Consider the following 143,541-nt stretch of genomic DNA (forward strand, 5'->3'; position numbering starts at 1 on the left):
ATATCTGTATATAGGCTATATCAGGGGTCGGAAACCTTTTTGACATGAAGTGACAGTTTCAAATGGTCTTGTTAGTTAGTGCGCCATATCAACATTAAGTTTAACATCAGGCCTGCACGATATGAGGAAAATCTGCGATGTGCGATAACATTGTTCAGTATTGCAATGACGATTTGACTTGCGATAAACAAATATTGAAGTGTGCATATTAACTATACAGTTCCTTTGTCTTTCTGCTTTAATAGATACACTGCTAGCATAGACCCCAAACATTGAAAAGCCTATGCCCACTGAATAAAGAAATGAAATAAATTATTTCGAACATTCTTTTATTGAACAAATTGCACATGAATGCCCAACCAGTTAAACAGAACATTAATTTAAATAAGACATTATAACTAGAAGAAATTAATCCCTTTAAAATATTTTCTTCTAAACCAGAGGTGCCCAAATTCTTTCCTTTGAAGGGCCAAAAATTAATCTGGATGGAGGGTTGCAGGCCAAAAATAAATATTGATGTTATGTGAAATTACATTAAAATGTGATATATTTTATAGAAAATTAACATTCTAAATCTAAAATAAAATTTCAAAATAATGAAAACACTAATCTGCTTAACAGTAATTTTATTAATTTGCAGGGATGACTGTCAAAAAACATAAAACATCCATATGCTTCTTTTTGGGAGCATGAACATATTTAAAAGAAAAGACACCGTTCTGACAGAAAGTGCATACAACTCAAGGCGCTTTAGAAAATTAAGCTGGAAACAGCCGTATTGTCCACCTTTGTGATCAAGAGTGGAAATTTGACTTCAGCTTGAAAAATTGACAAAAATATAAAGTTAAACATCATAGTGACAGCTGAATGACAAATCAGTGTTGGATATTAAGTTTACATTGAGCAACGTTTAAGTTACGCATCATTACAAAATGTCCACATATGGGACAAAATGTCCACATATGGGAATGTCCACATATATTTTTGCTAATGAGCCACAATATCAAAACGTATTAACGAAAATTAGCTTCTCATTCACAGGGTCACTAGGAACGATTTGGTAATTTCGTTTTATAGTAACGTTGGCTAACAAATAACACCAACAACAGATTATTGGTCGGAAATACAACAGAATCCGCTAACCCGGGCTGCCAGGTTTGGAATAATTATTTTGCCTAATTGGTAGTGATTTTGCACTGACTTGTGTGACTGAAATAGCAATAGTTTGCTTTCCTTACTGAGATCGGGTCAAACTAAACAAAATAAAACATGCATTTTAGCCATCAATTTCAACACTCGTTCCTGCACAGAAATAGCCACAGCTAACATTTCCACAGTTAGCAGTTGTAAGTAAACACTTGGCAGAGTGGTGTTTTAGTGCTTTTTCCAAAGCGAACCTTGTCGGTAATCGGTTTTTATAGCATGTAACACGATTTCAGCTTTTTAATGTGACGTCACATGAAATCAGACTGGCAACCCTGTCGAAAAGGCCGACTGTAGTTTATCACAAAGACACGCTTCTGTAGTGCATTTTATTTCCTATTCAACCAGGGCTCGCTACACCCCTGCCCCTTTCCGCTCACAATGGTGGAATGTCAGTTTTAAGGGGCGCGTCATCTTATCCAGAAGAACATGGCGGCGGGAGCTACCTGAAAACAATGAGAAGCTTAATAATGCTAATGAAAACATAACGAACCATGTAATATAACACGCATGCTACATAGCATAAAAATAAGTTATGTGGGAAAGGGTTAAAAAAATTAATTAATTAAAAATCTTCTCTTGTGCGCTTATCGCCAGCGTGCCTAAGGTTGGCGACCCTTGAGCTATATAATACCACAAGACCGGCCCACTGGGAAAATTCTCGAACTTCCCAATAACCAATCCGCGCCTGCCCACCCCTTACAGAAGACGCACTTCACCCATTGCTCCCCAGGGACAGAGGAGGCAAAATCTTCACCACACACAAGGCAATGGCAATTCTCAGAAGACTTCTTAGCTCCATTTTTCTTTTCCTTTGCACTCAAGATCTTTCTTTGGCTCTTTTCGTTCTGGCTGTGAACTCCAGTTTCCCTTTTTCTCCTCTTCCTCATTTTCTATCGCCTGTTTTACTGGAGTGTCTGTAAGCATGGCTCTTACCCCCCTCTTCTTTGCCTTTGCAACAAGCTTCCTTGGTCCAGCCTTGGGGAAGGGCCTAACTTGCACAGGGCTGAATACTGAGAGACCAGCAACCGGCGCAGAGGGACCAGCAGTCATGGGCGCAGAGGAGCCAGCAGTCATGGGCAAGAGTCAAGAGTAGGGCTGGGAATCACAGAGTAACTCACGATACGATGCTCACGATAATGATGGTATCACGATACAACGATTCTGCGATACTCAATACATTGCACAACAATCATCTACGATACATCACAATATCTGCGTAACTGAAGAAGAAAAAATACCACTAAAGAGGTAAAAAAGCAGGAATTACGTATTCATTCACTGCATTGTGGTGTCAGTTTCACAGAATTTGACAACTGAGATGAAACAGTACAACAAAGTGCATAGAGTCTTAGCTTCTTGCCTCTTTCCAGTTGTGGTAACATTAGCTGTTTTCTCCACGACGAGATCAGGATGATGACGAACAAGGTGGCTATGCATGTTCATTGTGTTGCCCGTGTACTTTACTTTCACGAGACAGTTCTTGGATGAATCACAGATCCACACAAGGGCTGATATTATCAGCAGGGCTCCAATTAAACCCCAGAGCAATGTTAGCGGTGTCACTGCAGTCTTCTGCACTGTACTACTGCTGTTACTCTCTAGTGTCTCCCTCTGCTGGCTGGAGGACAAATGGCAGCGCCTCATGTTTCCTGCGCCATCCCAGGTGATGAGCTCAGCCAGGGGAGCGCAGCAGCTGGCAGTGTAGCGCACACGCAGGGGCGCGCCTCCCGCCCATGCCGACACGTTAAAGGCAGGCTGGCCCTGCAGGAGGCGGGGCTCCTCCAATGTGCCCTTCCCTTATCTATTCCCTTGCCCTCGCTTTCCCTCCCGTCGCCGTGGTTTCTGCGTTCCTGTGTTCCGACCCTGGAGCAAAGTCAGGATGCCCTGGCCCTGGGAGAGCTGCAGCGCGGCCAGGCCGGAGCGCCCCCTGTCGGCCACCCTGAGAGACACAGTCCAGCTGGCCTGGCTGCATTGGGGAGGGCAGGCAGCTTCCACACGCATTGGGGAGCAGGAAGGGGGGGGTCATATCGGGGGTCTGAGAAGAGGAACAGAGGGGCAGTCCATTCCATTACATTCCATTGAATTCCATTCCATTCCATACAGTCACTGTAGTCACTGTACTTTGTCCTACCTGTGGGGCCCTCTATGCGTGAGGAAGCCATGATCCTCATTGGCAGTCAGTGTGAAGTGGCGGGCGGAGCCATGGTTCCATACGTCGAAACTGACTGTGCTGGTACGCCCCGGAAACAGGTGCAGAGCAGAGAGGACCTGAGGAAGAAGAGGAGACAGAGGAGTCACAAAAAAATACCTGATCTCAATCAGCCACTGTTTAAATTGGTATTGAATAATTATAGTGGTAGGACAGTCAGACTGATTTTTTTCATCACTCATATCATCTTTTCCAATGGTCACCTGTGTTATTTTTGAAAGTTTATACATCTTTGAAGCTACATAACTACTGTCACATACAAAAATGACATTTTTTACAGAACTATGTTGTTAAGCCGATGAATATATTCCAAAACAACAAAATATATTAACGCAAAGCAAAAATATATTGCAAGATACAAAAACAGTAATAAATTACACCTTTTCTAAATATTTTGTGAGCTCAAAAACATGTTTCTAAAATATATCCTGAATATATATTTTCAATTTATTTATTGGGGGGTTTGACTCCATGATTAAGAGTATTGTAGTGGTCTGCTTCCAAGGTATAAATGAACACAAGTAAGGGAAAATGCAAACTGGCAAATGCAAATGAAATACAACTTTCTTTTCTTTCTTTGATATTCTTCTGGGAATGTGTTTCTTTTTCCATTTTCTGACTCAAAAACAAAAAGAAACAGATGCAGCTTACACAGGCCCTCAGATCAAGTCTTTTTTCCTTTATTGCATCAACTCTTTAGTCAATAAATTATTTATGATATTTTACTGATATTTTTTATTCAATGCTACAGCTTATCTCATATATCATGAATTTCCTATTCAGTTTTTTTTTTAAACTGTACATTAAGGTCAAGCCAAAAGAGAATTTGAATTTGACTGAGGAAAGGTAGACGGAGTGAGGAGAAGTGGTGTTACATATATCCTCAACTTTGTTTATAGTTTCTGTGTTCATTTTCTGATTATAATTGCTATTTATTTAATTTGTATTCTATTTTAAAGGAGTGGGAAGGTCCTGAGCAGCACATTCAGCCTCTCATTAATGTGGCTGGACTGGGAGGCGGCACAGTCCCTCAGCCTGTGCTCCATCTGGCTGTACAGAGCCCAGCACAGCCTTTTAGTGGCCTCCTTATGGCTGGCAGAGTCGAAAAGAGACCACAGCAAGGGCAGGATTTTATTCTGCACAATGCGGGGCTTCCTGGGGCACAGCTCCAGCACCAGTGCTGAAAGACAGATCAGACACAGACTTAGCATACGTATATGTATACACACACACACACACACAGATCTGCTCTTGCAATGAGCTGTGAGGGCCATACCTGCTACCCTCCCAATCAGGGCTCCTTTGGCCCTTCCAGTCAGGTGTTGGGCCCTGCTGCAGAACACATCCACAAGCAGGGCACCGTCTGCAACAGAAGAGAAAACAAAAAAAGTTCACATCACACATTGTCATCAGTGTTGAAAGGCTCCCCAGGGCATCAAAGGACACGTGAGGAGACTGTAGGAATGCAATTAACTTCACCTATATTGTCGATGAAAGCATCGACCGCGCTGATGGCAGCGTTATAGATGGCCTCGTCCTTTGACTTGAGGTGGGTGTCCACAATGCTGCTGAGCAGGATGTTCACCACCTCTTCCATGCCGTGCTTCAGCAAGGGAGCCATTTTTCCGATGGCCTCCAGAGCGCGAAGGTTGACTTTCTTGTTCGTCTCAAGAAGTCTTGCTGCCAAAACCTCAAAAACCTTGTCAAAGAGAGGAAGATAAAATGAGAAGAGACTTACTTCTGATAACAACAAATGTTCAGGTTCAACCAGACTCCTGTATCTATTTACTCAAGCTCTTCTTATTATCAAGAAAAATCACAGATTAGCTCCATTTGAACTTGGCCATTGATTAGCATTTCAAACAACAAGATCAGAATGTCAGCCAAACCAAAGCCACTTTGTTGCAGTCACTGAGTCCAGAGCTCCAGTCACTATGCTGCACTACTGAGCTGACTCACCTGGAATTTGCAGGCGAGCACCATGTTTGGTCTCTCATCTGAGTCCACGACCAGCTGGTCGATTCCTTGGAGACGCTTTCGGAAGTCTCCAGACTCCAGGAGGGCCCGCAGCTGCTCCTCATATATGTCTCTGTCGCTGATGCTTGGCCCACGGAGATTGCCCACAACGCACTGCTTGAAGACACAAAACACAATCAATCTGACAATGTAGCTGCTGGTCTTACTGGTTATGGGGAAGGGGGAATATCAGTTGAAAAGACTCCTAACAGATTCCTGATTTCATACTGCTACACTCTCTGAATGTAAACTAATGGAGTTCCAACTCTTCAGTACTCTCCTACTGTAACTTATTCCATGCTGCTCAACTCACCTACTGAACTCTATGGTACCTCAGTTCTGACAAATGGTATAATGAGTACTGTATATGTGGTAGAAGTACTGTTTCCCCTTGTATTCAGCTTTGACGCACCTTCTTTTTGGTCTTGTCTGACAGCTCCAGGTTTTCCTTCTCCTGGAACTTGACAGCAGCCTCCTGCTTCTGCAGCAGTTTCTCTGCCTCCTCATCCTGGGTGTCGAGCTGCATCTGCAGGCTGTTGAGCTGTAGCGACATGGTGCCGTGATGCAAAGGAGAAAGGGGAAATAATGATTCAAATATAAGCACATAAGACCACATTTGGTGCTTTCTTTGCAAACAACCCATGTCGACTTTGAAATATTATAAAAAAGGCTCTGCAAAAAATTATCCTTCTGACAAACTTCTCAATTAACTGCTAATCAGCAGGCCAGCACGGCTGCCCCATGTCCCTCCGTCTCCTGGCATTCCTGTGTCTGCTTTACCACACCCAGCACCCCAATGCCCACCTGTGTCAGCACAGCCAGCTTCTCCTGCAGCTTTGCCTCACAGTGCAGGGTGAGCTGTTCTGCCTGCTCCTGCATCTCCCCTGCAGATTTCAGCTGCTGTTCATACTCCTCCAGCAGGTGTCTGGACTGCAGCTGAACCACCTTGCACTTCTCAAGCTCCAGCACCAGCTTCTGATTACTGGTGATCTCTGAGGGAGGGGGGGGGGGGGGGTGGACAAAAAAAATCAGAGATCTCCATACTTCTTTTTTTCATCTAGCAAGGTTCAGATGCAATACCACAGCAGACGGACTGTGGACCATTCTGAAAATCATGATTGGTGAGTAGAGTATGTACCTAAGTCCTGCAGCTCTTTGGAGTGCTTCTGAATCAGGTTGGCCATGGATTCCTGATGCTCCATCTCCTGCTTCTCGTTCTCAGTTTTAAGAACCTGCGCAGGAAAGGCAATAGCAAGGTTATATGGCCAGCAAGAGATGATTTACATTTTATGCAATAGTCTGAAGCAGGGGGTCTGAAGAGTCTGCTACAGCAGGCCTTCTTGACCTAACATGGCACTTCAGCTCACCTGGTTTTCCATTTGCAGAAGCTCAGTCTGCTGAATCAGCTTCTCTATCAGGTCAAGGAATGTTTCATCACATCTCGGGTCCGTCATGTGAAGCTCTCTCGCCTTCATTTCTTCTATGACTTTGTTCTAAGTTGAAAGTTGGTAATAAGGCAGGGGAAATGGAAACTGTCAACTTGAGGAAATTGAAGTGCACTTGAATCAAGGACATACAAATACAAGATGCCAAAGGCTTCACTTTCACAGAATGTGTAATTCCACAGTTGTTTTACTATGGCAACGTAGCGATATCTTCATTATATGGCCTTTGGAGGTACACTGACTAAGTAAACCACAATATTAACTTATGAGTTAATTTTGATGTTTACTGGATCAGTATTGAAGAAATCTCAGAATGAAACATCCAGTGATTAGTCAGGAATCTAAACTGCAGTGCCTGAATGTGTATTGGAGGCAGTAAACCCCACTATGTTCAGGACTGACATACCTGAGCCTCGATGGTCTCATCCCTTTCTGTGATCTCCTGGTTGAGATCCAGGTTGTTTTTTTCCAGGCAGTTGATGAGAATGGTCTGTTTCTGCAGCTCCTCCTGCAGTTTCTGCAGCTCCTTGTTTTGGGGGTCATTACCCTTTTGCAGGCTGCTGACCTGCAGGGACAAGGCGTCAGAATGAGAAGAATCAATAAGAAACAGTGATTTAAACAGACATACAGGACTAATTTTTTATTTCCTTTATGTTCCTTTAAAGGAACACAAGGTACTAAAATGCCATGTAGCAAAGACAGAACAGTATGAACATGCATACAAATTGTATTCCTTTTGGGAACACAAAAAATTGTTCAATGATCAGCTATTAGCTTGCGTGCAGCCCACTGGACATCCTCAGTCATGTCTATTGTAAATGCTACTGATCTGAAGTCTAGAGAGACTTTCTGAGGAAATGATGTGATACCCTGTCATGTGTGCAGATGAGATATTTACCTCCTTTTTCAAGACGACGGTCTCATTTTGGAACCGCAGTTTTGCACGCCTCTCTTCATCCAGAATCCTCTCATACTGCATGCGGATTCCTTCAGTGTCTTTGTCCAGATCATGAAGGAGGCCTCTCATCCCCTCTAACTCCCACTCCAGATGCTTGGACATGTCTTTACTCTGGCATGGAGGACATCAGATGGGGGGGGGGGGGGGGGGGGCACAGTGAGTGGAAGGTTGTGTCACACTGAATTTGTCAGTACTTTCACCCTTACGAGTGAAAGCTGTGCTTTTTCTAAAGGCTTTTGCAGATAGCAATGTTTTTTTGAATACTTCATGCAAGTAGATGTATTTTAGATTTCACTGACGCTGAAAGAACAGGATTCATTTACCACAGACTAAATCAAATTAATAGAACTTTATGTATCACATTTCCATGTGAAAGTTCCCTCCAGGTTCTTCTGACTAGCTTCTAGGTTCTATTCATTTATAATCAGCAGGCCAGCATGGCTGCCCTATAACCCTCTCATTTCCTGGTGTGCCTGTATCTGCCCTGTGTGTACACCCCCACATGCCTCAGTGCCCACCTCCTTCAGCTCTTTGGTGTGCTTCCATGTCAGATCTGCCACGGTCTGAACATGGTCCATCTGCACCTTCTGCTTTTCAGTTTTCAGAGTCTGCAGAAAACAGGAGAGATTGACAGGGTAAACAGGATGATTTATTTTTTCAGTGGTCTTCAAAAACAGGTTTCATAGAATCTGCTCCATGTGACTTGCTGGACCCAATCAGTGACCAGCTAACCTGGTTCTGCATTTCCAGGCTTTTGTTCTCCTCCTCCAAGGACTGGATGATACCCTTCAACAGTTCCAGCTCTACCTGCAGTTCATCCCTCTGCCTAATGTGGGAAACAACCTCCATCTGCAGACTGCTGATCTGCAGGGACAAAATGCAAGGGAATAATGAAAAGGAATAATTAAAAAAGAAGTATAGAATTAACAATACCACATCACTTTAGATTACACATAAAATTAGTGTAAAATGTACAAAACTTCTGTTTTTTGTTCTAATGTTATCTTAACCTTAGATCTCCTAATCATTACTTTAAATTGCAGGCTTCCATTTTGTGTTCTTTTCTTTTAAAGGTAAGCCCAAACATTTTTAAATACACACAGTGTCATACACACACAGCATGGAAACCCCATTCTAACTGAATATATACAGTAAAGGTGGCATGGTGAAGTGTGGCAGCGGTCCTGTCCACCTGGATGGCAGCATCGCTGGTGGGGACAGGTTTCTCAGTTCGCTTCCTTGCCAAATCCACCTGCTGCTTCTTGTCAGTACAGCCAGCACCAATGCAGGGGTTGAGAGCGCCACCTGTATTGAAAGACAAACCTGCCTTTCTAACCCATACATCTTTACCCCTGGGATGTACAGGGTACTATTTCAAAGTAACTTGGCCTTTGACCTTTTAAACCAGAACAAACCGTATATTTTTATTTCTTTAGCTAGCTACAAGTTCAGATTTCAGCCTCAGATGTTTTATCTAGCCAGTAAGAAAGTTTGTTAGCTAGCGTGCTAGCTAGCTCGTTTAGTTTTAAATGGCTAATCTAGCTCTTATGTTTGTATATAATTAATGTTATAAAAGTTTTGTTTTGAAATAATTTGCTGTACTGTATTTAAATATTTCATTTATTTAACGTCATGTGATCGATTATATTGGTAGCGTCGCGCGAGGTCGTCCTGACAAAATCGAAGTTTGTCATCGAAGTTGGACAGAGGGCAGCCCAACCGCCAGCCAAGCAGCAATTGGTCCGTTAGGTACGTTATGAACGGTAACTTTGACCATAGAAACTTAGAAAATAGAAATGCACTTTCTGGACAAACTATCTTACCAGTTGATGCTGGTGTATCCAGGTGCGTCTGATCGGATGCGTCTTCTTCAGCACCCCTCAGACAGCTCAACCACGAGAAGAGCTTCTTGCCCTTCTTTTTCTTATCCCCCTGTTTGGGATCTTTTCCTCGGGGCAGGTCCGGAGTGACCTCAGAGTCTCCCCCGGTCCGACCCATGGTTGCAGAATGATTTCAAAGATGAAATGAATTCCGTATAGCCAAGATTCAATGTTTTCCAAATCGAAGAACTCAACCGTTCGGCTGACCCACGCTGAGGATTAACTGTTCTTATAGAGAATTCTGACCAATATCACATATGACGTCACAAAGTTACTAAATATAAAAATGGACTTTTAATAAATTGCTTCTATGACGCCACTTGACAAGATCCACAACTTCTTGTTTGTATAGATTTTCAAGCCTGTCTGCACGAATGCTAGGCCTATTGTATGACTGGACATTTTACTTAAAATAGTTCAACGACGATAACTCATGATATACGGGTGAATATATGGCTGTGCAGCCACATGATGGGTAATGTTCTGGATTTCAACACTGGGAGCGAAAAGCTGGGGTCCATACCGACACAATGATCAGCTCAGTGGTGTAGTCTACGTGATACGCAGGTCTATCCCGTATACCCACTTAGAAAGCTCCAGGATTTCCGTATACCCACTTCGCAAACACTGGATTGGGAGACAGTAAACTGTGCAAACGTCGCCGAATATGAAAAAAAAACCTTTAATATCGCCCAATCAGACCAATAACATCTCATACAGATCAACAATAGCTGATTAGCTAGTATATATTACTCCAACCGCAGGGGATGTACGATATGTGTATTGAATTATATTTGCTGCCATGTCTAGTGTGTGCCTGAAGTTAGCTAGTGAGCAATGGTTTTCATAGTTTTAACCACGAAATATAGCTGTCTAGTTAACTAACTTGGCTAGCTAGCCAACAAGTAGCTAAATTAGCACAGTAGCAGTATCTCCCTCCTCTTCCCCCGCGTTCACCCAACCTTACTTTTTCGGGCTACTAAACATCACCGTAAGAAAACGTAGCAAGATTGATAATTAAATGATGGTGCTCAGAGATGAAAAGCTTTGGCATGCGTGGTTAACATCAGTATTGCGCGTGATATTGATACGGGTGGATGAAGTAGGGAACTTTGTTTTAGTGAAAGTATAACTACTCGGATAATACGCTATAGGCTACGATGGTAAATGTAAAAGTATAGGCTAAGGTGTAGTTAAGTTAAAGTAGACACTAAGTATGATTGTTACCCACTGTGTTTGATATAGCTATGATGATTTCATTTTTTTTTTATTACTGTTAGGAGGCATTCAATGCACAAGACTTTGAACTGTGAATGTTAGTGGTCAGGTGGTTAAATGCGGACTTTAAGGGTGCACTCCGCGATTCTAATCCAATACACGTTTTGTGAAATTCAGCGGATTTCTTCTCACGGTCCTCTAGTCCGTTCTGTAGGCTTATGTGCGCTCAAATGTTGCACTCTGATGTTCCTACACAGTTCTGGCTCTGTAAATGGGAAACCAGGTGGCTCGACCGAGCCATACACTGTTCCAGCCAGTCAACATTACTGTTGTCCAATGTTAGCAAATTGGTGATGAACAGCAACAATGGGCCCCCTGTAAGCCTTTTTCAGCCAAGAAAGTACGTTACAACATGGTCGAGAAGCCATCGCTCTGCCATGGTGGCAAGGAGGCAAAGCAAAGTGAAGATGCCAGAGTACAAACACATCTAGAAAGCTTTGTAGTCTGGATACCCCACCCCCACGGACACTATGCTACTTTAAACATGTAATGTTGCTTGAAATAAATAGGTTTCATCCTCTGAAAATACATACCCAGTCCTTTGGCCTCAATAGTGTGTGAATGCATGTGCAGTATGCGTTGGTGATTATGGTGGTGGTTATGGGGCTGTTGGGTGTTGCGCTGGGGTGTGCGTGTGCATGGAGGGAGGGGGTGGGGGGAATCATCACAGTATACCCACTACTGCAAACTAGACTACACCACTGGATAAGCTGCTCTCTTGGCTCTGTGTTTATTCAACAAAATGCACATTAATTAATTGCCATAACCTGAACATATTCTAAGCATAGTTTTATTTTGGTATTTAATAAATCCATCCATTCATTCTTCGAGTGTATGACTCACCATAATTTACATATCGTCTTAGAAGCTGGTTGCTGATACAATGGTTAGGCTTTGTATTTTTTCTCTGATATGAGCTACGTGAGAGGTGTCGTAACAGAGGGGATTTGGGGAAAGATAACGTTTCTTTTCGTTGCATGGCGTATGGAGCTTTAATGTGTGGTTATTTTGAGTGGAAAAAGGGAAGCACACTTGGCAGAAGGAAATAATACAGAAGGGTGCATTTGCAATCCACGTGGGTGCACAAAAAGTCATAAATAGTCATAGGGATATAAGGAGACAATTTGGGGGTGCACTGAGGTCCATCTTGGGGGTGCACTGCACCCCTAAGCACCCTCATAGCGCCGGGCCTGTTAATGGAAGACATTGTCTGCCAGTGAATAATTCAAATAACGTTGAGGAGTGACTAAGTAATTAAAATGGAAAATGATAAAAATAAGATAAACTGCTTAAAAAGAGCACAAGTTTACAAGATTATGAGGTATTTGTCTCCTCATTGTCTTTCTCCTTTTCAGTGTCATCTTCTCTTTTATTTTTTCTTATTCCCTTCTTATTAATCAATCCTCTTTATGGTTAATCTATATAATTACTGTTTTTTTTATCAATAACTTCTGCATTCTGCTGGTGACTGTAATTCAGAGATCAGTGGCTAGATTAACTTCACCAATAGCGTGCCTTGCCTTACTTTGTAAGTACGCTGATACTGACGTGTGTCTCTGACGCAGGAGCTACTCTCTCTGACCTTCAGCCACCCCTGCTGGTATCACACACCCTGTACTGAACACACAGTGGAGCTCCTTGGGAAAGCCTGTGCTGACATTACAACTCTGACAGTGGGCCCTCACTACAGCTCTCTGCAACTACAACTGCACCTCACGCTGCTGCTGCAATGGGCCTATGAAGCAAGTCAGAGACACCATGCAGAAAGTACTCTATTCCATAATGTCCCCCCACTTCCTGCAGGCCTATCATAGAGGTTGGAGGGTATATACAGGGGAAAAACTTAAGTGTTCTGGTCATGCCAACCCTGCCAACCCTTTAGGTCTCCACCAAGTCCCAATGCGTTGATGCTGGCATTGTGTTTCTTGTTCTGAAAACCCATGAGATGATGGGTGGAACACCCATTTAGCTTTGAAAGTGGCTAAATGTTTGAGACACATGGAGAATATGCAAAGCTGATCAGTTTATTCAACCTTTAATCAACCAGGTAAGTTAGCTGAGAACCAGTTCTCGTTTTTCATAAAGAAAAGACATGGTGAAGAGGCTGGAAACAAATGGAGAAGATATCAGATAAGAAGCAGGTACACAGTCCAGATCAACAAGTACAAATGTTGTCATTTGAGTAGCTGTAATATACATTGCAGAGTAAGTGTTCCATACTTTTGTGAAAAAATATAATCGAATTAAATTAATGCATTTCTGGGGGCAGTTGAAACAGTCATTTTAGTGTGCGTTGATGTTCTTCTGAAGGTGAGAAAAGACCATTGCCTTCGGTTAGCATATTGCTCTTGTTTGTACAAATGAGGCAACATGACAGTGAAAAGCTGGAGCCCACTTCTCACCAGCAATGGCTAAAATGTGGAAGTGGAGCTAGGGATATAGAGGTCCTGCTTCTGTGAAAATTTTTTTTCTGACTTTATCCAGAGCCATTTTTTTAAGATTAAATACAGCTTCTGTCAGCTATTTGGTGCAGTTTCGCTATCTTAAATACTGAAAACCAGTCACAGTGTATAAAGATTTGCATAAACAGTTTTGTGATGGTAAAATATACATTTTTAAAAATATTTATTTTTTTACCAGTACCATTTTTACCACACATTTTTTTTTACCAGTATTTTATCTTAAAAGGCTCATTGACCACACCACCTGGCAAAAGAATTGTTTGTGTCAAGCAACACCAATTGCATTAACATCTGATAAACACTAAATTAATTCGTCAAATTTGACATGCTCCAGCTCATGAGTGTGCATCAGTACCCCTTAGTGCCCTTGAGTTGCTGACATGACAACAAGTGGCGTACCTTTCCTCCAAATGTTGTTCACTGCATGTTGCAACATGGGACTTTTAATGTGAAACATAACTGATTTTGCAAACGTATGCAAAAAAGAAGAGGGTAACGTGACAACTGAGCTGACAACTGAGTCACTTAGTCATGAGTGTTACTGTGGAGGCTTTTGTGAAGTGTTTAACAAGCTTAAAAACTTCGGGGCTGGGTTGGCACTGTTTCATCATCCTAAGGAGTTCAAACTGTCGTCATCTGATTAGTATCATCATGCATGTCATATAAAATCATAGTTCTGCTTCAAGAGGGCTTTGACCTCCCTTACATGCTGCAAGGACATTATTTCTGTGACGAGTTGGTCTCCTTACTGGAGGAGCTGACTCATTGCATAGATTTAAGATAAATCACTACCAAACACCAGGACAAATTACCAGCCATTCCATGCTCTGGATGAAGAAATCAGAGCAATCTTTGCAAGAGATAGAGTAAGCAAGGAGGAATGGAAGGCCTGTCAGGTCCTCCTGTGTTTTTGAGGGTTCTGCAATGGAGACTAACACAGGGTAATGGCACACAAACACTCTCAGCCCCAGAACCCAATGTGAGAGGCAGTGTGGTCTTTTTAGGAACACCAGCTGCCCCCCTGTGGGTGGGGATGGGGGTGGAGTGGTGTTGCTGGGTGAGGGTGTGGGGCCCTCACTCAAACTTTCGCAGGTGGTTATAGAGAGCCTGGACGTAGGTGAAGACACACATGGGGTCAGGCCTGCGGCCCATCTGCATCATGTCTTCCACCTCGATGAGCCGGTCACAGCCCGCCTTCGTCCTGAGAAAGACAGTCAGAGACACACATTTCTGTTGATAGGCCTGTCTTCATGAAAGAGAATGGTCTAAAAGATATTGGGGATTTTAATCTTTGGTAGGACATTACTGTACATTTGGGTTTGCTTCTATGCCATCACCCCTGTTAACATAAAATAGAAACAAATATAAATGCCCCCCTCCTTAATGGGTATTCATGTGTGATGCATTCCAAGGTAACAGCAGATTGTGTTTCTGAGGTGTGCTAAGACTCAATTTGATGTCAGATGCAGGGAGAGATAAGGAGGGAGAGCAAGAGATTGAATGTGAGTAGTGGGGACCACAGATGGGTCGGGGGGGGGGGGGGGGTGTTTGGCAGCATGGCTTGTGGGGTGAATTGGATGATGATATCTACAAAAGAGCTTAAACTTAGTACTGCACTGTTACCCAGTATGCTGATGTACTGTATCCTAGACCGCAGGATTAAAGTGAACAGTTGTGTCTCCAAAGCGGATTTTATTAATGAGATTCTGTTTCATCTATCAAAAACCAACCGACAGCAGTATGCAGGAGAGCAATCAATGCACATTCACTATAGTACAAATGGACCAAACTGGAGGTCTGTGATATGTGCAATAATAAAACAAAAGGCAGGACAATAACGAGGAGATCACTGGAGTGCACAGGTCAAGAGTGACGGTGTTGGATACCTTACAAACATGTAATGTAAAATACCCGGAATGTTAAATATATCTGAATAAATATCAAAATATTTTGTACATATTAGTCAATGTATCAGATGTTGCCACTTCCACGAACACATAAGCAACAGCTTTTTAAATGGTGGAACATTTTAGATTCTGCTATGTGTATTTTACCATAACAACAGTGGTAACTGATTTAGGTACATGACATATTTTGAAGGTAAAATGTCTTGTTTTAGATTTTGTAACTTGTTGCACAGTGGCATCTCTCTATTGATAAGGGACACCAGTCAGACGGATTCTGAAGTGCAGTTGGCCACTCACTCTGCAATGCCGAATGCCAGCTCAAAGTTGCGCTTGCGGTTGGCAGGTGTCAGTGTGCTGTAGTCAAACTCAGTGGGGAAGAAGGAATGGACCAGGGCACAGAATGCCAGGCCATTGCTCCAGCTGGATGAGAAGTTCTGGATGTCAATATTCTGGAGCAGAGAAGTTGGGAAAGGGAAGGAGGAGAGAGAAAGAAAGAAGTGCAAATGTCAAAGTGAGATGAGGTCATTTGTAGGACACGTGGGCAGCACTCTTTATCTTTCTGCCTATCCCAGTCCAGATGTGCTTTTGGGAAGGTATCTTACTTTTTTTTTTTACCTCCAACACGTTAAGTCAAACTTCTCATTTCTGCCCTGTGGTTATTCCATACCATACCATTCCATTTGCTCTCGTGGTCACTCATTTGAATTTCAGCAGGGTCACTTGAATGCATTCATACATATGAGCCTTGGAAAACACAAGGCCCTGTTAACCAGAGCCAGCCAAAGTGAGTGACACAGAGCATCTGCTGTGGAGCAGAGTATGACACCATGTCTACACCACACCAGGGCACTGTGTTCCACTTACAGCACAAAATACAGTAACACTAGAGCACTGCATTCCACTTACAGTACAAAACACACTAACACCAGACCACTGCATTCCACTCACGGAACAAAACACACTAACACCAGACCACTGCGTTCCACTCACGGCACAAAACACACTATAACACTAACAGTATCAGGACAACATAGTGAATTAGTGTTTGTTGAACCACATATAATAAACCAAAGCACAAATCAAAAAACATTATCAGTGAGCAGCCACACAGACATCTTTTCTATTGGCCAGTGACTCAGTTCTTATTACCTAATTCATGTTCCTTTTAGATCTTCTCCTGTTGTGTCTGTCTGCTGTAAATGCCTAGAGTGTGTTTTGTGTGCCCTGTACAGTATTGCAGGCCTCACCTCATATCCAATGGTTTTGGAGCGGCACCAGTCCAGAAGGATCTGCTTAATGCTGCTGGCACTGACAACTCCAAAGCTCTGTGAGCGTTTGAGCTTAGGCTTGGAGTCCTGGGGCTTGGATCTGTCAATGAGGGGACAGAGCTTGTCAGACAGGTGCAAAGAGAGGCAAGAAGAGGAAAGGAACAGGGAGCAGGGGAGGCACAGAGAAGTAAAGGAGGAAGGAAAGAAAGGAGGGAGCAGCAAAAAAACTGAGAATGTGTAACAAAAATAAGCGAGACTGAGTAACAGGAACAGTGAGTATGTAAACAGGATCAGGAAAGAAGGGACTTATAGTTTGTATATAGCTTGTATTCCTTTTGTTAGCAGCACTTAATATTCACACTCCCTAACTGAGATAATGTCTGGTCAAGAACTACATGTTCCGTAAAAAGATCAAAGTACCACTTGTCAGCTGTAAGCTCATTATTTTGTATTTGGACAGCACTCAAAGTCAGCAGAGAACATAAGGTGAACATGAGGTGGAAGGCGCAGGGGGCTGAGGACAGAGTATTTGGCGTGAGGATGAAGGTGACAAGGTACCTGCTAATGTCGGAATCCAGTTTCTCGAAGAGGGAGCGCGCAGCTTGGGCGCCTAAATTATGTGGCAGTGTCTGTGACCTCACCAGCTCCCGCCTCCGCTCCACACCCCTGCCAGAGGACGTCTCTCTTCCCATGTCCGTAACTCTTTGGGAAAGAGGGAATAAAACGGTCAGAATGCCTCTGAGATCCTCCATATTTCAAGTCTGCGGGCTGGAGCAATCGGCAGAACACACACAATATGTAGGAAACGTATGGGAGCTACAGCAGATGATTCATGAGAAAATTGTTGGATGAATGAATGAATTTTTGTTGTAAGTGAATTCATGTTGTAAGTGAAAGGGTAACTGAGTCATTGGCAGAATGGGCAATGATGCCAAAATGGGGTCAGCCTTTTAAAAGGAAAACATAGGTTATTGTTCTTGGCTAATCCATCATTACGACAAGCAATTTTATGTGACTAACCTGTCACTGCTGGGTGAAGTCACACTGGAGTACGTCACTGACTTTGAAGGTGCAGAGGCATGCTTATCTGCAAACAAAGCAGAGGTACACGAACACACACACACACACACACACACACACACACACACACAACCACAGTGACAGATAGGTATTAAAGACTGCACTTGAGGGACAAAGACCAGCATCTCCACAATTTGTCGCTGGACGAGGGTGTCTGTCAAACTTAGACTGATTTGTTATGAAACATTAACAGTCAGCTGTGGCTCAAGGCAGGGAATGAAGTAGACAGAGGAGGACAACCAGTGCCAGGAGGCTCTGTCTCGGGTGACACAGTGCTATCCTTACTGATCATAGTCCTCACTGACACACATGCAGTTTTGACAGGAACGTTTTTACAATGTTTCTTCTGACTCCAAGCAGCAAGATTGCTTATTATCAGGGTTCACAGTCCATTTACAAAAAGCCAGCTTCTCATATCAAAGCAAGTCAAGTCAAATATTAATATTCAATATCAAGTCAACAGCCAATATGGGAAAAATTCTTAGCTTTTCTCTTCACAGTCTCCACACATAATGTTTTTCATACCTGGTACCTTGCAGTGAGAAACAGTGACAGAGAGGAGTAAAGTTTCCCAAGGCTCACTGAGGAGAAGATTGATGCCCATTTGCGTCAGCTGGCAGGTCTGAGCTGCCTGCTATTTCCTCTAAATGTCCAGGGGGTGGCGCCTGAATGCAGCACCAGACCTCAGACTTTGCTTATGTTTCTTCTCACACAGTATTATATTTAACCATACACACTAATACCAAAACCATGATATCCACATATGTATTTCCCTGACCTGGTCAGCATGATTACACATCGAATTACATATTCTCTTCATTTCCATCTGCTGTAGAAATTTCTGTTTGTCGAGCATGTTATTCATACAATGAGAGCATAAACATTTGACGCAAGCTGCTCTCTTACGATAATCTAAAAGCCATTTCTTCTGTAACCTGAGACGCTGAGTATCATGGAGAAAATTGAAATGGTGACCTTGCACCTGCAGGGAAAGTCTTCTGGTGAAATTCCCCCAGATTCCCAGACTGAACTGCCCCAGACTGAGCAAAAATAGTTTCGTAATTTTGGTCTTGGATATGTCAAACAAATACTGTACTTGAAACAGAAACAGACTTTATGACGCACTCTGTATTTAAAGACCATGTCAACCGTCTGCCTCATGACTTAATACCATAATGCAGTTAATCTACACTGGTTGCTACAGCACTGCCCTAGTACCACATAGCTGCTTCCTGGTAAACACATTGCAGACATAGCACAAGAAGAGGATCTATGCTCAACACAAAGGCTGTGGAACCTCTAAAGACAAACTGTGGATTTTTGTGTGTGTGTCAGTGTATGTGTGTGTATATATTCAATGTGTACTGTAGGCTTATGCTATTACCTGGTCCAGGTGTGTGACCATTCTCCAACACAGCAGGGCCTAGAGCAGAACTGGTTTCAGTGGGTCCATCTCTCTCAATACTCTGTGAAAAAAAAGAAAGCGCAGATCAAACATTGCTCCAATTAAATCACAGGCACACAAAGATGAAACAGCGATAGCAGTGATTCAAAACAGACCCATTAATCTGATTTCCTGGGCCCTTCATACTGGTGTGTGTGTATCACCATACGTATGGGTTTATTTTTGTGCAGTAAGCAGGTGGGGAAGCACTTCATGTTATGGAACAGTGTTCCTTCTCCTTTCCTCCCCTCTGTACTGATACTCTGACAGGCAAACTGTGGACAGCTGTGCTCACCACATAGCAAAGGGACAGTGACTCTATCACACACGTCAGAGAATAATCTTTCAGGGAGACAAACAGAACATCATGTTTTGGTTTTTTTATTGGAAGGTCTTTTATTTCTGCCCTTTACAGGAGTTACTAAGTTAAGTGACTCGCTTAAGGATATAATCATTATTCCACATGAAACCCCACCTCAACTTACTCATTGCTCATATTTACTACACAAAGACTGAGACCAAAAACTAAAGCATGGACCCACATGGTTCGCCAATGATCCCAGTGTATCTCCATGACAGGCTGGGAGAGCACAACATAAACACTTGCTTTGGGCCCAAGCTGTCCTGTATTCCATTCCTCCAAACCCCCTCCCAGTGTTTTGCAGAAGAGCTCTTTAGCTGTCAGTTATCACGTGACAGGCCCACAATCACTATATATAAACTTTCTCACATGCTTTTTGTCATTTCAATTGGGACAGTGGCAAAACAACTGTCGGTAGGTGGGGTCCTGCTGGTCTATTTTTACCCTGAGATACCTCTGCAATGCCTCTCACTGACATGCCTTCTTTATATAGTTCCTAATAATGAGGCAGAGAATAGCTGAGGCCACACGTTCCAGCACTGGTTCAGTGACCTTGTGATAATGGCTTTGTGTGAAAATCAATGTGTTGAAACCTGGGGTGTGGGATGTTTTCATTAAAGTGGGTGTGTGTAACACAGCAGGTCAAATGGATATGATTAAAAAGTGATCAGCTAATTGCTGTATTCATTTAAGAATGAACAGAAATTGTCAACTTCAAAATCAAACACACACAAGACCCATCCTGGTACATCTAGTTGTATTGAAGAAATGAGAATATCCTTGACTCCTGTAACTATCAGTATCTTATAAGATAGCCATTTCCCAAGAGAGTAGAACTTGACATAATTTACAGATGCCGCGTCACAGATGACCATTTTGCTGTGCCAGACCCATACATAACATCTATCTCCCTCACACAAAGGTTCACATGTGAGAAGATGATGCATTACTAATTGCACAGTGCAGACAGCCATTGGGCTGTAGGTCATTAATGCCCAGGAATGCTGGTTGGGATTTATGTTTGCAGTTAACCCCTGACATATGGAATCAAGTTAATGGGCATCCACACCATCATCCAGACGAGCACTCTGCACTGAGTACAACAGACCCTTGCACTGTCATCCTTGTAAAACGCAAGTCCTGCTGGTATTTATGGATAATAAACGGGAAGGTTGTTGGTATCGCTGGACTTCATGGAGAAGCTGCAGGTGCCCTAACAAACCCTGTGTACCTGCAATGTTCCTTATCTCCAGCTGAAGAAGCTTTCTAGTGCTGTGGGATATGCGCCTCAGAGGCCCTGGTGTGTTGGACACTACAGTCCAGGTGTCCAAGCTAAACTGCAACCCTATCCATAACCCTGCCAATATGTGAAAACTGGTTTTGTGAATTTTGATGAAGCACAGAGGAGTGGTGGAGTGTTCCTGCATGGCATGCAGTGGTACTGACACTTCTCCCCTGGATGACATTCGAGATTCCCAGAGCTTTTGCCGAGGACATGGAGCAGAGCTCAGCAACAGTGGGGACATTGTGTAAGAGGGACTGCTGTAAGAGGGGTAGGCAGGGAATGCAGATATCTGTCACTCAGGTTCTGGCCACAGACACAATGTCAGACTGTGAAGATATGGCCCTTCTGTATAGCACTGAGAAAAAGAGCGATCCCCAAATACATTCCAAACACCACACTTTAACTTCTACTTGTTCTGTGGGCTAAAAACATCCATACAACAACAGCCCTACAAGAGAAGCTCCCCAACTCACAGAAGGAGGAGACAAACACCCATTGCCTCTTTTGCTGCGCACAGTCACACTGTCTGAGCAGGAACATCAGACACAGGATTAGAGGCTATGAAGAATGAAGGGAACTCTGGCACTGCAGACCTGAGACTGGTTGGCTCTCCTGTGTGGAGGAGGTCAGTGCTTTGAGGGGTGCCTGAGTAGATGGCACACTAAGAAAGGCTTGCCTTGGAGTGTGGAAGGAGACCATGGAGAAAGAGGTCAAAGTGGTTATGGAGATTAGCAGGTGTGTACTGCACAGCAGGGTGATGAAGATCTCACTACTAAGACAGGTCCACACATATCTTCCTCTCAAGCTCTATTGTTACTGTTGAATGAAAAGAATCTCTTGGTGTGATAAACCATCAGGGCTGTGTTAAGGGTCATAAAGGTTCCACAGTCCCACTAAAATAGTCACCCAGGGCTCTACAAGGTTAACCTACAATCTTCTTATGAGCTAACTGAAAGCTATGGATGTGTTAAGCAGGGTAAAATGTATAAAAATGGCAGCACTCCAGATGTCTATGATCCTATTGTCAGTAATGAACATGGATTCTCATCAAGTACACTCAATGCACAAATATATCCTCAGCAACCATGATCATTTTGGCCCAGTTCAGCTGTCTATCAGTTCCATCTCATGAGGGAACTGCTGTCTTAGATAAGCTGAAACTTAGCATTCTTTGCCACGAACAGGGAAGCTATTGACTACCCATAAACTAATTTGAAAACCATGCAGTAGGTGGGACAGTCAACACACAGAAGCTCTGTTCATCCCACGGGTTAATGTATTTGCATGTAACGAAGGTATTTTCATATTTAAACCAGGAAATGATAGTGTGTAGCTTACATATCTGGGTATATGCCATCAATGTGCTCATTATCAGACTTAAAAAACTGTGCAAGGATTTCAGATTGGACATGTTGAATAAAGGCTAGATCTATTCCTCTAACTGTACTGCATTTTGTCCTTAATTTCGAATAAGAGGTTTAATCAATAAAATGTCATCAATAAACATTTTATCAGTTGTGTAAGTTATTAAAAATTAACACTACTACTCATTGAATTTTTATTGAATCTATAACTCCAAATCTCAAAACATAAAGGTGCTTATGCAGTTTATGTATAGCTCACCTTTGCACTTTACAGTTTATAAATTGAAAACCCTCCCTTCAATATGGGCTTTGAGCCATGATTTATAAGTGGCTGAGGAGACAGAGTTTATGATTGATCTTGTTACAGAATAAGACATCAGCATGGCATAATCGGAAGTGCTATCATGCACACAAATGCTTCACATTGTAATTAGTTTACTACATTCTCTCAACATTATGGGGACATGTTCCCCCTGTCCCCCCCACTCAACATGTTTCACCCCCCACCCCAGCCTACACCCATGCCTGTCCAAAACCAAAGACCTCAAAACCCAATATTCAATATACTATGCTAACCATCATATAAATGACAATAATGTAATGTAATGTAATGTACTATACTCACACTGGTCTTGCTGGAAGCAGAGATGCTGGCCCTGCTCAAGAATGGAATCGTCTGAGGACTGGGGGTGAACAGATTCTGGGTCCTGCTGGAAAGGGCAGGATGGGTGATAGAAGTGGGCGACCCGGGTGAAGGCCGGCTGCCGGGCACCCAGGAGAGGACCGGGTCAAACGGGGCGATGCCGAGCAGGGCGCTCCTGTCGCATGCCTCGCCCGTCAGCATCTCCACCTGCCGGGTGAGGGTCTCCAGCCGGCTCCGCAGCTGCCGGTTCTCCAGCTGCAGCTCGGCCATGGCCCGGACCAGGGGCTCGGTCAGGCCCGCGGTCTCCTCCAGGCGCCGCTCCAATCCCAGCTTGAAGGCCTCCACGTCCACGTGGATCTCGCGCATGGCGTCCCGCACAGTGGCCTCGTACCGGGACAGAGTGGCGCTCACCGCCTCCTCCTCCTCCTCCAGGGCCCCCGCTCCAAGAGAGGTCCGCCGGCCTCCGTCCATGGCTGCTGCTCTTCTCCTCTGTCACTGCCTGTCACCGTATGTTTGTATAATCTGTCCCTCTGATCCTCTGTCAGCAGGGGCTTTCCCAGCCAATCCCGAGCAATAAAAAAATGTTAAAAGATCCTCATGGAACGTGAGTCTGTGCCAAAAACTAATTCAACAGCCTGTAAAAGGAGTGTGCTAAAATTTTGAATGTTCTCATGTAAAAGAGAATAGTCAGTCAACCAGAATAAAAAATAATGTAGACTTTGATTTTGAGGACAAATACATTCTGAAGTGCTGTTAAATTCTTGCCTCAAGCAGTGTATCTTCTTCAAGTAAAAATTGTTTAAAGAGAGGAAAAAAGCTTTGTGGTCAAGCCTGAGTGCAGTACTGCAGCAGTGTGGATTCTCAAAGCCATTCTGTCCTCAGCCTGTTGTGTGTGTGTGGGTGTGTGTGCGTGTGTGTGCGCGTGTGTGTGTTGCGTGTTTTGACCTCAAGCCTGGTTGCCTGGTTCACCTTCAAAGCTGCCAGTTGCATCTGCCTGCCCTGCAAACTCACTGCCATTTAAAGAGCCAGTCATGGAGGGTGTTTCATTTCCCACTTCTCCAGCAGGTGGCGACAGAGTGGGAGGTGGGAATAAGGAGGGCTGGATTTTCATTACATTACATTGCATTATGTTATTTAGCAGACGCTCTTACTTATTTTCGGCTCATCTTAGCCCACCAAATGTTTAAAGAATGTGAGTACAGCTTAAGAACTGAGAAATAGTTTGCTGTACCACTCACTTGCTCATTTTTAAACAAGTTTTGGTTTACAGTAGTTAGCTAATAAACAGGAGCTAACTCCATAAGCACTCCATTACAGCAATCTGTCCTCTCACCGCGGGGAGAAAATAAACAAACTTCATTACTTGGGACTGCAGTGCCTTGTCCAAGATGCAGAACTTCGCTGTGCATTTTACCTTAGATTGAATTATGGACACATAGGAGTGCTTCATTGTAAAGAGTTAGTTAGATCAGTTTAAAAACATACTGTAAACTGGATCCAGGAGTTGTATAAGAACGCACTCTGTTTGTCTTCCTGCCTGCTCGAGCACAGTAGACCAGGCTGGAACTATCCTGAGGATAAGGTGAAGTGTCTGCTGCTTTTAATGTTCCTGAGTGTCTTGGAGATCATAAAAGGGTTCTACTCCAGACACAACAGAGGATGTGATGGAAATCTATCAGGGAAGGTTCCAGGGATCAGAGCAGGGGACAGAGGATTGTCAGATATCAGTCACTCACAGGTTAAAGAGACAAAGAGAGCGTGGGAGGTGAAGAGGGTGATTAACAGAGAGAAATGAAATGCTGTTTGTGAACAGATGCCATTCCTGAGACATATATGCAACATGCCAAGAAGTGGGTGTGGAGATCCATGCAAAAAACTGTCTGACAGACACGCACACACACGCACGCATACACACACACACACACACACAAACAATCAGCCACACATGCAGCTATAATTTATGAAAATGTATGTAGTCAGTGATGCAGACTTCAGGGAATCTGAACACAGCATATTAATCAGTGAGGTGTGCCTCATGTCAACAGGCTGTTTTATTTAAGAAAACAACACATACAAATTGAGTTGAGCTGCTGATCACAGCAGGACCAAATAACCACTTTATTTCATCATTAGTATTATCGTACCCCACAATTATCATCACCAAACACATCATCAAAAACTAGCATCAAATGTTTCATTCTTGGCTGTGTTACTGTGCTCTGTAATAATATTGAGATCTGTCCTTCAAAATATATTTACTGAATAAAGTACTGATGATGCACAGCAGTTCTCTGAAATAACGTCCCAAATAAAATTGTTTTACACTCCAGAATGTTCTTCCATTTGTTAAGAAAGGTGCATTGTTTTCCTGATTGTTACATCCAGTAATTCACCCCTTGGTGGAAAAACAGCTTTGTCCTCAGGTTCTCAAGTTTACTCCCTCCTCCAAACCACCCACTTGGGCCCCATATTACAGGAATCCAGATGTCAAGAGGGGTCGAAGCAGAAGGGGAGATGGAGGAAGGTTGAAGAGTTTCTGTCCTCTGCCTACTATCTGTCTCCACGTCTTCAGACATGCCCTCTTAGTATGGCTTCCTCTGCGTAAAGGAAACAGTGAACAGATAGTTCAAAGACACAGACACACACACACACACACACACGCACACGCACACACACACGCACCACATGCACACACACACGCACCACATGCACACACACACACATAGTGTATTAACAGGAGACAGAAAGTGATTGACCCCCTACCCTGTACTTCTGAAGAAGTATGAAGTGTCACAAAGGTCTCCTGTGACAAATTTGTATTTGCCAAATCACTCACAATACACAAATATAGTAAGTACATTGCAAACTGGATTTTAAAATAAATGAGTGATAATATCCTCATGGAGGAATAAAACCTTAATATTGCCCTTTATTGACACGATTCGACTCACCTTATTTGCTTCTCTTCTTGCTGTATGGGAAAGAGAGAAGAGGCTCACTGATTAGGGCAAATTATTCAGAGGTAACACAAAGACAAAATGGCAAAATATTTCATATACATAATAGAACAGTCAGTAACAGCAAGGGGGTTAGCACCACACTATTTTAGCACAACTCTAAAGCAAGCAATGTTCATTTTCACATGCATACAGTGCATAATAACTAAGCAACAGAGTACATACACTATACTGATCACTGAACTGAAAAAATGCTCTACAAATACAGTATCATTTATTAAAGGTGCACTGATGTACCAATTAGACTGGTAGTTATTTTTCATTCCAGAAATTATAGACTAATAGATGTTTTGATGTGTAAAGTGCAACTCGGATGTAGCTACTACATAAGTTATGAAACACTGAATGCAGTGAAAGAGCAATGGAAATTTAACTTGCTACGAGGGCCTACTGTCAACTTGTCATGTCAAATGTAAATCAAGAGAAAATCAAGAGGTTGGAATCAGCTTCACACATGTACTTTTTGTTTATTTACTGATCAATGAATTCAAATACTTGAATAGATGGTTATATATATATTGTACCATCTGATCCAAAGTACAGTAATCAACTTGACTATAAAGCAACTGGGGAGCTGAAAGCATATATAACAGAAATGTTTGGATGAGTATTGGCTGCCATTAGTTTCTTGATTTGGTCATTTTTAAAGCCTCAAGCATGGTGATGCTGTAATTCTTGTTTGGATTGGTCAATTGGAATTGAAGCCAAACAAACACAACTGGCAACACAGGTAAACTGGAAGATGCTTCTTTTACTGAAATTTATCTGAAGCTCTAATGAAGACAGGGCTAAGGCTAAAGTAGCTGTTACTGTGTTTTAACAGGTCTGCATATTCTCACTTAGGTTTAATTTAAAACACACCATTTCGAGATGCATTAAATAGAACTCCTCATTCGGAATCCCAAAGCAGGCACTTGCAGATTGCAGCCTTAGCTAAAATTGTTCAGCTGCAGGAAGCAAACTGGTTTTGTCTGTTTCTATAAAAGTGATTTAGGATGAGTGAGTAAAGGGGTTGAACAGATGGGACTCACCTTCATGGAGATAGCGGAGCATCAGGACCAGAACCACGACCATTACCCCTATAAACACCACAGCCATGACTCCCCACAGCACAGAGCCCCAGCTCATAGGCTCTGAAACAACATCGAAACATAATTTAGCACAACAGAGCTCCTTTAAACCAGCTTAATGCAAGCCTCATTCAACACTAACTGTGACTTTCTTACTGGCAGAACACTTCTTTCCACAACACTGCCTCTGTGGGCACAACATGTCATTCTGTAAAACTGGAATCAAAGGAAATTACTTGTCTTTATTTTTGTTTCCAAATTATTTTATTATTTTTTTACATGTCCATGCTTCATGATAAATAACCAGTCTTACGTCTTAGACCCTCCCTACCTCAATCAAAAGCACAAGTGGATGATTTGAACATCCAACATTATTCAATTTTCTTCTCAAATATTTTCTTTAAAAAAAAAAATTTCAATGTGTAATCTGTGATTCAGTCTGATCCCCAACTACGAGGATATCGGTGTGTGTTTGCATCAACTGTATTAAAAAATGCAAACCCTTGGGAGAGCTCTTATTGTGCTGGTAAACGTTTATTTGCATTAGTGCTAAAAATGTACTGATTGTTTTTTCCTTCAATGAAAATCAACCCAGTTTAGCTCAGATTAGCTTGCAATCCCATCTCTACACTCAGACTCACCTGTGACGGTCAGGGTGAAGCTCTTCCGGACAGGGGTGCGTAAGGAGTGGTGGGAGACCCGGCAGGTGTAGGTGTAGCCCGAGTCAGCGAGTGAGGGGCGCAGCAGGAAGAAGGCCGACAGGGAGTAGGTGCCGTCGGGGTGGTGGCGGTGGCTGGAGTACAGCACGTTCTTCAGCACCTCCGGCAGCCGCCCGCCACCCCCCCCTTCCCTCAGCCACTCCAGCTGCACGTCCAGCGGGTAGTACCCCTGCGCATCGCACACCACCTTCAGCTCCTCACCCTGCTGGAGGGACAGCGAGGAGGCCACATTTACGGACGCCCGGGGGCTCTCTGGGAGGAGACAAACAGACATTACCGTGGTTAAAGAGTTGGTTAAACAGATAACCCTATACAGACAATCATAGAAATGACCATACCCATACAAAGACCAGCTCCTCTGCTCATCTCACCCATATGCATGTCTGACTGCATATGACTCTACTCCACTGATTCTGTCCCCATTCAACTGACACACTGCCAAGGGGAGGTGGCTTTTGTGTTTCAATGAACTCAAGTGCTATGCCACGAGGAGACTAGGGTCACCCACGCTGGACTGGTTGAGAGGGAGAGACCTGACAGTTCAGTTCCTGATCCCTCAGGTTAAGAATTAGACATAAGACTAGCAACCAAAGGCTGGGCAGCAATGTGACAAAGGTAAAGAGCACGGCTTGTAACCGCAAGGTTGCTGGTTTGATTCCTCGCTTAAGCACTGTTGTACCCTTGGGCAAGGTACTTCACCCAGAATTGCCTCAGTAAATATCCAACTGTATAAATGGGCAACATGTAAAGTTGTAACCTGTGTATAAGAGCGTCTCCTAAATGACAATAAAGCAATGTAATGTAATGCTACAGATACAGAGACACAACTTCTGCCAGAAGACCGGGCTGTTCAACAGCTGTGAAGCACCCCGCTGCAGAAATGACTGGTGACAGTGAAAGAGAGCAGGAAGCTGCCATTGTGATCCCTCCAGCCACTAGCAAAAAACTAAAATCAAACCTCCATGCGGTTTCCCACCCCACCACACACACCCAGCAGCAGCCTCACCTTGGATGTTCAGGGCAATGTCGTGGCTCCCGTAGAGCGGAGGCACATAGACGGAGCAGATGTACGTCCCCTCGCTGGTCACTTTGGTGAGGGGGATCCGGAGGGAGGCGTCACCCCCGCCAATGGCCCTGGCGGACACGCCGCTGCCCTCGCTCTTCCCTGAGCGGCTGGTGTAGCTGAAGAGCTTGGAGCGCTCACCGCGCCGCTGCAACCGCCACTCCACGGTCAGGTCCGGCCTCTTGTGGTCCACGGCAAACTGGCAGTGCAGCGTCTGCTCCCTCAGCAGGCCCACCGCCACCGAGGGGGAGCGCGTCAGGACCACCATCACCGCTGCAGGCAGGGAGGGGCGAGGGGGGTGAGCAGGGAGGGGGAGGTCTACCTATCTTTGAATATCAACACTGCAGCATAGTGGCAAGGAGCATGGCTCATAAGAACATATGATGACGAGAACAGGTCATTCGCCATTTCTTAATTAAAGAGTATCCAAAACTGCATCAAGTCTAGACTTGAACACAGCAAGGGTCTCTGCCTCAACTACATGACCTGGCAACCTATTCCATGTATTGATAACTCTTTGTGTAAAATAATATTTCCTTATATCAGTGCTGAACTTACTCTTAACTAGTGTCCATTTATGTCCTCTTGTTTTACAGACTGAACTCACCCTAAAGAATCTATTATAGTTAACCTTATTGATTCCTTTTATAAATTTAAATACCTCAATTAAATCACCTCTAAGCCTCCTCTTGCTTAGTCTAAATAGGTTAAGTAACTTGAGTCTTTCCTCCTAGCTTTTATATTTCATGCCAGGAACTAATTTAGTTGCCCTTCTTTGAACCTTTTCTAGAGCTTCGATATCTTTTTTATAGTGCGGTGCCCAGAACTGCACACAGTATTCCAGGTGCAGTCTGACTAAGGCATTGTATAATTTCAATATAACCCCTTTAGATTTATACTCGATACTTTTGGCTATATATACCAGCATCCTGTTGGCCTTTTTTACTGCTACAGCACACTGCCTAGATCCTGCTAAGCTTGGGTCAACCACCACTCCCAAGTCCTTTTCAAATTGAGCACATTCTAGTTTTTTTTCCACCCATTAAGTAGTCTTGTCTAAGGTTCTTATTTCCCACATGCAAGACTTTACATTTATCTAAATTGAATGTCATCTGCCAGGTATCTGCCCACTTTTGGATGCTGGTTAGGTCTTCCTGTATTACCTTAGTTGATTCTACACTATTGGCTAGACCCCCTAGTTTTGTGATATCATAACAGAAAGGTTGCTGGTTCGATTCCCTGCTGGGCCACTGCTGCTGTACCCTTGTGCAAGATACTTAGCTCAGAACTACCCGAGTAAATATCCAGCTGTATAAATGGATAACATGTAAAAACTGTAACCTATGTAAGTCACCCTGGATAACAGCGTCTGCTAAATAACAATAGTGTAATGTAATAAAAATGTACTGATGTAACAACAATAGCATAGCATACTTCCTATACAGCTGCCCCCATCCAGGTGTAAGTACCTGTCGTGACCAGAGTGTCTCTGTCTCTGATGGGGAACATCTTGGTGTAGTCCTCCTGGGGATCAGCGGAGGTGGCTGGGGTGTGTCTGAGGAAGGTGGTGAGGACGAAGAGCCCCTCTCTGTGACTTAGCGTGCAGGTGAACCAGACGTCCCTCTCCTCTGCCCCCGGCCCGGGCCAGCGCATCTGAATGCCCCCCGTGCTGTACCGGCGAATCTCGCACTTCAGCTGGTCCGTTCCCCCTTCCACGTACCTCCGCATGTCCACCTTCGTCCCTGAGAGAGGCACACAGATATGTGCTAAGGACCACTCGTCTCGTAACACAGCACAGGGCACCCTGTGGAGCGCGCGATGTGACCCTCCTCTGATTGACAGCTCAGCCGTCACCCACCTGTGACTAAGAAGGTGATGGTGTCTGGCTCGATGGGACTGTCTCCCGGCTGGCCGAACTGCAGCATTGCGGGTAAATGGTGGTGGCGAGTTTCTGGTTGCCCACTCGCGTCCGTGAGTATCTGGTCCTCTATCAGCTCACAGCCAAGCCATCTCAGATCCTGCAGAGACTGGGATCCCAGTGCACCTGTACAGGACATAACATGGAAATCACACTCACTGATTGATTGGCTGGGTGATTGACTGATACAACAGTAAACAGTAGCAGAACAAGTATGAGGGGTACCCTTGCAAACATGTACTGCATACACTTACAGTGAAGTAGCGTAAGTGAAATGGTCTGGAGTTTTCTCATTAAACAAGCAGCAAACTGATTACATTTGTGGCTAAATGATTTACTGTTGGCTACATCAAAGTTTGATGAATAAATTTCTAGGTTATGATGGTTCAGCAAGTATGATTAGTTCTAGGTGAGATGTGTAGCAACTTTGTAAGTAATCTGCATTAAACAATTAATTCTGCACTCATCAAATGCAATCTTATCATTGTTTATCACTTTAAACTGTTAAATGTTTTCTTTTCTGTAACATACTGATAAAATAATTATGGATGAAATAACTGCGTTAGCAGATATCAGACGTGACGAAAACACATACACACACTGACGTGTCAACAATATTCACATCATGTTATAGATTGCTGAGAATAAGCAAATTTTGTTTTAAAGCAAATTGAAACACTGACCAAAATACCGATCGCTCTCGTGGCGTGCCCTGTAATTCATAATTTCGTGCCGCTCTTCAAGGGGGGATACATCATTATAAGCATGATTCTGCTAACAGAATATTCTGTCGCACACACCTGACTCAACGAAGTAGTACTACGACCTAGGATCACAGATTTCTTTTAAGACTATCCAGATTCAGAAAGTAGATAGGTACTACTAGTTGGCCCACCTAAAGTAAACTGACTAGCTAAGTTTGTATTTCCTGTTTAGCTAGCAAATGTATGGCTCTGCAGAACAACTGTTAACTGACAGAAATCAGTCATTTGGAACAAACGACAGACATTATTTCGTATAATATTGTGGTGTAATTCCCGTTGGTTTTAATGTTGTAAATAATATAACACTGCCTACCGCATAGATACAGAACTTTACTGAGGTTATGTACAGGGGGTCTAGATCAAGAAGCATATCGTTTTCTAGCTATCTGGTGAAGCACAATCCTTGAACAACAAAACAAGTTTGCCACTTACCTGAATAAACAACTGTACTAAGAATAAATAATATCAACTTCATGTTGCTTCAGAACCGTCCTTATAGGAATCACTTTGCAATGCAGCTGCCATCTGAGGCAGTTAAGGCCACTAGCTTTCACTTTCATTTCAGAATCAGGACTAGCTGGCTGGCTCTGCCTCTGAAGCAACGTTAGCCGACTAATCGCTTCGGGGACTTCCAAAGACACTGCCCTCCCCACCCGATGAAGGCAAACTAGACAACTAACCATGTGGAAATAGTGACAGGCACATGCAACTAGCTTGGGGTTTAAACAACAAGAATATGGCATTGCATAATGTAAAGCGTTTAGTTTCAGGTCATAATTTTGAAGCAAAAGCGGGAAAAGCAGTCCTTCGGTCGTTTTTTCTATCTGGGTAATTTGACTGTGCATAGCCATAATTAACCACATCTAGCTTGCCAGATAGCTATTTGGTTACAGGCAGGATGACTTGAAGATGTCTCTCTTGAGGACACAGTGAGCACCGCATTGAGCATGTATGTACTGGCGCAATCCACAAGGGGTGGCGCTGTAGGAAAATTTACAGACTTTATTCGCGATGTGTTGCGCTTTAAGGTTTAGGTTGGATACGTTGTTGGGGAAGCAGTGACGCTGAAGCGCGTGTGAAGTGGTGGGAAGTTGTTAGAAGCTAACTAACCGCGCATACTGTAGTGGGGACACATGGTGGCTGTGTATTGCTTGTCACACATTTCCCAGTCGAATCGCCGAATGTTACAACCGAATGTAAAACCAGCCAGTAGTCAAAGCTGTTGCACGCCAGTTATCGAAAGGTCTGTTTTAGTTTAATTAGGTGACAAACTGAATGGTTCGTTCGTTTCATTTGCTAAGAACTGCTTCCTAATCATTAACTATGGGATCAGGTAAGCTTGAATTTGCATTTGTATGTCGGCTTTCTGCATGTATGAAATTTGCATGCTAACTTGGCTGTCAGATATGGGTACCGGTAGTTACAATGGCATCTATTCAGGTAACACAGCTCCTCTACAATTGCACTGTCTTCACCTGTGTGGCGAAACAATATTCGCAAGCTTGTGTAACTAGCTAGGTAGCTAGTTAGCGGCACAAATGTGCGAATAATACGAGATATATATTAGTATTGATCTAGTTTAGCGGTTGTAGTAATGTTGGCAAGCTTGCTAACATCAAGCTTTGGTATATGTGGTGCTTTGTACCTTCTGTATAAGGTAATTCTCTGTGAAGTCAGTTTATATTTATCTTAAATCGAGGTATGGATTGTTGAAGTGGTCGTTTTTGTACCTGCCACGGCTTTCTTGAATACATTATAGACTGACTTCTACGGACACAAGATACATACTCAGTCTTTGTCATTAAAAGATGTTTGCATGTGCGGATGTATTGCAGCAAGTCCGCTCCGCAAACGTCTAATAATCAATCACGATCCAAAAAACTACTTCCTTTTGGAAAAGAGTAAGAGTATATACCTGACCTGACATTCATTTATTCTGCAGTTAGAAAAAGGGAGGATTAATGTGATAGATTTTGCGAGACTAGCCATCCACTCTTAAAAGATCCACTCTTATTTCCTAGGTGCAAGTGAATGCATATTAAAATAGTTTGGAATACATGTTTGTTAGATAATTCCATTATCTACTTGGCACAGAAAGCTTAACGTAACGGGGTTTTTGTCACGCTTAAGCATTTTGGGGAATGGTGACTTGACTTTTACGACAACACATTGTGCTGAATAATAAGAACATCAAAAATAAAGGTAATATTTGGGAGGTATATTTGAAATATCAAATATTAATATTAATCCATTTCAAACATCAAAGCCAGTAAATCTCTTTGAGGATCCAAAGAGCTTTGAAATGACTCCAGTATTGTCTGTTAATTTCTTTATCTAAATGTTGCAACATCTGCAAGGAAGCCTGGATAAGCACAAAAATGGGCACTTTAAAATAACCATATTTCAAAAACTATTTGAGAATTAATATGAAATTATGTTTGATCCACAAGACAAAGGTATTTGTGAAATCTGGAATGTGTGGTGAGGTAGTTATCAGGTGAGGGAGAATTAGGTTGATAGCACACTGAATATCCCTACATGACCTGTTCATTGTGAATGATTTACTGACACAGTGCTGTGTCTGTTATTGCAGAGTCCTGGCTTTGCTGTGAGAAGACCGCTGTGCTTCAGGGAGGGCTTCTTCTGGCAGAGCAGCTGTGCCATTCAAAGCAGCTGCGCTCCCTGAGGAAGCAGGAGTGGGGCGCGGTGGGTCGCCCTGTGCTTCAGGCTGTCCTTGAGATCTGTGGGGAGGGTCATGGGGGAAACCAGCAGCAGGTCGACTGGAGGAAGAAGGTTATCTGCATCCTGTGGAGCAAGCTGTTGGAAATGGAGAAAGGGAATGACGTTGACGCCGCATGGAGGGAGAATCCTTTTTTCTCAGTGCAGAACAGCCTGCCCAAAATCAACCGTGCGCTGCTGTTCGAGCTGGTCAAGTCGATGGGCTTCTCCAGAATATACGTGGAGTTGCTGCTGTGCTTCCCACCGTCGGCCCTGTGCTTGGAGCTAGCCAAGCTGGTTGAGCACAGCACTACAGACAGCACCAAGGAAGACGCCCAGTTCCTGCTGGAAGTGTGGTGGGAACTGTGGAAGGGGAAGGGCAGACAAGAGCAGGCCCTGGATCAAGCCTTTGCGGCCCAGTGCTTCCGCTACACTAACCCCTCCGCTGAGCTCTCACCCCAGGCCCACAAGAAATTCAAGCCAGACCCTGACAGAGCCCTGGCCCCCACCTGTGTCCCATCCATGCTCCTCCTTGCGTTTAAGGAAATGAAAGACCACATAAGTTCACCTGGCATGTGCTGCTTCGCCCTCTCCAACTGCCTGGATACTTTTTATACCTCATTCTTGCTGGACCATACAGTAGACACCAGTGCAGAGCTTCATCTTCAGAATCTTTCAAAGGCAGTGTGCATTAGAAAGAGGCAGATCAGCGCAGAGGAGTATGAACTAGCTGAAGCCATCCAAGAAGCCCAGAGAGACCTGGCTGCCACATGCAGTCCCTCACGATTCAAGCCACGTGGAATGACGCTGATGCAAGCTGTGCAGACTATGCGGACTCTGACTAAAGCCTGGGGGAAGAGGGAGCTTCTGACTGTCCCAGAAACCGATGTCCCCACTAACGCTTTCCGTCTAAAACAGAGCTTAGGCAGAGTGATCGGGGCCTTGGAGGAACTGCAAGCGTCTGAGATTCTGGTGGAAGGAGAGAGGCAGGATGTGAATGAGCTGAAGCTGGCTTTGAAGAACATGCTGGATGTTCTTTTCCTCCCTGATTTGGAATGCAACTCCACGGAAATGGCTCGTGTCACCATAGCTATAATTGACCGCCGTCTAGAAAAATACCAGGAAATTACTCACTTGTTTGCCTCCGAAATCAACTGGGCTTCACTTGGGAGTGAGTGGATTAGCTGCCTGGAGAGGAACAGGGATGCCTTTCAGCACAAAGAGCTGGTTCTGAAATTAGTATCAGTCCTTGTTGCAAAATGCCAGTCCGACACCAATATTGTGCAGTGTAAAAAGCTAAGGGAGATCATTCTGGACATTTTCACCGGGCTTCCACTGCCTGACAAGAACGACACGCTGGCAGGAATGCTGGCCTCCTGGGGTAAGAGGGGGCTGAACAGCTGCCTGCCCCACGCCGTGTCGGAGGGCTTCAGCGAGGAGCTCAACCTGTCCTTCAACAGCATCATCCAGACCCAGGCGAAGGGCAGCCTCGGTGCCGCCGTGTCCGCGGTGTCCCGCGTCGCCTTCCAGGATCCCGAGGCCACCCTGCGCCGCTGCTGCCACATGGCTGTGGCCAGTCTGGGGGCCCACGCTCTCCTGGCCCGCATCCTCCGGCAGCTTCCGGGGCTGGTGCGTCACCAACCCTGCGGTCCCGAGGGGAGGGGCGCGGCCGGGGGCGGCTTGCTGTGCAGCTGTCTGCAGGAGGCCATCTGGGGTAAGCTGTCCTCGCCTCAGGAGGAGAAGCAGTTCCTGAGTTTTCTCGAGGCTTTGATGTGTTCGAGTACGGTGGCAGGTGAGTCTGCAGAGGGAGGGCTGTGTTTGCTCCCCCCAGAAAAGGTCGTGCAGACCTTTGTCCTGCCTAATCTCTCCCCCTCGCTCCCTCATGGCTGTAGCCTGGAACTGTGTCTGCAGGTGCTTATGGCCACTCTAAAGCAGACCCCTCACACTGACTCTCCGCACTGGGTGATGAGCTGCTCTCCGTTCCCTCTGCTCTTTTCCCTCTGTCAGCTGCTGAGTGACAGCTGCAGGTGCTGGGAGGAGCCTGCAGAGGGCGCCCTCCACGTATCCATGGAGTCGAAGGAGCTTCTGACGTCAGCGCTGACAGTCCTGGGGGAGATAGTAGGCAGAGAAGTGGCCGCAGCCCCCAGTTCCTGGTCTAGGGCCCTCTTTTGGCTCCGAAGTAAGATAGAAGCGCTGGATTGGACTGTGCCCTTTCACCTGAAACCGATCTGGGGAGAACACTTCAAAAACGAGGTGCCGTGCTCCTTGCTGGCTGTGTGCGACCTGCCGGAGGAAGAGTGGTCAGGGCTGAAGCTGCTGCAGTACGGGCAGGGCACGGGGCTGCTGGCCTGGGCCGAGTGCTGCTGCATCTCTGAGGAGGTGCGGGACACCATGCTGAGCCGCCTGGCTCTGGACCAGCGCCGGCCAGAGGACGTCAACATGTTCAGCAAGGGCCTGCTGGTGGCGCTGGTGCAGACGCTGCCGTGGTGCACGGCGGAGGGGTGGAGCAGGCTGCTGGGGGCTCTGCGGGAGCTGCTGGGCTCGGGCCGGCTCCACGTGCCGTACTCGCTGGAGTACGTGGACTTCCTGCCCTTGCTGGACCTGAGGGCCTTCGCCGGCGCCCTGCGGCTGTCCGTGCTGCTGCTGCGCGTCTTTCAGCTGCTGTGCGGCTCCAGCTGCGCAGACTGGCTGCCCGCCGGCGGCTGGGCGCACGCAGCGCGGCTCTACGCCGGCACCGTCAGGGAGACGCTCGCCCTGCTGAAGGCCCAGCTGCCCGCCCCTGCCCCTGCCCCCACGACCTCTCCCAAAAACCCGACGCTCTCGGGCGCCTCGGGTGGCGGGCAGGAGGTGCTGTTCGTTCTGACCCAGCTGTTCTGCCACGTCCTCCACGTGCTGGTGATGCTGCCCGGGCGGGCCGAGCCCCTCTTCCTGTGCGCGCTGGAGATCCTGACGCAGTGCGAGGCGCTGCTGGCGGGACACCCCGGCAGCAGCTCCACCCTGGAGAGGGAGAACACCAAGCACTTCCTCACCTCCATCGCCGACAACCTGGACTGTGCCGAGATGAAGGCCGCGCTGCACCAGAAGATCGCTCAGCTGTGAGCTCACCACGAACCTCCACTTGAACTGTACCATGTGTGCCATGAACTTCCACTTGTGTTTCTCTAAATAAAATATTTTGTATTTATTTGTCAGCTGTTTTGATTTGCTTGGAAAAAGCCAAGTCAAACACATTAAAGTAGGTAGTATGTTTATCTGGAATGGTTACACCTTGTGAGGGTCATTCTCCTTCCATTACAACAAAACAACTACTGACCATCGAAAACACACAGGAGCAACATAACCTATACAGCACGATGCCGACACAAACGAATAGTCAAATTGATTTATTTTAGTTTCGGTGTCTGGACTAACCAAATTGGAACAAGTCATTTCTCTTGGTCATGTCAGTTACATTGTGAGCTTCTGATAATAAATTCTCCAAAGAGCACACACAAAATACCAAATATGCTCATCAAATCAAGTCTAATAAGGTATCAAAAACTGGACAGGCAGTGTAGGTCTGACTACATTCATTACCTTAGGCAACATTTAGTAGCAGCTGAGGTGAAGATTGTCAAGGCACAGAAGGCAGTGAACTTTGAGTGCACCCTCCTCATAATAATCCCATTCATCCGGGATGATTTGCTTGCCTTGTCCAGGCACTCAGCGGCACAAACACTTTTCTCAAAATATTTTACATGCCAGATGCTTCAGTCAATAGTGCGTGATAAAAATTTGAAATATGAATCTCTTCAAATTCTAAACAGCTTTTTTCCCACTCGAGTACCACTGAATTCAGTTCTTACAGTTAAAATTATTCTTAAAGTGGACTCCTTAATTCTTAGAAGTGTAAGTTTTTGTATAGTACAGCATTGGTATAGGAATGACGCAGTGTTTCTGATCACTGCGAGGTTGATATCCGCTTGATGTGTTTATGCCTGCATTTCATATAATTGGAAAAGACAGTTGTTATGAATAGGACATGGCAACAGAAACAAAATCTCAACAGAGAAAATATAATGTAAATGTAAAATGTAAACTAATGTAAATTGATCAAACATCCTGCTTCTACAAGCATGGATTGGATCAAGTGAGATTCTGTCTTCATGAGCACATCCCCAATCCCTTCCTCTCTTCCAGCTACTTTTTCATCCCCCATTGATGCTGATCAGGAAGAAGTCCAGTAAAATCATATAGTCTGCATATTCATGTTTTTCCAAATCCTTCCTCAAAAAACTTTCCTTAGTTACGTTCACAAGGTGATACTATACATGTCCTCACTTGTGTACACCAGATACAATCTGATATTTTCAGTGCAATCCTTTGCAGAAGAAAAATATACTGACCCATTTGTCTACATTCATTGGCTGTTCTTTTGCAACACAAAATCTTTTTACAATAGTTTGTGTACCCGTTTCTAAATATACAAAAGTCTAAAGAATTTCTAGCACTCAGCAGTAATCAAAAAGATATATATTTACACTGAGGATACTGAGGATTACTAGCAGGTGCTGTAGCTTTATGAAGCTGTTGGAGCCCCATGTAAACTGCCTGCATAAACAGTCCATACCACAAAGCTGCAGAGCCAGCTGGGGTGCGGGGGGGTCCTCAATTGACCAGCAGCTAGGAGAAACTACAACCACTTACCGCGCATTACAGCATATCCTAGACTATTCAGATCCAGATGCTACAATACTACCACTGTGCTTTTAGGCCACGCAACCACAGTGACATTTTCTTTGGAGAGATGCTTCACATTGACAATGACACATACAAAATAAATATAAGCTGAGCTCTACTCCACACATTTGTCTGCAGTTGGTAAGTGTAGATGACTGGTTGTTGGAGCCCCTTTTCACTGAGAACCCAGGAGATTCTAAAATTGTTTCTGGGGTATGCTCTGGGTAAATCTGGATGCTGAGCTAGAAGTGAAAATGATGTAAGACGCATGTAATTGCTAACTGATCTGGCTAGCAGCTAGATAGCTAATGATTTCAGAATTAAATCTCAATCAAGGAGTGAAGGTAGTGCATTTGCAGCATCTACAATTACATGGCAAACAACATCTGAATGATAGTTGGAAGGATGTCTTTGGTCAGATGAAATGAGAAGTGAGCGGTTTGGAGAACTGAGCGACAGCCCACACCTGCATAATTTAGGGTTGTTTGCATCTTTGAGTCTTCAAGCCTTTGCTAAGAAAGAGGGAGTCATGAACTCAAACAGAAATCAGGATATTCTGACCAGGAAGGTCAAATTTGGCCTCTGTGCAATGCCATTATATGAATAAAGTATGACGACTTCTTAAAATTTTAACACCAAAAATGGTCATGTATGTACATTTTTATGTTACATCATATTTGTCCCTATTAATCAGGGATGTGAGCTGTGAGCTTTATGTTTGCAACAGTAGTTTCACACTAACACTTCTCCATTGCTAAAATACCACACTAGTGCACACACCGGAGCAGAAAAAAGGTCACAGTCAACACAATGTCACTGAGCATTGCTGACATAGTTACCATGGAGTCCATTGCTCACTTTGCCTTATGGTGAATGAATTATTTCAGCCTACACCATGCATCATCTTAGTCTATGCATAATGCTTCTGCCCACGGGCTAGAGTAACCATTGGATAATTATTGGAGTGGTTGTAGTGGCATATTCTTTTTCCCACCGCCTAATGTATGCCAGCAATTACAGCCTATAGTGGTTTCTGCTTACTACTCCATCGCAAGGGTGAGAAGGTTCTCCCTGGTTTCCAGCAGCCATATGAGCAATCAGTGGTACCAGAGAAGGAGTGGTGGCCCTCCGTTACAGTGAGAGAGCTGGCAGCAGATGGGCCGCAGCGGAACAGGATGAATCCTGAAACATGACGACACTGTGGCAGCAGCCCCAGGGTAAAGTGAAGTGGACAGTAGCAGCAGTTTGGGACATGGTCACAACCGGAGAGGAAGTTCATCTAGTCTCCCTTCGAGCTACCAGTGACGGGGGGCGGGTGCCTGGGCTTGCCCTGCCGCAGGTAGGTGCGGCGCGCCTTGCGGCACAGCAGAGTGAACCAGTAGAGCTGCGGCGCGAGGATGCAGAGGTTTCCCAGGTTGCAGCAGGGCGGCAGGTGGAAGGGCACGCTGTGGAAGGGGAGGCCGGCGTGCCGCCCGTACACCCAGTACATGTAGGGGAAGAGCGCGATGCGGCACGCGAAGAAACTCAGCAGCACCATCAGGCCGTTCGCCTTATACAGCCAAACCTCCTGCAGCCCCAGCTGAGGGGGCAGAACAAGGGGTGGGAAAGAAGGTTCCAGAAAACAAGTCAGGGACAGATTAATGCAACTTTTTTTAACCAAAGTTATATCAAAAGCAAAAGGGAAAACAGCAGACACAGATAAATCTGGCCAATATGGTTTATAGGTGGATCAGAGGGAGAAATGGTGGGTGGAGAAAATTTGGCTCTGCAATGATATCATGACTCTGTGGCAGGAATAGCGCAAGCTTGCCTCTTTTGGACACTGCGTTCTTGTTTTTGATATTAATGCGAAAGACATTTTCCCTATCTACCGCTAGGTGGTGCCCTCAAACTAGGAATGTTCAATGACTGAACGAATGTTCAGTGAGGGTGGAAATTGTATTTCTATTTTTCCCCCTTAAGACTGAAAGAAGAGTGAAATGAACAAAAATGGAACCCTGATAACACAGAGCTACAGAGGAGAGTTAAGGTCAATCCCATTTAAATTCAGACAACAGAGAGAATGAACCGCAATTCAAATCATGAACTGAAAATCAGTCACCATTCTCTGTGAGGGGTTTTCAATTAATGAATTGAATTTCAGTTCATCTCCTGAACTGACTTAATTGAAATTGGAATTGATCCCAACTCTGCCACAGACTTCCACACAATGGAAAAATCATACACACAAAACATCCATAATTTACGTTTTTTAAAATTCAACTTCAAGCTGTGAAATTTCCAATGAAGCAAAGGCAGCACAAAACTTAAAGCTCAAGAAATACAGTTTTAGAGTCTTTCCAGTGGCTAAACATGTTGGAGCCGCATCATCCTGAGCATGAAGTGTCGGGTATGAGACAGGCCTCACCTGGATGAGAATCTTCCCAAGTGAGACAAAGGGAGTACTGAACTCTGCTATGAAGAGACAGCCGATGAAGAAATCTCCCAGATCTCTCCGGAAGAACTGAGAAAAAGGAGGACACCATGGGTATGGCACACACTTCTAGGTGACATTCACTAGCTCATTAGCTGTGCATCTCCAATGAAGAGCAGAGGTCTTGAGTTTACTCTGGAACATATGATGCTTACAGAGGTACGAGCCCCACAGGACTGAAAGTACACAATATGTGTCACATGTTATGATTTATAGGAGACCGCCCTCTACCCATCCTACTGCTTTCAATATTGCACTCCCATCTAACAAAACTAAACAACTGTATTACTGAAAGGACAAAAGACAGTATGCGAGAAAGGGGGAGAGAGATGGTTGCTTGACTGACTGTCCAGCTGCCAAAATGCATGATTGGCTACCTGGCTAACTAGGCTGCAAGTTGATTTGCTGATAGGCTGGCTCTGTGTGTGTGTGTGTGTGTGTGTGTGTGTGTGAGTGTGATCGGCTTTATCAATAATAACAAACTATTACCAAGGTAGAGCTGAATACATGTTATACATAATACAATATTGCCAGGGTTTCAAAATAAGAGTGAAACTGTGCGTGATCTACATGTTCTCTTTGTACAACTCATTCTCACCAGAGTGATGGGTAGAAAGATGGTCAACAACACAGCGTGGTGGAGGACAAGCAGGAAGTCCCGGCGGAGGAAGGCTTTAAGTGTGTGGAGAGAATGCTCTCTGTACTCCTTGTACCCTTTGACCTGATAAGTGTAGAAGTGGCTCAGGTACATGGCATAGATGTCATAAGACATGTAGGGTATTCCAAACCACACAAAGTCGGTGGCAAGCCAGTGTCTGTCACAGAGGGGAGACAAGGTTGTCACTTGAGGCCACATTAAGTAAAGTCTTAATGTGTACAAAGGTATTTCTAAAGAGCAGTTTTACTTCCTGGGATTTTTCTCAGTCACACAAAATCCCCACAATATTAACAACACAAACACTACAAAACACACAATTCTCACACACAAATCTCTCTCTCACACTCACACACACACACACACACACACACACACACACACACACACACACAAACAAACTAGTGTGTCACTCCTGGCAGGGCCTATTCTCTATGGAATTACACACACCCACACGAAGCCTGTCAGCTTTATGCTTTTAAAATTGTTATCAGTTTCATGGAAATGGCAGCACCATGGTCAAACATTGTCATTTTTGACTAATTACTCTAAGCAGGATTTGTTAAGAACAGTCATCAAAATATCTGGGGTGTGTGTTCTTCATACTTGGAGCAGGTTCACAGCATAAAGGTAAAACTGGGAAAGTGTGCTACAGTTAGCCTTGGCTTGTTGCTAAGTGAAGGTTCATATAAACTATGGCTGTAGCGATTAATCAATAAATTTGACCTAATAATCAACTAAGGTTTAACAGGACCTGTTATAACAACCAGTTGTTGTATCACCGTGTGAATGCATGGTGCTAGTGCAGCTGTGGTGTGGTCAGCTTATTGACTCTCTTGTGTCTGACCATCACATGTGTTGCTCTGTCCTGTACTGTTATTATGGGGAGAACCTAATTCAATTGGTTTTTCAGTGGAGGGGCTGGGTGGGGTGATGTATTAAGGAAAGAAAAGGCCCTAGTTTCTACTGGAGTGTACTACTTGAAATGAATAGCTCCTGTCCAAACTCTTCACAGTTTATCTCCACATGAGTGAATTCTGATTCTGTATATTTGTCATAATCATATCCTATTTTTATCTTTCTATAAATGAAATTTTATTTCTCTATTAATTTTACCCACAAAGCATTTTCACCATCTGACAATCTGTATGAGAAGTGCTACACTAATAAAGTTTATTATTATTAATATTACTGACTGATGTTTGAAACTGCTGCTTACCTGTCAGTCATCACATTGTTGCAAGAGGTAACAATGATAACCCCAGCTCCTGTGGCCAGGATTGCATGGAGGGAGGACACCAGCCTTGTGGGAGAGAGGGAGAAAGAGGGAAAGAGAGAGAAAGAGAAAGAAAGAGAGAGAGATACAGACAGAGAGAGAGACAGGTAGAGGAAGATGATGAAAGGAAGGAAATGAAGACCAGCTGCTGGATAAAATCCAACAATCCAACATCCAAACTGAAGGAGACTTTTTTGTATGGATCTCAAAAAGCATTTTACAATGAAGTGAGAAGGCACAGCTACAAGTATCGATAACGCTCTGAAGTGCAGCTGAGGTAACATTAACTAGCATGAGCTACGGCTATCAAGCAAATTTATGAAGCAAGCACAAGTAACAAATGGCTGGCGAGGCAAGTCTTCTGTGTAGGTAATGAAATTAGCAGAGACAGAGAAGTGATTTGCCTCCTACTTTACAGGAACTGTTACAGGTTATGCAGGCTACGGGTTTACAAGACATACCCCATATCTCCAGTACAACTACATGTTGGGCCCTTTTTGGGGTAAGATAATTATATTTTGCATTAAATGTGCATTATATTTTGTCTGCAAGGTTGTGGCTGAGTTGAGAGTTGCTCAGAACTACATTAATCTCCTAAGTAACAGGTGGTTTAAACGCAGTTCAAGTCGATGTCAAAAACTCGACGCGTCGGACAATGCAAACGACATGTTCAAGGCTCATGATCGAAGCACTCTCGGCTTGTTGCAAGAAAGACGTCGGAATCCACCAGACCTACTATAGCAGGGGATGACAAACGAACACCGAACACTTGCAAACCATGCCCCGTGTTGACAACACAGCAACGTTCAACAATGAGAAATTTCAGAAAACCCCGATCAATCTAAATATGCCTAAAAAGCAACCATCAGTCAACCATCTCCCAAATTTCCTAAGGCTTACACGATATTTATCCCTTAACATCCAAACCACCAGACACCAGTCTGTTATTTGGGACACTATACTTTGTTTTTGAGTAAATACAATTTATTATGGCATTGGCCAAACACTGTCAATATTGACAACACGTCATCTTAAAGGGTCAACTTTTTCCAATTCTTTAAAATCATATTCACAGCTGTCAAGGGAGGATCTTCATTTAGAACGGCTGCTCTTTTATTTTGAAAGTGCTCACCTCTTGGCCACCGGAAAAAAGTTCTTACCCCCTTACTAAGGTTCATTTTTATTGCGGCTCAAGGAAGCTCACTGCACTTAGCTGAACCCTGGCAGGCTGCAACCTTTCACAAATAAATCATGTTTCTCTGAACTTACTTCTCGCTGACAAACACCACGTCAGCATCGCTCCACTGTCTGAAAGTAGAGGAGAGCGCTTTCCTGAGGAAAAAGAATAATCCAGGAAAAGCTAAAACACCGCAGGCCAACACTTTCAACATCGCGTTTTGTGTTTCACTTTAGATGGAACCGTCCGTGACGTCGGAAGAGGCGGGTCCTTTCGCTTGACCTCGGTTGCTCCCTCAGCGATATCAAATGATTAAAAGAAATCCTAATGTTAATAGTTTAATAGTTTAATATTTAATACCCGGCAAATAATAATAATAATAAAAAAAACAACAACATACAATTAACGACAAAAGAAAGTTGCATTTTGGTTGTTAAAGCTTTTAACAAATCTGAAAAAGCTACTTTGAATGGTGTCAGACCCAACCTCAGATCCATTGCTTACTTTTGCATGGTGCAAGACTGCCTTCTTAAATGTTGATGCCTCAGTAATGTGTATTTAAGTGTACTTAATTGTGGCAATAAAGACCACATTGTAGCAATACAGATCTGAATGAAAAAAATTCTCATGATTTCTGATTTCTGTTTATTTACATATTATTTTTCCTGGTTCTTTCATTTAAATTGATGAACCTAATCAATTTTTAAGAGTGACCTGCCTGAACATGTAATTTACCATGTAATAAATGACCAATATCATGCAAAACATACAACACAAATACAACCGAACAATAAATACAATATCAGTCACAATACCTTATGAGCAACATGAGAATACAGAGTATTGTCAAGAGGGAAAATAATTGCATTCCTCAATTAGCATAAATAGGGTGACTATACGTCCTCTTTTTCCCAGACATGTCCTCTTTTTGGGACCTAAAAAATGCGCCCCAAAAAGAGGACATGTCTGGGAAAAAGAGGATGTATGGTCACCCTAGCATAAAGTGCTTAAACTCAATGAAATAATTTAACAAGAAGACTGAAATTTGAATGGTGGCAGATTGCAGGGTGCAGAGTGATGAAACACATAAAGGCTGGCTTCACGAGTTACAGAAGGAAATATAGAAATACAGTTTGTTCCCTGGCTGTGGGCTCCCAGTCATTGTCAGCAGATACCAGGGATGGTTTTGAACCCAAGCCTTGGGGCTAGGGCCATGCTTGTACCTGAGCCACTCAACAGGTGTTAGCCTACCTTTTCAGGTAAGCATCTTAAATCATGCTCAAAAAGTGCTTGGATTTTGTTGCTACCTTATACTTGAGATGGCTAGTTAATTGGCTAATTAGTTAGCTAGCTATCTACATAGCTATTTAGCCTAGGCTATGGCTAACTCACCAATATATGTACAATAAGAGGTTGTATAAGTGAGTCTGGCATTCTGGCCACTCCACTGCACCAGATAAGTGGTAGAATTGGTAGTACCCCTTGAAATTTTAGGCCCATTGTAGAAGCGGATGCATGCCACACTTACATGCGCTCTATCATCTCCAGCAGCTCTGTTACTTGGGCTCGATTGCCACGGCATGTGTTGTTGAAGACATGGTATCTGTTGCTGCATCTTTCTAGCAGCCCTCTGAGGGGCGCCCCTATGTTGTCAATGTGCTGCGTGATGCTTCGGCCCCTCAGCCTGTCCCCCCATGTGAACAGCACTAACGTGCGTCTCCACGCTCTCTCTCCCAGGAGGTCCACGTGCTCCTCCGCTGCTTTCCTGTCGCTCTTCAGGAAGGAGTCCACCGGGACGGCGAGGAGGAAGGCGAGGGGCCCGGGCGGGCACAGGGACGCGCTGCGCACAATCTCCTGCCTCACCTGCTCCGGGTTGGATAGGCCGTAGAGGCTCCAGCCGGGAGTGTCGACCACGGTGACCCTCCTTGCAGCCACCGTGCCCTGTCCCACTGCGCAGAGGGTCGTCCTCGTCTCCATCTCAAACTCCACCCTGTCCAAGATGACGTTTCCAGCCGAGCTCTTCCCAGACACTCTCCTACCCAGCAGCACCAGCCCCATTGCAGAGCCATGGCAGAACGCCACTGTGGATGAGAAATTTAATTCAATGCAGAAACACAACATAACATATATATGTGTGTTTTCATACAGTTGTGCTTATGAACGTTAGAAAGAAATATATTGAAGAAGAAAGAAATATATTATTCTTCACATGCTATATATTTCACTATCAGCTTTTCATTTTACTGTTGGGCCTTTTGGACTCCCCAGAAACTGCTCTCCATTTGTAGAGCAGCCCAGCATCTTTCCAGCTCTATGGGGCTCTCACTTGACGCTCCCGGAACCACAAGTGCCATAGCAGTGAGCATTCAACAGGGTACTACCAGCGCATAAGCAGAACGAATAGACTCAGTAAAGGTACCACTCTCTGTCCCAGTAACACTGCTACATTTGTGAGTGAAGTGATGACCTGTGCTTTCAAGCTCAGTGGAACGATGGGGGGAACTCACCCATAGGGAGCACTGTGGGCCTCTGAGTCTGCCACTCCATCCTCCACCTCTCCCTCTCCTCCCTCTGTCTCCATTCATCTCCAGCTGTCCACCTATTCCCTATTGCCAGTTCAAAATTTGCCTTCAGGTTTTGACTGGCAGATGGGCTCTCTCCTGCCACCATTAAGTCTATCTTCTCCAGGAGGTCTCTCACCTGATCCTCCACATTCCGGCCCAGAACATGATACCTGTTCCCACAGGTTTCAACAAGCCATTGGAGGTACTGTCCTCCACCCTTGATGTATTCTCCAATGGCTCTCCCCCACAGTCTGTCCCCACGGTTGAACAGCACCATAGTACGAGGCCATACTGGGCCCTGCAGGAGCTCCAGGTGTTGCTTCATGGCCGTCCACTCGGCCTGTCCAAATTCTTGGCCGACAGTGAGGACCAGCAGGAGGGCGTGAGGTGCCGGGTGGCAGAGAGACACCCCTCGTTCTATTTCCCGCCAGATGGTCACTGGTGTGGGGCGCTGACTGTACCAGCCTGGGGTGTCCACCACGGTCAAGTGTCTCCCAGCCATGATGCTAAAGCGCTTCATGCTCTGTGTGGTCGCTACCCCCACCTGGAACTGCCTCGACCCGAGGAGAGCATTTCCAGCTGAACTCTTCCCAGATAGTCGCTCTCCTAGCAGCACCACTCTCAGGTCTGACAGACATCTCACCTCACCTGCCGGAGAGATAAAGCACCACTGCACCCACAACCAATTCAGCTTTGTGACGAGGTGTGCAACACAACACTTCAGACTTGCATCAGCCACTTACTTGTGTACCCTGCCTCTGCTATCACATTATAATCAGTCTTAACATCCTGTGTTTGTCTGTTTTGAGATTACAAGCGGAAGACATACCTGGAAGGGAGGCTTGGCCGTAACCTGCCATTCCCCCTGTGTTTTCACCTTTCCTCGTTATCACTGTAGTTTCAGCAGCCAGATTATCTCTCTACCAAAGACAAATACCCATCCACTCCTACACCGAATTTCATGGTTGATTTGATCACCGCTAACGAATCGACTCTGGTAGACCGGCGATAAAATAACTTGATATAGATCAGTCACACCTCCTGAGTCTTTTATGTTGGTTCCAAAGTTCAGTTCTCTGGAAAATGTAATGGTAAATAAAGTAAGAATGTGGGTGGGACATAGGTTGGATGTCTGCCAACAAAGGTAAAGCTTTGGTAAAGCTTTTTTAAAATATAATAATTCAAGGTAAAACAAGCTCCACTTACTCCACTCCAGACGATTAATTTTTCTGCTTCCCAAGTGGATGGATGGATTAACCTGTCACCTTGAGGCAGCTCAATGGAAACTTCAGGTGCAGAATGAAATTCAGGCCACAGCGAATTTTTCTTTAGGAAGGTTATATTTTTTGCTCGCTAACACATGACAAAATCACTGACAGGACAATAATACAGGTTACATAATTTGGTATCTACACATATTGAAAACAGTTCCAAAGGTTGAATCTGTCATTTTTCTTTGTGTATTACAGGCAATCAATCTCTCATTCAAGGCTGTACCCCAACACAGTCTTTGGGCATGAACATTCCAGCAATTGTACTTATAAGACTGGAGGTGGCTTCTCACTATTAATGCTATTAATATCAGCCTAGTTTAAAGTTCAGCTGTGCCAGTTCCCCCTCAGACTGTCATAAACAGCAAGTGAGCTTTGCAGTTCTTTAAAAAGTCCTACATTATGCCTTATGTCTTGTATGTTCAATCATTTATTTCAAGACCTGATTAGGACAACTTGCATAAAAAATATTTTTAATATTTGTCTGAAACTACGGATGACAGTCTAATTTGATACTTGGATGGCTGTTAATGTTCGGTTAATTATTTGAACAAATCATTTGCCATCCTCTTACCAGTTTTGCCTTTTCCTTTCTTTGTCAACAAAGACATTTTCTTGTGCTTTGCTTTTCATCACTGGTTTTCTGTCCTAGAAGTTTTTGTCTGCAAGTAGTAGGGTATAGCGAAGGGCAAGAGCAGTCACCCCACCCGGGCTCAAACCTGGGTCTACGATGTACCAAACCTGCAGCTTGACTGCAATACCAAAGAACCAGGCTCCTTGGTATGGCAGTCAGAGCACATACTCAACCGTAGTGACAGCACTCTGTCACACTGCCCTTCCCTTTGGGAAACACGCCCATGCGCTTCACACACAGAGGCGTACCTCGCGCATTCCCCCACCGTACTTCTCCCATCCCAGGGTGCCCCACCCATCTCTGGGGTCCCTCACACCGGGGTCAACCTAACCTGGGGGCCCCCTCATACGGCTCACACACTTAAATACATTGAGTACAAAATACTTTAAATACATACTTAAACACTTTGAGTATTTTAGGTCAGTTTATACTGTTTATAGAACTATCTTAAAATATTTTGTTTTGAAAAGGAAGCAATGTTAAAGTTGTTGGCATATCTATTTTGTTAAGTTCTGTTTTTACCACGTTGCAGTTTGCACAATAAAAATTGTTTACATTCTGCAACTGTTTCATGCATACTGATTCCTTCATATATTGTGTCATTTTGTGGGGCCAAGCAAACCCTGTAGTAATCAAAGCCTTCATTATATACATGATGAAATTAAAATGTTTTTATAATCTATGTACTCCTGACAGTAGAATAAGCCACAAACCTATATAAAGGCCCAGTCATGCAAAACAAAAAAAAACCTCCAGAATCTTCAAAAATACGGTGTTACAAATTTTTTGTCATACCGACCAGCACTAGCTCAGCGTAGAACCCTTTTTCCATTCTATGTAGAATCTTTTCACCCTCCAAAGAATCCTTGAATAACTCTTTCTTCCAAAAAGAATTCTTTGAATTGAAAGGGTTCTTGACTTTTTTTCTTATGAACATCCCTTGAGGAACTCTTTCTTCCAAAAAGGGTTCTCAAGGAGAAAATTGTTCTAGGTAGAACCTTACCTTTCTGAGAGCAACCACCCTGAAAACGTTTTTTCTGAGTGTGTTGAACTGTCAAAACAAATTTATTGAATCAGATAGCTAGCTACAGTACATAGCAACCATGTTTTGAAATCAATTCTAATATTTGTCCCCTTCAAATTGCCTAACTGCTTGACTGCTGTACCTGTCCTTTCTGCCGCTCCCTATTTCGAATGCCTCCCCCACTCTGACTAAGCATGGGAGAAGCCTGCATCTCACCCTGACCCACAATGCACTCCACACTCTCCCGCTACTCTCCACTTGACTGATTTGAAGCACTTAGAGTGCTTATTTTTTAATAATGTACTGTAAGTGCTCACGCTAAGCTAATGATGTGAAGCCTGGATGCTCAACCTTCCCTCCTGAGTGGCAGCCAGAGCCTTGGCAGTACCTGGCCTCTAGAATGCTCATGTTTTCTCGTGTACCCTGAGAGTTGGAGTGCATGCACCACACATGCAGCCAGTGTGAGCTGCATACACCGACTTCAGGCCACAGTACCCCCCTACCCCTTGCTTCCAGGCTAACCCACATACTTCTATTCCAAACCCTGCTCGGACCCTGCAGAGAATGCACTGTTTTTAGAGAAGCGAGCGATACAGGTGCTGGATTCAGCAGAGCAGAACTGTGAGTATTACTCAGTGCACATCCTTTTGCTTCTGCCTTTCATCCATTACCAAACACTCTTTGGAGGGTCCTGATTTACACACACATTGTCCCTTTACGGTTTCCTGGCAGCAATGGCACAGCTTCATCAAACTGGCCAGTTGTGTGCTTGCAGAGAGCAATGCCATTTCTAATGGTCCAGTCCCGGATGGTAGAGAGGCTTGCTCTCACAGCAGTGTTGCTAAATTAATTTCATCTGTGATGCAGCAAACAGGGCTATCCTGCTTGTGCTCACAGGGTGTTACAGATATGATATGGTGGAATACCAATGGGGTCTGTAGCGTTGGACACCACTCTGACCCCTGACCCCAGAAGAGTTTATGCATGAGGTTGCATAAAGTGCATTACCCTGCCCTGACCGAGGCTTGTTCTGCTTTGAGTATATTGATGCTTTTCACCTCCCTGTTGGTGCTGCTGTGCCCATTTTAGTGAATGTGGAAGGCTGGTTGTGTTGAGCTTATGTGGATGGTGACCTGTTCCTTCCTGGGTTTCAGATAACAAAGTGACTTTGTCCTTGTTGGGATGTTCTCCCTACCAGTTACCCTCATGACCTCTCTGGAATACGCACTCCCCTAGGTTGTATGGTGTCCCATTACAGAAACAAAAGAAAAGGCCAGGTAATGGATGCAGTTGTAGATCTCTGGTTGCTATGCTTCCACACTGTTATTCTGCCGTTATGGATGCTCTTGAAATAGGAGGCAGGAAGTCATGTCACACCAAGGCTAGCAGCATACCATTTGTTTATTTCCAAAAATTTCAGATCAAAATTAATTCCAGAAATCAGCTCCTAGGTTCCAGAATGGCAGGAAGTGAAGCTGTTTGATTGGTAATATTAAAGACTCAAACAGCTGTTGTAGCTACCTATATTTGTGGTTTTGTTGTAACCCACAAAAAAGTCTCATGAGGACAAAGAGTAACTTCAGATGTCTTTATTATTAGTTTCTGGAACATGAATGAAGAAGCACAACACAATGCTTTCAAATTGTGAGAAAATCAATAAGATATTGCCAGCTAGCACGTATAGTACAGTTTGCTAGCTCCCGAGCTATATATAAAGGTGCTTAATCAATCTATCAAACTTGCTCACTTAACCCAGATAACCCATTCATTAAATAGGTAACAAGCCACCTAAGTAAATACTTTTTAACTTGGTGTCCATTAAATAAAGTTTACATTTATTTGTATTCTGACAGTCAAACCATCTTGCTAGGATAACTAGCTGACAGCAGGGAACCCCAGACACATGGTTTCAATACTGAACTAGCTATCTTCCGTATGGCAGGATGAAACTCCTGACACAGCTATTACTCAATAAATCATTTTCTTCAGAAGTGGCTGTTTGAACAGATTGTCCATCACTTCAGTGGCTGCTAGCTCCCTCTATCGGTGCCCCAAAAGCTTTGTCTCTTGTTTAGTATGATTCCCAGGGTTAGTAAAATCCATCTCTTTCTCTTCTGGCATATATGACAGCAGTCCATGTGATAGTGATTATATTTATGCGAACAAGTGTCTGATATGTCTTTGGTTTGGGTTTGCCCAAGTGTCCAAGCCAGTGTTTCAATGTTTTTAGCTGTCTCTGCCTTTTTCAACCATTAGTTTCAAGTTGTGCAACAAAATTAAGCCAAAGTGAAAATATTAGGACTACTAAAGAAGTTTATTTTTGTCTCTAATATTGCATCTACACGATATATCAATATATAAAATCTAAAATGAGTTAAATTTTATCATATGGTATTTAATGTTTAATGAAAATTGTACATTTATTGAGTTTCTTTGTGGTGCTAAGCTTACACAACCAATACATGCAGTTCCCAAAAAACACCTGCTTTTCACAGGTTGTAGAATTTGCTCACAAATATTAGGCTTACTTTTATTTAAAAATTGGCTTTAGCAATCAAGTATTCAGTGGAATACTTCATTGACCCCATTTGCGAAATCCCCTCCAAGTTTTAGCACTTTCACCAGTTATATGCGCACATATGAAGAACTGCATATTTATCAAAGGTGCACAGTGAATGTATCCTTGAGGAAAACTTTCTGTTGTGAATTTCACCACTGATGGCTGCCTAATATATTCTACTTAAATGTTTGAGGACTGTTACCTCACATAATACACACATAACCCTTTGGTAAATCTGGCCACAGATGACAATAGTTGTGAACAGAGATGGAATTAAGGCATGGTTCTTTTATTCTTCTCCAAGTTGGAATTCTGGATTTTGCTGATATCTTTTTCAACATTACAGACTAGGAAGCACAACTAATTTAATTACATACTGCAGCTAGCTACAGCATCAAATCGAACACATTGACTGCCAAGTACACCGATACTATGTGGATGGCAAGGCATGTTGTGAATTTGTGCACTTTAATTATTAACTGATGATGCTGCATTTTGCATAATTTGCATAAGATCTCAGTTGTATTCATAAGAGCTCATCTATAAACTACTTTGCAGGTCTCTTCTTCCCCAGTCCAAAATCTTAATACACAATGGATTGTTTCAGTATAAAATATTTAACTACCAGCTATATGCCTGCTTGTTGTGAAATTTGTATGTTACACCATACATGTGCTGGATTTTTTTCTTGCCAGTCATACATAATTTGAAGTCATAACTGAAATCACATGTCTGCTTTATGCTAGGTAAAGGATTTACACCAAGGCATAAGATGGAGGACGTAAGGCTAGGCGGTACAACAGGTGTATATACTACATCAGACTGTTCTGTTATATGCAGCATAAAGGCAGGCATACTACCAGTTTGGAGAAACTGGCCTCTGTCCACTTCAGTGGCCTAGGCCTTGTTTGAGGTACCCTGATTCCATGACAAATTGTATGCACAGCATCTCTGCCCTCAGTAAACATGAAAATATATGGGCTGTAGAAATGGGGTCTTTGGGGTCAGGACTCTTGTATCTGACTGAATAATGCATGTACAAATATTTAAACTTTACTGTTGTATAAACTCTATTTTATATGTCAGTACTCAATACATAAAATCCATATCTTCAAACAGCCAGTCTTTTCTACTGATACATAAATAAATAGAACTAACTTTGGGTATGAATACTGTTAGACACGACAAGACTCGATCACAGTCTAAATTCTGCATCTGTCTCTCATGTGTAGAGAAAATAATATTATCAAGGATATACCTGGGGACTGCATTCTGCTTAAAAAGAAGAAAAATCCAACCCTCTGAACAATTTCACCACAATAATGGAACATGGAACACAGAAGTACACAGCATCTGTTTTTTAATTTATTAATTTATATATATGTTTTTGAGTGCCACTGTTAAAAAGTGTTACTCATCTCCTTTATCACCAATAAGCATAAATAATAGTCTCTCTCGTTCAACTGTTATATTAACCGAAAACAGTAATGGGTCAATTTTCAGCACCACTGTATAGTACATTCTCTATATTGCATCATAATATAAAAATATACATATATAGTGTCTTCAAAACATTCTTTCTATGTTGTTCAATGGCATGAAATCAGTGATGAATCCATACTGTTAAGAATTTTTTTGTTGTTGTTGTTGTTGTTGTTGTTGTCAGATTGTCCTTTCATTCACAGCATTTTAAAATGTCAGTAGCAGCCACACTGAGAAAACACAAGTGAGGGAGTCCTCTGAGCACACAGCAGGCGTCCAACAGCACAGCCCTCGTCCCTTCAACCCCACCGGGAGACGGAGACAAAGGATGAGGTGGCGAAAGGCAGAGGGGAGTAAGATCAGGTAGATGAGATTAAGAAAGACAGGCACGCGGACAGTGGTGAGAAGTAAGAGTGCGACAGGAGGGGAGAGTTTAGGGTTGCGAGCTGTTAAATGGGTGCATGTCTGCGATCTGTAATCGCCTCCTACGGGAACTCCCCAGCAGGGGGCACCGCAAAACCATTCCCGAAGGGTGAGGAAGAATACAAATACAAAAAAACAAGAAAATCCAAAACGAAAAGAAAAAAGGAGAAAAAATTAGTCTTTAATGTTGAAACGATGGTGGGAGAGAAGGCGCAGTCGGGGGTGAGAGTTTGCGGGTTGTGGTGCATAGACGGGGACTTCTGTGACGCGGCTGTTTGAACTGCTGCCTGGAGATGCCCCCACAGGCTGGCGTCACATGCACAGAAATGCACTCTTTCCCTCTGCCCTGCTTCCCCAGGGGGGAGAGAGCGAGTGAGGGAGAGAAAGAAAGAGGAACCTCTCTCCATTCTACCCTTATGCATGCGGCTGTGACCCCGGGGGGGAGGAATCCTCTCTCCGGCTTCGGGGGAGGGGGGTATGTTAGCCACGTTTTTTTTTTTTTGTACGGTTCAGTCCCAGAGGGCCTGGCTCCTGCCCTCCCGCTCCTCTGTCGGCACCCCGCCCACCTGTGAGGAACCTCACATTCGCGAGGAGGACAGCTCGTAGAACAGCACGTAGGCGTCGCTGCTGCGGACTTGGCTGGAGGACATTGGCGTTACTCTGCGGAGGGACAGAGAGAGGGGGTGAGTCTACTGAGGGGGAACACACTGCTCAAGCACAGGGAAAGAGCACGGAGCTTAGCCCAAACTGATCACATCAGGAGCACTCGACCAAGCACCACGCTGCACCTTCGTTACACCACTGAACACCAATTTCACTACACGAAAGAACGAAAATATCAAATGTGCAACAAGCACATGGAAGCAGGAGAGGAGGCAGTGCTGAGAGAGGAGTAGTGAGCAGAGCTCAGGAGGTTATTAACGCTTTGAGATGTGCACTACATTCTAAATCGCTCTGCTGGGCTTGCGTAGGTGGGGTTTATCATAAATTCATAACCAGCAGAAATTCACGGACAATTCAAAAAGCTTTTTGCCAAAAGCAAGTGATTATTACCAATTTGAGGAGCCAGCTTGCTAGCTATAAGGAAGAAAGTTAACTAGCTGGGCAAAAGCACAAGTTAGCTTTCTAGAAAGGGATACATTATGTATTATATCAAGGTTAACTTACACTGGCCACTTTTGATAACTAGACAGCTGTTTCTTCATGTGATTTTGCTGGTTAGCTAATGTAAGCTGTGATTTCACTAGCTAAACAGCTAACCACCAACAGCAATTACATTAGAAAACTGTCCTGATACTATATATATGAAAGACCAACAAAAATCCTCTGGATGCATCTTCCCCATTGACCTCACAAATTATTGTAAGAGAAGACAGATACTAATTGCACTTCTTTAATGAACAGCAATGTGATTAAGGTAAAAACAAAACAAACAAAAAAATACACAGATCTGTTTAATCCACTGATTAATGAACTAATTGGACATCATTAATCAACAACTCTTTGTTCAACTGACAGCCAGCGTTTAAAGCTTTAGGACAAATGTTAGAGTAAATACTTGGACCAGCTAACAAACGCACTCAGGGTTACATGCATTAGAGCAAGCAACTGTGTATTTGGAAAGATAGACAGCTGGAGACATTGAGAGGAGGCAGGCGTGGGAAGCAGGGTAATGTGGGCAGAGACTGGACAATCATGGAACCGACTGAGTAACATGGCAAGCCTCTGAGTCTAGCATGTAAAATGAGGAATGACACAGGAAAAAAGGTAACAGGAGATAACAAAGTAAAGGCACAAATTAATGAATGAGGGTGTGAGGCTTGAGAAGAAACAGACAGATATGAGACAGGCAGAGGGAGAGGAGGAGTCCCTTGCTCGCCAGTAAGCATGAGAGAGGTGAGAGTGGATGATAGAGCGAGGGCAGGACTGCTGGGAGATCTGTGCAGTTCTGTGCATGGCGCGTGGCCAGCATGCTGGATAAAGTCTCTTTATTTGTGTACAAAGTAATCTCTCACATCCCACTCACCACAGGAGGCCAGAACACAGAGAGAGAGTGGGATGTTGCATAACAGTGTGTGGAGTCCAGTGGAGGTGCACCTGGACCCAGCGAGCTGCCTGACCCCTTCCTACTGAGCTGACTGAGACCCGCCCTCTCTGAAGATATGAGCGGCGACCGCGCTCAGAGACTGTGAACGTACCTGGAGTCATTGAAGGTGTACCACTCTCCAGAGGTGGGGTTACGACAGTAGGCTGTGTAGTGTCCACCCATAGTGGTGCCTGAGTGATTGGACACTGCGTACAGGTTATAGACTGCATTGACTACAGAGAGAGAGAGAGGGCAGGGGGGCGGAGAGGGAGGGGGAGAGAGAATTAAATTGACATGTCCACACACTGGATTGTCTCATCTCCTTCGCTGGTATGCGGACAGGACAGAATGTTCAGTACTCACTGCTGTTTTCAGATGCAAACTCCCTGAGGTCCAGATCCTTCATTGGGAAGTTGACGAAGGTAGACAGTTTGCTGGTTCTGATCCGAGCTTCAGAAAAACGTTTCAGATCTGGGTGAGGGCACGAGTCAAGGAGAAGTAACCTGATCATGTAACTACACAATACCCAGAAATACTTTTAGAAACCCCTTAGTCTTAATCACTGTTCAGGTAATTCTGTGTGGTAGGTACACCAACCAATTAAGGTAACAAGCTTGCTGCTCTCTAGAGGTGGAACTGGATGCCTACAGAAATGTATGGTCAATGAAAGTAAGAATGTGTGTCTCCTGAGAAAGGATACGCAGCACCAGTATCTTGGGGAATTTCTGGATTGTGAACTTCTTTGTGCATTTTCTTCTGGCTTTACACCTGTAGCATGTCTGCCAAAACCACAAAGACAAACAAATTAGTCTCTGTGACTTCAGTGGCACCAAGTATACAATAAGCACAATAAGCACATATGCCTGTTTACATACAGTTTGAGACCACTGCCTAAGAAAACCGATAAAATTTTGGTCTGTCTTCTAATGCTGCTCATTAGATCACTATGGATTCGTCCGAATTTAATGATGACATGAACACCATCCTTTGTGCACCCCAGGCTGTGTGTGGCTGGCTGTATGCAGCATGGAGCCGCTCTGAAAGGGGATCCTCACCGGCTTCTCATCCCCATCCAGCACATCCTCTTTGGTGAAGAGCCGCATACAGTCCATCAGGCTCACTTCCCCATAGCCTTTCTGCAGCACATAAAGGAAAACAGACTCAGTGGATCTATACCCCCCTGGGAAGAACTAATAAATATTTCAAGAAACAATTTCAAAAACACAAATGTCAAAGATATACAGTATATGTTGTGTGTGTGTGCATACACGTGTGTGTATAACTATTTATTTCTTTAATGATTTTTTTTAAACATTTTAATCTATTCCATAACAAAGCCTTTCATCAGAAACTGCTAACTAAATATTTACATTATGATTTCAGTAAAGTGTGGCCCTAGTCTGTTTAGGACAGACAGTATTGCTGTGCCTGTGAGCATGTGGGAGGGGTACAGACCTTTGCGATGGGCAGGGAGAGGTCCCAGAAGGGGTCGAACACTGTGGAGCAGTATCTGCACTCACTGCACGTCAGGGAGCTCTTCAGCTGGCCCACGAACAGGTCTGCGGCGAGAGAGGGGTACCTGAGCACAGCCTCACACGCACCCACTCCTGTGTGATTCAAATTCAGAGGTGCTCCTGCCTCAGCTGGCAGGGCAGAGGTCTTACCCACTATCCTGCTGTCTTCTCTCTCCAGGTATTTATTCCACATTTTTTTCCCTTTCTCGTCATCCCTGCGGGAGGGAGGGACAGACATGAGCGTTTATGTTAACTCAAAGCCCTGCGCTCATACACCTGCTGCGTCACACCTGCTAGCTCTCAGCTCCCACTGGCTTTCTGCATGTCGTCACGGCTGCTGCGTGCTGCTCACCTGGGCACACTGCCCCTTTCCTGCACCTCCCCTGCACCCTGACCTTCACCGGCCCGAACGCCAGCAGCACAGAAAATGTTACAAAGCAGCGCAAGCACAGGCTTATACTCACGGTAAGTGATCGAAGTCTTCCATGTGACCTCGGGGCCGGACCGTTACCCGATTCACCTCGTTGTGCAGTCCGTCGAGCAGGAAGCGCAGAAACTCCTGAGCGTCCTGTTGGCTGAATCAGAGGCGGTTTATATATACAGCTGTATGGAGATTGGCTCAGGCTGTCGGTCACTGTAACAACCTCGAGTCGTTGCACAAAAATGGATTCAGTTCTCTCATCATGTAATAAAAGGCTCACATGGTTTTAGGTAAAACATCATTTTGAAGAATGTGCTTCCTAAGATTTTTTGACCTGATACACACTTATAAAACATAAAATTGGGTGAGAATTCTGCAAGGCGATATTGTCGGATGAGAATTATGGAAGTGGATATGGAAGGGGATATTGCAGGATGGGAATTCTGGAAGGGGATATTGTCGGTTGAGAGTTGCGCTTACTTGTAGCCCACAAATCTGGGGGCGTACTTCTGGATCTGAGTTTTAAACTCAGAGGGGCTGACCGCCTCACTGCCTGACGACGTCCACAGTGTCTGTATGAGCTTGGCAAACTCTGGAGGGAGCAAATATCAGAACCCAGGTAAGGTACGCAGAATAGGACTACTGCAGTGCTGTACTGTAAAAAGTACAGCACTGTAAAATGGCATTGTATCAGAGGTGTGCCTCCTCTGCTGCCTCTCTCACCTTCCATGAGTGCGGTGTTGGTGCGGCTGTTGTTATTAAGGTCTCGGCGATGGGAGTTGTGGAGACAGTAGTCGCGCAGGTCCCGAGTGTTGCTCAGACACTGAATGATGGAGTTCATGAAGCACTGGAGAGATAAGGACACACACCAAGGTAAAAAAGCCATGTCATAGGCAGCCACACATATCTGAAATGCCTCCCTGAAAAGAAAGCAAAACCCACAACAAAGCGATATCATAGTCATTGGTCCAGAGTTCAACTGAACTCCCGTCAAGGATTGTGTATACTGTGTAATGATTTATTTTTGGACTCTCTCTACGGTTGCTTGGGGACAGATACCTTCCTACATGTTTTACAGCAAAAATAAAATAGAAATTACAATTGCAAAGAGCAAAAGGAATGTAAAGCCAATATTAAAGTTCTCTGAAAAAATTGCTGCTGTAATCTAACTGTAGGACTCTGCCTAAAATGGCGCTCTGTATGTTTTGTAGACTGACTGCAATCTTTTTAGAAGGCTTTACCCATATAAAGGGGGTGAGATCTCTCACAAACACCACATTCATTTAACTGCATTTGGACAAAATAGATTTGCTGTGAAAGTATGACAAGCTGTCACGGAACCATGAACTGCAAAAAATACTTTTCTAACATAAGAAAAGTAAAACCTAGTGCACTTTTCTAAGATTATATTTACAAGATCATTTATCTTAATGAACAAGATTAACATCTACAAGCGTTCCTTCCTAAGGAAAAAGGAGAGCTATAGCTTCTTAAAATAGAAGAACCTCTTGATGAAAAAGGGGGCATATAAGAAGGCATTTGTAATCACCTCATAAAAATCACCGTAGTTCTGGGGTTTAAGATATTCTTAAAATGACAAAACATTTGCCTTCAGGTGGATCAGGCAGTTAAAATGCAGGCTGACTCCCTATTGCCCAGGTTCTCCAGACTATGAGCAGGAGCCCACCAGTGGAGTGAACTGGCTTCACCCCACCAGGGATAGGGGTGAGTAGACCGGGCAGCCCGGCCCAAGTCCCCCTGTCGCAGTGGGTGGCATGCGTGCTTACTTGGCGACTGCGCTCATTACAGTCCACGTTTGTGTGTGGAGGTTTTCAGATTGTGGGGGTTGTGTGGTGGGTGAATGCCCCGTTCCCACCCTGCATACTCACAGTGTTTCCCAGGTTCCGCAGGCCCACCAGCCCCTGGCCACTCTTCGAGTTCTGCAAAGAAAAAGCAGGGGAGAGCCATCTGTAACAGTGCAAGCCTGAGGAAAACTCATTCCGTGCTCTACACAAACAGTAGCACAAGACCATCATCACTTTATAGAGCTCATCAGAACTCATTTAGCTCATTCACAGCTACAACAAACAAGGGTTTCATGCCCTGGAGACTGTCACTGACGACTGAAGGGGAAGCATTTACACGCTTAGAAACAAAGACGCCAAGATGGAACCTGACTTGTCATGGAATGGGTCTTAACACGTCAACGGAAAAGAGCCATGTTCTCATAAGCAGTGCCATACTATACTATCTGATGTTTCAACTGGAGAACTATGTTGAGATGAGCTGGAATGCGGAACGGTGGTGAGAATTTCTCTCACGCACACAGATGTCATGGATTATGTCGTCATGGTTTTATATGATTACATCAGTTACATAAGATTACATAAGGATGAATAAACAGAGACACACTGGACTGTGAACAGAATAACAGCATATGTGCAGTATACGAACGTAACTGTGTCAGTCTTGCTGTTTTCGTCCTGATTACAGAATATTAATAAATGCAGTCTGCATCTTTTGAGGGTTACTAAATATGAATCCAGGAAACTCTCCAATCTGTAAGTTACCTTAGCCTGCTTTGGGACATGACTGATATTTCTGAGTGGACGCAGAAAGTGTGGCTTCGGTAATTTCGCAAGAGACACAAGGCGAATGGGAAAAGAGCGAGTAACAAATATGCAGCCTTCCTGTAGACGGGCCAGAAACCTGACACAGGGCCATCCACCGGGATGATGCACTAAAAGGCTCTGACGAAGCAGTGGAAAAGACACCCGAGCCATCCCCAGACTGGAACCCAATCTGTTAATGAGCTGACCCACATGCTCTTCAATAACCCTCACCTTTACACTAGGCTACGAAAACATTATGACCACTGTATTGTCAACAACAGGAGTGACCGCAATGGGCAGAAATGTGAGGCTTTGGTGCTGTGATACTAGGGAGCGGAGCAGGACAGAAAATGTGTTGTGGTTCTGTAGAGCCAGTTACGTGATCAAACTTGGAAGAGTCCTAGCATTTTATAGTATTATATAAGCACTTGCCATCTGTCAGCCTTCTTCACAGAAGAAAAGGCAACTGCTTAATTAACCATGGATTATCATAACTCTAAACCCTGCTTTCCCCAAACTGCTCTGCAAAATTAAGAGATTTACAACCCCAGAGCTACAGGGATGGACAGATTCCTGCTTCTGGTGCAGTGTAGGCTCAATCTTCGGAGCGTCTTGTTTCTTGCGTTTGACACCTTCTGTCATGTGGTGACATGGCTTCCTCAACTCCACTTCTTCCAGTGGACGTTGGCATGCCACCTCAGGCATTTTTCAAGACTGGCCCCGTCAAATGCTTAGCGCCCCGGTGAGTAATAAGGTTGCTGCCTGAAATAGCACCCGTTGGTAGGGGCGTCCTCCCATTGGCTTCCCTTGCCTCGCTGACGTCACTGATACCGATGCGGCTGTGGCAGCGGCCATGTTGACAGCCTCCTCAGCCTCTCCCAGGCAGCTCTATTTTTACAGACACTTGAAAGCAGATCGTATGCAGACACTCCCCCCTCCCCCCCACAAACGTATGATAAATGCAGATGTCCACACTGCCATCTCTAACGCACAATCTCAGGACAAACAGAGCAACCAACACCGTCACCCACCCCTGCTTAATCACAAAAGATGCGCAAATCAAGGAGTAAGATGTAGTGATCCTATACAATCATCTCCATCCCTTTTCTGTCGTGAGAGGAATCATGTTCTTTTCATTCAAAGGGGGCAGTAAAGTGGCTCTTAAAGGGATAAACTCAAGGAGAAGCTGCTCAGGTGGGCAAACTAATCAAACTAATAAGTTTCTCAGCTTTGTGTTGGCAATCAATTTAGTGCACACTTGGTACGACACGTCAGTCACTGTCTCTGGGTTTAATTTTCAAATGCTTATTGAGTTTCTTCACAGAATTGATACTTCTTAAGCTCCAGTATGAAATATAGCACATATTTAAAATAATATTAATTACTGGTTATTGGATACTGCATACCTATACATAGCCCTGAAAGACAGAACATTTAAAATAAACCCAATAATCAAGGAGGTATCTTTGCATCACCGACGAGCTTTCTCTGATCTGGCTTTAATAACCTAAAAAGGTATTCAATTCATGGAATATAAGGAAATCTGTAAATCATAAATGAATACATTATCTTATAAAACACATACACGTAATACATGAGAAACGTAAACACAGGAAAAGTTTCTGGTTGGTCATTCAAAACTTTCCAACCATGTAGGGCCGACTTACTTGATGTGTGCTACCTGCATCCAACAGCACTCCTTACCTGGAGTTCGCTATTTAATACTTTGAAACAGTTTCTTAAAGAGAACTTAATTTCAAGCTCATGTACATATTTATCTCACAGTCATCATTTAATAACTACGCTTTCACAGAATGGTCCCAGGTGGCCTTTAAATATAATTTCTTAGTCAATCTATTACTGTGCAGTTCTATGAAACATGTTAATGAATGCCCTCTGCATCTTTTTCACAGAGCTATGACAGACTTGTGTAACCATTTTTCAGAAGTAGGAACCTACTTTTAATCATTACATTGCAGCTGATCACCCTGACAGGAAGCTAACAGCACTTGCTTTGTTAAGTACAGTACATATCAACCCCAAGGCCTCTGACTAGCCAAGACCACAGATTCTAGGGGACTAAATACGCCTCTTACATTACAAGACACTGAGTCTGAGACAGGAGAACAAGAGTACACACTTTGGAAGGAGGTAAACAACCATTGTTCTGTCCTCATCTTCACAGCATAGTGCAAATGGAAAATGGGTTAATAGGTGGTAAAGTCTTAATCCATGGATGGTTAACACTCTATAAACAACAGTTCTCACTCAGAAGGAGATGGCACGCTCCTTGTTAATGTGTTAATGGAAACTGTCAAAACCCAGCCTCTTTGATACACTGAATTACACTGATTCCCTGAATCAATAAAAATGTGTCACAAAAACACAAGAGAGCAACTGAAATGCAGAAAAAATCCAGGCATCCCTCCATGTCAACACCAAGGCTTACCAAGTCTACTTAAAGATATTGCTACTTCTGATCTACACATGCTTCTAACACATTCTAGATGCCACTTCAAAGCATTTGCACATCCCAAGAGAGTCAAGTCAGTGTCTTCCATTTAAGAAATGAAACATTAATATTTAAAAAATGCAATCTGTCGTCATAATGTGTAGATCTCTCTCTCTTTGATTTTGAAAAAGCTGTCCATAAATGTTACGTCTCTGGAAATATAAAGACATGGTTACAGTACATTTTGCTCCATCAGTGCTTTCTAAAATATTAAGACTGATACAGTGGCAACTAATGCCAAAGCATTCCAACATCAATTTAAAATATCTGAAAAATGATCGGCCTGAGATGAGTGTATGCATTCATTATTAGCTGCGCTCTATAAGCTTTAAAATGACATAAAATGTATTTTAAGGTACTGATATATAACCAAATCAATCTAAGATGAGGAGTACACACTCAATGGGTGCTTTTTTCTAGCCTCAGACATTTGTGTTCAACCTTTGCTCTGGTGATTTTTCTGGAACATCCTTCACAGGGTGCAATATGCACATGACATGCACAGACATCAGCTGCAGAACAGCAAACGTTATCTGGGCCAGCAGCTGTTGGCAGCTGCTTTTACAGGTGTTCTTGTCCTTTTCCTATGTACGAAATGTTGCGTCAATAAGGGCTTCCTAATTCTGTATTATGTAATGGAATGCCTTGGTTAAGTGTGGTTAAGTAACTGAGACTTGGATTAGTGCCTAAGATCACCCACGCTGTGACAAGTCAGGTAGGGTGGAGAGGCCTGCATAATCACATTTGTTTAATGAGACTGCATGACGCGGACATCGCAGGTCTGACTCTGTGTTGCTCAGTCAGCACAATTCTCTCACAGTTTACTTTTTAATCAAATTAAAAATCAATTTCGTGCTTTTTTTATATGTTATAATGGCAAGAGTTTTATCCTGCTGTCCACCCTCTCTCTGCAAGGTGTAGGATTGTATGCAGAGGTATAATGGGATAAAGGGTAAATCCAGGTGCTGAAACTGCTGTAAGCGTCTCATCTGACTTGAGTTCTGTTCAATGTCAGACTTTATTAAGCCCAGCATGCACTCGGCTGGCACACCCAGGGTCAAAATCTTTCAAAAAACACCTCAAAACAGAATTCTACAGCTACACTGTTTCAGTGTCTCATCGTTCACAGAACAGTGAAAGATTCGACGTGAACTGCCCATTATCTAATGGGTTGACTTTAGGAAGTCACTTCAGTTCATTTCCAGGGAGTGTCAACATGGAAAATCCAGCTCTTTGTGGTCTTCCCAGCAGCTACATGTCTCAGTGTATCAAATATGTGAAGGGCAAAAGAGGGAATACCAGTGGTATCTCTGTTATCATGCTGTTCTGTTTGTCTAGTCCCAGAGAAGGTTTTCACACAACAAGCAAGGAGAAAACCATATTTACACAACATGTGTCTAGAACTCGGTGAACTTAAACTCAGATGACTCAGAGGACCTGAATCGAGTCTCAATTTTTTTATTCTTCCTATTTTTTGCACACAGAAGTCTGAGTCACTAATGGCTACGGTGAGGCCGCAGAACTGCTAGAACAATCGCGGCATTTCCAGAAGTCACCGGGGCGCCTGGCTCACAAGGTCGCGTCTCTATGTGGTGCAATCCGGCTCCCACGGGAGGGAGGAGTGTATGGAGGCAGTGTGCTCGCTGAGCTCCACCTTAGTCTGTGGAATGCAGAATAGTGATTAGCTGGCGCAGATCTTCGCTGAGAGCGGGAGAACAGCTTGTCCTGATCTTCCTGCGCCTCGTCTCTCTCGCACGCAGCCGGAGGACCTCGGAGCAGATGCTTCCCCCTGTTCTCCCGCTACTGCGCCGCCAGTCAGACGGCCGGCGCATGACAGCGCTTGAGAGCGAGGGGTGCACAGAGATGCTGAAGGGGGCCACTGTGGACAGGGACTGAGCGCCCAGCGGCTGTAGCGCTCTCTCCGCGTTAGCAGCGGGAGGGGAGCGGAGCGGGCGGGCTTTAGCACATTTGGATTTCACTGAAACGGGATGCCGAGGTCTCGTGTTACCTGTGATTCACGGAAGGAGTGAACTGGCAGGGAGGTAAACCTGAATACCTGATGTCAAAGCCACCGGACCCTTTTTAGACCAAAAACAACCTGAGTGCAAATGGGGGAGAGCTGGAGATTTGGTCACAAACAACAAGGCTTCTTTCTTCAGATATCAGCAGAGGCAAATTTATATTGTAAATGCCAAGGGAAAGAGTTAGAAGTAACCATAAAAACAGTAACAGCAAATTGCAGAAATGTTGCTATACAATTATAAATTACAGCCCCCTTTAGCTCCTGGCCTCAGATTATTCTAGAAATTACAATTTCAAATGTAGGAAAGAGAAATTCTTACATCTCAGCAGGTTCACTGGCTGTTCAATGCAGCATTTTATCTAATGCACTGCGTATGCCATCACCGAGATAGTGCACATTTGGCATTTGTGCACATATGGAATGTGTTAACTGAATATTTCTAGAACATTCACTTACATGGGTCTTTTCCTGATAACAAATCTGTTAAAAACAAAAACAGACTTGTCACTTTAAGGGTCAGTGGTGTTGTTTATAACAACTATGAATGAAAAATAGGTCTATTTATTATGTACATATGTATGTACTGTGTGCCTCATATTTCTAGTCAAGGGATGATAGGTAAAAAATTCCTACAAAAGCAAATATGGAAGCCCTCTCCCTACTGTGTCATTCACACAGGACTGCCACTCAGTTCAGACTGACAATCTCCATGACTTCTCAATGACCTTTCAAATATAAATAAAACATATGTGAATATAAAGATTGTGAACGATTATTTCTGTACATGAAATAGTCAAATTCAACTACAACTGCGACTTGAAGATGGAAGTGTGAGGACTACTTTTTGAGAAAGAGTACCTGCATATTCTCCTGACAGCAAATACCAGCCACCAATCACACCTGCCTAATTGACCACTTCTCTCACTGACTCTAGTAAGTGTATGCGCCACATGGCATCATGTCAGGATTTCTTGTGAAGTTCCTTCTATAGTTACGAATCCAACACCAATGCATATTTCCCATCCACTTTCATAGACATGGTGCTCTGGAGCAAGTTACATGACACCTACACAGATAACGTCTACAGGCGGTTCATGGGAGCTGTTCAGATGACTAAGTTAAGTTTTCCCAGTCTGTCAGATCATGAGCATCCAGATTAGGCTAGTGATTTCCAGTCACTGAATTGTTCCATGTTGTAATATTCAGTGAATATATTTCAAAGCTATGGTAAGGAGGAGCTTATCATAAAGGCAAGGCTTGTGGAATAAGAAGGTAATATGACCTCACAGAAAGAAGACTGTCCTAACAGGTCTTGGTGATCCGAGGTTGAGCTAAAACTGACCTTTGCTTGAAAGAACCAGACGCAACTGGGCTCGGACACGTCTGATAATGACTCAGTTATCAAAGGCAGATAACTGTGGGTCTAAGAATAACTTTTTCTCCCATTCAGTGAACAAGTAGTCGTGTGTGTGACCAGCAACGGAACAGAATGCATGTGACCAATTACAGTCTGCTGTGAGACTTTACTCCGAGACCTCGGGAGCAGAGGGGAGAAAGAAGCGGCACCTTGGGCTACAAACTCCATCAGCACGTGTCCGAGTTAGGAGACATTCCTCGCTGTTCCATTAGACCAGAGGGCAGTGAAACTGGGGCATACAGCAGGAATTAAAGCATCAGCAGCCAGCAGAGCAGAGAGTGATGTCAATGTACACTGCATAATGCCCTGGTCTCAGCCTCTTTTATATAACTAATAAGTAGCTCACATCTTCACACCCAACTCCAAATCATATAGAATATTTGTTTACCAATAACAAGGGTATGTTAAAAATGTACAGCAGATCAGGTAATAAGGACTCACTCATGTCATCAATAAGCCTGTGATGAAAATGTGCTCTTCAATCTTAATGGCAATCCAGAAATGGTTCAGCACCTACGTGAACACAGTGAAACCAACTCCATGTTCTGGATGACAATGCAGGGGAAAAGTCCACTGAGCAGAGCACAGCTGGCATAGGCTAATCAACAGCACTCAGAGCAGATTTGGAAGAGTGGACTGCAATCTACTGCACAGCACAGGCAGCTGCACACAAATAAGCGCACTTGTCACAAGTGAAGGCACACAGTCTTCATATGTCCAGCTACACTACAGCAATCACTTCCATTAATTCTTTTCAAATGAGAAAACCAACAGTGCCCACTCATCCAGAGGCCACTGGCAACATCTTTATGCAAAAATACTGCAATAACAGCAAATCACATCCAAGGCAGATGGTCATTAACAGACACACTCAAGCCACCTTCTGCCCTGTCAACTTGTTTACTTTAACCTAATCAGATGCATTGGCTGTCTTTAACAAGAGTATGTTCTCTCCAGCAAATCTACTACCATATCCACAACGAATATATTTTTGCATTGATTCACCCAGAGTAACAAAACCATGAAGAAAAGTTGTTGTTAGTTATTCACGACATAGAACTTTATGTGATAGAATTACATCGTTAACATAGCATATAGCCTTATCGCTAAATAGATCAAAATAATACTATCAGGACAACTGCCGGCTATGTTAGTGAGATTAATTCCAGTTTATATAACTAGTGACCTGCAAAATGTTGATCCTTTACAGAGGCTTAGTCCCACCGCGTACTGTTGGATATTGAATGCAATAATGTATCATGACACAGCCACTGTTTGGTCCCCTACTATGAAAATGACCTCCCTGCGGATGCACAAACACACACACACACACCATGACATAAAAGCATGCATTTATTTTATAGTTGGCTGGCTAAATACTGTTACTCCATGAGAAGGTACACCTTGCAAACACAGGTATATAACGTCGCTAGTGCGCAGTGAAGCACAGCCGCCTGTAGCCGCGCTTACCTTAGCTTGGTTTATGAGGAGCCCCACTAGCGTGGACACCCACACCGACCCCGACACGGCAGAGCTCTTCCGCAAGTCCTGCTTCAGGAACGGGAACGCCGTGGCGGGAGGGTCCTCCGGGACGGTCACCGTGTATGACTGTCGCATGCTGGGCATGGTAACGGAATCTGATTTATGTATTTAAATAGTAATAGTAGTACTTGCGGATATATAGCGAAAAGTTTGTCGGTAGCCAGACTATGTATTCGTTTTCCCGGTGCTCTTCGAAGCCTGCCTCTGACTTGCCTTGCACACTTCAGACTGAATGTTATCAGTATCTTTGCTAGTTTTTTCGCGATTTTTCCATCTGACACAAAGCTATTCCTTATTATAACTGGCTATATATCTTATATAGCAACACAAATATAATCTGGAATTCGATTTCTCGTTCGCTCTCTGGTGGATTCAGTTCTTCCGCTACAAACGATACTGTGAAACAGGAAGATTAATTAAATCTCAACCGAAGCGCAAAGGAATCCATACAGACGTACGAGATAAGGAGGCGTTTTTCTTAAACGATGTTATACTCAAAGTCTTAAAGCTGCACAGTAGCCTACACGCATTTAAAGCCCATACCCCTCTAGTGTTCTAGCAATCTCTAAATGTGACAGAAGCGTCCAATGGTGGCCCCTTTTCATTCTCCTACACTGCGCTCCCGCCCCTTCGGCTTACTACAGACGTCAGGCGGTGCGCTTTACGCTTCCCAGGAGTCAAACACACAGCATGAAAAGAGGACGAGTCTCCGACACGAAGGTACAAAAACTAACAATGCCTCTTCCTTACAGCTACAGAAGCATGTAGGTTGGCTCATGCAGTTGTTTTATTGGTTTAAAATATTTGCACTCATTCTCAATGCACTGTATATGCAAAGAAATTGATTATTTCTCTTCCTGTGCTTACTTCAGTGACAGCTAAGATTCTGTTTTTTTTTTTTTTTTTACCTATTTAACCCGTTAAGACTATAATTCCTGTAATATATGAATATTTCCAATACATGTATGCGTGAACCACTGAACACAGAGTATTTTTCCAGGTACCTGATGAATAGTATACCTGCGTTAGTGACAATTCGATTATACACACACAGTATGCAACCATTAACGATATCCTTCCATTACTTAAAATAGATTTAAAAGTCCTTCATTAACAAAAAGAAACATACAAATCCATTAAGTGAGTGAAATGACCACAACAATACGAATAAAGACAAATATTGGAAAGCAGATTAAATAAAATCAAACAACACTTAACATCTTTTCAAAACATTAAAAAACAGTGCTATTTTCAAAACAGCACGCCCCGCACTAGTCAACGGAACAAATAACACCTCCTATCGCCAAACCTTTAATACATCTACTGCTGTTTATATAGTCGTAAAAATCAAATCGTAGACGCATCATAGCAGCAATCGTCCATTTAGAATTGCCTTCCTTGGCAACATCATACAATTTACCGACAGTTGTTTAAAAGAGAAGAACCGTTTACAAATGCCATTTACAACTGCAGAATATGACAACAATCTCTAAAATCAAGCTTATAATGTCAAAAAACAAAACGGATGATCATGTAAATAACTTTAAAAAGGAAAAACGTGCCCTCCTTATATTCAGTCGCCAACATCCCTTCCTCATTCACGTCACGAAGAATGCCTCCAATGGTCAATAATTTTAGATCATTTCAGTGCTGCTTGTCAAAAAATCAAGAGATTGTCTGGCTACTTTTAACATTTTACACTGTCAAGACAGTACCACACCCCTGACCTGAGTCCTAGCCTTAAAAACTCCTAAAAAATCCTGTGAGAAGCTTCCTTAAAATGAAGCCTACCACAGTGAACACCCACAAAAGACACAGACCCTTCAGTTTTAATCAGACACTGACATCTGCCAAAACCAGTCATAATGAACATGTAGCACATGCTCAACTCTGCAACAATATGGACACACTTCTGACATGCCCTTTTTGAACCAATTTTTTGGAAGGCATACTGTTTTGCAGTAACTTCCAGAAGAGCTCACAATGATCTCTTATTATGTATCTTTCTGTGGCTAAACCAAATGACCACCAATTAATGACAGCAACTGTAAATAGCAAGCATTTTGCCTGATGCCTTGGCATCTATTATTAGATTAGATTACTAATTATTAGATTATTAGATTAGATTACTAATTTCCTATCCTACATATGCATTACAAGAATTACTTTGGAGAAGCACAAGAAATGCTATGGACAACATGTGCATGGGTCTAGGGGAACTGTTTACTGTATTTTAAGCGGTGCTCTCACTAACACCTATCACACAAGGCAGGCAATGGATACATTCTGGCTGTATCATTCAATTTATATTCTACAAATGGAAAACTAAAACAGCATGAGTCAGTCCTAAATAAAAAGGGTTTAACAAATATTGTTGTCTCTGCAGTTCTATGGCTTTAACACACTTGCCTAGTATATTACAAGATAGCCGTGTATTGCTACAAGGGATCTTAGGTGTTTACTGTTTAAGTAATTGAATACTGTTTATGAATCATCTGTTTGTTTTTTCTGTGAAAGAAGTAGGTGGAGGTTAGGGCTACATTATGTAATTGTGTAAATACTGACAAAAGCAACAAGAAGCTGGCTAATTGATATCAATGCATTAAACAATGTTATAAAACAATCACTTTCAGTAATATTTTCAATACCAGGCAATAGGTAAGATGTTGACTTAGCTCTTAGCTTTGCAATATTCTGGTGCTGGAGTACTTAGCACAACAGATTTGAAGACTGCTGAATAACCATAATAATGTAATAGTATACCCTCAAGGTCACATCTGACTTTTGTTTGTTGCCTAATTATGTATCCCATTTGTGATAAAGCATTTTACGTCAGCAACCGAAATCCCAAATGACAGGCTAAATTCTGCTTACCAAACCATGTTATCTGATGTTTCAGTAGATTTAGGCCTACTTAAGGGAAATAGCTGTAGGTTCAATCCATATTGAAACCAATTCCAATTGTCCTGAGTCCTGACAAAAGTATATATTACGTTTTGGAATATGAAGAGAATGATTCAGAGGATTAATTTTAACTACTGACAGGTAAAGCCAGTACCTACAAGGATAGACACATGGTTCAATGAATTTTATGAAAATACCCATTTCATTATGAAGGGCTACTATATTTTCCATTTTATTTGAAAATATTTAAAGTATAAGATGTACTGATTACATAAATGTCTAAGATAAAAGTTTTGTATATACCGCAACACTGAATGAAACCCATTTTTGGGTTTGATTTGGCACCTGAGTTCCTAATGCCTAACAAGGATGAAACATCAGTCTGTCTGTGTTTTCATTTCTTTGAATGTGATCACTTTAATGAACTGCTTCAGATGCTGTGTGCACCTTACTTTCGGATATTAGTCTTAGCCACTAAAAACAGAATCTTCAGTTGGGGTGAGTGCCATTTATTGCATAGGTTTCTGTGTGCCATTTATGTCCAGTACTTTCTGAAAGGTGTTTCAAATATATTGGTCAGCTTTAAAGATTTTAAAATAAAAATGCAACAATGACAAAGAAAGAAAGATTCAGAGCTTTCCAAAAACCTTGAACTATCAAGCTATTAGCTCTTTAGAAAAAGTGGATATTACAGAATACAGAGTATATAAATGACCACATGGTTGACCCTGGTCTTTGTAGCATAGAGTCAATGGCTGATTAAAATATACAGCATTCTCAATTCATTTAGGTGAATTTACATGGGAAATGCACTTTTCACAGTTTGGATAGGTAAATATTATGTAATTAAATGTAATTATGAAAATTTCCTTGTCACTTCAAAAGCATTCATATAAAACATGCCATGGACCATGTCATACCTCAGTATGGCTACTGTACTTGTAATTATACATTACATACAATCAGAATGTTTAAATGTCATGTACATACACACACACATTTGAATGAAACGTTGCTGTGTATTGAAGACAACCGTCTTTGATAATGTCTTCCAAAGTGTTCATAGAGTCATCACAGATACAGAGCCTTGCAAAAGTATTCAGACCCTTGACCAATTCTCACATTGTTCCTGAATTACAAATAATACATTGGAATTTAATTCAGTGTGAACACAAACAAAATTAGTTATTTTATTTATATTTGACATTTGTTTATGTGACATTTGAGTGCCATTTGTTGCAAGGCGCTGTAATCGATGGTGTCTTTTGTGTGGAGTCTAATAACAGCACTCTACCGGAGTAAAACTAAACTTGGAAATTTTATGCTACCTTGATGTTTTTCTTCATATGGGAGTGTTCATTCGTAAATGCTGATCACGACTTTTTGGGCTGGTTAGGTGATAACTGACCATCTGCACACTGGCTGGCATATGCTATCAGCTTACAGCAGTGTGTGTGTTTATCTACTCAGCAAGCATTATCTACTCAGCTCAGTTAGCTACATATCACATTAAGAATCTTTCAATTACCTGGAAACTGAAAAACTCCTTAGCTTGGCTAAATGTTTGAAAGCCTTTTTATATGCATGTTGTTTCAAACAGGTTTGTTTTACAAAATGTACAGCACATCAGATCAGAGCTAGACTTTAAAAATGGAAAACAATTTGTTCAACTGACTGCCGCAAGAAATTCTGTGTAACAGTGGCACATTCACATGCTCCAAAGGATGTTTGTCTTTCTACAACTGAGCACGTAGTGTTTGACTGGCAGAAAAAGGCAAAAGCCACAAAGTGAGTTCATGTTGCATCTTCTCACTCACATGTTTCATCTTACATCTGTAATTACATCTAAAGATTCTCTGTGGCCTTTTGTGGGGATCAGTAGCATCAAGTGGTTGCACAAAGGAGCTAAGAAAAGGCACATTTAACTGGTTGCTGGTACAGACAATTATATAGGAGCTTGGTGACCTAACTGCAAAGCATAAGTGCAACCCCTACCCCCAAAAATATAAAAACAGAAAGAAGACAGCAACAATCGCTACTAATCTCTACCATATTATTGGAGATTCATTCTGTACTTTTTCACGGTTGTTTTTGCACCAGCTGAGCTTAACACAGCCTACAACACAGTGTAGCACCTTCAATCTGCAATCTGTCTCTGGCAGGGGCAGACCTACTTAAGTCCTTCCTGTTGGAGACTGATGCCTCTGAATAGGGCCTCAGTGCCGTGTTGTCAGGTGTCACTGAAGAGCGAGAACTTCCAGTGCTGTTCATCAGTTGTAAGCTGGAACTGTGTGAACAGATGTGCTGTGATAGAGAGGGAATGTCCTGCACTGAAATATGCTTTCACCTCTCTGTCCCTCTGCCTCATGCTGATGAGTGGTCGCACTGCGCTCAAATGGATGGCCACAGCAAAAGAATCAAAAGAAACCTGCGTGACTCAATGCTTCCTGTCCCTGCAGCCCTACTCTTACACCACTCAGCATCGGGGTCTGCATACAGATGCCACAGATGCACACTGTCTCACTGCTGTGGCTGTGGGCTTCAGCCACTGCCTTCCCTGGGTGGGAGTTAAGGGAGGGGGGCCTGTAGCAGGTGGGCAGGTGTGCCCTGCGGCCACAGAACAGCCCTCTCCCCTCCTGCTCTCCTCCAACACACTGTTGGACCAGATCAGTAGGATAGTGTGCGGTGTGGGAGCTGTCCGGTGCTGAACGGGTGAGACAACTGCTGCCAATTACACAATCACACAGGTATCTCCCTTCAGGTGCTAACAAGAGGAGGCGTAAAAGAGCGAGGCCCTGTCTGTGCAGGGAAAAGTGCCAAAGTGAGACTTCTCATGACACAGGCCTCTCCTCTCTTGGGTTTATACACAGACAGTGACACCAGCCCGAGGCAACATCCATGACCTGGCGGGATCTGGACAGGACCTCCTCAAAGAGACTGCTCCCTCTCTATTGAAACCTGACCACCAGTGGATTGTGAGGAGAATTTAATAGACTTATCAGTACTGAACAATTCCAGAAACCCTGGATCAGCCGGTTGACCTGCATGTGTACACACGGGGGAAAAAAGGGTAATCACCTTTTTAAAGTCATTCACTGAGTTCTCCCCTTCTCACCATGCTCCAAGCACACATCACATGCTCACACCCTCTGCACTGTGGCACGTCCACACTGTCAGATGGTTAGGGCAGCTGACTCTCTAGAACGGAAAAATTTGCCCTTGATCAATGCGAATTAATTACTGTGAACTGCTCCAATACAAATCCATGGATATTAATGGGCTACAAAATATGTCAGATATGGAAGTGATAGCACTGATAAGCCTGCCTTGCTACTGGGACTGAATCTGACCTAGAGGTCAGCAATCTTGCTCTCACCCAGATGCAGAGCGGCTTTTACACAAACACATTAATGGGTATGAAATATTTGACCATATTTGACTTGTTCCAATCCCAGCTGTACAAGTTTAGACAAGTTGGAAGTGGAGCATTCCAAAAACAGGGTCTGTAACTGTAATCCTCCGGCACCACAACCTCCAGCAAAGGAAACACTTTACCTCCCGCCAAATCATTGCCGAGGAGGAGAGAAACACCTTCTACGGGCAACCGTGAACACACCCCAATTCGTATATAGCCAGACACGAGCTTAGAATCGAGGTAAATGGTATGTAAGGGGACTGACACACAGCCCAGCTCGATACCACGCACCAACACATGCGACCCACAAAGTGATGCCTCCGAGAAAGGAAGCACACTGTCGAGAATAAAAGATTGCGCCGTACCAGTGTCTCTCAGCACAGTAACAGGTTTTTGGTCTTTTCTATCATTACTATAAGAAACAAAACCTTTCCCCAAGAATGGGCTATAACCAGTATCGCACCCTTCCGCGACGGGTGGGACAGATACCGGTGGCACAGCGCAAGAGCGGGAGCAGACACACGAACTCCATACGTCCAAGGACGTAACACCTCTCTTTTCAGACACGTGATCTCCACTTTACATACCTGTCATGTAGGGAGAAAGAACTAAAATCTGACAGAGGATGATAACTGAAGTCAATCTGACTTCAATATAGAATTTTTTCTCAATGTTATGAGGTAACTTAAGTAAATATGAGAATGTAAAACTAATGATATACCTTAAATTTTCTTTTTGTGGCTAAAAGTGACAAATGCATCAAAGCTATAAACAGCAGTGGAAATTTCTTTTGTAAAGCTGAGCATCAACAGCACTGATCAAATAACCCATATTCATATACTGTCTTATTTAGCAATGGTATGGTACAGTGTACCTGCAGCTAGAAATGGACAGGACTTTGAAGCTTGTACCACGACTAAAAGGGTTGGCTTTTTCCTCTATACCTCATGTTCACCGATTATACTGCTACAGATGGGGATGGAAATCAGGTTAACCCAAGAGGTAACATCTTAACCCTCTGTATTTTCCTACCAGCAGTGAATACAGTGTGATGCAAGAGGTAGTGATAGAGTGGGCCCTGTCTCACAAGCAAACAGAAACTGTTTCACTCAATTAATTTAGCTGGAAATCCATGTCTGGGCTTTTGGGCTACTGAGTTGTATATGTGGCATCACCCAGATGTATAAAAGGATACAATCTGGGCTCAGAATGGGGGACTTCCACACAGTTTTATGGGTACTTAAAACAATTCTTTGTGGAAAAAGCCTGTAGCTTGCTAATCATTTACAAAATTGGGTTTTGATAGCACATGATAATAATTCTGATTTTTTAATTTAATGTAAAAATAACACAAATAAAATCTTGTTAATACACAGGTAAAAAAGAATTCTTCACAGACAAATACTGAGAGAGGTCATTAACACAAGAAACTATACATTAACACACTGTTTCTCCTATTTAGACAGGGCAGCCCATTAAACTGACACTAAAATGAGTGGATAATTACCAAACAAAACATTTTCCAAACAACTGCGGAACTTTTTTAAACTGGCTTATGTTTTTCTTTATCAGATGAAGCTGAAGGCAATTGCGCAAGTCTTGTGTTCTATGCGCAGCACCATGAGAGATTAACAGCAGGAGCATGTGAGGTAGTTTGGAAGGGGGCTGCTGGACTGGGTTTCACTGGAGCTGAGGTGAAAATGAGAGAGAGAGCACCATGTACCCAGCGGTCCTGGAACCACGGCTGTGTACACAACAAAGATTTCAGGAACAGATGCCATCACCAGCCCATGGATATGTGTGTGTGTTTGAAGAGGCAACGCCACCCTCAGGAGCCGAAGAGCTACACAGTAAGGCAGAAGAGTATAAAGTATGCAGTATGCAGAGAGCCACAAAAAGTGTAGGACAAAGAACTATTTAAAAGTTTGAACTGAGATCAAAAACAGTACAGTGAGAGTAAACTAATCAAAGTATAATACTTATTTCCTTTTCAGATTTCCTTGAAAAAGCATGCTGCAGTAAAGTAATGAGTTGGGCTTTTTGGAAATAAGTGAAACTTGGTTAGTATCAAGCTTGTAGATGAAACCAAATACAAGAAATGTAACCAACCTAACCCACTGTACTGAAATATGTAAACGCAACAGACATGTAATAATGCAATAAAAATGATTCATATGTGTATTTACATATTAACAGGATTAGACAAAACATTTGTGTATGTGGCAGTACTCTGGGCAAGCACTGGGCAAGTACTGATGTCAAAATGAAGCCAAGTTACATTAAACTATTTGGGCCACATTACCTCACACAAACTGCACAAGCACTGTTCCAAAACTACAAAAGAATGTTTCCTAAATTCTTTTGTGTAACTTGGCCCTGTTTATTTCCATCTTATCATCCGCTATAAAAAATGCTGCAGTACATAGTTCACATGTCACTTATCAAGACAGCCAGCTAGCTGGCAGAAAATAAAATGATAAAGCTTGCTAGCAAAAGCGATCCAATCTGAACATAAGTCGCATCCTCGCTGGGTTTCAAACTCAGTCAATTGTCAAGCTTTTTAACTGGCTAACAAGTTCAGAGTTCAGTAGATTTTCAACATTCTGTGTAGCTGTAACAAGCCAACTAGCTAACAAGCTATGTTACTGGATGAAAGTATAATTCGCAATCTTGTTAGTTTTTTAAATACAATATTATCTAGTGTATTTACTCTCTTATAATAAAAAACACCACAGTCAGCTATTAATTTCACTAAATGGAGTAATTGCTATCTGTTTCACAAGGAATCTGGTAACATGAGTCCCAAAACACTGACCCTATAGCATTTTCATCTCAGATTATTACAAATTTTTACAGCGCATCCAAACCTGGAGAGCTTTCAAGGTTTCAAAGGTCAGAACTCACCCTGATGTCTGTACTTTCTGGGTAATGAAAACTCACAATATTTTTGAAAAAAGTTCAAACCAATCGGAATGGTTATTTCATAAGGTGGGATTTACATTGACCACCTCTTGAACTGCCTCATGCTAAAATTCCTAGCATTTAAAAATTCACAGGTTGCCATTACTGCCCCTTCAAACTATTCCATCCCTTATTTAGCACTTCTGTGTTAAACATGATTTTTAAGGAAATATTCATTACTAAAATTCCATGTTTTGACCACTCACTTTACTTTGCATTTTCCCACCTTTTACACCCTACTTTTAGTAGTCTCCAGTTACACACTAAGCTCATCAACCACAACAGCCACTGAACCATGGGCAGTGCCAGACAAGGCTTTTGCAATTCTCCGTTACTAAAGCACACCTACCTCAACAATTTTTCACACTACAAATTCCACTGTTCACCACAGGACAAATGCCGTCAGAGGATTAGCACATCCGTCTGATGCTATCTGAGCTACTCACAGGTGCTGATGTGAGTCACAAGGTGCCAGGAGTGGAGAGACAAGGGAACCCTGGCCAACCTACCCACTCTTATCCCCATTTGGAATGAAGCCCATTTGCTCTGTTAATGTGGGCTTCTGGTCAGTGTCAGCAAATGAGAGGGCTGGGATCAACCTGGGACATGGAGCTCAGTTTGTGCTCAAGGTGAACACCTTAACCACTGAGCTACTTAGCAGCCCTTTTGACCACAAACTATATCTCGGGTCAAACACACAGTTTAAGACACCATTTGACAAGTTTCAACTAATGTTCATAAAACTGAGTAATCTACCTAGCAAGCAATAGCAATATAGCTTGGGTCATTGTCACAATGTTCACAACTGATCATTTCAATCACCAGACCTCAATCCAATCAAACATTCATAATAAGAACTCAAGAGAGCAGTTTACTAATGAAAGCCAAAAGATCTAAAGAACACTAAAAAACTCTGCCAGGAGGATTGGACAAAAATCCAACCTAGGATGTGCCAGAACCTCATAAAACTCTGCAGAAACCATATTGTAAGTATAGTCTACTCCAGAGGAGGATATACAAAAAACCAGCTACAGGGGTGTGAATATATGTAGCCCTCATGTTTTCTAAATAAAAATGTATTATTTAGGAACAATATGACTTTGCACTGTGTACTGGTATTAAGATTTAAGTGTAATATTTAAAAATAGCAGAAAAAAGTCCAGTATGATCATTGTTTTCTCTTACAGCATGTTCCTATTTGTTCCTATTTAGTCAGTGGTAGGATTAATATGGAGGGCACTGTATATCCACCCAGGCCTGCTGTAAATCAGTTCCTGTTTGAATTGAGAAGGGAAATGAGTGACAGGCACTTTATACCATAAAAAAAACTTCATGCATTGGATGCACAGTATTCTAAACTGCAATAAATCCCACAAATAAGGTGACATGACACCCTCTATGGGTGGCTGAGAATGATGGCTGGGCGTGTAATTGATTTCATTCACTCTTTACACAGACGTGCCGCTCCGGCAGGTCTCATTACTCTGCTCACATCAAGATGAAACACTAGAAGTCCAATCACTGGGCCACCTTCCTCACTGACCCCAAGACCTTCATTCATCAATCAGTTGCTTTGGGCAAGTCCTCTTTGGGAAATGACAACATACGCCAGGGAACCCCAATCAGTTATTACACAAGGAGCAGTCCTCACCCTGGAAGCCATGCATGAAATCTGCAGTTTTCATATTAATCATATTCACTACAGAAATGCACTTATGTGCTATGTTATGCTATAGTTTAGCTTCTATATAGAGGATACCTAGCCTTGTACAATAACAGTACATCTTATTCGCTGCTCTGCTCTGCTGCTGTTTGGCAGTCAGGTTGTCGATGATCATTTGCGGGCTTTCCATTTTCAAATGCCATTTGACGCGGCCATACTTTCAACACATGGAGTGTAAACAGTTCTTGCATAAACCTTCAACAAACCAAAAAGCCTGTCATGATATTCTTTTTATCTTATGTCTCCTACAACTGATGTACTTTCAGCCGCATATTCAACTATTTTGAAGTGACTGCTTCAGTTCTCCAACAAATATGCCTATCGTCACACAACTGTTGACAGGACATGCCTTCTGCTCTGTTTATGAAAATAAACTATAGCCTAATGCCCTCTCATGGTACAAAACTGTGCTGCCTCCTATCCTCCACTAATAACACCTGGTCAGAAAAGACTAGGGCCTTGGCTACAAAACGCTCTCTGCTCAGGAAATACAGTTAATGCCTCACCTGCCGACATAATCATTTCTACAGTGTCACAGCACACTGCACATCTCCCCTCTCTCTTCGAGCCTGCTTTCAGGTGGCAAATGCACTGCCTGACACAAAAGTCCTAGTCTCCGTTAAGACAAAATCAGACGGCTGTGGCCACTTGGTTTCCTCCTTACCACGGTGTCTCGCGAGGGGGAGCTGGAGCGCCCGGTGCCGCCCCGGTCCCAGGAGGAGGTGAAGCGGCTGCTGCTGCTGCTGCTGAGGGCGTCCTGCGTGGAGCTGCGGGAGAGGCCGTAGCTGGAGCGGGCGCTGCTGTACGCCTCAGCCGCGTCGCTGGCCCGGCTCCGGTAGGACGTCTTCAGGCCGCCGCCGGAGGAGGAGTAGGAGGTGTCGCTGAGCCCCAGAGAGGCCAGGTCCCGCGTCAGGTCGGTCTGGCTCACCGACTTGCGGCGGCTGAGCGCCGCGGTGGACGCGGTGGGGGAGGCGGAGAGGTAGCTGGACTGGGCCGGGGAGTAGCTGTAGCTGGAGTAGCCCCCGGTGCCGCCCCCGCTCAGGCCCGAGCTGTAGCTCTTGGCCGGCGTGCGACTCAGGCTCTCGCTGCGCCGGCCGGCCAGCAGGTCGGTGCGCGGGATGGGCCGCCCCCGGTCCGGCTCCGACGACGTGCTGTAGTTGCGAACGCGGCTGGCGGACGAGCTCAGGTAGCCGGAGGAGGTGTAGCCGGAGGAGGCGGTTTTATAGGGGAGCTTGTCCCGCTCGCTGTAGGAGCCCAGCGTGGGCGCCAGGGAGGAGCTGTAGGAGCCATAGTGGCTGGTGTAGGAGGAGCCGGTGTAGCGCTTGGCAGTGGAGGAAGCGCGAGACATGCTGGACTCTCAGCTGCAGGAGATGCGATGGCACACCACATCGACTGCTGGAGAAGAAACAACAACACCAATCGATTTATTCCTCGGCACTGGCATGCTGCTAAAACGCTGCTAAAGTTCCCCCAGCTAAGATGTTTGATTCCATCCAAGTTACACACGTAATTTTTAACTGTAAAGAAATGGCAGTTGCCTTTCAACCTCTCATTATTTGAACTTCTTAAGCTGTTTGTAACAGAACCTGCACAGCCAAGCACCCTGCAGCAGAAGCCTGCCTCAGATCATGGAACACAGTGCTTCCTACCAGTACTCTGTTACAGGACCACAGAAGCTAAATACATGTTCCGAAAAGTACAGGAGTAGGACTATACAGAAATATATGTACCAGTATTTATAATATCTGATGGCTCACTGTTCTGCCTCCAGGTTTTCATAGTGTCTCTCCTGCCAGATACAGAAAGCTATTAAATAAGTGTCGCGTGCCCCCCCCACCCCCACCCCCCCAGCTTTCTGAACACATTACACGGCATCAGTGCTGCCTTTGGGTACGCAGCCTGAAACGGAACACTGAAGCACTGCATACAGAACAAGCATGGAAACATGACGTACATGAGCAAGGCATGCTTTTACACTGCTCAAACACTACACAAATGCTCAAACAATGTACTCAAAATAGCACCCTATTTCTGTTTCCACTTCTACAATATTAGCATGATGGTCTATACTATACTGAACAGTAGTGAGAAAAGTACCTTGATGTGAATTACAAGCATATCTTATTCTAAATTGAGTTTACCTGAAGGGTACTGTCATAGCACAAATAGTGCCGACCTGCTGCGTGTCTGTAATGGGAGAGACCCCAAAGTAGAACGCCGTGTTTAGGTGGCACAGTCCGTTCCTGCAGAGAGACCGGCTCTTGTTCGCCAGGCATCGCAGCGCCTGAATAAATAAAAGTATCTGGTGTTGTTGATCCGTGTTGGGTTCGGTGGGAGGGCTCCTATTTCTTTAATCTGGCTCTCTCTCTCTCTCCTCCTGTTCGACGCTGGCCACAGGGGCATTAATAATTCAGCTCACAGATCTGGAGTCGGCAGCGAGCTGGAGGCAGGCCAGGAGCGCGCCGCTCGGTGCGGGTCCCGACCGCGCAGACACAGCCGTGGCGCTGCGTCCTCTCGCCGGGCGTGCCAGACCATTTGTACTGAGGGAACGGGCGCGGCGGGGTCCCGCCGAAAAACCTCTAAGTCTGCACTGCTCCGCGGAGCAGGCCCCCGATGCGCGGCTGATAGGCAGAGATGGGGGGGTCTGACAGCACATGCATATTCAGCTTTGAGGGATAAGGAAACAAGGCCAGAGCAGAAGGCGACGGCCTCCTGTGTTACCACGAGAAAAGTGGCCAGGAGATTTAAAATGTAAAGTTATCTGCATTCAGACCTGTGAGGCAGACCTTTCAGTTTTCATCCAAAGTACTATTTCCAGTATTGGCATGATATTGGCATAACGCTAGTTTTTACTGTTTCTTTATTGAAAAGTCATCTGAACTACAGTTCAATATCCAAAATATAAGCAACATATTTTAAATATATAAATAACTGCATATATTAGAAAAGGAACTGACACTTTCACATGTGTTCCCTCACATTTCATTCTGGCCAGTATCATAAAATATAGGTCACTGTATATCCTATAACATAGGCACATATTTGCGAATAGGAAAGTGGCATTAACTCATATTTATTGTGATATATTCAACTGTGTGTTCATACTGTATTCTAAACACATTCCTCATGCTGTATTCCAAATTTCTGATTCTACCATGTAGTGACATATATAACTTATTCATTCAGGCACACTTTCTTAACCTCACGTTCTGTTTTCCTTCCTTTTATGAATCGAAAACTCCCTCCTCACAGATCAGTGAGCTCTGGGGAGAGTTTCTGGCTCCCCTCTCATTGCCATTAGAGGGTGTCATTGGCGAACTGCTGGGGAGCTATATGAAGGCAAAAATCTGCAAGAAGAGTTTGAAGGTCCAAGATTGCTTGCATACAACAGACCACTCCCTTCAGCTCGCTTTATCTTTGAGAGTAACAGTGGTTTCCATGACTACATACCAACAAGCTAAACACGCTCGTTTGTTACAAGCACGGACTGTCCCTAAATACAGCCACTGCGCCAGTGCAAGCTACTCCCGCTCAACGGCAAAAGTGCTTCACCAAGAAAACCTACCAAACAGTAGTTACAGTTAGCATGCATGCAAACACTGCGGTTGCCCATTGTTAACGATGGGTGAACTGCAGAACAAGCTCTGCCCATTCGTTAGAGTGAATACGGCAGTGCTTCCTCTCCACTTGTCACTCCTAGGTCACCCACAGTACACTGGACACTGGAGCCCTTTCCAGGCGCATGCTGAACTGTTTGCCCACAAAAGTATAAATCCAAAGTCCTTAACATGAGCAGCTTTTTCTCTTGTCACGACCAATAACAAAATCATTATTTGAATCAGAATTCAACACTCGCGTTGACTGAAAATGTAATTAACTTCATGCTGCACTCTACTCTGTTTAATGGTCTGGCCTATCCGTGGTTGAGGAGGACGGGGGTGACTCTGGCTGCAGAGTTGGCTCAGCGCAGTCTTCCTGAGAGGCGAAGGACGTCAATCTGAACTGTTGTCTCTGCGACCCAGTCAGGATGCTGCCTGCCCTAATGCATGTTTCAAGATGGCCGCGCTCTTGTAAGCAGATGCCTGACATTTCCAAAACAGACGCGAGGCCCCGCGTCTCAGCTGACACCCTACCCTGGTAGCTGAGTGTGACTGAGCGGCATAAGTCCACCACCAGAGACCAGAGTGTGAAACACAGACCACACAACATATGAGCTTCATCTATCATGGGCCCTGTAATGATACTCTATTTTGGGTTTAGCAAAACGAGCATAACTCATTTTTAAAACTTCGGAAAAATGCAGAGCTGTTTCTGTTTTCGCAGACTGCAAAACTGCGTCGAGGCCTTTTCGGCAACATAAATGAGACCACTTTCCCTCATAGTCCGGCACGAATGGGAATAAATATCCTAATAGATATATCCTGATGAAAAAAAGTCATATTAAAATTTCTTTAATGTCTTAAAAGGAAAAAAAAGATTCCAAAGAAACCCATTCTAACTTTTCTTCTTTTCTTATTTTAAAGAACAATGTGAACCATACAAGACCTTTTTTTCTCATACTGAAGAAATATAAGAAAAAATCATATTCATAGTTCAAGACAGTCTTCAAATGCAGGACCACGTGAAGTATGTGTAGTGCAGCGCAGATTAGTGCAAACTCTAGTGCAACGAATGTCAACAAACATACAGAACACCTTTAAAATCAAATGGTGACCCACTGAAATGGTCACATAAAACCTAATGCAGAACGACCCCAGCGTTTCTGCCACGAATCCTCCTGCGGTGGGCTGGCTCTGGGTGGGACGGGCTGGGCCTCGGAGGCGGCTATATTTACCCTGAAATGTGAGCGGATGAAGAGAATGCGCTTGCGAGGGCCACGCTGACGCCTGCCGTGCTCTTCCAGCCTCCCTTCCCTCCTCTGTCCCACTGCAACCGGGCAGGCGCTGCCCTGACGCTTCACCAGACAACACTACAGCAACGGTCATGTTCACCCCTTGCATGAGAGCCTTGGTGAAAGAGCTGACCACTGGATGACCGTAACCACTTAAGTAACGTTTCCTAAGCCTGAATACTCAATTCTGCTACGTTTAGAGCCCTTTGAGCAGTGGCTACCACAAGATTTTCCCATGTACTCCTATTCAGGTCTGCTGATGCTCTATGTGCGTTCTTCCAGTGCACACTGTGTCAAACTCAAGCAACTTCAAAGGTATTGACTAAAATCTGCTACTATGCAATATATCCCTAGTATTCCCAGTAGACCTCCCGAAAACCCCTCCAAGTAAGAATATCCAAATTTGACAATGGGGCACAATAAGGATGATACTGCATTCTTTGCACCTTGGATCCGGACTTCAGGGGCCTCATTTATCAACCGCTCATACGCATGAGATTGTCCATGAAGCGCCACGCACGCTCATTGTCATGGAAAATATGTGACTGGTCAAGAAAAAAAGTTGCATGGAGATATGCTGATTCTCACATCTGCTCCTGACCATGCAAATGAACATTTCCCCTGTGAAGTCAATGCAGTGAAGACCAGCAACCCAGCTAAAATGCAAGAAAAGACTGTGGCCTACTTGTTGGACAGTTCCTTAGTCTTTGTTGTTAGACAATATAAAGGACAAAATGTCCTGTGCAGCAAACTCAAGAATGTTAATTTGTCGCACGGATGCAATGCATAGCTCTATATAAACAGATCTAAAGAAATGCACCCCAAACAATACAGAAGCAAACTGTCTTGATCCATGCCACAATATAGTTATAATTTTCTGAAACCCATGATAAATAATGGGGTATTCTTCTTTCCGATTATTGTGGCCATATTACAATGGTTTTGTAATATGTGACCCAGTGCCTCTAAAAACGTATTCAGTTGTAATGTATAACTGAGATTCACCCTTGGGGTCATTCTGAGGGGTGGCCATGTTTGGCCAAACAGCATTTTTTGCCTGGCTTTAAATGCTAGGTTGTAAAATGTAATTATTTATTCCTTGTCCACCTCTAACACAATTATCTCCATATCATCTAAGAGAAAGTGTTATTCTTTTAACTTGATTGATCCATCTTTTCAACAGCTGATACATTTCTAGCACCTTTAGAGATACAGTACTTCCCCTACTTCCCATATTTCAGTGACTAAAATTACTTACTTTCAGACAAATATCTGTAGTTTTTGGCATTATTTCATGAACTTCAAAGGGTGTTAATGTACACACAAAGAGTAGGACAATTTGTGCCAAAAACTGATACTAAATATGCATAATCGATCAACCTGAATGATTTTGAAAAAGCTACATAAAATTGGGGCCCCACGCAAAAGCAGAGACTTAAAATCGAATTTCCAAAAGGACTGATAAAGGAGGCGCCAGGTCTTTATTAAAACATCAAAGCTGAGCGAGAGTGATGGGGTGCAGTGTCTGGGCACACTGGCACTGAGAGGTACCTGCTGTTCGGAAAGGCGTCTCTCAGTCCATGCAGACAGCAACGGAGGTGTGACGCCTCATTGTCCTGAGCTGAGACTGAACAAACCTGGAGAAACAGAAACCACACTGAGGAAGACGCATCCCAGCCCTGCAAATGCCGCTCAGGCAAGACTACGACAGTAAACCTGCTTTACACTACATACTGTACATGTACTGTTGTTCCTAAGATATTGTAGTCTAGCAAGGTTACACTGTTTCTTTTATTTCTTTTCAACAGCTGAATGCAGGACACAATGGATATGGCAATGTGGCCAAGTCAGAACTCTGCCAAAGGGAGAACAATTGACCACTACATTTTCTTTTTCTAAAAGAAACAATTATATAAACACAAAGAAAAGCTATTCACTCGCACAGAATTTAAAATTAAGGCAAAATATCTGCACTTGTGTGTCACAAAACTACTTTTCAAGACAAACTTTTTACCGTCTTTACTTACACAGTATTATCTGCATTCTCAAGACAACCAAACTGCCATCACACTCACATGACTGTAGCCATTGCGTACAACATGGAGATACTTGTATCAAATGGTTTAGACTAAAGTTACACTTCTCACTGCATGTGACACTCACCTAGAAGTCAATGCACTCAAACTCTAGTAGTAGTCTCACAATTACGTTTACTGCAACCTACTGACACCTAAAAAATAAATTTGCTTTGGATTTTGGAATTTACCCCACCCCTCCCCCACCTCCCCCCCAAAAAATCATTAGGCTAAGCATTAAATGAACAGCCATTTTTGACCATTTGGTTTCCTTGATGACATCCCCTACAACATTCAACTGCCATAATGCTACACTGGCAGGCAGCAGATTGCCATGAAAAGTCACAAATAAAGGTCTCACAAATAAATGTACACATAATCTCTTTAAAGCTACCCTCCTATTTATCTCTACCAAGCACGTACCCACACGTATTCAACCAGACCAAAATACAATTATGTTTTCCTTTGAGTAAACGGACTATGCCTCCGTTGGGATGTCCTGGTGGTCATATGACATGAACCATCTTGATCAATTACGCACCTTTCCCTCTCTAACGAAAGTCACCTCAACAACCTAAACACACAAACAGCCCATACCTGTACACGCAGCGGTTGAAAGGTAAAGCGTATGTGGAGAATATAAAGGAAATATACAGGTGGAGGCGATCCTCGCTGGCGTGCTCGGTGAACGGGGTGCAGCTTTAGAGACTGTATCCCCTGTGCGAGGAGCTGGGGAGGGATTGTATGAGCACAGCAATCCAGAATGCCAGAGATCAGGTTACAGAGCTGGTAAATATAGCAGTTGCCTATGACCTAGGCAGGTCACTCAACACTGGCATTTCAATTTGCTCTTAAAGGACCAGCATTAGCATTTTTCGATATTTCATCGCTGTATGCTATTCGGCGCTTCCTTTTATTAGCATAGGAATTCAGCTGTAAGCCACGAGATCTGTGAATTATTTCCATTATTTCCCACTCACTACTGCTCCGCTGTATTTCACTGAGGCGATATGAATACGTCACATACATTTGGCATTCACAAAGGGTATGCTGTCCAGCACTTTGCCGTTCAGATCAGATCCCTCATATCCTCTGAATTTAAGAGATATCTGTTATATTGTAAATGTTCAAAAATAATTTGGAGGTTAAAAATAGCACTGTTGATTTTTTTTTATTTCAAGTCAGCAGTAAAAAATGTAAACATGTGACATAAAAAGAAAAGAAAACTTTCTACTGAAAAGAAATTTTATACCAAGAAGCATTAAAAGCCTTTAAATTCTGTCTCAAATTCTTCCTACAAAAACACAGTGGTTTCATGATTAAACAGATAAAATGGACTGTACATAAGGGCGGGACAGTTAGGTATGAAACAAACTCTAATCTTATGTTTGAAATCAATAACTGCATATTCCCATCAAATTAGGTGAAATACCAAGGCGATCCATTTCTTCAAAGTACTAGTTATGTATCTACCCAACACGGCATTGATACACAAAACCAGTTATTTCTCTCTGAGAAATCATATTCGTCTCAGTGGGAAAACGAACAGAGCTCAGCAAAAATAATGAGTCATTTCTATTAAATTCATGTGATGGTGCTGGCTGCTACACATAAACCCCAAATCATTCATTTTTTTACAAATCAAACACAAATCAATAAAAGCAGAAATAGCAGAGGCAAAACCAATTGCTCTGTTCAACTAACTCCTAAACAACAGTCACACACCTTAGTGCTACTAATCATACAGGCGATGCTCGTTTGCTGATGACTGGCCTTTACTTGCACAGATTCCTCTTGGAGACACACAATTGCAGATATAGATTCTGTTTAAAGTTGACTGAATTAAATCCATTATGGGCAAATTTGGTTATTGGAAATTAATATAGAGGATCCCATAAATGCACATTTAAACAAACACTCAGCACTTACCCAACCTACATATTACTGACAGCATTTTTCCAGTTAATTCATTTGTAATGGGGGAAGACTCATCCTCCATGGCTCATGATGGGTGAGTCAATTATACACACAGTCTCATGAGCCCTTTTTTCACCGTCTTTTTGAACCCACGATCAGAGGAGCAGAAAATTTTCACAGTCACCACATTCACATCCATACTGGCTCAAATGCAAACCATTCTAAGGCTGGGATTATATGCCTCTCTGTTAACGATACATCACACAATGCTACTGATTATCAATATATTTCATAAACAATATCATGTCATAAGTATTTGCAGGCTGTCATGTTGCTGAAAATATTCAGTATAACTCAGACCACCTTACAAATACATTCCCACCTTAACTAAATGAATTTAAATCTAAGGGTAATTTCCCCAAAAACAACTTCAAATGTAGATAGGTTGGGTGATATTTTCTGAGATCAGCTGTCCACTTATTTGAACTCTTCAAATGATATGTTTGTTTTTTTAACCCAAAATCAAATGGCAGGCTTATGCATTTTTGATGTTACAAAAATGTAAATGTACAAAGTACAGTATGAACATAAATCAACTGCAGGATCACTTTGTGTTGGCTGGTTGGTGGGAATGAGACATATACAGTAACAAGACTAGTTAATGGTATCCAGTGTTAACAGCAACCTTAAACGTTGCTGTTTTCAACCAAGAAGAGAAGTTTGTCCACATTCTTTGGTTAGGGATATGACCTTAGTTTGTCAGTTACTGATATTGTTAGAATGCTTAAAAACCTTCAAACCAAGCGCTGCTTAGACCAGACATGGCCATGTATCTCATATCTGCAATCTACTAAGAGACGGCCAGTATTTCCATTATTGTTTGAGTGAGTCAAGTAGCACCTCTGAGACCGCATTGGAAACAGGCAGTCCAACCCCAGGATCACACAAATGGCATGTGGAGGTGGGTGCCTGCCTAAGAGCCTATACACAAAGGCTTGAGGTAAAGGCTTGTGCTTGAAACCTGGGGAGAGGGAATACCTTCCCAAAACGGGGGGGGGATGCTTCACAATGAAGTAAGATATCAAAACAGCCATCTGGATCCCAAAACAATCAACTTTTCACCCATATCTTCAGGGTAGATCAAATCCAGAAATCCCCCTGTGACCATTTCTCACCAAAGCATATTTCTGGAAATTCCGCTCAATAAGATCTCATGGCAAATTAATTTCCATATTATTATTACCCCTTTCAAATTTATATAGAAATAATTTTTATATTGTCACCAACTTTGTTTAAACGTCATAAGCAAGTGAATTAATAGATTTCACGGACTAGGAAATTAACGCATGCATCTATGAATCCGTGATGCACCAGAAAGAAGTTTAGCGTAGTATCTTAAGTGTCAGATCCAAAGTTAGCTATCTGACGTGAACTAACTTCGCTGTAAGTACAGCAGTCCAAGAGAGTGATGTCACCTTTTCTTTTGAAGAAAACATCCCTTTTAAGTTCCTTGCCAGTTTACCAGGCAGCCAGCTGGTTAGCCAATCAGCTAGCTAGCCAACACTGGCTGTATAGCTACCCAGTTACCATCACAAATACAGCATTACAATAGGTGCCTTGCAGCTTCGGTGCTTGGCCCCTAATTAGCAAGCCAACTTGCACAACTAAACACTCATGCATGATGCCAATTAGTAAACCAGCCAACTTACAGTAACTAACGTTAACGAAGCTACATTGTTAATGCTCTTTTAGAACTGGCTAACGACAGCTACGAATGTACTAATCATAAGACCCTGGTTAGCCAGCTAGCTAACCTAGCCACTAGACCGCTAACACACGAGTACGCGCGCGCGCGCACGCACACGGCGAGTGAGGTAGCTACCTATCTTGAAACGTCAGCAAGTGATTTTTATAGCTAACTAACTAACCGGGTAGCCGACTTCCTATTTAAATCAAGAATGAAAAATAGCGACATATTAGCTAATTGGATTCATGCAGTGGCTAGGCTAGCTGGGAAGCCAAATTATGTGGTAGCAACCAAAGTTGAATCATCCGAGGCAAGCGCAGGGACAATTCAAACCCAGAGAAAGTGGAGGACTGTTCTGCAGTCAGTGTTCACTTACCAACACGCACTGACCCCTCCACCGCTCCTCCTTCCTGCTCGGGCTTCTGTCGGACTGAATACCGGTGAGGCCGGCAAACAACTTAACCAGAAATAATGATTACATTTGTTTTTATATAAATGCCCTTGCGTTCCAGTCTAGTTTGTAACCAAATAACTGATCTCTCTCTCTTTAACCGTGACGTAAGTTCGCCAATGGCTGCCGCTGATTGGGTAATTTTAGACTTTTAACGTCATCGCAGAACCGCCTCCCACACCATCGCCTTGGTGACGGAAGTAAACACCACGATGAATACTGTAGCGACTACATGCCACTACTATCGAGTGTGTCACTACTCATCACCCACCTTCAGCGTCGCTGGCTGCAGTCACATTCTGCCACATGCGCAGAACAATATGTAATTGCGCAGATATTACTGGTTACCAAACAGACCCCTCCCACTATACTTTCCTCTTCAGATTCATGGGGGGTGGGGGGACGTTTCCATACTGTTGTGAACATGTTTGACTTCTGACTCTCTCTATGGTCATCTTGAACTTTTGTGGTCAAACACAGCAACAGTCCGGTCTGGCACCATCTGACATGCATTTTGATTTGGCAAGTGGGTCAATTGTTAATTATAACCCGTTTATTAATATGGTTATGACTGTTATTGTCATTATTATTCTATAGAGGGTTAATAATGCATTCATTCGCCATGCACCAGGCAATAAGAAGGGACACAATTCTTGGAAGGGATATTTGATTGACATCATGTGAACATTTGCTCTGGGACGTGGACTGGCCCACAGACAGAGCATAGAATTACTTATAAGATGCATCCCTGCAGGACAATATATTTATTTAAGCAGCTGATTCTTAAATGTGGGATTCAAAATTAATCCATAAACCCATAAAATGTTTTTTCTTTTATTTAAGTAAGAGATGACCTTTATGACAAATTCTACAAACAAGAAACAAAATGTACTCTGTAGTTTTTAGAGAATATATCAGCTCCTGTGCTCAGTTTCTCTGGATGGTTAGTTATTTTTATATATGTTAAATATTTGTATGATGACATGGTCTACAATGTCTTGCTGTTTATTAAATTCAAAAATAAAATTATAAGCTAACTCACACTGATCTTTTAGCATCTCTGTGGTAAATGTGATGTGTACGCTGCGCAGTTGTGATCATGGATATTTTACAGAAGGAACTGGAGCTCATAAGGTAAGATGAAGATGACTAATTAAAAAGGTTTTAAAAGGTTAAATATTGCAGGGTTACCAACATTTTTGCGCAAGTGTCACAGTGAATGTGTGAAGGCTAGCAAACCTGAACATGGTACATTTCATGCATGCTGTACCATTCTGACATTTGCTCTTCTTTTTTTCAGATATATTTTTCACTTAATTTTATTGTTTTATTGTTGTTACCGATGTTACTACTTGATTGAATTGTGAGGTTTGAATCTGACTTCAATGTGTCAAGAGTGACACCTTGTGGATAGTTAAATTAAAGCAAACCAAACACTACCTGAGCCTGCTAAATGCAGAAATATGAGATAAAATGCTGTACTTATAAATATTTACAAAATCAAAGAACACAGTACATTGTAGGTATAAAATGATGTTTGGCTTCCTGAGTGGCTCTGCTGCTAAAGGTTCATGTCTCAAGAGTAGGCTGAGCCCTACAGTCCAGACCCAGGTTTGAGTCTGAACCATTTGCTGGAAGCCCATAGCAACTTTGTTCCACCGGTGTAGGTTTTGTTGTCAAGGGTTCCCACATCCCATCACTTTGGCCTCCTGTAGTTGCTTGCGAAGTGCCCTTCAGTCACTTAGGTGACATCAGTGGGGATGCACTTACCTTTCACTCAGCATGTGGGCCACCATGGTGCACAATGGGACTTGGAGTGTGAAAAATAGCCATTGGCTGCGTGAAAGTGTTTCGGAGGTTTGCAGTCTTAGTGTAACTGCTGATTCTAAAAGAGTGCAAAGGCAGAAAAAGCATGAAGAAGAAAAATACTTCACTTTGCAAACCTTACTATCCATAGCTTCCATTGCTCAAAAGTTGATTCTTCTATTTTCTCTTTTCCTCCTTTCCACATTACAGTTGGCCTCTAGGTAACTTAAACCTTCTTCTGGGTGGACTATTCTGTTTGGTGCACAATGGACTCTTTTCACAGCTCTGGGCCTAGGCTCACCTTAATAATGCCAGCATGTATCAAAATACCAACTGGCTAAGTTGTCCTTCCAGGGAGGACCTCATAATAGCAGAGGGAGTAAAGAGCTGCTATAACCTCACCACTGTTTTGCAGCACGGCACAGAATCCCTGCAAAAGTCTTGTTCAGTCTTGACCTCTTCTCAGCTTTTAGTAGCTGTTTAATTGGAGCAATTAATAACTGTCTTGATGTGCTAGCTCATTGAATTAAGATTTTATATGGAGATTTAACATGTGGCCAGAAAACAGGTGTAGGTGTAAGAATGAATGGTTTAGGTTTAGAGGACTCCTTTAAGAACCAGTGGAACCTGCACAAACAAAGACTTACATTTACATTTACTTACTAATAGGAGGAACAGCGATGCGTTAAGTCAGCATATGCTTAAGAGTAGCTGAACAGTATTTAGTCTCAGGAGCTGGGAAGCAGGGACATTAAACCAGGTTTAAGGTAGAGGAATACAGACAGCCCAGATGACAGGTGTCAGGGATAGTAGAGAAGACATCTAAGATAAAATGTATAATGTTGTACCTGGTGGCTATGTGTGATCAAAAGTGGTTGGGTAAACACAGTACATTGAGCTGCTTCAATGAGACAATAAAAGCATTAAAAATACATTTTTGCAGTTAAAGGTTCTTGTGAAGTAACAAAGACTGTGTTGTAGTTGGTATTACAGAACTGGTATGCAGAGACATTTCTTCTGAATTGGGCAGTCTGATTAATGCAGGTTCATTGAAAATAAATGCAAATAAATACTGCAGCCATGGCTTCCAGCCTTATGGAGGTAAGTACAGCCCGGGAAGCCCTGCTTCAGTCAATAGAAAATAACTGGCCTCCTGATTCCATGTTTCAGTCAGCAGATCAGTCCAAGTTTGTTGTCTGTGACCCAACAGTCTTGTTACTTTAGTGACTACATGTTTGAAAATTCCTTTGGGGCTTTGGAGTGAGCACAAATAACTAAACTACACACCACATTATTACTGAATGCATATGCATCCTGACAACTATATGGCCATAGCCGTACTAAACATGCAAACATGCATTAACACATCTTTTTAAAATGCAAAGTCCCCTGCACATCTACCAACCACAAGGATGCCCGGGACTCCAACATTCCAGTAGGCTGACCAGCACACTGGACCCCATGAAACCCAAACAACTAGGGGGCAGTACATCTTACAAACATTACTGTATGGGAGCAAATGCCCATGCAGGGGGGTCACTACACAGCCCCATATCTTCAGTTGTTTCAGTGGCCACAGATATGTCGCATCAAATGTCAAGCATTGAAGCAAATGTAGCCTGGAAGCTTGAAAAGTAAAGCAATAAGATTAAAAGGGAAGACATCTGGCAAATAAAATTACATTGTGCCAGATCTATACCTCTGCTTTTGTGCAATGGTGTAAGGCAGGATATTTATAGGATATACTGATTTTAATGTGCTATATGAAAAAGACATGGGTGCAATAGCTAAACCACAAATCTATTTGGATCTAAATATTGTGTTGATGAAGTGAAAACAGATTATGATATGCGGAGACATACACCAGAATGTGATGATTACAGATTGAAGGAGGTTATATTAATGCTATACCGTGCCTACCAGACTACTGTGTCCTGGCTGTTTTTTGCCAGGGCTCCACCAACTTTACCTTTAGGGCAGGCATGTTTTCCTTACTGGTGTGAAAACCCCATGCATATTTGAATACTAGTAATTTTTTGGTGGGGCAGCATTAATCTGTCCCATTCATAAAGGCTAATGTAGTCCCTCTTCTGTCTACCTGTTCCTCAACACCCACATTCATTGCTTACTGTTCTATTACACCATTCCATTGCTTTCCATCTCACAGCTCATTTTGATTTAGTCATCTCAAAATCCCTCCTTTCCAGTAGAATAGCCCAGTTTATCTCATTGGAAATGGACTGTGTCTGGCAGCACTATGACAACACAGCACATGTCAAACAAACATGAAGTGTGCATGTGAAGTATATGTCACCCTAACAAATAATCAATAAGGCCATGTGATGCCATTTCACCCAAAAGAAGATGTCATAAAATAGCTACCATCTTTTTCACACATTAAAGCTTGCTCAGTAATAGTCAAAATAGTAAATAATTTTTAATATACAAAATGTGCATACGAATTGCTGAAATGATGTCAGTGAGAAATGTGTCTACTCTTCAATCGGCTTTGGCTCTTCTATAGTTCCCTGTGGGGCTTGCTGTGTGAAAAACAGCCATTGGCTGTGGGCAGGTGTATCAGATGACTGCACTCATCATGCTTTAGTGCACCTTTGTGAGCAAATAAGATGAGGTGGTGTGGTGAGCCTATGCATCTGAAAATACAGACAGGACCGTGTACCAATATATAATAATGTAATCTTGACCTCCCAATAGTGTCACCCTCAGTGTGCCTCAGATAGCTTATAAAGAGCAGAATGTGAAAAACTTTTAGGAAGATTTTAGGGAAATACACAATTTTTTTTTACCTTTTTGTAGTAACAGGCACATCAGGCTATTTTTACATTTTATGTTCTAGGCTGTATTTTTGCAAGTTTACCAAATAAAGACAGTGGTCCAAACTGTACAGAAGGAGCTGACATGAAAGTGACCAAAACACCAGAATAAAGATTTTTAATGACAGGCAGTCTGGGACTCTTTTATTTTTAATGATTCTGTCATAATATCAACCCTATTAATACATGTCTACTTTGTTTTATAAACAAAAGGCCACAATTTATAATTGTAATGAATAATGATGTCTCCCTTGCAGTGCACCTGTGATCCTTGTTCATGTAAATTGAAAGTTTTCACACTGGACCAGAAAAGACAACATTCATAAGCATGTATTGTGTAGTTTTCACTTTGCTAATGGTTCATCATCTTACTAGTCATTGGTTAGTTCTCCCACAGTACCTTCTCCCCTGTGTAATGCAAGCATTTTAACATTTTATTGTTTACATCTTTTATATAATCTTCTTAATCAGTGGGTGATGAAGACCAAGTACTGTATAACAGGACAAAAAGCATATGGTTAATCCATCACTCCAACTGCAGCTCACTTCATGACATGAACACTTTCCTCAAATCACAGTTAAATAAACACCCGGGTTGCTCTTGCTGGAATGTGCTACTGATGATCCTTCAATGAGTTACTGTGTAAGTACTTCATGGCTAGCAAGGCATTGGTTTATACTTTGTTTCCATGATGTGTCTCCAGTTAAGCTCAGCACTTGCATTTCATCTCCTGCATTACTATGATATTTACACATTTTTTTCTAAATGAGCTTGGGTATGTTCTATCTGGAGAAGCAAACTCTTCATTCTGTGGGAAAGACAGTAAGCAGGTTTATTAATTTAGATTTTCAAATGTAGAAAAGCATATCATCGGTTTTCAGGTAAATACAGCGACTAAAATACTCAGGGAGAAGAAGAACAAGTTTAGGATTTTAGCAACTACATCTTTTCAGTCTGACTGAAACCTTGAGAGTCAGATTTACAGAGAATTATTACATATTCATGGGTGATGAAGTTCATGTTGGAGCAGACACTAGTCCTGCAGACCCCTGGCCTAGAGTTTGGCCAAGCATGCTGCTCTCCAGGCGCTTGAATCCCAGTTCCTCCACAGGGATCCCCATGGCTTTAAGCTTTTCCTCATATGTCCACAGCAAGTCATTATGGGCCTGCAAATGGGAGAAATATGCTATAATAATAATAATATCATATATGACATAACAGATTTTTAAATGCAAAATCATCTCTCACCTTACAAACTCGAGCCAGCTCATACTGTAAATCTTTGATGGCAACATTTTTGGATTCCAAAACATCCTATGAACAGAGGAAAGTGAGTTTTTTTACTAAATAAAGATGAAATGAATTAAGGACTACAGTTACATAACACAAACCTTCATACTTCTGAGCATGAAAACAATAACAGTAAAAAATCAAATGGTCATTTTATGTTTGAATTGACAATTTGAGTACAATATGGCACTGTATCCTAAACAGCAGCAACTGTTATCCTATTCGTATGAAATTTTTTAAAGTCATTTTAACACTCAATTTATTTTTTATTGCATAAAATAACGTACATTCAAGTATTTTTTCCATGTTTGAAGAACTTGATGACAACATTTCTCAATTAAACAATGGAAGCTAAAAAAAAGCACAAACATTTATTTTATCTGTTCCTTTGTAAGTATAACCTTAGATAGATGTGATTCTTACAAATGCAGGTCTCTGTTCTGGTGTGCCAGGTTCGCTTCAGTCAAATAGTCATGAAGTTGCTCTTATCTTTACTTTCTACCATGACAAGACTGGCAAAAAACATTTACGTACAGACAGAGAGGGGGAGAGAACGGATTCAAAAGGAACAAGCGTACCTCCACTTTGCGAGTCACCACGTTCAGGGCCGAATGGTCCAGATTGGAGGCAGAGATGACCTCGTGGAGCTGCACCTCCTTCCTCTCCAGCACTTCATTCAGGGCACTCAGTTTCTTCTCCAGAAGCAGGTTCTTGAAGCCACTCTTCTGTTGTACCTCCAGGATGGCCTGCGTGAACTTCTCATACAGCTCGTCCCTTTCATCCTGAACCTGGAAATGTGTGTGCGTGTGTGTGTGTGTGTATGAGGTGGGGGTACAGGGGATGAGACATTTCCAGTGATTTACACAGTAATAAAAAAATATATATAGACACATATCTCAAAACACACTGTTACTGTTGGAGGAGCTGTCACCGAGTCCTATCCCATTTGCTATCTGCAAGTATGTAAGTTCTGACAACGCTCCACGTTGGAGTAAATCTTTGAAACTTCAGGACAGCAGCGGCATCCTCTGTGGCAGAATGAAGTTGAAAGCGGTGTGAAAAATTCTCTCAATCTTATGCACAAAATGCCTTGCATTTTGTGCTGTATGAATTTAGCATCTCACCTTCTGAAATCTCTGTTCCAGCACTTCATGTTCCCATTTCAAATCTTTCATCTCCTTCTCTGCTACCTTCAAACGTGCTTTTGCCCCCTGCCGGAGGAGAGGATTTAACTGACAGTCATTCTCGCCCTTTTGGTTTTCATTTGCATTTACTTACAGTGACTGACATTTGTTTTTTCGACTGGTTTTGTCTGTTAATTCCTGAAATTAAATTTACTGAGCACTCCTTGAAAATAACCTGAGAGAAATTAGCAGTTTACACCAAGTCAAATCTGATTACTTATGTAGAATGACATTTTTTTTTTTAACTCTTGAGCTGGTACACCAAGTGTAAGCACGCTTTCTATATTTTCCGCACCGCCAGAGAGGTCTTGTCTTTCTTGTAGTTAGCCATCTGCCTCTGCAGTTCGGACACCTCCTCCCTGGCCTTCTGCAGGGGCTCGGTCAGCCGCTTATTCTGCTGCAGGACCTCCGCCATTTCCTTCTCCAGCCGGTCCTCCTTCTTCTTCCTCTCCTCCAGCTGCTCCTGTATAAGACACCAGAGCTCCTCTGTGTTAGCATTGCTCCTTGCACCCTCACAGACACATGTCATCTGCTAATAGCAACAGTTTCATTTCAAAGAGGGTTTCACATGTTAACAACAAAGAAAAGCTGCATCTGGTAATTACACACAAAAGGTTTGTTATTGGGTCTAACCCTCCTGTCATGACCAGACAGAGAACAGTTAACCAGAGAACACAACTGCCTTGCACAAATGATGTGAAATGTAAATGAAATGGTACGTGAAGAATTAAACTGTTGGTACAGCATAGTGCGTAATGAGGGTAAAAAAGCTACTTTGCCATGTGCCGTTCTTACTTTCAGTGAGTTGATGAGTGCCAGGTTGTTGAGTGTGATGTCGTTGTAGTAGTTCTTTATGTTGCTGAAGGCCTTTTCGTGATTGTTCATTAGTGTGTTGATCTGGCTGTTCTTCCTCTCTTCGATTTCGTGGATCTCTGTTTTACGCCTCAGATCCAGATCCTGCCGCAACACCTGCATTTTCTTGTTATACTTCTCCTCAATTTCTGGACAAAGAATTTTAAGATAAATTTATACATCACCAGAAAACACTAAAGTCACATTTATTTACACCTTTAAGTAATCTTTAAAAGAAAACCCAACAAAAAGAAATATACACAAATATTCTGCTTTTCAGAACTTCAGTGGAAGCTTCAGAATCTGTGTGGAGATAAGTATGAAGCTTTCTTGTTTCCCTGAGTTACAACAGGAGATTAAATATTCAGAAGAAATTCATTAGTAACACGAATCACCATAGTTAATGTAAGAGGGCTAAAAAAAGCACACTTCTCTTAATAGTCTCCTGTGGTTTTATTCACACATAGCCATAAAATGGACAATCCCTGAGAATCTTCATCAGGACAATGAATACTGACATCTCATCTATATTAATATTGTTAAGATTACATTTCCACCAACTCCTCTATTTAGTACTAAAAAAAGACAGCCCCAGTGAGTTTTTTTAAGCTGTACACCCGTTATATTGCATTATTGCATCCTGACATTTCCACTAAAACAGAGCCAGAAACCCAATGATATGATGATTTATTTGAAATGACACCCTTGCCATTTAACCCTGTAAATCTAAGATTCTTGGCTTGTACTTGTAGCACTATCTCTGACCTTGAATTTGTAGCATGTTTTTGCCTAAGTAGTATAGCGGCACTTTATTGTCCTAGTGACTGTATTTGATATATATGTAACCTTAGATCAGATTAGTTCTGTCTCGCTACACCGACCTTGTGCTCAGCTTCAGCACTATCTGCATTGTATGACCTGAACACATCTTGCCCTTGTGCCTGTTTGCCCACGATATGCACTTTTGTACGTCGTTTTGGATAAAAGCGTCTGTTAAATGAATAAATGTAAATGTAAATTGGGTGAAGTCAAATTGTAGTTATGAAAGAAAGAAAAAGCATCAGACAAAGTTAAAATAATCAGAGCAGAAAAAAAAAATCATGTAAAGCTGGTGTGCAATCAAGTGACTGTACATTAAATAAGAACAATTGGTTTTTCTACAGTCAGTGTAGTCGCATAATGACTTGAACACCAAAATGACCTATGCAATATAACCAAAGCACAACTGTAGCATTTTCACCAATCGGTAGTTTTCATTGTGATAAGCACTGACAATTTGGGGATTGATTTAAAGCAAATAATGGGTGGTTGAATAAAATATGACTGAGGCACTGCATGCACTCTAAATGACGGTGCCTGGAAAATACACACACACACACACACACAAACTCATACACACACATTGACAGAAATACGAAAGAATACGACAACATCGCTCTCCTAAGTCCATATCAGTGAGTAAGACAGAAAAATATGTGGACAAGAGTATTATTTAAAATAGCATACCTCGCACTTGTCTTTCAAAATCATGTCTCATGTTGGTCATTTCTTCATCGTGTTTCTGTAGTAATTAAAAATCTTTCATTAACAAGAAAGTGATGCATTTAAGAAAGAGTAGAACAGTTAAAGAACAAAATATGAAGACTTTTTGAACCTAACACTAGATCACCAAAAAAAAACCACTTACCAGCTTCAGACTCTTAACTAGATTTTCGTTAGATAGCTCCTGCTCTTTGATATCCACTCTAAGACCGCGCATGCCTTTACGTAACTCGTTCTCCAACTCCGCGTGCTCTTTCTGCATCAATTTGGTGTTAACGACCCCCTCCGTCTTCTGTTCCGAGAGACTGTTCTGGTGCTCATACAGCAAGTGCTTCACCTTCTGTTTATAAACCTGAATGACAAGTCAAACACACACAAACTTGAGTTCTCTTCCCCTTACAAAAGCATTACAACGCACATCTGAAAATTAAAGTATGGCAAGAATGCTACATGCATCGGCCATCTCAGAATCTTCATTCAGTTCCTTTTCGTTACTGCACATGAAAACTGATCCGTGACAAGAGAGTGTGATCTTTGACTTGACATTTATTGGCATGCATAATTATGTCCAATATGCGCATAAAGAAATGCTTGTGTACCTTGATTTCCACTTGATGTCGCTCCTCAGACTCCTCCATTTCTCTGTCTCTGTTTCTGAGGTCAGCTTTCTTCTCCTCCAACTGCCTCTTGGTGATCTCCCAGAAAGTGTGGATCTTGTCCCTCTCCAACTGGAAGTAGTTGCGCTCCTCCCGCTCCCTGTCCAGCTCCTCCCGCAGGCGGACAATGTGCTCCTCCAGCTACAGTACATAGTCCCAGGATTTGCAGTTGAGTAAAACAATGTAGTACTTAACACGTAATTGATACTAAAAGGTCACGACATTGAACTAATAATGAGTCAAGTTAACTGAAGCGGGAGTCATATTCATATTCGATATTTTCTTATGATTATTCTATCTAACGTAACCTACCTGCTCCTTCGACATTTCCTCTGTAGAAAGGCCATCTACAACCGTGGGCGTCTTGCCTTTCTTTGCAGACTTCTTGCCCCCTTTCTTTTTCGGAGGCTGAAACAATATATCTGATTTTACAACCTGTGACCTATTTTTTTACCCGTGTAGATCAGATTTTTCTCGCATCTCAATTCAACATTTAGTTGCAACATGCAAGAAGTTAGCTAGTTAGAATAGCTAACGTTACCTCAGACTAACTTAGCTAAACATAACATTAGCTCCAGGACTGTTTGCCAGCTAGCAAAAATACTCACCATGTCGTGGTATTGTCAGTGAACACAAAAACAGAAGCTAGTCAAAATAAAATATTTATCACGGGTTTAAATTAAGCTACCTCGCTACCTAAATGGTCAACATTAGCTAACTATATAACTAAAATTATATAGACAGTAAATATTGCTAGCTAGCGTGTTCTCTTACGATTGTTAGATGCCGTTACCATGGAGAGAAGAAGTACTTCTTCTTCTTTGGTGGATTATAGGTATGAGTTAAAGTTTCCTACTGCCACCTACTGTGCTGGAGTTTGAATCCGAAAGCATACCAGCCAAATTCTACCCGGCATCTGTGCGAAATAGAATCTCAGTATTTTTGTCACATTTCCCACCTACCCCATGTATACTCAGATAACCCACGCAGATTCAACTGTGTAACTCAGACCGAGGAAATTTCCATCCCATTCCCCAAGACACATTTTCAGTGCTAACGTTAAGCTTTGTTAGATGTTCGTGAGTTGGTGAGAGTTTTGTCCCAACTGCTTTCCCGTAGAAACGGGAGTGTTGCCTAGAGACGGTAGTGGATGCCTGTGTGGTGTGAGCAGCAAAAATGGAGAAATATGAAAAAATAAAAGTGGTCGGAAGAGGAGCTTTTGGGTAAATCAAAATCAACAAGCTGTAATTTGTTACGAACTTTCGATAGCAAAGTTTAAGATATTTTCCTTCTATGGTAGCAAGATATTAAACTAGTTATAGAGATTTCAGATGTAACTGGTTAACCTAAAGTTGGCTAGTTCGCTAACTATTTAATCTTAATGGTATAGATTATATTAAGTTTAGATTATACAGTGATTAAGCTAAGTAGCAAGCTAGTTAGCAATATACATTTATGTGAAATTGCGTAAAGTCAAGCACTTTGCTAACGTTTGCTAGATTGGATGCTGGTTTAGTTTGAATTTAGTATAAATTACTTAGCTAATAGTTGCCTAGACAGCTATTCAGCAGGCAAAAAATGGCTGGCCCGACACTTAAAAAATCCAGTATCATGGCGAATAAATTTAATGGAATTTTTTACAGGTAGCATATGTTTGTAACTAGTTGGATAACCTGCTAGTTGAATAAATTCACAGCACTCTGCAAAGGGTTTTTGTGTTATAAGTTAGATGTTAAAACAAGTAAACCAAATGTACTTTCTGTGAGCCCTCTTTCCACGTCAGTAACCTTAACCTTTTAAAATCCAAAGCAGTCATAGTTTAAGAACAGCATTCTGCTAATGGTTACTGTACTTGGTGAACACTAGCCTAATAAACGGCTCCAGCCGGCACTGTGGGATCAGCCCCAGGTGGCTGTCCACAGGAAAACTATTGGGGTTTGCACACGAGGGCGCTAACTACATTGGGCATTTCAACATGAACTGTAACAGAAATGTCACAAACCTCGTCGACATCCTAAACCTGCTAACATAGCCTGATGTCATTTTCTCTCGATCAGACAAGTTACTTAAGGCACTGAGATACAACGCTTGAATACTTGTTCCATTGCATTGGGTTTCAATCACTGCTTCATAATGAGGACTAATTCTTTTCAAAAACAGTTTTTCAATTTTGTATAGCCATGGTATTTCTCTTCTTAAGTATATTCATAAATTAACCACTTCGGAAGCACATTAATCGGCTACGGTACTCCCAGCAAAAGGACGAATATAGTTAATTGAAGAAATTAACGAATTACTTAACGTAATTATTGTAATTACTATCAAGTAATTATTTTATGCTCACCAAATAGTGAAATATAATGATGTTTTAAAAACATACAATTCCTCAAAATTATTCTCACTAAGGGATTTTTAGAAGCACATGTTACATGTTTGATAGCAGATATCAAAAATTTCCTAGTGCTTGGGCTAGTTCAGTTCCATCATAAAAGGATTGGTACCTTTGGTGAACCAAGTCTGAGGACATACTGCTGGTATTTTAGGGAATTATTAAGCAAGCAGGGAGTCAGACTGGTTCTTGCGGGCGAAGTGTGCATTCCCATACAGCATGAGCATCTTGGTCTCTTCATAGTAGCTGCGTCTCCTGGCCAATAGCCACATTTAGGCTATTAGGGGCAAATAGTGTCTGAGTCAAACAGACTTGTGCTGTAGTATTAGTATGTAGCACACAGAGACTGTACTGTCATGAGTGTGTCTGACAATGGGAGGTCACAAGTTGACTTCCTCTGGGTTTCTCAAGATGCTGCATTCAGAAACAATCGGATTATCTCAAGGACCTCACAGGTGGTGACACACAAAATAGAATCTCTCTGTGGGACTTTTATGAGAAAAGAGGATGTTTTAGCCATGGTATTCTGTGGGAGGATAGCAGCCAGCCAGGTTAAGTTAGCATGAAAATCGTTACACCAGCTTCTGGTATTGCTCCAACGCCTCCAACTCGCATGAGACTTGGCCACTGACAGCAGTGGAGATGAGAGAGCGCGCTTGAGAAACAGTTTAGAGAGGAGGAATCAGTCTAAATATAAAATTATTGGTCACAAATAATAAAGGCATTTCTAAATAATAAAGGCATAGGGCCTCTACTAATAATTATATATAAATAAATTGGATTTTACCGATGCAAAGATGTTTGAAACGATGCATCCTGTGTTCATCCCAAATTGTATCCGGTGCACACTTTTTTAATCGGGGCAATCGCATCGTGAACTCAGTCTGGTAAGATATAGTGCTTTAGAATGGAGGTAACCAAAGAAATGTTAGCCACCTGTTCTGCTCTCCCTCTCTTTGCTTGACTCAGAATTGTTCACCTGTGCCGTCGACGCAGCGACGGTGCCCTCGTCATCCTGAAGGAGATACCCGTCGAGCAGATGACCCGAGACGAGCGGCTGGCGGCCCAGAACGAGTGCCAGGTGCTGAAGCTGCTCAACCACCCCAACATCATCGAGTACTACGAGAACTTTCTGGAGGACAAGGCGCTGATGATCGCCATGGAATACGCGCCAGGTATATATCAACCCGATCTCTCCTACATCCTCCTAGCAAACACAACATATGATCACAACGGTTTGTTATGTTGGGCCAGAATGGCCTACTCATATTGAGAGAACACAGCAAATCTGGCATAGTCATGTAACGTTCTCCCTAAAGGAGTCTGCTGCTGTATCCCTCTTCTCCACTAACAATGAGAGCTGCTGAGTGGGTTGTATGCTGTGTGATGAAATGGCGAGACACTACGGTTGCTGGTGGTCTGTGACGTGTGTCACGGGGGGGCGGGTTCTAGGCGGAACGCTGGCGGAGTACATCCAGAAGCGCTGCAACTCGCTGCTGGACGAGGACACCATCCTGCACTTCTTCGTGCAGATCCTGCTGGCGCTCTACCACGTGCACAACAAGCTCATCCTGCACCGCGACCTCAAGACCCAGAACATCCTGCTGGACAAGCGGCAGATGATCGTCAAGATCGGCGACTTCGGCATCTCCAAGATCCTCGTCAGCAAGAGCAAGGCCTACACGGTCAGCCTCCTTATCCTATTTGTGATGTATTTTGATTTTGTGTTCTAGGACCTGTTTTATCGTAATATACTTGACTTTTTGTCAGAGTGCACACGTTAACTTGTGGTAGGGCTTGAATAGTATTATGTCACACTTACTGGTCTGGGAGTGTTGTTAACCTGGTCTGACACCGTTGCTCGTTTAAATTTGAAAGGAACTTAGAACTAGATAGAACTTATGTTCTATTGTGATGGAAGTTGCTCTGGATAAGAGCATCTGCTAAATGCATGTAATGTAATGTAATGGGTGGCCTTTGCTGTACTGCGGACTGTCACTCTGAATGGCGGCCCGCTAACAATCCGCATGTCTCCATCTGTACGCCTGCAGGTGGTGGGGACTCCGTGCTACATCTCCCCAGAGCTCTGCGAAGGCAAACCTTACAACCAGAAGAGTGACATCTGGGCTCTTGGATGTGTGCTGTATGAGCTAGCCAGCCTGAAGAGAGCTTTTGAGGCAGCGGTAAGAAGCAGCTTGTGTTACTTAAAAGATATGCGCACAACAATTTCATGAGCTCTTTGTAATTGAATTGCATGCCATTTTTTTCCTCAACACTGCTCTTTGTGTCATTGTATTATACTCATCAAGTCACAGTATAATGTAGTCAGTTTATGTGGGGAGTAGTGGAGCATGGGTTGGGGTTGGGGGACGTAGAGTGCTTTGTCAGGCCATTGTAGTTTACATCATATTAGCTTAAAACAATGTCCCAAAGTTGAATTTTGATTTTACATCCCTGTGTTCTTCCATGGGGTTTTGTATGTAGGATCAATGTTTAAATATTTGCTGAATGACAGAGTTTGCCATGAAACACCACAGATGAGCATATCTGTTTCAGCGAGTAAAGAGTACCTCCTCGCTCTCCCTCTCTCTTTCAGAACCTGCCTGCCCTGGTCCTGAAGATCATGAGCGGCACCTTTGCCCCAATATCGGACCGGTACAGTCCAGAGCTGAGGCAGCTCATCCTCAACATGCTCAACCTGGACCCGTCCAATCGGCCACAGCTCAACGAGATCATGGCCCACCCCATCTGCATCAGGCCCCTCCTCAACCTCTACACCGACATCGGCAACGTCAAAATGCGCAGGCAAGTTCAGAGCAGAAATTACGCTGCTTCTGCCAACAAGGGCCTGCCAGTTTTCTTAATGTTACAGTTTTTTTTTTTCTTACATTATTGTTTCTTGAGGTCAAGGCTGCAGGCAGAGCATGTTACTTTTAGAGTCAGTGTAATGAAGGCTGGCGAATACATTTACTCCTTAAGTATTAGGGTTCAGGATTCCTGTTTAACTTCAATGTAATGACTTACGAAAAGCAGTGACTGAAAAACATGAATGTTAAAATGAATGTCTTTATTATGTTCTTCGGTTTTGCCCTTGTACCTCAGTCAGCACAGAATACCTACTGAGAAGCAGTGATGATTATGAATTTTACTTACTATATACTATATATATGATGAAATAAACATTTCAAGTTGTCTTTGTTATACAGTTTACACTTTCACTTTTGAATTAGGATTTTTACATAGACATAATTAATAAAATGATTCTGGATGCTTTGGAAAGAGGGTTTTTTTGAGTACATGGTCAACATGTTGGTCCCTCTGGGGTTGGGAAGTTATGAGTAATGAAGTACAATTGCATCGTAATAACTTTGCATGTCTCAGCCACTTGCTTGGTTGTGGCAGTAAAGACGGCTTTTTGTTGCCAGGATTGAGAAGCCGTTGTCCACCGTGCAGGCAGGCACTCATGGGAGACCAGGAGGACGAGTACCCAGCAGCCGATCCAGGGGTCAGTACTTACATGACATGATATTTTGGCTTTGCATACTCTTATCCTGGTTCTGAACCTCAGCTGTAGGGCTTGGCCTACACTCAAGATGACCTGCCATCCATTCGTTTGAGGGCCTTTAAGCCCTGGTGTCTCAGGTTTACTCACCCCTGTGCTGCTGTGTGCTGCCTCTCCCCCTGCCAGAAGGACTGCTGGGCTCGGGCGCAGGGAAGATGGTGCACCCTCTCCCCCTGTCCTCCGTGTACACTTGGGGAAGCGGCATCTCTGCGCCCCTCCGGCTGCCCATGCTCAACACCGAGGTGCTGCAGGTGTCTCTGGGGCGCACGCAGAAGATGGGCGTCACCAAGTCAGGTCGCCTCATCACTTGGGAGGTGAGAGGTCACACGGCTTTACCTCGTTCTGGCTCCCTGTCTGTACAGCTGATCCTGCCTGTACTGAACCTGTGTGTTGGGTACTTTTTCCAGGCAGGATGATCTTGTAATGTAGTACTCGTCACTTTGTTTCCGATGGCTGTTTAACTGTCTTGCGGTGCTGTGAGTGGCTCGTTTAGGCGATTGCAATCTGTTGTGATTTGTGTAAATTTGATGTTTGGTCAGGCCCCCTCGGTGGGGTCCGGGGAGCTCACCCTTCCTGGCACGGTGGAGCAGATGCAGCCGCAGTTCATCTCCCGCTTCTTGGAAGGGCAGTCAGGCGTCACCATAAAGTCTGTGTCCTGTGGGGACCTCTTCACCACCTGTATGACAGGTAGGCTTTCCCTCAACAGATGGAGTGGGAAAGGGCCTGTCTAACACCACACACAATAGATGGGTTTGGTTGGGATGGCAGCTTTGGCATCTGTCTTTAGAGATTGTATTGTCTCAGTGTAACGGGTTTTTGCCATACAGCCTTGCAGTGCAGCTTTACAGTCTGAATGCATAGAAAAATGGGTCCTGCTTCAACACGCCTATAACCTCTATGAGTTTCAAAAATCCAAAGGAAACATGGACCTGTCTGTTTAAGACCCACTCAATCATGTTGTAATGTGACTCACATGATACTCCGTATACCTTTAAAGCTGGTTGTAGTTTCAGGTAGAAAAAAGGAAGTCCCTGGCTGATCAGATTGTCCGGTCACATTCTGAAAGCTGTGTTAACAAAAAGTATAAATGCCTTTTTGAAAACCTGTTTCAGAAAGAAATGGTGAAGTGTAGAATTTGGGTGTCATTTGTTGATGTAACTGTCCTTCTTGTCAACAACTCCAGCATTATTTTTGGCTACTGTAATTATACATCCATTTTCTGAGAGAAAGGCTAGAAAATAAGGTGCCTGTCAGTCTGAATGGTTACTAATTCTGTCTCCATATCTCTTCATGGAACTGATGATAATGGGTCTAGTCGTTCTTTATGTGAGTGCAACTGAAATGAATAATTCAAAATCTGGGACAGACAAGCCATGATTTCTTTTAAAACTAGGTGAGTTACTCAATTGAACATAAAAAGTTTATTTAGGGAGGATGTTCGTTTTCAGGGATGCAATTTAAGATTATAGTGAGGTTGGTAAGGAAGATGATGTATTCTGTCTTTACAGGTCTCTCTCAATGTCTTTAAATAGTTATTCATAACTTGTAATTTCATCATTTTTTGCAGTACTGCAAGGACCAAGTTAATTTCTTCTCTGTGATGAACCTGCTTATTACAGAGTCCATGTACATACCTATGTGTGCACATCAGAGGGGGTTGTAGCAATTGTCGCCATCAGGTTCGCCCCCTATATCCATGTTTTTTAGACAGTATCATTTTTTGAGGGGGGGATTGGCCACATTTTTGTGTAAAAGTACTTGAGCTGGACCTGACTTGCTTTGCCATGCTTTTTAGCAGCCATTGATTTTTGCTTGTTTGTGGCTGCAAGTTTTGACTAGACTTGTTTAGCTCACTCTCTTTCTTGCTCTCTGTCATTCATCTAGCATGCTCTAGTTCTAGTTAGAGCTTTGCAGGAAAGAAGCAAATCTGGTACCATTCACAGTACACTCTAGGGTACAGCCAGATTCACAGTGCATTCTGAGATACTGCCAGCTGCACAGTGCATTCTGGGACCTGAAGGCCATTAAGACAAATCATGAGGATTTTGCTCATTTTCAGTAAAAATTTCAACTGAAGTTTCAAATATGTTCCATATGAGTTTTCCGTTCTGAGGCTGGATCCTTCCAATATGCATACCCACTGTATTCAAAAGTAAAGAAAACCATATAAACCTCAAGCAGTGAAATAACTCATTACAGTCTCTTCCTCAGCTTGCTGGTTCATCAGTAATATGAACAATTGTTATGGTAGTGTGGTTTATTATGTTAAAATCTGTTGTGCTGCATAGCTATAAGAGTGGACTTGGGGCCTTCTAAAACTATGCAGTACACATTATGGTCTTCCATTTTTGTAGTTATTTGTATTGCTTTTTAATTTTTTGTATTACTTTTTAATCCTTTTTTCGATGTACAGACAGAGGCATCGTAATGACATTTGGAAGTGGAAGCAATGGCTGTCTTGGACATGGCAATTTCAATGATGTCACACAGGTAAAGGCAATCAGATGACAAACTGCAAGGCACTATTTTGTTTACTGATAACCTGAACACTCAAAGGAATTTTTGTACCGGATAGTTTGGACTCTCATGTCCCTGTATGTTGGATTGCATTTCTGCAGCCCAAGATTGTGGAGGCCTTGCTGGGGTATGAGCTGGTTCAGGTCTCGTGTGGGGCGTCGCACGTACTTGCTGTGACCAATGAGAGGGAGGTGTTTGCTTGGGGAAGAGGCGACAATGGTAAAGAAGCATCACCTTATTTTCTTGGCTTGCCTTTATTTTGCATGTGTTACCCTACTTATCCACTAGGGTGTAGTAAGTCTAATCTGACTAGCTAGGAAGAAATGGAACATTTAGACTGTGGGCAAATGTGTGGTAGATGGGAAGGATCTGCAAATGTGAAGGGGAGTGTGCATACAAAGTACACATATTAAGCCATAGCAGGGTTGCACATGATTTTCTTTTAGTGGTCTTTTACAGCAGTGTTGCCATAGGAAAATGTGGTAAGTATGTTTCCACTGTGTCCTTTGTTCACTGATAGGTCGCCTTGGCCTGGGCACCCAGGACTCCCACAATTCCCCACAGCAGGTGAGTGTGCCCTCGGACTTTGAGGCCCAGAAGGTGTTGTGTGGGGTGGACTGCTCCATGATCATCAGCACTCAGCACAAAATCCTGGCCTGTGGCAGCAACAGGTGAGCCATTGTCCCCTTTGCATTGGCATGCAGTAACAAAAGAAGTACAGCACCTACACGGATTGAGCTGAGCAGTGGGGGAGCGTTCATTTTTTACCTTGCACATGAGTTAGGTGAGTTACAAGGCTCCTTGAAAATCCTTAAAAGTCCTCAGATTCCTAAAAGGAAAAATGAAGGGCTTGAAACCAGAGGTACAAAATTCCAGTCCTCAGGAGTATAAGCACTTGCATATATTTGTTCCATCCATGCACTGAACCAGCTGATTTCAGTAGTTTCCCCTCTGGCTGAAGAGCTGCTAGAAAATCCAAGTGATTCAATACTGGGATTACTTTCTACACCCAGACTTTTGTACCACTGTTTAAAAGTTTTAAAATACCAAAACGGAAGTACTTTAAAGTCACTGAAAATCTTCCTGGCCATGTCTTGGACTGGGGTTTGGCGAGGTGATCATGGAACAGCATTCAGGACCAGAGAGTAATAGTGTGCAATTTTTTTTTCCTAAAAAACAGGCCATCAGTGTCTGCCTGAACACTCCTCTGTCAGGAATGGCATAATGCTGTAAACAGCTGTTGTATCATCTATGTACTGTACACTGTGCTTCAGTTTTTAAGAGAGAAGGGATGCCTCAACTACATGAATACAAAAGGATTTCACAGGCCCTCTATATCTTACACAAGACCTCCTGATTCCTGTACTCAGCAGAAATACTGTTTTAGGAAGAAAAGGCAGTTTTGAATACCTACAAGCTTAGTTTGTGAAAATAATCATTATTATTTTCCCCTAATGCACTGCTGCATTTCTTCCCATATTGTTTTTACAAATTATGCATATCTGTAATCTGATTGATTGATGAACATCACCTTAAATATATGTTTCCACATGAATGTATTAAACTTTAATGTCAAGATAATGATTTATTTATGTGGCCCTAATTAGTGTCATGTTTTATTTGGGATTGTGCTGGTAAATAACTGCTCTAGATGTGAGCAGTATGCTATTTGTATGAGTAGTTAATTGCAAGGTAATTTACAATTGCATTTTGCTGTTTACCAAAAATTGCTTTACATCTTTCAGTCTTCCAAATTAATTTAACGAAATATCTGTGAATTAAACATCACAGTTCAGGTTTGTGTCGCATAAAATCACAGTCATCGAAATTCTGCATGTTCAGATTCAACAAGCTGGGTCTAGACAAGATTGATGCTGCAGAGGAGCCCTCCCCTTCTAATCAAGTGGAAGAAGTCCATGTCTTCAGTCCTGTCCAATCAGCTCCTCTGAATGTGGAGAAGATTGTCTACATTGACATTGGAACAGCCCACTCTGCTGCGGTCACGGGTGAGACAGGTTTTTTGTGCTTCATGTTAAGAGCCTAGCACAATAGTCTGATCAACAGTCAGTAGTAGAAACAATGAGTTTCCAACAACTATATATATACTGGTGTGTCAAGAAAGGACCGGAATCAAAAGTTTTCCCTGATTAATCTGGAGTTCATATCTTGTGCCATACACAACTCAGTCAGGTTAGGTCAGTGTGAACAATATGAATTTTCCCTATGCATTGCTAATGATATAATAACATTCTTTTAAAAATGTATGCATAAAAATACATTCATTATGATGATTTTATTTCATTTTACACAGCTATGTAGTTTTTTACATAGTTTTTTACTGTTTATAGATATGTAGGACACTATATCATAGCTGTCACTTTAGGTGCTGAAGAGAATGATTCGCTGGTGTCCCTCACAAAATGTTTCTGTCCCCCTGATGTGTTCAGAGAAGGGCCGGTGTTTCACCTTCGGCAGTAACCAGCACGGGCAGCTGGGCTGCAGCTCCCGCCGGGCCAGCAGAGTGCCGTACCCGGTGCCCGGGCTGGAGGGCATCACCATGGCGGCATGCGGTGACGCCTTCACCCTGGCTATCGGTGCAGGTGAGCGTGAAGTGATCAGAAACACTTAAATACATGCAGTGGCACACAGTACTAAAACGCATAGTATACTACATATGTACTACATGTACAAACTGTGGTGTACGGTGTAGAGTTGTGTAAGCACAATGAAATACATTATGCAATGAAACATTTAGAAACGTGTTTTTGTATTTGGTACTGTTGGGTTGTGAATAATGACGCTTTTCACATTTGAACTACATCTTGTTCTTTTGGTAGGCTACAGCCCTGTCCTGTAATTGGTGTGTCTTTGCTGTATGATGTGTATATACATCAAGGCTTTACCCTAACTTATGTCCATTATGTGATGCGACCACTTCAAATTTTAGTGTTTTGTTATATTATTTAAAACTGAGTCTCATGTTTACTGTCCTAATTTAATGTGTGAGCCCGTGCAAGGACCCGACCACATAAACATAAAATGGTGTAAAAACCATGACAGAGAACTTAGTAAAAGACATGGCTTAATGCAGTTTCATGTTATATATCAATGCTGCTGGCTAGCCAATTACCAAATGTCAGACTAACTTGTTACTGTTGAACAACATGCAATTGTTATTGTAGAGCAAACAATTGTGTAAAATTCCATTGCTGCCAACTAGAATTAACTAGAATTCAGTGTGTATTATGGCAAAATTGACAGTGTTTACCAAACCAAATCCTGGGGACCCACAGTGTATACTGGGTTTTTTTTTCAGCTCATCTCTAAATTAATTGGGCCTGATGAAGCCGTTGAGAAACACCAGTTAAGCCAGTAAGCCTGTGGTAACTGCACCATTCTCCTGTTTGTACTCACAGAGGGGGAGGTGTACACCTGGGGGAAAGGGGCCCGTGGCAGGCTGGGAAGGAAAGAGGAGGATTCTGGGATACCAAAGCCTGTGCAGCTTGACGAGAGCCACCCTTTCACCGTTATGTCAGTTGCCTGTTGTCACGGCAACACTCTACTGGCTGTGAAACGTAATAGTCTTTCTGTTGGTCAGTTTGCGCAACATGTTACATATAGTGTGAAATTTCGTCTAGTAGTCCTCATCTAGTATATTAATGTGCATGCACTGACAGTTAGCTATACTGTAGAATAAAAAAATTGCATTTGTTTGAACACATGAATTTTAAAGGCCAATAGATAAAGAAGCAATAGATATATACAGCACATCATTTCATTGATTTCTGGACAGAAAGGCATTGTCATTGGGTCACTGGTGTCATTCACATGCCCAGTTTGTTTTTATAGATTACCAAAGTCACTCCTTAAAAATGACATGTTGATATAAGAGTTTCTGAAGAGTATTTGCTGATTCAGAGTTTGTGAGCTTAACTCAAGTGTTTTCTTTTTTTTTTTGGTCTCAGCTTTTCTTGAGGAGTCTGTTCCCAGATGATCGCTCAGGCCTTCCTCATCTTGTTGCCTCCGGCCTCAGCGGTTGCAGGGGAGAGGCTGACACAAGCTGAAGGAAGGCTTCCTTTCAACTACATGTCTCAGAGGTCCATGGGTGCCACTGGGCTAAAAAGGCCATGTCTCGGAGAAGCTGATCCAACTCATAATATTCTGCAGGAAGTATGCTTGTAGTAATTCCTGGCCTCTGCACCATATAGCCTCCAACACATAGGGTACTGGACTTAAGACAGTAAGTGCTGGAAATTTCAGTGCTTGGTATTTATTAGACATGTAAGTACAGTTCTTTATGGAATCTAAAATGTAAAAAAAAATGCTTCTTAAAACGTAATATGCTTCGTAATATTGTACTTTTCTGTTTTTGCTACATTCATCAGATGGACCTCCTTAAAAGATTATTGTGACAGCAGCAATGTAGTGAAATATGGTTACCAGGGGTGCTGGATTGTGTGGCAGTACGTGTGGTCTAGTGGTAAGGAGCAGGGTTTGTGACCTAAAGGTTGCTTGTCTGAAAACCAGGTGGTCCCTTGCTGTTGAACCCTTGGGTGAGGTACTTAACCTGGAATGCCTCAGTAAATATCCTGTATATGTGAGTAACGGACAACATAAAAATGAAGTAGGTCTGTTGCTCTGGATGAGAGTCTGCTAGGCTAACTTAATGAAATGGATTGTCCTCCCTGTGCAGTTAGAGAATGGGTACCCTCAGAAAAAAGGAGACTGTGCATGACCTTCGGACGCCCTCCATTTATATAATAAAGTATTTCATTAAAAAGTATGGATGAAGTCAGGCTTGGTGAAGATAGTATAGGCTGGTATACACAGTATCATTTTAGTCTCAGTGTAGTTCTTTTAACAGTCCTTTCAGGTACACTTGAGCACATGCATGCTGACATAGTATGCATGCTTAATACCTGTAATACTTTTCACACCCAATTTGTGTGGTGTGTCAGGTCCTGCAATTGACCATAACTGCCCTTCTTTGCAGTTTAGGAGCTGCAAGTGAATATCAGACAGTTATGAAATTTTCATAGATTCCTGTCTAGAGCAGTATTTCAGAAAGGATGGGGAGCAATTGGTAACCAATGAAAAATAACTCTTCAATAACAAAAAAATATGGCAAATAGTAAAAAAAAAAAAAAACAGCCGCTTTCTGTAAGTTGTTCAGGTTTACTGTAGAACCACAGGAGAAGACAGTGAGAGAGCTGTGGAATAAGAAAGATGAAATGCATAAGGAGTTGTATTTTGCAAGCTGATGTATTTAGTTGCTTCTTGCTCCAGACCCCAGCATGCATTTTGAAGTATTTCAATCCAGAGAGATGAAGAGATGGTAAAATGCATTCTGGGAGTTGTATAAAACTTTGATTACAGTGGAGTGGAACCAGGACAGAATTTCAAATTATCTCATAATTACAGTATATATAAGCAGTATACATGCACATACACATATAAGGTTGAGCATTTTCTGGGTGCATTTTTACAGAAACAGTTAACAACTTTGTGTGTCCTGGCTGGAGTCATTGTAAATGCTTTACAACCTTATGGGGCTGCAACAGTGGCCGGTAATCAAATTTCAAGAATTATAATTGTCATAATCTTAACTGCAGTGAAACTATATGATCAAGCTTGAAATGGGGCATACATTTATTAATGTCCAATTTCAGATATTTCAGTATTATTGAGACAACGTCTTTGGTCAGTGGCCATCTCTCCACTGGGGATGAGATGCAAAGTAATAATGAACAGAATTTTATTGCTGTACCCAGTGTTCAAAATGCCTTTTTACAATATCTCTTCTATATTTTCTGTGATAGTTTTGTATATTGTTTTGCCTGTTAATGGGAATGTCTTCGTAAAGCTATTTTATATTTATACTATGCAGTATATTCTTCAGATCCTATTGAACAGGATTAATGCCTGAATGCTGAAGTGCTGGTCACGCTTCTGGAAAAAAGTAATTTCAGGAATAGACGCATGTTTGCATTACTGTATATGTACACTGTATTTCAAAGAAAGGCTTCAATAAACAAATGACAAAATGCACTTCATCGCAGTGAATCAATCTGTCCTAAAGCCAGAAAGGAATTTTAAAAAGCATTGTGTATCAACAGTGACTTTCATACGCCCACTGTGGAGAGGTTTGGTCAAAACCTACAAACTGACTTATATAAGACACTTAATGTTGGCAGTCTGACTTAAGGGGAGAAACCAGCGGTGCAAATAAATGCTCCAATGTTGACACTGTTCATGATAAAAATTACTGCAAGTCAAAATGAATCAAAAACCCTCAGTCAACCAACCACATTAAGTTACTGATAGGTCATATCAGTTGGGTCAATATAGTCTTTGGTGGTTGACAGGTGATAGCTGTGAAGCAGAGCTTTTAAATATTAGTTAAGCTTACATGTATTAAATCAAAAACTAGTTATTGTTCTGCTCCATTTTGAGATCAATAATTTTATTCTGAAATTAATATCTTCTTTACACACTAGTCAGTATTAGAATGCTGAAACGTTTGAACATCATAGCTATATTTAGTACTGGAGAGCAGGTTTCAAAATTTTGAAATTACAGTGGAATTCACAGTTTAGTTAGTACTTATGTAGCTGCATTTTATTAACACGAAAACAAAATACCAGACGAAAAATTGTGGTGTGCTTTTTGCTGCTCCGGAGGGAAATTCACTGAACACATCTCTGGATAAAGTTAACTCTGAAAACAAATTTAAATGGTTCTGGATTGAGTGATTATTACATGAAATCAATTCCTCTGATTAGATTTACGAGGGAAACATCGGTCAACAACTTTAAACACTCTAGCTGTGAGATGTTAGTTGGATGAAATGTTGCCTCAGTTAAATGATAAGATGATAAGATAAATCGAAATAGCAACAGAATTATGCTTGAATATGTAGAAACATGCTTTGTATAATCTACCCCTGCATGTCCTTACACGTTAGAGAGCAGTGTGAAATTCTGTCCGATTTCATGCAACATGTAGGAAGGAGGAATCGCACACCCAGCTATCTATTGACTCACGGTTTTCCATTAACTCCTGTAGATTTCAGGCTATTCTATACAACTAGTATGTTAAACGTTAAAAATGTAAGTTAACAACTCCAAAGATATAGTCGAAATATTCAATTTGAGAAAAAAATATTTTGTGTCTGCCCCATGTCTGACTGCATATGTCTATCCAAACTGTGTTTGACTGTTACCTGTGTCTTGCTGAGCACAGGTGCTCTGTGTAATCATTCAGAGAGACACAGAGTCTCAAAGGAGCTTGCTGGTCAATGCTGTGCTTTGGCTCAGGACTTCCAGATTGTGCTCCCAGAGAAGAGGGTGGAGGAGCTGGGAGCGGAGGAGGACCAAGATGGAGAGAAATTGGGCTCTGAAGGAGAGGCAGCAGGTGGCCCTAACACTGCGGAGACAGCCGCAGCAGCAGGAGGTGCTCTACACCACGCTCCTGTCACTCAGACCTGTCTGTGCAGAAATCATCTACCCAGCCGCCACAGCAGCATATGAAAACCCATTCATTTTCCACCTGTATATTTACTATGGGAAACAGCAGGACACATATTATCCTGGACTGCTAAACAGGATGCTGGGAAAGCTTATCTACTGAGCAGAATCACAGCGCTACTGCTGGCAGAGGAATAACCTATGTTCCAAATCAGACTCAGCTTTAGTTTAGGCTCCTGTTGAACGCTATCCCTAGTTGTAGGCAGAATTTCGCTCTGTAAGAGAAGAAGCTAAAAAGGCAGTGAGGCCATGGTAGTTAGCACTGTGACCTTTGAGGGAGAGGAGATGACGCTTGAGCAGTCAAGTGAGTGCTTTCTTTACGGCTGTACATCTTGGATCTATTTCTGTGTCTTCTGCTGGAACGTTGTTTGATGTATTAATTTTACACCTGTTACCCTCTTCCTGCTACAGACTGCGCAAAAGAAAAAGGAGCTGCAGAAGACGAGGGACGAGTGGTGCAAAAAACTGCTTCAAAAGGAGAAGGAGGTAAAAGCTCTAGCCAACACTGTGTCCGTCCTCAAGAGCTGCAACAAGGCCCTCTGCATGGCCCCAAAAACAGGTACGTTTAAGGGGTATTGCGTCAGATACCGCCTAGCTTTCTGAATCCTTCAGCCAGTGTCACTGACACTCAGAGCAGTGCTTCACGTCACTCTGGGTTTTTTCCCAATACACCTGACTCACCATGGTATTTAAGCCTCACCCTCTATTTCTCCTTGAGTTTATGCAAGATCACATCAGTCAGAAGTAAAATGAGTGCATTAGAGCAGAGAGCATGTTTGACTGCGGTCTGTTCCACAGTGAAGGAGTGGGAGAAGAAGGCCGTTCTTTCACTCCCAGGCTATGAATGCTGAACTTGACATCCGCCAAGAAGAAACACTGCTGATGAAGACATTGAAGAAAAAGCAGGCACTGATCCTGGATTAGCACAATTAGCTGGTTTCCCTGGAGGAGGAGCTGAATTGTGCAGTGAAGGAGGTGTGCCATTAAAAAAAATTATACTAATAATGTATAACCCATTAGATAAATGCACTGCAGACAATTTTAGCCACATCACTGTTTCATAATCTTTGTGAACATTTCGTATATTTTTTCCCTTAGATCACTTTGTGCTAAAAGAATCCTTTAAAATTCATTACTGACATATGATTGGCCACTATCTGTTGAGCTGTCTTGATAGACGGCAAGGTTCAGAACGCAGTTATCGAATTCCCTGAGATGATTTGTCATAGCTATGGTGAAAGAAAAAAAGAAGAGTTTCTGAATCTTTATTTTCCTTTTAAAATAGCTTTGAACAACATACTCTTTTTTTGTGGAACGACTCTTCAAACTGTACTATTGTGACGGTTGACTTGAATATTTTCTTGGCTAGGTTTTTGGGTGAGATTTTGACCTCCTGACCAGATGATGATTTTTAATGAGATGGCGAGCCACCCCAGATAAGAAGAAAATTGTATGCAGAAGAAAGAAGACTGCCGTTGATCGTCTGCTGGAATTGCCTTTGATTGGGAACACACACACACACACACACTTGTACACTCACACTGTTTGTTTAATAACTCAGTAGTTAGGTGCATCCAACTACTGAGTTATTTTCCAATACATTATTATTTTCAACATTCATATTCTGCATCCCAGTAGTTTTGTATTGTACCTGTTTTGTTTGGAATAGGATTTATTTAATTTAATCCTTTTCATTTTATTTTAAATCTAAATCTGAAACTCCTTGAAAACGTTGTCATACATATTGCATTCTGGTATTCTGGTAACTTATGTCATCAGTATATGACTTAAATGACACATACTGAGATGACTGGTGACCACATTTAAGTGCCTAAAATGGCATCAGAAATGGCAGACAGGGAAAATGTGAGCAGGGTAAAAACTCATTTTCATATTACATTCATATTTCATATATGTACTAAAAGAGGATGGCATAGCCTCTGTTCTTAATGGAAAATGTTTTTTTTTTCACAATTTATAGAGCGAAATAACTACATTTCCTTTAAAAGTCCTTTTCAGTGTCTCTGACAGGCTCACATGCTAGCATGGTAAAAACAGCAAAAATCCCTCCGCAATAATAGCACTGGATTTTAAATACAGGCTGCTGGCCTCACATCATCCAAATTAGAGGGCAGAACAGCTTAATTTTTACTTGCCGAATGGAAAGTAGAAAAATGATTGGCAGCTATTTTCTTATGAGTAACACTAAACCCTCAAAAATGACACATGCAAACGAACATAAGAAGCCATAGGCATTTATAATTCAAATAGATGTTGATGATGTAAGTGTATATAGAAGCTGCTGTTAAAAGAAGGCATTGCATCAAGCGCTAAGTTTACTGGAGCCAGTAAATTCAATAATGTCAAGAAATTATATGTGAGTATATATCAGTATTTACGTAATTATATAAGTACACACACACACACACACACACACACACACACACACTATATGACACGCACATTCACTACAGTTAGTGAATTAGAAAAATGAAAAATTAGTACAATTAGAAATGTTTCCCTAAAACATATATTAAAGGTAATAAAAATGAAGTGTTATGGCAAATGGAAAAGTCAATTTATAAATGTTTCATTTTAATCATTGGAACAGCATACAGCTTACTTGGCTACACATTGTACTAAGGAGTGCACTAAAAACCCACGTTCATGCTGCCCTATCCTCTGTCATACCCTATTGCTTCAGGATTATGCTGATATTTCATTTTTTACAGCAAATTTACAAACTCCCACATCCCACTACTGGGTACCCAGCCGCTCTGACAGTGTCTTTATGGATCTGCTGGATACTTTTATTTTAAAGACTGCAGCTTATTCTGTTTGCATTTGTTTCCACCATTTTCCAGGATTTTTGATTTTTTGATTTGTTTTTTTTTTTTTTAATTTTCCCACTGGAAACACACACTATCTAGTAATAGTGACAACCCAATTGTTAAAATGCAGTGTAACATATATATTTTAAATTGACCGACTGATTATATTGGAGCGTTATGCACAGATAACTGACATTCATATGACTGTTTTGCATGAGGTCTTTATTACATTCAAAGGCTTTAGGGAAAAGCTGTTCTTAAATGTATCAAATAAAGCGAAATTTGCATTTTAACTGAAAAGTATTTGAAAAGTTCTGTTTAATTTTTCATGATTTCTGCTCCTGGTCTGTAGATAGTGAGATCTTCTGACCTTGTTTCATTTAAACTTCATCAGTCATACAGACCATAGATGACAAAGGCTACATTCAGACCGCAACGAAACCTGGCCCAACTCAGGCCCTCATATGTGGTCAAATTTCAATGTTTTCAGAACAGTGTGAACAGCAAAAAAAAAAAAAAAAATACATGAAGGGGCATCTTTTCAGTCCCAGTGTGGGCCACATGAATATGCGGAAATAAATCTTATATCTAGCCATGAAACCTGCATGCAACCTGTGGATGCTCATATCGTAATTGAGCATGTTTAACGGGGCCCCTGAGTTTTACATCATTTTGCACACATGTATAAATACACTACATACATGTACAAATACACAAATATGCTACATACATACATATTTTTAAATTGAAATAATAAGATATAAAGTACAGTCAGTGTACAAGTGTACTTTATCAACATGAATACTTGACACAATCACAGAAAAACAGATAAATCACAACAGCCAAGGATATGATGTAAATAAGGACATTATTTAGAGAAATAGATTATAGATGTCAAATAGACTGATTGTTTTCGCTGCTTTTTTGTTTTAGAGCTGGACATAGGTTTGTGATATGATGAATTATGAATAAAAACAACTAAACAATGAGATTGATCAAATATTATTCCTTTTGTGAATTTGTGAATCCAAATAGTACATGTTCAAACAAAAGTTCAAAGTCATGATGAATATTATTATCCAGTGTAAATCTACAGATGTCTTGCCAAAAATTCCAGGTATATATGCAGTGCCAGAATAAGTGAAAGATTATGAGAGTGATTTCCAAAAAGTATGGACCCTTGTAATTATAATTTTGTGTGACAAGAGAGATGTCATGTCTTATCTTGTTTATATAGACATTTCATTAAGGAGGTATGTTGTGCATGGACCACCGGTCACTTGTCTAACTCCTGTGTGTCCTGTGAACTTTTTCCACTTTTCTTTCTCAATTGATTCTCCCCCTATTCCATTCTCACGTCACTTAACTGTAGTAAATTGACACTTTTTAAAAATTTCTGCTCAAGCAGTTGTCCTAGAGATCCATAGGCCTTATGATTTTAACATCCAACAGCTGAGCAGAACCTCCAGTATGTAATCAGTTGCTCCAGTTAAGTATTTAAAACTCAAGTAGAAATAAAAAAGTGAAAATAAATACTTAATACGGTTGTCATTAAACAAATCTTGTGGACTTTGTCAAGGAAGCTGAAAATATGTACACTCAAATTGGGCTTGCAAAAACAAAAAAACACAGGACTGATGTCCACAAAAGAATATAAGAAACACTGGGAAAGCTTGCTGGTGAACAGCCAAGATTGTTTAGAATGTGTATTGTATGTGTAGTTTTACTTTTTTGTTCTATAGGAATGTACCTAAGCAAAGACAAAACACCAGCCTCCCCTAGACCCTGTCCCAAAAGGTGCTCCTGGAGCTACAATCCAGAAAGGAGAGGTTATAGATCAATGCATTCTGGGCTTATTAAGAGTATTTGATTGCCTTGAGGTTAATTTTGAAACCATGTCTTTAGTTATTACAATAAATAAAGCATTTAAATGCTGTGATTAAAGCCTTGTTGAAGAAGGATCCGTTCTTCCATGCTGCTTGATGCTTGATGACTGTAATGCTATACCGCAAAGCAGTATGGCAAAAAGCAGGTGCAATGAGAAAATGCAATCTGTAACGAGAGATATCACAGCAAATTAAACCTGTCAACAGTGTGTGTGGTGTTACACGGGCCCTTTACGCACACACCACTCCATCTGCTGAGGGACAGCCTACCTGTCATACAGGTAGTGAAGAGGTTCCCACAGGACATGGACTTGATGGTGACACCTGACTGCCCTTCCAAGAACCGGGAGATGAACTATGGTTGCATCTGAATGAACTAATGTATATGACAGAACTAACCTTTCACACAAAAGGACTGAATCCCTTTCTAAGTAAATACTCACCTTTTGTAGACGTTGTTAGACCTTTTGTCCTACATAGACGTCTTTTGATTAAACACCCTCATTGATCCCCACCACTTGCAAATATTTTATTGTACTGATAACAGACTTATTAGCAAAAGAGGATTTCTTCTTGTTACAGAAATGTAATACAGTCAAGTATAATATAATGCAATAAACCGGTACTTTGTGTATTTACATAACAGTGATGGATGCATCATGAATTTAGGTGATAGTCCTCTTAGCTACCAAACACTGCTCTGTTGGCCCAGACATTTTTTTTTACAACGCAAACTTAATGACATTGCGTTTGAAAAGATAAAAATAGCAAGTATGAGCAAAGATGTGGCAAGATAACTTTGACATTGCTGGGTTAGAAAAAGAAATCTAATAAATCGAATAAAGAATCATTTGAATTTTTTTGATGAAATGTTGATATTATGTATTCAAATATTTAAAAAAAAGATGTGTAGAATAGTTCAAATATTTTATTCCGGTATTGTATGCTTTGTTGTTAATAAAAATGAAGCGTTGGGTATTGTTTTAGTGTTATCTGTGCTTGACGCTGTCAGAATTGTCGTCGTTGCACACGCGATTAATCGAGTCTGCCCGTGCTGCTCGATTCGTTTAGCCTAGCGGGAAGGATTCCGTATAATCTGCACTGTACGTGGAAAATACAGCTGCAACAGAAATCGTGTTTGACCAAATAACAGTGGTTGTATTAGAAGTTATATCGCTGTAATGGATCGGTTAGCATCTTTTTCAAGTAAGTGAAGACCTTTCAGACTTGTGAGGTTGTAGTTTGCTAAATTAGGTCGCTACATTTGGATGCGCACGTGTGAAACAAAAGAGCGAAGAGCACAACGTATGCATCCATCTAGCAGCTCGTCAGCCACAGTTTACGCTTTGCATGCTGAACAGCTATCTGTGTGTGTAATGTCCTTTCGGCTTTAAAACCCAAACACAGGTCAACAAGCTAGTTACTGACGTACAGTTTAGCTGGCTAGCCAGTCAACTTATTTGATAGTAATATGACGTTAGCTAGCTAGCTATGTACATAAGTAGTTAGCTGGATAGCTAGCTGGAGCTGTAATGTCAAACAGATGACGTGATTTAGCTGATGCCACGTTAAAGATAGCTATTATTACTATTCTAGCTATGTACCAAGGTCTTTCTACCTACCAAGTAAACTAGGAAGTCGTCAATTTGTTGGCTAGTTCGTTGGCGTTGTTTAATGTTAATAATAGCTAGCTAAACTGTTTGGAAACAGCAGAATAGAGCAAGAATAGCTCTGCTTTGCTAGAGAAGGTAAGTTAGAACTAATGCGTTTTCTAACCAGTAAGTTAACCGTAACTTTCATTGCAGACGATCCCTTCGACAAGCCGCCGTGTCGGGGCTGCTCGTCCTACCTGGTAGAGCCTTATATAAAGTGCTCAGAGTGCGGTCCAACACCTTTCCTCCTCTGTCTTCAGGTTAGTCACCCTCTCAGCATCATAGCATACACCTGCTCGCATGCCTCCTCAAAACCCACGATGCTTAAAATGTATTTTTTTTTCTGGTGGTGCAGATTTAGATGGCAAGATAAAATGAATCAATGCCACGTTACTATGCCTTGTAGACTGCAAGTTGCATAAATGAAATTGCGGGATTTGTCAGTTTCCTGTTCGGGTAAAGGTAAGCAGCTGGCTAGTTCTCCGATGAAGTACTCCGCGAACAATTAAAAATGGGCGAATATCAATATTTCTCGCTACTACAACAAAACAGTGTTGGCAGAGACGTAATCACTTTGGCAGTATAGACTACGTGGGCATATATGTGCAGTGCTTATATATTTGGTGTCTGTTGAGGTAAGCGTAGAATTTGTTACCAGCAATCAATGCCACAGCTAGTAGTACAGCACCATAATAAATATTTTTATTTTGCCAGTTACCAAGTAGCTGTGAGTACCTAACTATATTATTTGTAAGATTGACAGGTGAGATTGGAGGAGAAGAACTGGCAGGGTATGGAGGGATGATTAGTAAGCCACATGGTTTGACTTTGGACTCACTTAGCAGTAATGTTTGATGTTAATGTCTCAAGTGTCATAAAATGTGTATAGATGTGGAAGCAGCACTGTCAGCACCTAGCATTAACTGTGATTTTAAAGTTAATTTAGAGCAGTCAGATAATTTTCTGGTCTATTTACTGAAAGCATTATTGCAATCTGTGCTTGAAAGTGTGTAAGCAATTACATGGATGAACTGACTGATCTCCCTTTTTTCATCATTCAGTGTTTCACCAAGGGTTTCGAGTACAAGAAGCACCAGAGTGACCACAAATATGAAATCATGGTGAGAAAAATACTGAGAGCTTGTGGATATTTTATTAGTCTAAAACATGGGACTCATCACCAGCCTCGTTCTGAGCATGAATGAGACTGGGGGCAGTTTCACAGCACAAGACTTGGCATACGGGGTCATCCACTCACTGGGTGAATGAAAACCCTGAACCTTAGCCTTAAATTTTCATACTTATTTCCTTTTTTGTGAGTTTAACACTAAAAACTATTTTATTCCTGATATGAGTCAAGGTGAGCATTTTTCTGCTCTCTCCTGTAGACGTCAGACTTCCCTGTGCTGGAGCAGGGCTGGACAGCGCAGGAGGAGATGGCCCTGCTAGAGGCAGTGATGGACTGTGGCTTTGGGAACTGGTCAGTAGAGATATGCTCTCAACCCAGGGGTACTGGTGCCGAGACTCTTCGCAACATCACACAGTTTTTAACTCCTTCAGTTTGACTCATTTTCTTTAGTCATTTTAGAATGTATTATGAACAGAACACAAACTGAAACAAAAAACTGAAATGATAGTGGGTGTGCAAAAGCAATCAGTACTGTTTCAATGCCATATAAGGACTACTTCATAGAGATATATAGCTTAAGTATTGGTAATGTTTACTGTTGTGTTCAAATGGTGGAGCAAAAACAACGGGTCTGTTCAAAATCTGGTAACCTGATGAATAGTATATTAGCATATTGCTAATCAGTGTTACATGTACAAGTGCTCTTTGAGAGTGCAGAAAACCTTTGTGAAAGAGATTTGCCACTAGACACTGGGAAGGGCTGTTTGCTTATTACTTTTGCTTTCACAGCTAGGCCTGTCTTGTCTTGTAGTCTACCATTCAGTATATGTGAGATATTTCACATACAAGAAAAGTGTAATATTTTCTGTCTGGCTATTCTTGCCTTCCAGTCACATTCGATAATCAACAAAGGTCCTCACCAGTCTATCGAGGTGATAAAATACAATGTTGAATGCAGAGTAAATACACAGGTGTTGTGGTACAAGCAGGTGTCAGAGAAAAAACGTCATTTGCACAAGCTCCCTTTGTGCTCTCCTTCACCTAATGAAATTTGGCAGGTACAGTGTAAACCTGACACCTGAGGCTTTTACTGTGAAGGTCACATTACTAATTATGGATAGTATTGTGGCACATCCAGGATTTCAGCAGCTCTCCCAGACAGTCCTTATATTCATGGCTTTTGCTATTCTCACACCTCCCTGTTGTCTGGTGGTGTTTTTATATTACTAATGCAATGCAACATTCTTCAGAGGTTAGCAAGCTAAAAGTTGAACTAGTTCAACAAATGTACAGAGCACACATTCTGCGGGAATGGTAAGACTTCTAAATGAGTAGCAGGTATGTTGCCTGCCATTCTATGCCATTAGCAAATTATACCCCTTACCTGTACAGCACTAAGAGGTGGGCCCTTTTTATGTTGTCCCACAGAAATAGCAGTAACTCCCACTCCTTTCAGATTTCTGTATCATTTAATTTCATTTAAATATACAGAATTCAGATACAACTTTACATCACCACACATTAAATAGTCAGACTTGGACCATTTCATGCTCTTTTTCTTATATTCTGCTTCTTCTTGACCTTCCCTAAAAGTACCTCGCACCATTGCTCTGACTGGATAGCCTGAAAGTGGTCAGAAAATTACAGAAAATCTCTAGGAATGTAACAGACTGTTGCAGAACTACATTCAAAAAGGGATATGTCTTTGCCAGCTTCTAAGTTTATTTGAAATGAAACCTACAACAGTAAGAACTCCTCCTTTGTAACATGCAGTAAACATGGAAATGCAAGAGTGGAATTCTTACCTTTGCAGCTTTGAGGTTTTTTTTTTCTAAATGCTGATTAATAAAATATTAGATTGTATAGCTGTTTACTCTTCACTACCTTAATTTCTAGAATAGCACTGAATTGGTGGGCCATCACAACATACCTTTACATTACATTACATTATTGGCATGTAGCAGACGATCTTATCCAGAGCAACATACATCAACAACAGGTTTTTACAGTGTTATCCATTTATACAGCTGGATATTTACTGAGGCAATTGTGGGTTAAGTACCTTGCCCAAGGGTACAGCAGCAATGCCCCAGCAGGGGAGTGAACCAGCAACCTTGCGGTTACGAGTCCTGCTCCTTAACCGCTATACTACACTGTGCCCAACTTAACAGGTGTTTTGTTTTCCCTAACAAATGCAGTATTGTACCATGGTGCATGTGAACAAGCAAGGATTTGTAGCTGTGACTGAGCAGTTGTTAACACCAGCATCATCACTACCTCCTGTTTTTCCTGCGCAGGCAGGATGTGGCCTATCAGATGCGCTCTAAGACCAAAGAAGAGTGTGAGGCCCACTACATGAAGAACTTCATCAACAACCCTCTCTTCTCCTCCACCCTGCTCAGCCTGCGACAGATAGAGGAGGCCCACAACATCGACACCGCCATCCCTTTCAGACGTGAGACTTTACACTTACACTTACCGTTTGGTCTTGTTTTGCCATTGTTTTGCTCCTAATTGCATGCATTCTTTCTCTGGTGGAGCCCCAGTCTGCATTTTCACTCACTTGCCTTAAGCACTTAAAAGAGCACCAAGCTCATTTGATTGAGGGTGTCCCCGTCTGCAGCATGAACTCAATTTCCAAACTGCTTTTAAATAGGGGGCAATTCAGTGCAGAAGAAGACACAGTGTGCACATTTATGAAGTGTTAAAACCCATTTTTTGAGACTTGACTTTGAGTCTGACTTGATTTCCAGGTGTCACCATTTCCATGGTTTTATGTAGTTTTTGGAGATCGTTTCATCACGAGCCACAATGCTGAAATTATAACAGCAGAATGTCTCAGTTCAGTCCCAAATAACACCTTTCCCCTGCCTCCTCAGATATGTATTTTTATGATGTCACATGAAGTCTGGATGACTTGCTCACTCACTTCCCTCACTCACTTGGAGATTGGGATGCAGCCTCTGTTTCTTTTCTGTTTGGCTCATACTTCCGTTTGACTGTTTACTGACATTGTCAGTCTTTATTCCCTCTATCTTCCCCTGAAGCACCAGCACAGCCAAATGGATACTATTTTCAATAATTATTTTTTAATTGTGTTAATAATAATTGTGTGTTTTAATTATTTTTTAATTAAGAGTGTTATTTAATTGTAATTATTCATATAAAAGGAATATTGTAGTTAATTCCTTTTAAGTAGATATTTTGTTGATTGTAGCTGATAGATTACTGCAAATTGGAAAAAAATGGCATATCATGGGAATGAATGAATTAGTTGTAGTCACAAAATAACTGGTTGTTTTACAACGTCTGTAGCAGTGTTAATTCAGAGAAGCGGCAGAGTGTGTTGGATAGCATTAATAAGTTGTGTGTGTATGATAGGAGTAAGGCATGTGGAAACCTGCCTGAAATTTTAGGAAATAAAAACATCACAAGAGCAGGCATTAATGAACGAATGAGTGGCTGTAATTAACAGAGCTTCTCTCTTCCTCTGGAAGGTTTAGTTGTGAAACTGAGATTGCAGATTCAAACTAGTAGTAGTACTCCGGGTGAGCTGCAAAAAAGGGAGACAGGAAACGTACTTTTATTTGATAGCTGTCTTAAAGCAGTGCTTAATTATATTGCATGATTAATAAAAATGCCAGTTTAAATCAGCCTCATTCAAGTTCAGCAGTTAATGTTGTAGCCTTGCTTTTGTGCACTACAAACAGTTTTATCTGTCAAAATGAATTGGTTTTAAGTTACCTGAAACCTCTGTTATAAACAAAATTATTAAATCTGATGTCTTTGTTATGATAATATATGATGAAAAATACAAAGACATCGCATAATAGACTGTCTGTACAAAAAAAGAATCCGATCCTGATGGGATGGTCATTACAGAAGTTAGAAAGCATGTTAATCAGATCCAGGATTAATATCAGTTTAAAGCTTAAAGCTCGTTTCAGCTAATTCAGCGGCTGTAATAATTTCACAGTTTTATATACACATGAAATGTTAAGTTAAACGTCAACATCTCATTAATTCCTTGGTTTTTCACTCTGTTTTTGTAAGAATCAGATTGTCCTGAATGGATGTGATTATGATTAATGTGCAGTATGCACTGGATTCAGTTTGCCTAGCCTTATTGATTGCATTCAGCTGTGTTTTGAGGGTGTCCATGTATCAAAGCCTACAGTTGCATTTTTTTATCACCCACCCATACAAAAAGGAGTGCATGGGAGGTAAATGTTGCTTTCTGTCTTTCACCCCACAGCCACAGATGACCCTCCCAGACCCACCTTTGACTCTCTCCTGTCGCGGGACATGGCAGGGTACATGCCTGCAAGAGCAGACTTCATGGAGGTGAGACGGGTCCTTTCCTCTGTATGTCACCGCAGATGTGTTTGCACTTGGCTCTGCTTCTCCCTCTGGGCCTTATGTTCTGATATGTGACCGCCGACAACAAACAGATTTACTTCTGAGCAAGAAGGGTAACTAGCCAGCTACAAGTAAGCCACTTTTGGCAATTTGACTGCCTTACTGCATTACAAGATAGGATCGCTATGCCTAACCAAGTAATGGGGAGATTTGGGGTGGGGTAGAAACTTCAGCTTTATCTTATATTGGATAACATGAACATACTCACTTGCTACTGATTGATATCCAGCTGGCTTCAAGTCAACCGATTACCTGGGACTGGAATATAAATTGTCATATTTTGTAGCAAAATGCTGGGACCACATTTCAATTTTCTGTTTTTTTTCTGTTTTTTTTTTTTTTATTTGTCATTTTCATTGCAAGGAGTTTGACAACTATGCGGAATGGGATTTAAAAGACATCGATTTTGTGGACGATGACTCTGATATCCTGCATGGTGAGTCAGAGGTGGTGTAAGCCAAAGGGAGCAGCCTTATCAGACTGGAAACAGATTTATGGCTGTTTGCACTCTGTCCTTTCCTAGATTTCCAGACCATTTGCAAGGAAAATTTTAAAGCTCGTGATGTAGACTAAAATAAATTGGTGTGAAGATAAGACTTATTGATTCAAGTAACCATATCTTCCTCTTTCCAGCCCTGAAGATCGCTGTGGTTGATATTTACCACTCCAGATTGAAGGAGAGACAACGCAGAAAGAAGTGAGTTGTGATTTCCTTTGCTCATTTGTGAATATTAAGTTACGTATGTGTTCAGCCACCGGGTGTAGTTATAGTACAGCCTTGTCTAACTCAGCTTGGTTTTGTTAGCTGTTGCCATTGCAAAAGGCTTATAGTCTTTTTTAAAACAAAAACTTAACAAATAATCATTAAGAGGTAGATATGATTTGATAATAATAATTATAACAATAAGGAGAGAGCTCAGTAGACCCCTGTATGTATTGGAAATGGAATACTGTAATCAGAAATGTGCTGTGCCTCTGCTTCTCCCCCTGCTGTGATGTAACAGCGCACACACACTCACACACACACACACACACACACACACACACACACACACACACGCGTATAAGCAGAGCTAGTACTGCAGTGTGTTCCTAGAACTCTATCTCCTTGCCATGCAACAGCAGTGCAGAACAGCTCTCGCTTGCCAACTCTCCAAGCTGGTGCTCATTCACAGTAGCTCAGCTGTGTCACTGTTTTTCACTAAATCCCTTGGCCTACATTTCAGAATCTTATCAGCCCTTCTGGTCAGCCTTTGAACAGGAGGTGAGAACCCAGTTTTCCCCATAGCACACCATAATTTTTCTCTCTTTGCACCCCACGAGGGAACTCCTGTATTACATACTGTAATTGCACAGACATATCTAAGTGCCCTGTGCACTCAATTCAGAACAGAAATTTGATGCGTTCATATGTGCCACATGGGCCACATGGCTGATGTGGGGGGGAGTGGCCAGGGCAGAGAAACGGGGAGAGGCTCAGGCTGAGCTCAGCGGCTGAGGCTGTGTGTCTTTCAGGATCATCCGGGACCATGGCCTGATCCACCTGAGGAAGTTCCAGAGTAAGTGCTCCTCTTTGGGGTCAGGGGCAGCCTGTCATGGGGACATAGTCGGCTCTAGGACCAGCATCAGCAGGCACCTGCTTTGGACATAGGGTGGCAGTTTACGTTTGCATGCAGTTTCTTTATTTAGAACAAATACACGGAAGTAGTTTGGTTTCTGTGGTATATGCACTGTGTAAGCAGTAACCAGGGTCAGCTGAGGATGTACACAGAATGGCTATAGAGTGGATGGCTCAGAATAGCCCAGGAGGAAGAGTGCCAGATGGCCTTCTGCAGAATTGACTGCTCTCCTATGAATAGACTGGCATGAAACGAACACTGCAGGTTTAATGATGGCTAATGATAGCAGCTTTGGGATTTTACTCCTCCTCTCCTCCTGTGTTAGATTACAATACACGTTGTAAAGCCTGTTTTTTATGTCTGTGACATTGCTGCTGAATGCTGCTTAGCGGTTAGGTTAGAGGTGCCTGATATATATTTCACAAAAGAAGTTCTCCTTCCGGAAAGGTATTACCATTTTACATGAGAGGAGCTGGGTGGGAAATGCCAGATTGGGATTCGTTCTTTAAAATGTCTCAAGAAAAAATGGGAATTGGTTCAAAACATTCCAAATGCACTGCTTTTTAAATGTAATTAGATGCTTTTTAGTGTCATTAAAAGCTGATCAATACTAGGGTCTGAGAGTCTCCTTTATTAAATATATGGTTCCATTTCTTGCATATGGCAGTGATTTTTGTAACTGTGCTATCCAGATGGCCCTATAATGTAACTGCCAATATGGTTTAATTCCAGTAGCGTTAAACTGGTTTCTCCTTTTACTTAGTGACAGATGTTAGTGACTTCGCAATTGTGCGTTTACATACCGAACCTAAATAAGCACAGAGGATGCAGTTATAGCAATATTATATAGCCAGAAATGTAATCATTTAAATCTGAAACCCAAGCTCACACTTTTAATCAACAACTCGACAAATAGTAGGAATCAACAAGCCAAGCTGGATTCCGCCACAACCTCTGTTCAGTAAATAAATGCCAGAGCTCCTGGCACCTGCACACAGATTTACTGGAATTATTGTTAAAACGGAGCCAGTCAGCTTGTTTCACCAAGGACGTTGTCTTGGTTTTTGCCAAGTGTAATGCAAAAGCTTGAGTAAAACCAACAACAGTGATAAGTTTTAGAAAAGGTACAGTGTGTAAGACAACAAAGTAACTGTCAGTATCTTGCCACAGAACTTTCACTTTGCAGGCTCAGCATTCCTCTTTCGAATCATACGGTGAAGACAGAACCCGTTAACACTTGCCACAGATCAGCCATGTTGTTCTGTAGCTCCTGATTTGCGTGAGGATTACACAGAGAAATTTGATCCTAGTCCAGCACATAGGGGCTCTCTGTTTTGCAATGTCCCTCTGGTCAGATACATGCATGACAGTAAAGGGAAAATTGTACAGGAATAATTTATGAAAGGAGTGACCCAGGACAGACTGTGCTGTTGTAATAACGTCTGACAGGGTGGTGTGAGGCAGAGGTGAGTCGTTAACCAGCCCAAAGCGCTTTATTTTTACACAGCAGCGCAGGCTGGGGTGATTATTCTGCTTACACCTTGGCTGCTGGCAACCAGGAATAAATATGTATACAGTTTACAAAGCATTTTCAGAAATGAAAATGTCTGTGTATTCTTTTACACAGCTGCGCAGTTAGCCAGTCCTAACTGACATTAACTTATTAACTTATTATGTATTGACATTAACTTGTTAAATTAAACTGGTGAAATTTGACTTGGAAATGAGCCCCTATCAATGCTCTGAATTCACAAAAGATAAGTAATATGAATGTTAGCACATAGCTGTGTTTTCACACACAGCTATTTTCTACAGCTAGCTAGCTTTCGTACATTTGATAACTCCCATATCACTTCTGGCAACTTTCAGGAGCAACTGAAAAATGGTATAGTTTCAAGTTACTCTCCTCATTTGCATTCACTTGAACAAATAGACTATATAGCTATATGTACACCTTTCTCACAACAACTGTAGCTAGCTGCATTGGTGGGGGTGTGTGCACTAGTAAAATTGTTTGTGTGGACTGAGAATTGTTAGGTCAGTGGGTGCACAATCATGCTTTGGCATCTCTGCAGTTCCCAAACACACCATTGGGGTTCATTTTAAATGTTGCTCTCGAGCAAAAGTTGTTTCTTGCTGAGCTGATTCTATCTGTTGCATTCAGAGGCACTATGGATATAATACATGTATCCCATCAAACTCTTGAAATATGAACAAATTAATAGAGTATGTTACCGCAGATAAACCAGCACTGCCTTTTTTTTTGATTATGAACTGTGTTATTTCCATTGACTGTTGTATGGGTTCCTGTCTCTCTCAGTGCTGGAGCGCCATTACCCCAAAGAGGTGCAGGAGCTGTACGAAGCCATGAGGCGCTTTGCCAGGGTGGTGGGGCCCATCGAGCACGACAAGTTCATCGAGAGCCACGCCTGTAAGTACCTCTGCTGCATCCCAACCCAAACCCATCCTCATGCACAGGACACTCCTTTCCCAGGCTGGGTCTCGGCCGAGTCAGGCTTCGCACTCCTCTCAAACGTCTTATATTGTTCCCTGCCAAGTAGTGATTTGGTGTGTCATAAAGCTGTGAAAAGCTGTCTAAAGCTAGGGAGCCACACACCTGATGATCAGTCGAAAATCGATGGTGGACAACCACGGCCTGTAGTCACCGTGGGGTTTTGTGCACATTCTGTGGCAGCTCGCTGTTCATGGTCATCGGTATCGATTCAACATGTAGAATCATCATCAGTTGTCAGTGAGAGGATTTATCAAAGACTGTCAGGAGATTGTGGGTAACTGTATCATTCGGAGCATGTTGAACGACAATCAGGTGTGTGAATCCCCAATTTAGCGATTGAGTGTCTCCAACTTTAATGAGAGTTTCAGCAGCGAAGTGTTCGCCCTAGCCCTAGCTGTTGTCTTTGCCCTTGTCCTTACCCTTACCATAACTCTAGCCCTAACCTTAGCTGATACCCCATCCCTGACCCTAACCTTAGCCATAACTTTAGTCATAACCGTAACTCGAACCCTAACCCTATTCCAAACCCTAACCCTCTCTGTAATCCTAATCCCGGCCCTAACCCCAGCCATAACCCTAACCCCCATCTTTGCCCTTGCCCTTACCCTAACCCTAGACATAACCCTTACCCTAACCCTAACCCTTGCCCTTACCTTGACCCTTACTGCCCAGACAGACCAGGGGGTGTGGCTACAGAAGGAGTATCTCACAGCCTTTGCTTGCCTTTGTAGTGGAGTTTGAGCTGAGGAAGGAGATCCGGAGACTGCAGGAGTACAGGAAAGCAGGAATCCGCTCCTTCTGCAGTGAGTCCAGCGCGCCACACCCCTCAGCCCTGCCTTACCCAGCAGTCTCAAAGTTTGCAAGTACTCATGGGGAACAAAGAAAAGAAAATTAGTTCAGCCTAAATATGGCGTTGACCTAAAGAGAATAGTTACACTGCTATGGTCCCTGGTCTTTCTTTTGCTTCCCCAGTTAGTTGTAGGTAATTTTTTTCTTACTTTGTGTCAGCAACTCCAGAAAAGATGACATCCTATAGTCCACTATGGCCCTGCTGCTCGTGTGGTAGTATGCATGGCAGTTCTGCATATGCGCAATAACACATCAATATTAATGTTATTTTAATATTAATGTGGTAATAATGTTAAAATTAAGAAACAAATTTGTGTGCAGAAGCAGAAAAATGTATGATTTTCAGAAATGTTCACAGTTTCGCAGACTCTTAGACACGTTAGGCAGACGTGACCACCAGCCTCAGTGCTGCAGGTGAGCACGCGTGACCCTGCGTGTCACCGTGTGTGACCCTGCGTGTCACCGTGTGTGACCCTGCGTGTCCCTGCGTGTCCCTGTGTGACCCTGCGTCCGGCGGGCAGGTGCGAAGGTGTACGAGCGCGTGAAGCGGTCGCGGGAGGACGAGCGCAGGAAGAGGACCATGCTGTGCGACGTGCTGCAGCTCATCGAGGACGGGCGCGCCTGCCAGCAGTGGCTGCACAAGCAGGCCGCCATGTGAGACCCTCCTCTTACCCACAATTCCACTCTCACTGTGTCAGTGCTGTAGGTGTGATGTCAGCAGTAACCAGAAAGTGCAGCAGAAATCAGTTTTATTTAAAATGTGTCAAGGGCATGTTCAAAAAAGGTTCTCTCAGTGATTACATTAGATTACGTAATTGTCCTTTAATAGATGTTCTTATCCAGAGCAATTTATAGTTACAGTTTTATATGTTGTCCATTTATACAGCTGGATATCTCTTGAGGCAATTATAGGTTAAGTACCTGCCCCAAGGGCACAGCAATTGTTTGTTACAACAACTACAACAGTGATGACTTCACACTTGACTGCTTAGCCAGTAAGCTTGTAGTTGTTGATGTCTAAGGAGAGGAGAATGGAAGAATGAATACAAAAAATGTCACCTGATGTCAGTACTAAGTTCTTGCCAAATGCAGAAAATAACAATTTATTTCATTAAGTGCATACAATGACCCTGGGTAGGTTACAGGCAACAATGAAATCCTCAGATGAAGTCATCTTCTAAGTGCTTTACTTAAAAAAAAGTCTTGCCAGCTACATTGTCCTTTTACACCATTGACGAACTGCTGGCTAAAACCCATTGTGAAGGTCAGTTCTGATTAGACCAATTTACTAGCTTGGCTTCCTGACATATGTTGTAATGTCGTAAAGATTGTAGCAGTAGTGGTAGTAGTAGTGTGTATTTACATGTGTTTAGGTGGTGAAAGCCAGTGCACACCTTGGCGTTCCGTTTCTTACACTTGATGTCGTTCTCTTCACAGTGATGCTGGGATCAGTCCTGTGGTCACCTCCATCACTACTTCAGGTAAGCTCCACTGCGTCCCTGGCTGCTCTCTCCCTCCGCCGTACTCTAAGGTCTTTCCGTGGTAGTGCCTCTGGTGAAGTGTTGTTAATGATAGAATTGTTTTTATCTTTGTTTATGTGCTAATTGGGCTCACTCATGTCCGGCAGCGACTTGCACTAAACTGCACCTCAGCTAGAATGGAAGGAGGCCGAGCCTTTAAGAAGCACCTTCCTTTCTCTTGCCACGTTGACTGCCATCCATCTCTGCTCATGACAACAGACACTTAGTTAGTCATTTTCCTCAATGTTATACATTCAGAGATAAGAATCTGAAATATGAATGTATTAAAATTCTAGCTCATTATGTGACATTGCACTGGATTGAGTGATTAAGCAGACTGCTTGATTCTTGCAAGCAGGGTATTTAAACAGTGTTAAAAAGGGTTAAACAGATTTATGGTGGATTTTATTACTTTACATTTTATTATTTTACATTTTAGTATTTTATATGACACTGGTCATCAATGAGTTAATATGCTTTATTATTTATTACAAGCAAAGGGGTCAGTTGTTTTGAGCGTGTTTTGCATGTTGCGATTGCCTAACAAAGTGAAAATTCGTAGTAGCCTTTTATGCAGTTCATCTGTCATGTGTTTATTACTTTATATGGTTTTGTTAAGTTAATCAGTCCACTCATGCCAGTAGACTACATGAGTGATGTGTGGACAAATGGGTTTTGTACACATCCCTCAACATGCACAACTGTGGCAGTGGTGCTGGTAATTGCTTTTTTAATTTTTTTTTTTATTTATTCAAATGCAACCCTGGCCCTGACCCTTTAATTGGGACCTAACCGCCAACCACCAACCACCAACCCAGGTAAGCACCCTTCAGTTGTCAGTGTTACCCACAGAGATTTGCTCAGTTAAAGGGTGGAGGGATGGGGGCAGCTGGCAGTTGTCAGTTTCCTTTTTTATTTATTTTGTATGAAACTGTTATATTGTAGCGCTTAATTTTTGGTGTTGTGTTAACAAGAGTCTGAATAGGCTGTTAAATTGAATGACTAAGTACTTTTTTATATTTAAAAGTGAATGAATAAAAATCACAAGAACAAAACTCTTTGATTTATAACTGTACAAATTTTAGATATTTCTTTTTTGTGTGTGTGCTCCTGTCTTTGTGACCATTGCACTCTCAGCTGCACATGTGTGGCATTACAATATGTTATCAATTCTTTATTTATAAACACGCCAAAAACATGTTTTACTACACCCCCAAACCCCAGTAACAGGTAACATTATTTTAATAAAAGCATATTATCTGTGTGGCAGTAGTGTGATTTTTATGTTCCCTGTCGCCCCCACCCTACAGCAGCGGGCAGAAGAAGCGCCCCTCCTCTTAACCTGACAGGCTTGCCTGGCACAGACAAACTCAACGACAGGGAGAAGGAGGTATGGGTCTTTTTCCACTTCCATTGACAGCAGTGAAGGAGCCTATCGGAAAAGAGGACAGCTTGATAAGTAGCTCTGTGGGTGGGGCTTTGTTCGACACGGGGTTAGCCAATCAGAGCCTCTGGCCTGTGGAGTGGAAGGTATTGTGTTGTGGTGTAACGCAGTGTGTCTCGCGTGGTTGCAGCTCTGCCAGGTGGTGCGGCTGGTGCCCGGCGCTTACCTGGAGTACAAGCAGGCCCTGCTGAACGAGTGCCGGAGGCAGGGCGGCCTGCGGCTGGCACAGGCCCGGGCACTCATCAAGATCGACGTTAACAAGACCCGCAAGATCTACGACTTCCTCATCAAGGAGGGCTACATTAACAAGGCCTAGGCCGGCTGCAGAGCGTCTCTCACACACACCAGCTGAACCACCAGCCGTGAAATGAGGACCTTAGGTCCTCTCTTTTCTGTAGTCGGGGTGCTTATTAGGGAAAGGATGCTGAAGTGTGGGTTTTGTTTCGAACATCTAACGAGAAGGCATATATCAGGTTTGAGAATGAACGGGGGTAAGGTTACACCCTTTCGCTTCCGTCTGCCTTCCCACATTTTATTACCTTGGCACATGGAGGTGTGAAAACATGAACTCCCACAGCTATCAGGAGTGGATCTTAACTTTCCCTCCACCTGCACCCGCTAAGTAGGCTGTGGAATGAGCCCTGCCTGCACTACTGCTAACTGCTAACTGACTGGTTGGAGTTCATCTCGCTTCTTCTCATCAGCATCATTCCATAAACACAGACTCTCTCAGTAATGGAGTATTATGGCATATCGCAGTGTTTGGATTGTACCATTTACACATAACCTGATTTGACATGTACATTACATTACATTACCAGAATTCGTACACTCAGCACCTGCAGTACAGGGGACCCTCACCAGTCACGCAGGACACCTTAAGATTCCTGCAAACCTTGACATTGACAAATGGTATACTGAACTGATAGTAGACATGTATACAAAAAACGCATTTAACATAATGTAAATAACTGAAGTAAGTGATTTGTGTATTTACATAATAATGCAATAAAGGTGTACCACTGTTAACAAAGTCTCTGAAAACCAAGCTACTCTGTGGTGATGGTGTTATGCAAAAACAAAAAGTGAAGAGGTTTGCAGTTTTTAAATAAACCTTTTAAATTAGCGGTCCCAGTCTCATCAGCATCAAAACAGCCATGTAATGAGACTGTGAGTGGCTGTCCTGGGCAAAAGATTCAATGTTACATTTTAGCATTACTAAAAGGTAGATCACAAGGAGGGTAGAGTCAGGAAGAACAAAAATTCAAGAGGCGTGTTCAAGGTAGCACAGCTCACACTGAAAATTATCAAGCAGTCAAGATTGATGCGCACACTACTGTTATTAACAGTTAAGAGCTAAGGTAGTGGGCATTACAGACCAACTCTGGTGATATGTTAGTGCTGATGCATCTCAGTGTATATTTGAATACATTTATTAATAAATTTGATGTTTGATGTTGATGAAAATATATTGCCTATTTTACTAATTACTTCCATTTTCTGAAATCCTGAAACCCATCCTCATATGTGGTATGGTATTTCATGTCTCTGGTTGCAAAGTCTTTGCTAACAGAATTTTCTTATTACTGGCATGTACTTTGATAGCAGACATTTCTTATGAGGGAAGTGAGTCAGGACTCTTGAACTGCTGAAAGGTTTCTGGGAACTGGGAACTGCCATGAGCCTCTGCCTCTGTAGAATTCAGTCTGTGGCATTGCCTCTGGCAAGAGGGGCAGCAGCTTTGAGACCTCCAGCAGCCACTGTGGAGGTCTAGTGAAGGGAACCAGGAGGACTTGCTGCTAAGGCAAGCGACTTGTCGATGCATGGCAGAGGTGTAAATCTTTTTCAAATCAAGTCACCTTATTCAGCGTCCTGCAGTCCATACAGACCCCTTTTATGTAGCATTATAACATGTGACTCCCATGGACTGCCTGATTGTCCAGTGATGTTTGCCTGCTGCATGTCTAACAGTGCTTTTATCAGCAGCTTCCTGGTGTGCTGGGGGTGAATACTGATGTTTGTCACCTTCCTCATATCAATATCGTGCTGTGCTCAGTTGCGAACCCACTACCACTACCACTACGGTAGTTTCCTACCACTACTTGTCATTAACACTTGCTTTCAGCTGGGCAGCCCCCCTGCTTTGCACTGATCCTTTTGCTCCGTCAGGCTTTTCCTGGTTACGTGCACACCCCAACCTCCCAGTTCCCATGCTGCTGTTCGACTTGCCTTCACCCCAAGTAACTTCACTCTCCAAAAGCAGCCCCAGACCCAGTGTTTTCTAGGAATGGGGACACACTGTTCAAATCCTTAGTGTAAATTGTATTTCTGTGGAATATGTACTGGCTGTAATTAACCAAAAACTGCACCTCTCAAGACTAAGAGCACCACTGGTTTATCTCAGGGCATACAAGTGTTTCAGTCATGTCTTAAACCATGCTACATTTTGCTTAGTCATTAATGCTCTTTACATTAAAGGTCGTTTTAACACCTACCAGGCAAGAGCAAACTAAGTTGTAGTTTCTGGATAAAGCGACTGAGTCCCTGGTGCTAGTGACTGTAATGGCTTACTGTTGTGACCATCGTCACTCAGTAGAATAACTGATGTGAGCTGTAAAGGGGAATGGCATGTCTAAATGTGCACCAACAACCGTTCGAAACTTTAAAAAAAACTTACTATGTTAGCGAAATGAGACAATACAGTAACCTATTGCTAACTTTTTTACAGTGTCAGTTGTGCACCCTAGCAATGACATGACTAAAAGGTGAAGTCTCCATTGTCCTTCCCTGAGTGAGATATACATACACATCAGCATCATCTTGGCTTGCAATCCCGATCCACTTCGTTGTCCGGAGGGGAGGCGCTTCGAAGAAACTGCCTACGCTACTGTGTCAAAACCAAGACCTCAGCCTCAGCACTACACTGCGATTAGTGGAGGATCTGTAGTTGCGATAACCACACGTAGTGATGACACCCTCGTGGGTTTAATATCGTTATTATTTATTTCCATCTTATTTGCAATTTAGCTCTACATAATTGGACTGCGTAGCCTATTGCTGACTCGAAAAACCGCTCCAGTCGTGGCGTTCGACAATGCTTCTGGCAAGCTACACTTCATCCAGAGAGAAGTGGTAGCAGGGTAAGTTACGTATTTTGTTTTTTTCTCGTTTTATTTTCATTACTTCATTACCTAGTATGTTTTACATAACCGTAACCCGTACTGACAACATGTGCATCGTCATTTATCTCACTTTTAATTATTTGGCTACTTGAAAATGCCTGAATCTGCATGCGCACTGCAGAAGTAATTATTCATTTTACAGAAACATTAAATCTGCCGATGCCTTACCTTTACAGTGGTTTAATTATTTTTCATATTTTAGTTCTCCGTTGCTTTCGTACAGAGCCAGGCACCCGAGCTACGCTGGGCGCCTGGTGAAGCAGTAAGTGTAGGCTGTACCTAGAATAAGCGATGCCAAAAGAAAGGTTGCAATTAAGGGATGCGCATGTGTAAACCTTCGATAACTGAACCTGCATGAAGTTTGCATATATTGTTGTGCGGTACCGTAAAATGTTAAACATCTATCATTCATATGCTAGCGTAGGCTATAAACGATAAAATATGTGCATTACTTTAAATTTGTCCACGACACGATTGATATCTTTGCTGAGAGAGTAACAGTAAGAATGCAACAATGATTAGCGTACGAAAGTCATACGCTCTCTGACAGTATTCTTACAATAGTTACTGTTCGGCCCATGTTTCACGTTTTACTTTATGTCAGTAGTTTATTAAAAAAAACTTTGTAAGGCGTTAACTTCAGCGAAACTATCAGAGAAAGACATGCACGTGATCGTCTAAAATCAATGTATGTTAATTTCTTTTTGTATTGCTATAGATTTTCGGTTGCAAATACACACTCAGCACAGTACCTCATGTATTCACTGTTCACAATTTAATTAATTCTTTCCCTCACAAAGTATTCAGGGCATGTGCATGGACGGGTCCATCACTGAAAAGCGTTAGAGGCTTTCTTTGCACCTGTGAGTGTGACTCATTGAAATATTATTTTTAATCCGAATATTATCTTTTTCAAATGGAGGCCTACATTTTCACCCTATTTCCTTTTCAAAGGCAATCGTAAACATTTTTTCTGATTATTGCAATTTGCAGCAGCTGTTCTGTATGCATGGTGGCTAGTTTGATCTCCTCATGGGCTCTCTGGTATCATAGTTCTCCATTTCCTATTGCCTGTTGCTACAGGTAGGCCTACTGTAACTGTAAATACGTAGTGTGTGTGTACTTTTACATAAAATATAAAACTACACCACAGTTCTAGAAAAGGGGTAAGTCAATCCTGGAGGGGTTTTTGGGTTGTTTAGGCCACAAGAATCTGCCCAGAAATATACATTTAATATTATCTGAAAAAAGAAAAAAAAAATCATTTCTTCACATGAATTTTAAGAAACTTAATGCAACACTGATTGTGTGGTTGGGGTACCAGGTATAGGGCTCTGTCCAGTGGGCTGTTTACTTCAGGCACTTAGTGAACTTCATTGAACAGTGGGCCACTGTGCATAACGCAGTGGCAGCATGTTTTTCCTCATATGGGTGTAATGACATGAGATCACTGTCCTTTGATGTCACACAACACACACGAGTGATTGGACCCCGACCTGCCCTCTAAGAGCGGTGACATGCAGGCAGGCAAATAGACAAGATACAGTGCTCCAAATGCGTTTGATTTGCAGCTCAGAGAAAACCAGCGGATCAGGCCTAGCTCTCTACACAAGCTCAAATGAGTTTGCTTAATCAGGCACAGGCACTAGAAGTAACTATATGGGACTCAGACAGTAATTGCTGGGAGGGAAAAGAAATGGTTGGGCTGTACAGTCACGGACATCCTGCAGACAGATGCACTTTGAAGCCTCCTCATACTATGTGATTGGGAATCCAGCTTCAGGCAAGAGCGTGAACCCTGCTGTACAGCTGAGCCCTCTGCTCTGTGTGTGCGGGGCTGGACAGAGCCAGCGCTGCTCTGGGTGTCTTCTAATGAGGGCCCTGGTTGCGTGTCAGTCTGGTTTCAGTTGGACATGGGCTCTGAGCATTCATATTAACACGTTGCGGGCGTTACGTAAACACCCCACTGCTCCCCTCCTGTTCATCCGGGCTCCCGCTTATTGATTCAGGATGGTATTTATTCTTACAGGATTAAGCAGAGGATTTACATACATTAAGATGTTTTCCAATTTGCTCTGCACCCCGGTGCATTGCATTGATGAGTTGTGAAATGCGCTCGGGAGCTGAGTGAATATTTACAGATTCCACATTTGGTGCGGGGAGACCGGCCGCAGGCCCTGGGTGGGGTCGGGTGTCTTGGCAGGGCGTCTCGCGTTCCGCGTTAGCGCGGGCAGAGGCGGAACTGGAGCCCGAGGAATCTCCTGACTCTGAGGCAGGACTGCGAACCTGCGCATCACTGAAGTCATGACGTACACGTGCTGACAGGCCCAGAAACACAGCCTGAGTGATGAGCCTGCCCCCATGCATTGCGGGCATGCCTGGGTGGACAGGACGACAAGGTCTACGAGGCACTCCAGGAGAGGGGTGGGCCGGTATTACAGTATGACAGTGCTCTTGATTAATCATTGATTGATTATTGGAATGATTATGTTAAGCACATAGAGGGCTTGGCTCAAGGACACGATGAGACAATTGCAGCCCTTGCTCACTCGGAAGGAATAGTGTGACTCCAGGGTTATGATCACAGTAACCATGCCACCACAGGAGTCTGTTCGTATGTGTTCCTATTTATACAAGAGGATGAATAGTTAACAATATACCTGAATTAAATAGCTGCATTAACAGGCTATGGTCAGGGGCTTCCAGCCAGTGTGAACAGTGTTGCTCTAAGCCTGAATGGGACCACACTGAATCCAAACTTCTGCCTGGGAGGGGTGGGGGGGTTTAGGAAGATGGCGTATTCCTCTTCACTCCAGGTCACTTCCCTGCTGTACCCGTGTCCCGCCTGTCCGTTCTGGGTATAAATAGCTGTCTGCATGAGGCCAGCGTCCGCAGAGCCAGGACACATCAGCACTTTGCTCAGAGCTTTTGTGCTTTGCTCTGGCTGTGGGGGCTGGCACTGAGCTCATCTGGTCAGTAGGTCACTGCAGCAAGGAAAGGCCATGATAATTCCACCCACTGTCATTCTCTTTGTACCTATCAGTTGTGTATGATGTGGTTTACAATGAAGGTGAGCCATTTTCATTGGAAAGAGTGCTGTAATGTATTCTCCACAAGTGTAATTTAAAGGGGTTTCATATGGTTTATTTGGTTGATGCTTTTTCAGATTTAAGTAGGTTGTTATGGATGCAGTGATGCAGAGTTCTGGAGATTGAGGCCTGACATATTGAGTCAGAACAGGGTTTTCTACAGAAAGCTCTGAAATGGTAGGTCAGGTCTGCATCAAGATGACTTGAATTCAGTCCCTGAGTCTTTAGCTAGGAGAGCAGCATTTTTGATTAGATTGTTGTTAATGACTTCAAAGTGATTGCAGGGTAAAATTCCTTATTGCTGACCTCCCCCGGGTAGATCATTTGAAAGACGTTTATTGTGTCACACAGGTCATGAATCCCTAAGAGATGTAATGTTATGAAAAAAATGTACACAGAAAAATGGCTGCTTAATGGATGAGAGTTGTAATTACCGAGTTGGCCATGATGAATGTACACTGAGTTGTTCAATTGAAATATATTTACTAAATACTGCATTCATAAAGTGGATAACACTATTAATGGGGGAAGAGTCTCAATTCAGTACTCAAAGAGAACATGTTTGGGCAGATTAATATTTTGCATAGTATATTCTGTAATCTCTCTGGACATTTCATGTGAAAAGTAACTTTCAAAAACCATGCTGAAAGTGCTTTGCATAAAGAGGCTTGCCCGTTATGCAAGACAAAATCTTTAAGGGCAT

General features: G+C 42.6%; 8 protein-coding genes across 14 annotated transcripts; 3 read left to right on the forward strand and 5 right to left on the reverse strand.

The window, feature by feature from the left end:
• Nucleotides 1-14,346: 14,346 nt before the first annotated feature.
• Nucleotides 14,347-23,654, reverse strand: LOC118783480 (smoothelin-like protein 2). The gene is made up of 7 exons (XM_036537373.1): nt 22,789-23,654; nt 19,094-19,175; nt 17,650-17,716; nt 17,188-17,331; nt 16,609-16,729; nt 15,659-15,810; nt 14,347-14,655 (listed from the first exon to the last, which is right to left on the reverse strand). Exons 1-7 carry the CDS (start codon nt 23,275-23,277, stop codon nt 14,529-14,531), a joined length of 1,182 nt encoding a protein of 393 aa, XP_036393266.1. The 5' UTR covers nt 23,278-23,654; the 3' UTR covers nt 14,347-14,528.
• Nucleotides 23,655-24,958: 1,304 nt separating this feature from the next.
• dhrs13b.2 (dehydrogenase/reductase (SDR family) member 13b.2) lies at nt 24,959-31,900 on the reverse strand. The gene is made up of 8 exons (XM_036537335.1): nt 31,790-31,900; nt 30,534-30,719; nt 30,145-30,417; nt 28,619-28,948; nt 27,535-27,864; nt 26,855-26,956; nt 25,758-25,777; nt 24,959-25,403 (listed from the first exon to the last, which is right to left on the reverse strand). The coding sequence occupies exons 1-8, from the start codon at nt 31,830-31,832 to the stop codon at nt 25,389-25,391; spliced, it is 1,299 nt and encodes a 432-aa protein (XP_036393228.1). The 5' UTR covers nt 31,833-31,900; the 3' UTR covers nt 24,959-25,388.
• A 735-nt stretch (nt 31,901-32,635) lies between these two features.
• Nucleotides 32,636-37,179, forward strand: gemin4 (gem (nuclear organelle) associated protein 4). Its single transcript, XM_036537246.1, has 2 exons — nt 32,636-32,690; nt 33,951-37,179. The coding sequence occupies exons 1-2, from the start codon at nt 32,681-32,683 to the stop codon at nt 37,172-37,174; spliced, it is 3,234 nt and encodes a 1,077-aa protein (XP_036393139.1). The 5' UTR covers nt 32,636-32,680; the 3' UTR covers nt 37,175-37,179.
• Nucleotides 37,180-40,073: 2,894 nt separating this feature from the next.
• On the reverse strand, nt 40,074-44,589 carry LOC118782923 (TLC domain-containing protein 3A-like). Its single transcript, XM_036536547.1, has 5 exons — nt 44,468-44,589; nt 43,142-43,225; nt 41,866-42,082; nt 41,202-41,297; nt 40,074-40,373 (listed from the first exon to the last, which is right to left on the reverse strand). Exons 1-5 carry the CDS (start codon nt 44,587-44,589, stop codon nt 40,074-40,076), a joined length of 819 nt encoding a protein of 272 aa, XP_036392440.1.
• A 7,502-nt stretch (nt 44,590-52,091) lies between these two features.
• On the reverse strand, nt 52,092-90,611 carry LOC118783166 (ubiquitin carboxyl-terminal hydrolase 2-like). 5 transcript variants are annotated; one of them, XM_036536883.1, is made up of 14 exons: nt 90,470-90,611; nt 85,906-85,991; nt 80,128-80,858; nt 60,244-60,294; nt 59,078-59,201; nt 58,835-58,946; nt 58,398-58,508; nt 58,084-58,148; nt 57,875-57,978; nt 57,475-57,555; nt 57,120-57,198; nt 56,783-56,890; nt 56,532-56,652; nt 52,092-54,993 (listed from the first exon to the last, which is right to left on the reverse strand). In XM_036536883.1, the coding sequence occupies exons 3-14, from the start codon at nt 80,809-80,811 to the stop codon at nt 54,912-54,914; spliced, it is 1,722 nt and encodes a 573-aa protein (XP_036392776.1). In that variant the 5' UTR covers nt 80,812-80,858; nt 85,906-85,991; nt 90,470-90,611; the 3' UTR covers nt 52,092-54,911. The 5 variants fall into 5 exon arrangements, with proteins under 5 accessions (XP_036392776.1, XP_036392777.1, XP_036392778.1 ...); XM_036536884.1 differs by lacking the exon at nt 90,470-90,611 and adding an exon at nt 87,027-87,174; XM_036536885.1 differs by lacking the exon at nt 85,906-85,991.
• Nucleotides 90,612-95,321: 4,710 nt separating this feature from the next.
• Nucleotides 95,322-101,498, reverse strand: LOC118783258 (dynein regulatory complex subunit 4-like). Of its 2 annotated transcripts, XM_036537026.1 has the most exons (12): nt 101,318-101,498; nt 101,022-101,117; nt 100,653-100,850; nt 100,199-100,405; nt 100,018-100,072; nt 98,455-98,660; nt 97,955-98,122; nt 97,600-97,686; nt 97,054-97,263; nt 96,434-96,499; nt 96,182-96,351; nt 95,322-95,993 (listed from the first exon to the last, which is right to left on the reverse strand). In XM_036537026.1, the coding sequence occupies exons 1-11, from the start codon at nt 101,318-101,320 to the stop codon at nt 96,202-96,204; spliced, it is 1,446 nt and encodes a 481-aa protein (XP_036392919.1). In that variant the 5' UTR covers nt 101,321-101,498; the 3' UTR covers nt 95,322-95,993; nt 96,182-96,201. The 2 variants fall into 2 exon arrangements, with proteins under 2 accessions (XP_036392919.1, XP_036392918.1); XM_036537025.1 differs by having other exon boundaries at nt 95,322-96,351.
• A 359-nt stretch (nt 101,499-101,857) lies between these two features.
• On the forward strand, nt 101,858-113,371 carry nek8 (NIMA-related kinase 8). The gene is made up of 15 exons (XM_036537499.1): nt 101,858-101,932; nt 104,068-104,273; nt 104,551-104,783; nt 105,150-105,281; nt 105,695-105,903; nt 106,524-106,603; nt 106,787-106,974; nt 107,200-107,347; nt 109,074-109,150; nt 109,279-109,396; nt 109,698-109,848; nt 111,020-111,183; nt 111,625-111,777; nt 112,594-112,752; nt 113,143-113,371. The coding sequence occupies exons 1-15, from the start codon at nt 101,886-101,888 to the stop codon at nt 113,169-113,171; spliced, it is 2,094 nt and encodes a 697-aa protein (XP_036393392.1). The 5' UTR covers nt 101,858-101,885; the 3' UTR covers nt 113,172-113,371.
• Nucleotides 113,372-122,508: 9,137 nt separating this feature from the next.
• Nucleotides 122,509-137,449, forward strand: tada2a (transcriptional adaptor 2A). 2 transcript variants are annotated; one of them, XM_036536981.1, is made up of 15 exons: nt 122,509-122,626; nt 123,226-123,332; nt 124,134-124,193; nt 124,461-124,552; nt 126,499-126,656; nt 128,457-128,545; nt 128,984-129,056; nt 129,254-129,317; nt 130,136-130,179; nt 132,560-132,670; nt 133,486-133,557; nt 134,125-134,257; nt 135,041-135,084; nt 136,434-136,513; nt 136,698-137,449. In XM_036536981.1, exons 1-15 carry the CDS (start codon nt 122,602-122,604, stop codon nt 136,881-136,883), a joined length of 1,338 nt encoding a protein of 445 aa, XP_036392874.1. In that variant the 5' UTR covers nt 122,509-122,601; the 3' UTR covers nt 136,884-137,449. The 2 variants fall into 2 exon arrangements, with proteins under 2 accessions (XP_036392874.1, XP_036392875.1); XM_036536982.1 differs by having other exon boundaries at nt 136,437-136,513.
• Nucleotides 137,450-143,541: the final 6,092 nt, after the last annotated feature.

Source organism: Megalops cyprinoides, chromosome 9 (genome assembly GCF_013368585.1).
Source record: "Megalops cyprinoides isolate fMegCyp1 chromosome 9, fMegCyp1.pri, whole genome shotgun sequence".
Lineage (NCBI taxonomy): Eukaryota > Metazoa > Chordata > Actinopteri > Elopiformes > Megalopidae > Megalops > Megalops cyprinoides.

Excerpts from the sequence above, each read along its gene's own strand:
- LOC118783480 (XM_036537373.1), bottom strand. The coding sequence starts at position 23,277 with ATGGACGGAGGCCGGCGGACCTCTCTTGGAGCGGGGGCCCTGGAGGAG. Across the intron at positions 19,176-22,788 it reads CTGCTTCCAGCAAGACCAGT|AGTATTGAGAGAGATGGACC; the intron begins GTGAGTATAGTA and ends TTTTTTTCACAG. Across the intron at positions 16,730-17,187 it reads CTGGATTCCGACATTAGCAG|ATCCAAGCCCCAGGACTCCA; the intron begins GTACCTTGTCAC and ends CCTCATTGACAG.
- dhrs13b.2 (XM_036537335.1), bottom strand. The coding sequence starts at position 31,832 with ATGAAGTTGATATTATTTATTCTTAGTACAGTTGTTTATTCAG. Across the intron at positions 27,865-28,618 it reads CATTGCCCTGAACATCCAAG|AGAGCCCCCGGGCGTCCGTA; the intron begins GTGAGGCTGCTG and ends GTCTCCTCCCAG. Across the intron at positions 26,957-27,534 it reads CTTCACCCTGACCGTCACAG|AGCCTATGAGCTGGGGCTCT; the intron begins GTGAGTCTGAGT and ends ATGTTGTTTCAG.
- LOC118782923 (XM_036536547.1), bottom strand. The coding sequence starts at position 44,589 with ATGTTGAAAGTGTTGGCCTGCGGTGTTTTAGCTTTTCCTGGATTATTC. Across the intron at positions 41,298-41,865 it reads TCTTTCTACCCATCACTCTG|TTCTTCCGGAGAGATCTGGG; the intron begins GTGAGAATGAGT and ends CCTTTTTCTCAG. Across the intron at positions 40,374-41,201 it reads TTGGGAAGATTCTCATCCAG|CTGGGGCTGCAGGAGGTTTG; the intron begins GTGAGGCCTGTC and ends CTGCCCCCTCAG.
- LOC118783166 (XM_036536885.1), bottom strand. The coding sequence starts at position 80,811 with ATGTCTCGCGCTTCCTCCACTGCCAAGCGCTACACCGGCTCCTCCTAC. Across the intron at positions 57,979-58,083 it reads AGAAGACAGCAGGATAGTGG|ACCTGTTCGTGGGCCAGCTG; the intron begins GTAAGACCTCTG and ends CTCTCGCCGCAG. Across the intron at positions 57,556-57,874 it reads TCTCCCTGCCCATCGCAAAG|AAAGGCTATGGGGAAGTGAG; the intron begins GTCTGTACCCCT and ends TATGTGCTGCAG.
- LOC118783258 (XM_036537026.1), bottom strand. Across the intron at positions 100,073-100,198 it reads TAGTTAAGAGTCTGAAGCTG|AAACACGATGAAGAAATGAC; the intron begins GTAAGTGGTTTT and ends TAATTACTACAG. Across the intron at positions 97,687-97,954 it reads AAGACAAGACCTCTCTGGCG|GGGGCAAAAGCACGTTTGAA; the intron begins GTGCGGAAAATA and ends CTCCTCCGGCAG.
- nek8 (XM_036537499.1), top strand. The coding sequence starts at position 101,886 with ATGGAGAAATATGAAAAAATAAAAGTGGTCGGAAGAGGAGCTTTTGG. Across the intron at positions 101,933-104,067 it reads GTCGGAAGAGGAGCTTTTGG|AATTGTTCACCTGTGCCGTC; the intron begins GTAAATCAAAAT and ends TGCTTGACTCAG. Across the intron at positions 104,784-105,149 it reads GCAAGAGCAAGGCCTACACG|GTGGTGGGGACTCCGTGCTA; the intron begins GTCAGCCTCCTT and ends GTACGCCTGCAG.
- tada2a (XM_036536981.1), top strand. The coding sequence starts at position 122,602 with ATGGATCGGTTAGCATCTTTTTCAA. Across the intron at positions 123,333-124,133 it reads CTTTCCTCCTCTGTCTTCAG|TGTTTCACCAAGGGTTTCGA; the intron begins GTTAGTCACCCT and ends TTCATCATTCAG. Across the intron at positions 130,180-132,559 it reads CCACCTGAGGAAGTTCCAGA|TGCTGGAGCGCCATTACCCC; the intron begins GTAAGTGCTCCT and ends TGTCTCTCTCAG.